Raw genomic sequence first — 140,037 nt, 5'->3', positions numbered from 1 at the left:
TTAGAAAAGTTGTCAGTTTCATAGAAAGATTGCATTCATCTGGGGGATATAAAGTAACAAAGTATGAGATTAATACCCAAGAATAGCTGAGATCAGCACCAGGAGGATTACTCCATAACTTAGAGGCCAGCCGGGTATCCTAGAGGAAAGGGCAGTTCAGATAGAGAAGGGAGCACCAAATAAAGGATGTTTGGAGGATCCTCCCAGGAGGGGAGATGCATGTCGAAAGTAGACTATGGACTGAACATGTTTGCCACTCAATGCCTCTTTTGCAGACCACAACACCCAAAAGGAGAGAGAGAACACAGGGGATTGCCCTGCCACAGAGACAGGGGGGATGGGGGGATGGGGGTGGGAGGGATATTATCCATGGTGGTGGAAAATGGGCACTGGTGGAGTGATGGGTATCTGATCATTGTATAATTGAAACCAAAGCACAAAAAATTGTAAATCTACAACTTTAAAAAAAATAAAATAAAATAAAGGAGAAAAAAAAAAGTTGTCAGTTTAACATCAGAGACTGACATTAAAAGTGACTTACGGCCGCCCACCGATCCCCGCGGAAGGACAGCCCGTGCAGGAGTGGCAGTCCATCCAGGATCCTGGGAGGGAGTGGCCTGGGACTAGCTAGTGGCGTGGCCTCTAAGAAGGGGGCGTGGCCTCCCAAAGTGGGCATGGCCTTCCTCCTGGCGGTATATCACTGGCCCCAAGCAATTTGGACTTTCAACCAAAAATTTCTCACCTCTTCTACTACAACTCAACAAAATCCCACTCACCTACTCCATTTCCAACAAAAGTCCTGTTTGAAAATAGCTGTACAAGCTCAGTAGTAAATAGCACCTCCTCCAAAAGTTTCACTCAATGTCAGTTATAAAACAAAGAATAACACATGACTGAGAAGAAGGTAAGACTCAGAAAGGTAGAAGAGGCCCATCTAGCAGCAACAAAGCTGAACGGCTCCTGGCAGTCTCTCCTCACTCAACCAGAATAGTAAGAGTGAACTTGAAGTACCAAACCACACTGGTCACAATGGTAAAGCAATGCAAAAGCCCGCCAAGCTTTCTTATTGAAGAGGCTAGCCCAGAAGACACCAGCAGTTCTGTAGCGTTAGACAACCTCTCTGACAAGGAATTCAGAAAGGAGCTACTTAGGATGCTTAGGGAACTAAAAGAAACAATGGAAAGCAATGCCAATAAAAGACAAGAGGATTTGAAGGCAGAAATGAGGAAAATACAATCAGAAATGTCGGACCTGAAAAACCTGGTTGCCGAATTGAAAACCTCAGTGGAAGGCCTCAGCAGCAGAGTAACAGTGGCTGAGAACAGAATCAGTGAGCTCGAAGATGACGTTCAGAGACTCTCCAGGAAAGAGCAGAAAATGGAAAAGACACTCACAATTCGGGAACAGATGGCAAGAGAAGACCGTGATGAAGCCAAGAGGGGTAACATAAGAATCATTGGAGTCCCAGAGGGACAGAAAGAAAACCTTGATGAAGAAGAAACTGTCAAAGACATCATTGCTACAACGTTCCCAGAGCTGAAGAAAACTTGTGACCACATCCAGGAGGCCCGAAGGGTACCAGCTAGAAGAAATCCGAATAAAAATACCCCAAGACATATCCTGATCAAAATGACCAAAACTTTAGACAGAGACAAAATTCTGAAAGCAGCAAGATCGAAGAAAGAAATCTCTTACAAAGGAGCATCCTTAAAATTCACAGCTGATTTTTCTGATGAAACCCTCAGGGCCCGAAAACAGTGGTGGGACATAGTAAAAAAACTCAACGAAATAAATGCCTCTCCAAAAATACTTTACCCAGCGAGACTCTCATTCATAATCGAAGGAATAACACACAGTTTCACAGACAAAGAACAGCTCAGGAACTTCATAGACTCAAAACCATGGTTAAAAGAACAACTAAATAGGCTAGTTTAAGGCAAGACAGGCCCCTCAATTACACCAAATTTCAACAGAACAATGGGACAAAATCCCATAACAATAATCTCTCTCAATGTCAATGGGCTAAACGCACCAATTAAAAGACATAGAGTGGCAGGATGGATTAGAAAATTGAACCCAACATTCTGCTGCCTGCAAGAAACACATCTCAATAGTCAAAGCAAACACAGACTCAAAAGTCAAAGGCTGGAAAACAATCCTACAGGCAAACAACTCCCAGAAAAAAGCTGGGGTAGCCATCCTAATATCAGACCACATCGATTTCAGAGTGAAGAAGGTCATAAGAGACAGTGAAGGCCATTTCCTATTGATCAAAGGATCTGTACAACAGGAAGAACTTACAATAATAAATGTATATGCACCTAATGAGAGACCAGCAAAATACTTAAAACAACTACTCATAGATTTGGAAAAAGACATCAATAGCAACACAATACTAGTTGGAGATTTCAACACTGCTTTGTCACCTCTTGATAGATCAACCAGACCCAAGCTTAGCAAGGATATACTTCGTCTGAGGGAAACAATGGAAGAAAGGGACTTAGTAGATATACAGGACACTTCATCCACAAAAAGCTGAATACACATTCTTCTCAAGCGTACATGGAACATTCTCCAAGATAGACCACATGCTGAGCCACAAAACATGCCTCCATAAAATTAAGAAGATAGAGATTATATCAACAATCTTCTCAGACCATAATGCGCTGAAATTAGAAGTAAATCACACACAAAAACAGAAAACTAAATCAAACACCTGGAAATTAAACAGTGCGCTACTGAACAACGAGTGGCTTAGACAGGAAATTAAAGAGGAAATCAAAAGATTCCTAGAAACAAATGAAAATGAGGACACGAGTTACCAAAACTTATGGGACACAGCAAAAGCTGTCTTAAGAGGAAAGTTTATAGCTCTACAAGCATTCCTCAGAAAGGAGGAGCGAGCCCACATAAATAAACTAACCTCACAGCTTAAGAACTTGGAGAAGGACCAACAAAAGGAGCACAACCCTACAGGAAGAAGGAAATAATAAAACTCAGAGCAGAGATTAACGAGATGGAAACCCAAAAAACAATCCGAAAGATCAATGAAACCAAGAGCTGGTTCTTTGAGAAAATTAACAAGATCGATAAGCCCCTAGCAAAACTAACAAAGAAAGGGAGAGAGAAAACCCTAATAAACCGAATCAGAAATGAAAAGGGGGTCATTACAACAGAAACTACAGAAATTCAAAGGATACTCAGGGAATACTTTGAGAAGCTTTATGCCACGGAACATCAAAACCTCGAGGAAATGGATAAATTCCTAGACTCCTACAGACACCCAAGACTGAACCAAGAAGACCTGGAATACCTGAACAGACCTATCACCATCAAGGAAACTGAAATGGTAATAAAAAGTCTCCCCAAGCACAAAAGCCCTGGCCCGGATGGATTCACTAGTGAATTCTTCCAAATCTTTAAAGAAGACTTTCTCCCAATCCTCTTTAAGCTTTTCCACGAAATTGAAATATCAAATACACTTCCGAACAGTTTCTACGAAGCAAATATCACACTGATACCAAAAGCAAACAGAGATAACACAAAGAAAGAGAACTACAGACCAATATCCCTGATGAACACAGATGCAAAGATCCTCAACAAACTACTAGCAAATAGAATCCAACTACTCATCAAAAAGATCATACACCATGACCAAGTAGGATTCATCCCAGGGATGCAAGGATGGTTTAACATTCGGAAATCAAACAACATAATCTATCATATCAACAAAAGAAAAGATAAAAAGCATATGATCATATCAACAGATGCAGAGAAAGCATTTGACAAGATCCAGCACCCCTTTATGATGAAAACCCTAGCCAAAATGGGTATAGAGGGGACTTTCTTCAACATAGTTAAAGCCATCTACCACAAGCCTACAGCAAGCATCATCCTCAATGGGGAAAAAACTGAGAGCCTTCCCTCTAAGATCAGGGACAAGACTAGGATTCCCACTCTCTCCACTGCTGTTCAATATAGTACTGGAAGTACTTGCAATAGCGATTAGGCAAGAAAAAGATATTAAGGGCATTCAGATAGGAAAGGAAGAAATCAAGCTCTCACTATTCGCAGATGATATGATACTATACTTAGAGAACCCAATAACCTCCACCAAAAAACTCCTAGAAACAATAGACTTGTATAGTAAAGATGCAGGCTATAAAATCAATACCCAAAAGTCCATGGCTTTCCTATACGCAAACAGTGAGAGGAAAGTTACATGAAAAAATCAATCCCGTTCACAATTGTGCCCCAGAAAATCAAGTACCTAGGAATCAGCTTAACTAAGGAAGTAAAGGACCTGTACAAAGAAAACTACAAAACGCTACTTCAGGAAATAAAAGAGGACATGAGGAAATGGAAAGATATCCCCTGCTCATGGGTCGGGAGACTTAACATTGTCAAAATGGCAATAATACCAAAAGCTTTGTATAAATTCAATGCAATCCCTATAAGGATACCCATGACATTCTTCAAAGAAATGGAGCAAACACTCCTGAAATTTATATGGAATAATAAGCCCCCACGAATAGCTAAAGCAATTCTTGGGAAAAAGAAAATGGGAGGAATCAACCTCCCTAACCTCAAACTTTACTACAAAGTGGTAATAATCAAAACAGCATGGTACTGGAACAAAGGCAGAACTGCAGACCAATGGAACAGAGTTGAATACACGAACATCTCCCCTCAATCATATGATCATCTAATCTTTGACAAAGGTGCAAGAAATGTGAAGTGGAGTAAGGAAAGCCTCTTTAACAAATTGTGCTGGCATCACTGGATGGCTACATGCAAAAAAATGGGCTCAGAACTCTGCCTAACACCATGTACAATAGTAAGATCAAAATGGATTAAAGACCTCAACATCAGACCAGAAACCATAAGGTACATTGAAGACAAAGTTGGCAAAACCCTCCATGACATTGAGGCTAATGGTATTTTCAAAGATGCCACGCCACTGGCCGAGCAAGTGAAAACAGAGATAGATAAATGGGACTATCTTAAACTAAGAAGCTTCTGGACCTCCAAAGAAACAGTGACCAAAATACAAAGACAGTCTACAGAATGGGAAAGAATATTCGCCGAATACACATCTGACAAGGGGTTGATATCAAGGATATACAAAATACTGGTTGTACTCCACAAGAAGAAAACATCCAACCCCATCAAAAAATGGGGCAAGGAAATGAACAGAGACTTTCTCAAAGAAGAAATCCAAATGGCAAAAAAGCACATGAGAAAATGCTCTACATCATTAATCATCAGGGAGATGCAGATCAAAACCACAATGAGATACCATCTCACACCTCAGAGACTGGCCCACATTCAAAAGAACAAAAGCAACCTTTGCTGGCGCGGATGTGGCGAGAAAGGGACACTCCTTCACTGTTGGTGGGAATGCCGACTGGTTCAGCCCTTTTGGAAAACAGTATGGACGTTCCTCAAAAAATTAGAAATTGAGCTCCCATTTGACCCAGCGATACCACTCCTGGGAATATATCCCAGAGAGGCAAAAATGTGTAGTCGAAGTGACATCTGCACTTGTTTGTTCATTGCAGCACTCTTTACAGTAGCCAGAAACTGGAAGAAACCTGAGTGCCCAAGAACAGATGACTGGTTAAAGAAACTTTGGTATATCTACACAATGGAGTACTATGTAGCTCTTAGAAAAGATGAAGTCATGAACTTTACATACAAGTGGTACAATATGGAAAGTATCATGCTAAGCGAAATGAGTCAGAAAGAGAGGGATAGACATAGAAAGATTGCATTCATCTGGGGGATATAAAATAACAAAATATGAGATTAATACCCAAGAATAGCTGAGATCAACACCAGGAGGATTACTCCATAGCTAAGAGGCCAGCCGGGTATTCTAGGGGAAAGGACAGTTCAGATAGAGAAGGGAGCACCAAATGGAGGGTGTTTGGAGGATCCTCCCAGGAGGGGAGATGCAGGTTGAAAGTAGACTGGACTGAACATGTTTGCCACTCAATGTCTCTTTTGCTGATCACAACACCCAAAAGGAGAGAGAAAACAAAGGGAAATGCCCTGCCACAGTGGCAAGGGAGGATGGGGGGAATGGGGGGAGGGAGGGATGTTATCCTTGGTGGTGGAAGGTGGGCACTGGTGGAGGGATGGGTATTTGATCATGGTATGACCGAGGTCCAAGCACAAAAATTTGTAAGTCGACAACTGTGCCTCATGGTGTTTCACTAATAAAAATTTTTAAAAAAATTAAAAAAAAAGTGACTTACAAGTAAGAATGAGATAATGAATTTGACAGCTTTAAATTGAATTATCTTTCATAATGGTGATCCTTGTCCACCAATCCTTATTTTTTCCTTATAGACACAACTTGTGTACATTAACACAATAAACAATGCATTCAATTATATAATATTTGGATCTCCCCTTCAAATTATACTTCAGTTCCAAAGGAATCGTGTTTTTATATTAATTGCACATAAAGAGGAAATTTTATCTCAGTGTTTTCCCTAAAGGAATGCTTTATCATTTGATGCCAATATATTTTTGTAGAATACTGGTTTTAAACATATTGCGGATAGCATTAACTAATTACCAATATTAAACATTTAGAACTGAGGATTATGAATTTTATAAAAGCATGAGACTACTACTCCAATATCAGCAGTCAAAGTTTATTTTTTGCTGTGTAGATTTTATGAACATTTTACATAATTTTAAATAAAGTTAATAAATAATAATTTCACATGTGGAAGTTATCATTTTTTGCTTGAGAAAACCGGTCAATGTTACCATAAAATAAACTAGATTATCCTGTCTCGGGCTGGAGCAATAGCATAGCGGGTAGGGTGTTTGCCTTGGATGTGGCTGACCTGGGTTCAATTCTCCATCCCTCTCAGAGAGCCCAGCAAACTACTGAGAGTATTCTATCCCCATGGCAAAGCCTGGCAAGCTACCCATGATGTATTAGATATGCCAAAAATAGTAGCAAGAAGTCTTACAATGTGGTGTCTGCTCCAGAAAATCGATGAACAATGGGAGGACAGGACAGGACAGGACAGGATAGACCCTTGTCTGACAAATCAAATACTGTAATATATTAACATTAAACATAGCTTCCTTATAAAAATAAGAACAAGGAAATTGACATATTTGATAAGAATTCTTATAGTTTAACTGTTTTTACTATATAGAACTAAATTATTAGATATATCATATTGAACTCACAAAGTTATCTACACTTCAATCTCAAAACAACTGAAATTCGGGTTCTAGGGATATGTTGAGAAACTAGCAAGAAAAAATATTTTTAAAGGTCAGCTATGTGTTCTCACAACAGGTAGCTATTTTTCTTTGAACATTATTGATAAATGTTTTGAATAATTAAAAACTTTAACAAGAAAATTTCTCCTTGTTTCACAGATTTTTTAATAAAATACGCATATAGTTTTCTTCACTTTCCTAAAATCTTGCTTAAAAAATATGAAGCCAATAAAATTTAGCTAAATGTGTCTTATATAATACAATTAAATCCAGTAACAGGAGTTAATTAAGAAAGTCTATCTACCCCATATTAAGTGACAGATATTTATTCAGGCCCTTGATATATAATTTTAGAGAGATGAATTACTCATTTTTAGTTCATATCTTGTCTGTATCTTAGAAATAAAAAATTTACATTGTAGCTACTTTGGGCTGGAGCGATAGCACAGCGGGTAGGGCGTTTGCCTTGCATGCGGCCAACCGGAGTTCGATTCCTCCACCCCTCCCGGAGAGCCCAGCAAGCTACCTAGAGTATCTCGCCCACACCGCAAAGCCTGGCAAGCTCCCTGTGGTGTATTCGATATGCCAAACATAGTAACAATTGTCACAATGGAGACGTTACTGGACCTGCTCAAGCAAATCGATGAACAATGGGAGAACAGTGCTACAGTGCTACTTATTTATTAACATGAGAAATATTCTTTTCATCTATTCACACCATAATTATTTCAGAAATGCTCCCAGAAACATTTGAGATTTTATTTGAAATAAATTTTAAAAAATACATAATTCTTCCTTCATCCGTTTTCATTCTTCTTATTTATATTTATTGGTTTGGGGGCTGCACCCAGCAGCGCTCAAGGCTTATTCCTGGCTCTGTGTTTGAGATAACTCCTGACGGTGTTCAGGGAACCATATGGGATGCCAGAAATGGAACTTGGGTCCGCTACATGCAAGAAAAATGCCCTATCTGCTGTACTATCACTCTGGCCTTCATCAGTTTTTCTTAACACATAAGAAGAACCACTTTGAAATACTTTTAGAGGATTTCATCAAGAAAAGAAGAATTAGACAAATGGAACACTTTCCCCCCCCACCCCTTTCTGTATTGCATGATGCTCAGTTTTAACCTTTTAACTAAACTGTGAAGTGTTTTTTCAGAAGGAAAGCAGATGAAAAAAACAATGAGGGTCTAAAGAATAAAGAGATAAAAATTTTTCTTTTGTTTTATGGGGTTTTTTTGGGGGGTCATATCTGATGGGTGCAAGACATACTCCTAGTTATGAGCTCAGGGATTACTTCTAGTAAGTTTTGGATGGGGTACTGAGAATCAAACCTGAATTGACCACATGCAGAGCAAGCAACCTACCCACTGTACTATTGCTCCAACCTCTAATCCTTTCTGAACCTATGTTTGCTTCTCTGAAGAGAGGGGTATGGTGAGCTGGCATGACATAGTTAAAATGGTAAGAGGAATACCTTTTTCCCGTATGAAAAAAAGTTTGGGGTGGGGGAGAAGAGAGGAAGTGTCACATAAACTTCGACTTTAAAACTACCAGATATTTGATGGGAAATATACACTGATGAACGGACAAGTGTTGAACCATGACCAAAACTCAATCATGAACAACTTTGTAACTCTGTATCCCATGATGATTTAATTTTTAAAACAATGCAAGATGTCAAAAAATAAAATCTTGAAAGATATTTTATGCTTTCAGGTACTAAAGGTAACACTGAATCTCTGTTGAGTGACATGGGAAGAGAAAAGGAACTTGTATTGCTTCTTAAAAAAGAGAATCCATTGTTTTTTAGTTTTGGTAGAAGCTCTCATATTCTTTTAATGGTAAAAATTTAATGTAATAAAATTATATTTATAAGGAAAGTAACACAGCCAAAATGATACTGGTCAGGCATCTTTTCTTCAAGTGTTTTTGTTTGTCTTGCAATGAAGGGATGTATTCAAGGACTGTTGCTCTTAAGGAAATTAAAATCTCGAGAGATTTTTTTTAATTTGCTTAGTGAATAAAATCATTATTTTAAGCTATGTTTTGTCATGATCTTAAATTGTTCTTTGAACAAATGATGTCTTTTTAAAAAATGAGTGCCCTAGGTTAACTTATTTTATTTAGACAGCTTAAAATGTATTTTTCCACTCAGAGGAGCTCATGTTCTTTCTTTAAAACACGTTTGTCTTTTTCTCTCTTCTCACACTTTTATAAGTAAATTTCTTTACACTATTTTGCTTCACTAAAAACTAAGATAAAATGAATTGTTTCACAGGTTTTATTAGAGATCACGATCACGACCATCCTGTTGTTCGTTGATTGCTTCGAGCAGGCCCCAGTAACGTCTGCTTCGTCCTAGCCCGGAGATTTTTTAAAAAGTGCCATATTCAAGGCTCTTTCAGGTTTAAGAGAATGACACCCATCATTGTTACTGGTATTTGGCATATTGGGTACGCCACAGGGAGTTTGCCAGACTCTGCCATGTGGGCAGGATACATTCGGTAGCCTGCCAGTTTGTCCAAAGTAGGAATGAGATATAGATATGACATTTAGAAATAAAAATTCCCTGAAGTAAAATACTGGAGAGTCAAAAAAATGAAAAATGTAAATACAAGAGGTCTAGGTGATGAGTAAGAAGAACTGGGACTGATGAACAGATACAGATACAGATACAGATACCATCCTCAAAAATTCAAATATACCTTCTCTAATGCACGTTCTCTAGCTTAGTTAACATACTATGTCATCACTGTCACTGCCCTACCGTTGTTCATTGATTTGCTCAAGCAGGCCCAATAATGTCTCCATTGTGACACTTGTTACTGTGCTTGGCATATTGAATACATCACGGGTAGTTTGCCAGGTTTTACTGTGCGGGTGAGATACTCTTGGTAGCTTGCCGGGCTCTCTGAGAGGGGCAGAGGAATCGAACCTAGGTCAGCCAGACCAGCCATGTGCAAGGCAAATGCCCTACCTGCTATGCAATAGCCCCAACCCTATGTCATAATGCAAATAAATTTTCAGATATAAAAATCATGCCAAATATCCTCTTAAACCACAATGCCATGAATGTAGGAATTAACTCTAAGAAGAAGATATGGATTTACACAATGAAATATGTTGCAGACATTAGAAAAAAAATGAAGTAATGAAATTTGCTGATACATGAATGGACATAGAGAATATCATGCTGAGAGAAATGAGTCAGGGAAGGACAAACAAAATGATTACACTCATTTATAGAATATAAAGAAACATTGTAGGAGAATAATACCTTAAAAATATTAGAAATAATACTGCTCAGTAGTGGAAAGTTTGTTACAACAGGAGGGGGGTCGTTAGGTCCAAGAAAAGACCACTATGACAATGTAAGTAGGAAGTGATCACTCTGGACAAGAACTAGGTGCTGAAAGTAGATAAGATGTTAAGTATGATATCCTTTCAGTTATAGTAGTCAGTTCATTGTGTGTAAAAGAAAAGGGGAAAAAATGAAAAGGATCTGCCATAGAGGTAGACTGGGATCAAGAGAAAAATTGGGGATATTAGTGGAGGGAAGTGGACGGATGGGTTCTCAAACACTGATTGAAAAATCATGAACAATTTTGTAATTTTGTATTATGGTGCTTCAATTTTTGTAATGTAAAAAAATTCAACATCTGGACAAAACACTGTTAAATAATAAATAGATCAAAGAGAAATCAAAGAAGAAATAAAGAATCCTTGATATTAATGAGAATGCCAACACAAACTATCAGGATCTATTTGACACAGAGAAAGCTATAGTAAAATAAAATTTCATAGCAATATAGGCTTCCATTAGGAAAGTAGAAAAAGCTTATATCAACAGTCATTAACCCACATCTTTACTGGAGAAGGAACAAATGGATCCTAAAACTAGTAGGAGAAAGGAGATAATAAAAACTGGAGCAAAAACAATGATATAGAAGTCAAGAGAGCAAAACAAAGAGTAGATGAAACCAGAAACTGGATCTTCAAAAGAATAAACTTTTGGCTAGATTTAAAAAAATAAAAAAAGAGAAAATGTCCAAAAAATATATTAGAGAAAGGCTAGGAGAAATTACTACAGTTGCTTCAATAAGATATCATGAGACGTTACTGGGCTGGAGCGATAGCACAGCGGTAGGGTGTTTGCCTTACAAGCGACCAACATGGCCGACCTGAGTTCGATTCCTCCTCCCCTCTCGGAGAGCCCGCCAAGCTACCGAGAGTATCTCGCCCATGTGGCAGAGCCTGGCAAGCTACCCGTGATGTATTCGATATGCCGAACACAGTAACAACAAGTCTCATGACGGAGACATTACTGGGCCCGCTCGAGCAAATCAATGAAGAACGGGAGGACCATGACCGAGATGTTACTATGCACAACTTTATGCTAATCTGGAGAATTCTAAAAGAAATGTACAGATTCTTGGAATCATAATTTCCCAAAGCTGAGTAATAAGGAAATAGAAAATCTCAACAGGCAAATCACAAGTCAGGAAACTAAGAATTTCCCCCAAGAAGTATGGAGAGAGAGTACACAGAACAGAGTTCTAGCCTTGCGCACACCAACTTGGGTTCAACCTCTAGCACCCTGGAAACTCACCCTGGAAAGGCAATGAAGACAGAAGGATCCAAATTGGAAGAGAAGTCAAATTCTCACCAATTTCAGATGGTGCGATAATATACATAAAAAACCCTAAAAAGGGCCGGAACAACAGAACAGAGGGTAAAGCATTTGCCTGGCACTTATGTGACCCAGGCTCAATTCCTCGCACTCTATGTGGTCCCCTGAGTCCCATCAGAAACGACACCTAAATACAGAGCCAGGATTAAGCCTTGAGTATCACTGCATCACTGTGTGTGAAAGAAGTAGAAGGAGGAAAAGAAAAAGGAAGAGGAGGCAGAGAAGGAGGAGATTCTATAGAGTCTACTAAAAAGCTCCTAGACTATAAACAATAAACTAGCTATAGGTAAACAGCTATAGGTAAACACACAAAAAGTCTATCACATTCCTATATACAAATAACTGAAAAAGAAAGCTATCAAAGACTTGACTCCATTCAAAATAGTGTCCAGAAAAATTAATGAAATATGTGAGAGACTAAATCACTTAAGCAATAGAAGAACTTAGGAAATAGAAAAATATCCCACAATCATGGATTGGAAGAATCAATATTGTCAAATTGACCATTCCACCTAAATGATTATACAAATTCAACACAGTACACATATAAATTCAAATGACATTATTCAAGTACATAGAACAGTCAATAATAAAGTTTGTATGGAATCATGAAACAATGAAATAGCCAAAGCTATATTGAGAAGTAAAATATTGTGAGGTATCTCATTCCCTTGCAATGCACCAAATTTACCACTGGTCTCTAAATTTCTGTAATAATGATAATACTGATTTGTTTCAGCACTCTAAGTCAGTGTTTTCTTCCACAAAGTTTAGAAGATTTATTCATATGAACTTGATATTGTTTTCCAGATAATTTTGCAGGCGCTTGGGAGATACCCAAATTGTGAATGTGGCATCTATTTTCAAAGACTAAATGGTTGAAAGTTAAAAATGAAAAGTGTTATTTAAGATGTTTATAGAAACAAAAGTATAACCATTATAAATTTTTTGCCATCTACTAAGTACTTAAGAGCTGGACACTGTGAGAGAAAGCTTGCATATATTATTTAATTTAATCTCTAAAATAGAGGTACAACATACTTTTTATCAACTGGATGAAGAAACTGGGGCATTTTGAAGTTTAATGACCTTCCCCATGGCTGTTCTTTTTTTTGTCTATGACAGGGCTGGTTTTCTATTTCCACTGAACCAAAAAGGAAAGAACTTTATTAATGCATTTGATATGAGCTTTAGATAATAAGTCATGGTGGATGCTAGCACATAAAGGACCGAGTAAAGGGCACAGTGGTGAATAGCAAATGTGAGTATAAAAGCAGATTTATGAGGAAAAAGAAGTTTTTGAGCAAGTGTTTTCTGATTTCTTTTTTAAGTATATGGACCATGAAAATAGGAACAAGTGAAAAATATCGGTTTTGGAATAATTTCTCCAGATCATTTGTTAACTACTGTGGAAATATCCAAAGTAACTGAGAAATTGCCCTCTCAAGAGATTTAAATTCTTTACTTTTTCATAAAAATCAGTGGAATTATGAGAAAATTTCTTCAGGGAAATTAATCCCATTGGGGTAGGAAAACTGGACTGGAAACCGAGAGAATGGTGACATTGCTCCACTTAGGAGCCAAACTCACTTAAAAGAGGGAGGAAAGATGCATTTCACATTCTTTGGTACTTAAAAGTCTAAGACTGAAAATCCAGTTGCTTATTCAATAATAATTATCGAGCATTGTGATACTCAAACAGGGGTTAACATGGCCATGTTCACACACCATAGATTAAAGGGAGACATTTAAGATACTGAATTTCTTTTCTTTTTATTTTTTTTGAGTCACACCCAGCAATGCTCAGGGGTTATTATCCTGGCAGTGATTGGGGAACCATATGGGATTCTGGGTATCGAACCCGGGTCAGCTGCATGCAAGGCAAATGTTCTAACCACTTACTATCGCTCCAGCCCCCAATATTTGAAATTTTTGATAAAGGAATTTGTGCCTCAAATTTCTTTGGGTAACACGTGTTGTGCTCAGGCCTAAATCTTAGCAGTGCTCAGATGAACATGTGGTGCTGGGAATTGTACTTATGTCTGTTGCGTGCAAGTCAGTCATCTACTTACTGTGCAATTTCTCCAGTCTTTGTATTTTATTGAACCAAGGACCAAGTAGTGCTGGGGATCTAACCAGAATTCTCCTAAATGCCAAGTATGTATTCGAGTCTTTGGAACTGAGAGGCCCATGGTTTATTTTTTTAAATCTCTGAACACAATTTTATTTCCTGCATTCACCATAGTTTACTTCTTTGCCAACTGGAGGGCACCTTTATTGCTTTCAAATATTGACCATTATAAATAACACTTGTAAAAATCCATGTCATTTATTGAATGGACAATGGTCAAATGGAAAGTAGCCTAGATAGTGGGTAAAAATGAAATTTAAATGTTTTTTGATGAGAAGCCAACAAGAAGCAATTTTTCTCATGGTCAAAAATGGGTAAACTTTTTTTTTGAAGCAAAGCAGATTTTATTTGGAGGTTTTTAGAAGGGGAGGAGGAAGGGAAAGTAGAGATAGAACAACAAGCTGAAAAGAAAACAAGGGGCTTCTCTAAGGGTAAGGGCAGAGAGAGACCCACATACACACACCCCAGCAGCAGATAAGAAAGTACACATCTCAAGAAGGAAGATGAGGGGATACACAAGGGTTCAGGCAGCATTATACCAAAATGGATAACTTTTGAGCTGAGATAACCAGATAAATTCAAAACCATGATAACAAACCATAATTCAAAAGAAATGCTTTTTCTGAAATTCTATGTAAAAAGCGTTTAGATCTACCTCCTCAAATCCAGAGAAGCAAATGACCTCACCTATCCTGTAGATTCTGCGACCTGAATCTTGAGACTCCAAGATTAAGAACAGAAGACAGTTAAATTGTTTGTTTGTTTGTTTGTTTGTTGTTTGTTTGTTTGAGGGCCACATCCAGTGGTGCTCAGGGCTTATTCTTGGCTTCATGCTCAGAGATCATCTTGGCAATGCTTAGGGGACCATATGGACCCCTGGAAATCAAACCCAGGTCATTTGTATGCAAAGCAAGTGCCCTACCCACTCTACTATCACTCCAATCCTACAGTTAAATTCTGGGTTGAGATGTACTGAAATAGTAGGAATAAAAGTTTTCATACCCAATAGTGAGACATTGGTCCAAGTTCCTTTCATCTGTCCTATAATTCTGATTGCTAGATTTATAATATTTTCCAGGGAATATACTGAAAGAATCATATAGGTATATCAATATCAGTAGTAGGGCTGGAGCGATAGCACAGCAGTAGGGCGTTTACCTTAAAAGCGGCCAACATGGCCAACCCGTGTTTGATTCCTCCGCCCCTCTCGGAGAGCCCGGCAAGCTACCGAGAGTATCTCGCCCGCACGGCAGAGCTTGGCAAGCTCCCCCTGACGTATTTGATATGCCAAACACAGTAACAACAAGACTCACGATGGAGACGTTACTGGGCCCACTCAACAAATCGATGAACAACAGGAGGACTGTGACCTGACTGTAATATCAGTAGAGTTCTACTGTCATACATATGAACTGTCAGGTGCCACCAGAGGTTTGATAAAATACAATAGTAAGAATATAATACCATCATACTAAAGAATAAGTATGTAAGAGAAACAAAGACTAAAACTATTTTTAAGTAGTAACAAATAAATTTAGTATTTTTAGACTGAAGATAATGTGTCCCTAAAAGAAGAATAAATTACTATAGGACAAAAAAAGATTATTCATAAATTAAAGAAGTCTTGGAAGATAGGAAGCATAATAGTAAAACCTTTAAAAATTAAGCAATAGACTGAAATAAAAAGTAATTATATAAAATATTTTCCTAATATACCCATATAAATAATTGGTGAGAAAAAGATTCTAAAATTCTGATAATCACCTCACAATGGCTAAGATAAAACTATTGGATTTCAGGAATGAATAGAGAAATTAGGTGAGATAAAAATCATCAAGTAGATTAAGGATCTAGAGACAGTACAGTAGGTAAGGCTCTTAATTAACTTGCTTGTGGCTGACCCAAGTTCAATCTTTGGCACCACATATGGACCCCTGAGCACTGCCAGAAGTTACTCCTGAGTAATAAACCAAGAGAAGCTGCTGAGCACATTTGTGTGTCGCAGAAGAAAAATTAAGGAGGAAAAAAAGAAACAAGATGATTAAACAGGAATATTTCCAGATTTGGAGAACACTAACAGATCTGCCTCTGAATGAAAGCACAGAGACCTCATTAAAATTTGTTATAAAATTTTATAACACTAGACATATAGCATCATCAAATTTCTAGAAAATAATTTTTAGAAAGCATTTTTATGCTGCACAAATCCAAATGGTATTAGTCTACTCACTAATAGCACTGGAAGAATGAAAGCAATGAGTAGTTCTCATAAAATCCGGGGAAAAAAATGTCTGCTTCTAACTTAAAGAAGCAAATATTATCAACCAAATATGCAGTAGGAAAAATCAAGAGATTTCTTGAATGTAGTGTAAAATTCAGTGCAATGACCTAAAATATTTATTAAACTGGGACTCATTGTGTCAAAAATCTGAAAAATTAATCTGCAAAAAGAGTGCACTTTTGTTATGATTGGATCAGAATTTTTATTGTTTTCCCACAAGAACTAGTAAAAGAATTTACAGCCAATATCCAGAATCTTAGCAAAATAACAAAATCTCTTCAGTATAGCAGTAAGACCTATCTGCCATGGTTTTTACTAAAGCATAAGGGTGTATTAATAGGAAAATATGAAAAATGGTGGAAATTGGCACAATTTTACAATCTTGACTCATACATTTTGTGGGGTTTGTTTTGTATTTCAGGTTTTTATACATGTATTTCACACATATATCATTTGAATATTAGTTGAAGCAAGTTTGCCTGTCAACTTTCTAGTAATTTAGTCAACTTTCTAGTAATTTATATCAATCCATTCAAGGTTGGCTTTTATAACCTACTAAAAAAAAAAAAAATTATTCCACCACTAGAGGGCAGCAGATAGAAACTTAGTCTATTTTATTATACTTTTGTTACTTCCCTAACTTCAGGGTTATACCAATAAGATATTATGTATTTCAACATTCGGCCATGTCACCAAATTATATTTTCAGATATTTACTTTGTAAAATTTCACTCTAAAATATTCTTGATACGTTTAATAACGTAGAACATAGTGTGAACAAGTTAAAGAAAATTACCAAATAGATTATTTCAATAATGTTAGATAAGAACATACTTCACTGTCTGTAATGATACATATACAGCACCCAAAAGAAGAGAATAATTAACTCAAGGTTATAAAAAGTTGGGACTCCTATCTTCCAAAAAACCCAGAGATATTTATTTTAAAAGTAAAGTAAAGTAAAGTAAAGGCCCTCCGGTTGATCATCGATTTGCTCTTGCGGGCCCAGTAACGTCTCCATTGGAGACTTTGTTGTTACTGTGTCTGGCATATCGAATACTCTCGGTAGCTTGCTGGGATCTCCGAGAGGGGCAGAGGAATCGAACTCGGGTCGGCCATGTTGGCTGAGTGCAAGGCAGACGCCCTACCCGCTGTGCTATTGCTCCAGCCAAAACCTGCAAAATATTATGTACCACTTTCCCTTTACTCATCTGTAAAATTCCTGTAAAGTCATTAAGATTTATAGAGGCTAATACTTTACTACATTATTCTATGTACATACCCTGGGATTCAAAATTAGAAAACTTTTGTCCAGCTAGAGAGTTCAATGACTGGAGATCATAGAGTCCCCTGATTGATTAGTGAGCGCACCAGGAAATGGTCCCCCGACCCCTGAACATTGCTCAGGCACCACTCGCAATAAGACACAACTACAATTACCTTTACAGTATTAGAACAGAATTTGGTTTTCAGTCACTTTAAAACTTTGACTTTTCCAACATACAACGGTATATAAAGTATAAAACATTTTTTTCTTCAGTAAAGAAGAACAGACTGAAATATAACATGTGAATTAAATAGAAAATAATGCAGATTATGATATTCACAGGACACTTTCCATACATGATTATACACATACATGTACACATGTTTGTAGTTAAGATATTTAAAGGTATAATATGCCATTGGGCTACACTAGCAGGCCACAGGGACAAATGAAGACATTACTGGCGCCCGCTTCAGCAAATCCACAATCAACGAGATGACAAGCAATACAAGATATAAGTGAAGGTATAATATATGGTTATCAAAAAATTCCCACTTGTAGTTTTTTTTTTTTTTACAGTTGCAGACTTACACATTTTTGTTCTTGGGTTTCAATTATACAATGATCAAATACCCATCCTTCCACCAGTGCCCATTTCCCACCACCACGGATCCCAGTATCCCTCCCACCCCCCATTCCTCCCCATCCCACCCTGCCTCTGTGGCAGGGCATTCCCTTTTGTTCTCTCTCTCTTATTGGGTGTTGTGGTTTGCAAAGGAGGCAATGAGTGACAATTATGTTTGGTCTATAGTCTACTTTCCGCATGCTTCTCCCATCCTGGGAGGATCCTCCCAACACCTTTATTTGGTGTTCCCTTCTTTATCTGAACTCCCTTTTCCCCTAGTATGTGTGGTTGGCCTCCAAGCCATGGAGTAAAATTCCTGGTACTAATCTCAGCCATTCTTGTGTATTAGTCTCCTATTTTGTTACTTTATGTTCCCCAGATGAATGCAATCTTTCTATGTCTATCCCTTTCTTTCTGAGTCATTTCGCTTAACATGATACTTTCCATGTAGTACCATTTGTATGTAAATTTCGTGACTTCATCTTTTCTAAGAGCTACATATTACTCCATTGTGTAAATGTACCAAAGTTTCTTTAACCAGTCATCTGTTCTCGGTCACTCAGGTTTTTTCCAGATTCTGGCTATTGTAAAGAGTGCTGCAATGAACAGACAATTGCAGATGTCACTTCGGCTCTACTTTTTTGCCTCTCTGGGATATATTCACAGGAGTGGTATTGCTGCCCACTTGTAGTTTTTTAATCCCACAGATCACAGAGAAATCAACAGCTATTTTATCCTATGCCACTAAATATAGCAGTGCAGAGTATTGGATTGTGTGTACAGATGTGGGGAAGACAAATTATGTTATTTCCTCTTTTCTGGTTATCAAGAAATTGTATATTCACAATTTCTAAGAAATGTCTCTGAGGCTAACACTGCAAAGTAAAGTCAAAGAAAGCTAAATTACAAGCTATCTACTTAAAACACTTGAAAGAAGTCACAGATGAATCCTCAAGTTTAGTTGTATAGACTCAACCTGAATAAAGTATGTAAAAGTTAGAGTGAACATTAATTTAGGAATTTAAAGTCAAATTAAGTGATACTATAGTAAAAGCTTTACAATGCAGTTTGCCTTTTAAGAATATGAACTTTGTAAATCTATTATAAGAAGCTTTATAATGGTATAGTATGGCTTGGTAATCACATAAAGAAAATGGATCCAAGTTTTTAATCAGAATAGAAGAAATGATAATGATTTTATCAACATTTAAAAATATTAATATAAAATTGACAAATTCCTCCCTGCTACCAAAATATTAAAACTTGCATGTAATAGTTAATACTATACATAAATTATTCCTTGTGTTTTAATGACAGACTCATTAAAAATACTTACATTTTCTAATTTTGAGGCTATATTTTTTTTTGCTTTTTCGGTAACACTCAGCCGATGCTCAGAGGTTACTCCTGGCTCTGCACTCAGAAATAACTCCTGGTGATGCTTGGGGGACCATATGGGATGCTGGGAATCAAACCCGGGTCGGCCGCGTGCAAGGCAAACGCCCTACCCTCTGTGCTATTGCTCCAGCCCCTAATTTTGAGGCTATTTTAATGTGGCATTTTCTATTTGTGGATTCAACAAATATTCACCCAACAAATAAGTGACACCTCTTGTGGGATAAATCATTTTCTGAATCTTAATTGGATAAAACTTCCCTATTTTAACTCTGATTAAGTGAGATTGTCATGTAATATACTTATTCCTAAAATCATTAGTACTTGGTTAGAAAATTTTAAATGTACTATCAAGAAAAGAGACTTTATTTCAATGTTATATATTTATATTTTAAAATTATGGTAGGAAGGAGGGAAGAAAGGAAGGGAAGATGGGAGGAGGAAGGAAGGAAGGAAGGAAGGAAGGAAGGAAGGAAGGAAGGAAGGAAGGAAGGAAGGAAGGAAGGGAGGGAGGGAGGGCGGGCGGGCAGCAGTTTGAATTACATAATTGAGAACTTTAGTTTCTTCTAAAATAATAATATATTCTTCCACTAGGGGGCATCAGTTGTAAGACAGTCATTGATATTTCAAAAAGTTTCTTCAACCAAGGATATATACAAACACAAATCTAACACATTGCTGCTACTGGGTAATATCTTTGGTAAATTTCAAAGAATGCTATGAATAAAAGTATTTTATAGCGTATAATACTCAATATCCATTCAAAGTTACGCATGCAATGAATTTACTCCTCTTTAAATATATAAGAAGACAACTTTCAGAAAATAGCTCTATTCTCTGTAATAATGGTAGTCACTTCACATACAATGGGAAATTCAATTGTAGTATCATAAAGTAGAATAATCAAGAAAATATTTTGTATCAGTGAAAAAAATTAATGGAAAATTCATAGGTCGGCATATTAATACAAATAAATTACTATTGACATTTCTAACAAATAAAGAAAATAAGTTTATCAAAGGTAAATGATTGACCCAAAATTGTGGAGTGACAGCAGAATCAGGATTTTTACTTGGGTAAAGTAGTTTCACTTTTTATACCCTTACACTGTTGACATTTAAAGTATCATCTACATTAATACTGTCTTCGAAATTTTTTAAAATTACTGAATCTTGGGTTCCACTATAGACATTGTACCAGAATCTGTATTTTGCAAGATCTAATTTGTGGTAAAGTACTCTTAATGCATGCTGCTTTTTCATCACAGGTTTTATGTCTTCAGGTTATTTCTTGAGCACAACTTTTGCTCAATAATCTGGGAATAAAACTAGCTAGTCTGAGGAATATTTATAATGACCAAATAAGATCATGTAAGACAAAAGTCATTCAAAAATATCCGTGCTAAAGTGATAAGTGACAAGAGAGATGGTACAGCAGGTGAGACATTTACCTTGCACACAGCTGATCTGGGTTCGATCCCCAGCATCCCATATGGTCCCTGGAGCATGAGCAGGAGTAATTCCTGAGTGCAGAGTCAGAAGCAAGCCCTGAGCACAGCTGGATGTAGACAAATAAAATCTATGCTACATGCAATAGCTACTATACTCAATAAAAAATTTTGGACAGTGGTGGAGAAGGCAATTTTCCAAGAAAGGAGTTGCCTAATAAAGCAGTAGGAGAAGAGCAGTTGATAGACTAGAAGAATATCAGAGAAGAAAATAAATCTCTCATACTAGTAAGTCAGTTAATATCTAATATTGAGTTTCTATTAATTTTATTTATTATTATTATTATTATTAGGTTTGGGGCCACATCCTGCTATAGTCCGGGCTCCCTCCTTACTCTTCATTCAGAGATCACTTCTGATGGTGCCAGAGGGTTCATATGTGGTGCTGGGGGGATCAAATATGAATAGATCATATACAAGACAAGTGCCTTACCCACCGTCCTATCTCTCTAACCCTCTATTAATTTTACTTATTTACTTAATTATTGCTTTGGGGCTCAATCCAGCGAGATCAGGGGTTACTCCTGGCTCTGTACTCAGGAATTACTCCTGGTGGTGCTCAGAGGACTATGTGGGATCCCGGGTTCAAATCCCTGTCGGCTGCATGCAAGACAACCCCCCTACATACTGTACTGTTTTTCTGACCCCACTTCTATTAATTTTAAAAGATCCTAAGTGGCATTCACAAATCTAACTTTTTCCATGCAGTATTTCCTTTTGTTTATAATTTTGCTCAACATATCTTCTTCCCTGGAATGCCCTACAGGTATCAACCACTTTGCCTCCATCCAATTCACTGGCTGCCACAATCTTCCTAGAGCTAGTTTTAACATAACTTCAACTTTAAGGGAAACAAAGTAATATCACCTCTTGAAAAAATTCTGCACATTTTTAACTCCAGGCATAGTTATTATCTTATCCAATTATATTAATAAATATTTGTAATTGTACTTGGTTGTAATTTGGGAGGGAGAGGTTGGTTCACACTTGTTTCTTTTAAATTGCCCCTTTTTTTGAAGGGGAGGTTATTGGGTCAGGGATACTCTCAGTAGCCCAGTAAGCTACCGAGAGTATCCACCCTCACGGCAAAGCCTGCCAAGCTACCCGTGATGTATTCAATATGCCAAAAACAGTGACAACAAGTCTCACAATGGAGACGTTACTGGTGCCTGCTGGAGCAAATCTATGAACAAGAGGACAGTGCTACAGTACTTGTGTTTCTATTTCCCATGTAACTTGTGAGGTCTTTCATGGGACATTACTAGAACCTAGTGCAATTCTTGGCTCTAAACGAATATTTTTAGAATGAATAAATCAATATAAGCAGTGGTTCTGATTTAAGCACTCACCTTGCTATTAAAAAAAATAAAAAAGGCCCTCCCGTTGATCATCGATTTGCTCGAGCAGGCCCAGTAACGTCTCCATTGGAGACTTTGTTATTAAGAACCTTGCTATTAAGAATGAAATAGTGAACTGACAGCATTTAGTTCAATATAGATGAATGTAACTATTTTACTCTAGAATAATACTTTTGTGTTTGATTTTTACCATTTGGCATGGTATATATACTATACATGTATATGTACATGTAGGTAGGTATGCAATCAGGTTTACTGATTCTATTTTTACAGAAGCAATTAAGAGAATCATTTTTGTGTTACCATGAAAGCTTCACAAATATTTATTTAATTTCTACACTTGCATCTTGCAGAATTGTGAAGTCATGGATACACCTAATTAAATTTAATATATTTTGTGACTAAAATTTTGAAATATTGATGTTTTAGAGACACTCAAATGACTTAACTATAGACAGGCTTGAATCTTTTGTTTAGAAAAAATGTTCCTTAATGAGCTCTTTTTTTTTTAAGGCTTGTTCACCTTTGAATATAAGATATCATTTTAAGGTATTCTGTAGCTTCAAAATACTTCATATTTCATACAAGACAAAGATTTTAGTCCATAGTCATCAAAATTAGTGGAAGATGTGGAAGATGCGGCCAGTATTCTTTTCTTTATTACAATTCATAATTACATATAACTATTAAATTCAATAATAGCAGACATTGAGTATTTTTATAATTGTTCATTTAATCATTCTTTGCACATATATTTATCATTTGATCTATTAATAGAGCATTCTTGCATGATTTATATTTCTATTATTTCAATTTGGTCTCAGAGTACCCAAGAAAATGATACTCCCCCTACTGGCTTAAGTAAAATCTAAGGAACTTGACCTTGAGAATGTGGTGCAAGAGCATCTGCCTGAATTACACCTGAGAGGTCTATGACTCATGAAAAATGATTAATAATTAACATTAATCTACCACAGGTTTTTCTGTACTTAATGAAATAGATTCATTCATGCTCTACCTTTAAATGTGAAAGTATAAGTCTTATATGAGTATGAATTTCTATGCTTTAGGAGACTATGGTGCAAAGAAGGATCACATTATAAAGAAATATGAGTGACATAAACTAAAATTGTAAGATATCGTCAATGATTATTCATTAGAAAATACATGTTATGGCCACAAATCTCACCGTTATAGGGATGTTTCAGTAGAGTGCTGCAAATTGCTTTAGTGAAGATGCATACACGACTTATATTAAGCTTCAAGCTGCCAGTCTTTTATTTAATCACATATATTGAGGTTACTGCTATGTTTTTTCTTTTCATTATCTTCTTTTGCTTTATCTCTCCTTCCTTCCTTCCTTCCTTCCTTCCGTCCTTCCTTCCTTCCTTCCTTCCTTCCTGTCAGAGGTTAAAACAAAACACACGAGATAATTAACCATTACGTGTGTACATGTATTTTATATGCAAAGGGTCCCATATTTACTGGAATACTATAGACACACGTAAAATATATTGTAATCTTTCTTCCCCGTAACACTGTCAGAGCTGGTGTTAGCATACTGGGGAAACATAGGAAACTGTAAGTAACTTGTCAATTTTTAATAAAGTCATCTTCCCTTGCAAAACCAAATGCACCATTCTCACCGCAAACACTGGAAATGATGAATTCTCCCCCCTTAGTTTACATAGAATCGTTTCCTGGAGATCTACAGAATGGTGCTGGGTCGGGCGACTTGCCCAGCTCCCCTAGAAAGTTGGCAACCTTACCAAGCAAAAGAAGCCTCCTCCTTTCCTGAAACTTACTCTGTCCGTGGTGCTGAACCATTCTAATGAGTCGCGCTCAGTTGGGCGCTGTCAGCGTGCTGAAAAAAAAAAATCTTTCCTGCCGCTGCCCAAATCAGAACTGTGAGTGTGTTATTTACTCACGTACTCAAAGAGCAGCAAGCTTTCTCCATCTTAATTCGACTCTACCGCAGAGCAGAGTCGCGCCGGCGTGATGGGAGGAGGAGGTGATGGGCAAGGAGCAAGGAGGAAAAACTAATAGCAACGTTGTTCACCTGAGACCTAAGATGCTCCCACGAGTTTTGGAAGTGCTCCGCTCCCTACAGCAAAGGCATCATTTTTAAAAGTACTGTTCTTTCGACTTTGCTCTTACAGCAGCGTCTTGTGCTATGTCCGACCCTCCGTTTAAAGGGAAGAAGATTTGACAACATTAAGACCCCTGAAATCCGGATTTTTCATTGTTTTTTCCAGAGCATCGACTTCCAGGACAAGGACTAATTTGCACCCGCCCAAATACCATGGCTCTGCGTGCGCCCTTTGCCACCGGATCCTCCCCTTCCAATGAGACTTTCTGATTGTGTCTACCAACTCTCCTATTAGGAAATCCGTGGGCTGCATGCAGCTATTCTGTTGTATTCTCTTTCTCAGCCTCCCTCCCCTCGCTCACTTGCACTCTTGCTGGAAGAACACCAATACCATTCTACAGAGAAGAAAAAAACCCATAAGTACCTGCAAAGATTAAGACAATATGCGCAATCCTCTTCTTTCATAGCAACCACTATTTAAGTCTGGCAAGAGACCTCACCAGTCTTTGCAAGAATGGAGTCAGTAAAACAAAGGATTTTGACCCCAGGAAAAGAGGGGCTAAAGAATTTTGCTGGAAAATCCCTCGGTCAGATCTACAGGTAAGAAAAAGCAACCCTTGTTTGCTTGGGACTCAGCATAAAAAAATTCTACAGGGTTATTCCTGTAAACCTTGGTTGCTTAGAGAAATTGTAATATGATCATAAAGTCTTTTTTTGTTGTTCATTGCTAGGGCAGGGCTGCTCTGGAAACCTGCTTATTAATTCAGGAATGTTGCATTAAATAAACCTGGTGTGTGTGTGTGTGTGTGTGTGTGTGTGTGTGCGTGTGTGTGTTGTTTTGGAACATAAAAGAATTTTTTCTTGCATACTCAGGATATATTTTCTTTACAGTTCAAAAATGACCTGCTTCTGTTCAGAGTCATTTTTTGTTTGTGCTTATAGTAGCATCAAGGTTTAATTTCTTTGATGCAAAAAATGAATAAAAAATATGCTTAACAAACAATTAACCAAGAAAATTCAGAAAGAAATGGCAAAAAAAAGGGATTTGTATCTCTATTTCAAAGCAATTCAAGTAGAACCCCCCCCAATATATTTTGTAGTGAAGGGAGAAGAAAAAATAATCATGATAACTGAAGCGGTTCCTCTTTCTATACCTATATGCATGCAAATACCAAGACAATAAGTGCACATTTTAAATATTTCTACTTCTCTGAATTCTTGCATAGGATATTCCTTGGTGTTCTTAAGAAAAACCAAAAAACAAAAATAAGAGGCAAATATATTTTAGAAGTCCTAGAAAAGATCAAAAACAATCCTCTCTCTACTCACCGTGATGACTGTGTTGCAAATTTCACAACTTTAAGCCCATTCAAGAATAATACCTGTGTGCACTTATTCTTAATAATATGGGTAAAATTAGAAGAGGGGAGGAGGATAGAAACAAAAGGACAAAGGATTCTAAGCAGGTGCTAATTTTTGTTTGGGACATTGATATCTTGGAAACTGTATAAGAAATGTAAAGAAAACGGGCAACGTGTCTCCCAATTTTTTAAAAAATCTGTTTGGTCTTGTGGGCTTCGATGTAGGCACAGCCCTGCACCTATGCGGCAGTAGATACCGCAAGGGCCCTGCAGTTCCGCAGCTGCCCTAAAAAGACCTGTTCTTTCTCAGCCAAACTGCCATCAGGTGGGGGATTCAGGTGCATAACTCAACTTTGCATATTCCCTATAAATCAATGCAAAAAAAAAATCACATTTAGTTGAATTTTCTCTCCCAGAGTAAAGAAATTGCCATTTTTTCCAAAATTGAAATTAGGCTCTAAGGAATAAACATTAGTGCACTCAATAAGACCCTATGATTATTCTCCAGGTGGCAGTTTGTATTATCTGCAAGTCTGACTTATTTTTCTTTGTAGTTTCAAATTGCTTGATGTTCATCTCTCAAGCTGTGCGTTCTTAATATCAATCTAAATTTTTTATTTGCTCCTACCGATATTTATACAAACATTTGAGCGTGGATATATTATTTGAAAAGACGCACATAAAATCAAATTATAGGGCAGATTGGAAAACATCTACAAATTGTATTCGGAGAGGTTCTTTGTTTGAATATCTAAAGGATCCTTCTCAAGGGTCTATGGTGATGTTCAGTTCATATTCTTTTCATTTTATGGTAATTTCATGAGTATATTGTGGACTAGAATAACATTATCAGTTTTGAGTAAAATCATTCCATCACTCCGATTCCCCCCCTCCCCCTTCTCCTACCCGGTTCCCCTTTCCCTAAGGAGACGCAAGACAAGGAAAGGGAATCGAATCCGGCGGGTAAATCTCGTGAAACACTCTGTCAATTAAAAAGAAAAAGAAAAGAAAACAACTACAAGATAATGCTACACCAATGTGAGATCATCTAGTTGGTGTGGAATATCTTAGCAAGGATGATTGGGGGACGCGTTTGGAAAACTGCGAGTCTCGTTTTTTTTGGTGTTTGTAACCAAGATAGTAATGACGCAAGGTTGTGAATAATTAATTATTCATGTTCTGGCAGTAGGAAGCTTAGGTGTCGGCCATATGTTGCGGAGGCCTTTGTTTCAAACTCTAGTAACAAGGGAAAATAGTAAGAGGTGTAAAAACTGGCACAGGGGGCTGGAGAAAGCTGAAGGAGAGCGCGTTGGCACCCTTTAGAGTTCACAGACGCCCTTCTGGGGACTCCGGACCCGAGCGGCCTGAGTCCCCAGGGACCACTGTGCAGCTGCATCTCGGGGCACACTGGAACCCCAGAAAGCCTCAGCTTGGCTGAAAAGGAAGGGGGAGCTTGGGTGCAGGGCTGTGGCGGGGACCGTCCGCAGAGAACTGAGCGACCCTGGCAGCTGGGGAGCCGGGTCCAATGCACGGTCCCAGGGGCAAAGCACTAATAGGGGGGAGAAGTGGGGTGGAGGAGAGGCTGGCTGCACATTTGTTGGGGAGTCACAGCTCAGGCCAATCCTCCTCTCACACGCCACCGAAACCGCAATAGAGTGGCCTGTGTGTAGATGTGAATGAAGGCGCTGCGGGGTGGATCCCCGTGAACCAGCGTTCGATGCCAGAGGCTCCAGAGTATTTGGCCTTGCAAAAAGTGGCGGCTGGGAGTTTCTGGAGGCGGGCGAGGCCCTAGAATCCTAAACCCCGAGGGGATTGAGGTGTGGAGCGGGGGTGCTATAGATCAGCGCCCCTCCCCCAGCGCCAAGGGGTCTGGGAACCCGGAAAGCGCAGCAGTGGGGCATGAGGGGAGGGAGCAGTGGGGTACCTAACCCGCGGCATTCTTGCCTCCAACCCGCGTTCCCCCGCTTTGCGGTGCAGGGTGCTGGAAAAGAAGCAAGACACTGGGGAGACCATCGAGTTGACGGAGGATGGGAAGCCCCTGGAGGTGGCGGAGAAGAAGGCGCCCCTGTGCGACTGCACGTGCTTTGGCCTGCCGCGCCGCTATATCATCGCCATCATGAGCGGCTTGGGCTTCTGCATCTCCTTCGGCATCCGCTGCAACCTGGGCGTGGCCATCGTGGACATGGTCAACAACAGTACCATCCATCGAGGGGGCAAAGTCATCAAGGAGGTGGGCAACCGCGGGCCCGTGGGTGGGTCTCGCTAAGACACTGCAGCTGTGTGCCGGTGCGGGCATTCCCTTGCACCCGTCCATGAATGATGTGGGCCCGGGGACTCCTCAAGTCCCCCTCGAGCACTGTCTGTCTAGAGGGTGCATCACAATAGCCCTGCCACCTCATTGTTCACCCTGGCCTGCCTGCGCTTCGGCACTCGGGGCCCCAGCTTTCAGGACAGTGCAAGGGCGAAGAGCATCTCGCTCCCTCGGTTTTTGTGCAGAATGACTCAGATAAGAAGTTGGTGATCCCCACGTGTCTAAAAGATCCGGGTTTAACCTCAAAACCCTCCAAAGCCAGCAATAGCATCGTTGGTTAAAATTCCCTCCCCCCCACCCCCCCCACACACTTCCTCCAATTCCCAACACCCAAAATCAGTAATCAAAATGTGCAACAAACCCGGAAGAACACTAGAATCAAATGTGCAGGAAAGGTCAGTCTCTGCCCGAGGGGCTTTACAAGCCGGGTGGTCCTGACGACCCTCTGCAGAGGGGTCGCAGCACTGGTCAGTGTAGGAATCCCCCAAGCCAAGGATTCTTAGGAAGCGCTGAGTGTCACATCAAGGTCACAGACACCCGTGGGTGGGGACTGCCTGCTCAGGGACGTGAGTGACCCGACGCTGGGCCTGGTAAAGGTACGGCTGCTCCTGGGATTCCCGCAGAACCTACAAAATAGGTCTAATTTCTGCGTTTTCACTTAAGGGAGGAAAAAAAAGAACCTCAAGTTCCCGCTAGGGTGTACGGAGATAAACAATCTTTCCCCCAATGGGATGCAGGGTTTCGCCCCAGTTTTCTTTAAGGTCTGTCCAGTGTGGCCCCCAGGTTGTCCAGAGGGCGGTATTACACCTCATTCTGCAAGCAAAACCCACCTCTAGGATCACCTCTGAGTAGCATCTTGCTCTCCCTGGACACCACAGATTTCACCCTAAGAGAGTCCCAAGAATTTTTAGCTCTCTTGAAGCCCCATGTTGCAGGCTCCATCCTTGCTCCCTAGTTCCCTGGACCTCCGCACGGTCCAACCCAAGCGTCAACCTTCAGCGCCCTAGATTCCTCCCAGTTAGATTTTGTTCCTCAGCGACTCCAGTAAGGCTATTGCTCGGGTCAGCTTCCCTAAACGAACCCTATCCCGATGTCTCTCCCCCGCAGGCAAATGAAATCTTTCCATCCAGAGTCCTAGTTTGGCAAAGTGGGGGCCTATCAATTCCTCAATGGTCCAGGCGATTCCATCTCTTTCGGCTTTGGCGAAAGGCAAAACCGGGGCGCCCGATCTCTCTATGAACCACGATACATTTCAAATGAGAGCTTTAAAAAATAAATAAATGAAGAAAAGAGGCATTTCTTCTCTTTACAAAGGTAGAGATTCAATTTTGTCTGGAAACGAAAACTAAGTGACACCCCCCCCCCAATCTCCTCTTAATTCCCGGAAGGCAGGAGTAACCAGGGCTTGAAATTTTGAGGTTCTCTTTGAGGAATCAAGTACCTCTATCCCAAACACTAATTCTCTCTCTCCACTCCGTTTTGTTCTGTTTCCTTTGTGTCCTCACAGAAAGCCAAATTCAACTGGGACCCAGAAACGGTGGGGATGATTCACGGTTCCTTCTTTTGGGGTTACATCATCACCCAGATTCCAGGCGGCTACATCGCTTCCCGCCTGGCAGCCAACAGGTAACCTGCAACAGCGGCCTGGGGCTGGGGAGCTGGCACACCCCGAAGAAAAGAGCAGCTGGGGGGGGGGGGCTGGAAGGATCAGCCCTCAGGTGTCAGGTGCTCCGGGGTAACGGGATGTCTCCTAGATCCCTGGCCCCGCCCCGTCTCTCGCGGAGAATCCCGGCTCGGACCCCGGGTGCTCCGTTTCCTAGAGAAGCGCGCAGAGGGATTTGGGTTACTCCACAAGCGTGCCCGTTCAGGGTGCCCTCTCCGCGCTGGGGGAAACCAGCTCCCGGTGGCACTGTCGACGCGCACGACATCCCAATAGGAGCTCAGGCCCGACGGGCCACCCTTTCCATCTCCTCCCCAACAGCCCGGGAGTCACGCGCCAAGGCTCCCCGAGGGGCTGACCTCCTGGCCAAGCGCGGCGAATGCCCGGCCCCGGCCGGCCCAGCTGGTGCTCGGAGCCGACCCGCTTTGTTTCCAGGGAGGCAGGCGGGATTTCAGCCCCGGGGTGCGACTCCACCTGTTAATGAGCTCCGCGGAGTCCGTGCGGGTGGGGGAGCGCTCAGCTGCGCCCGGCGGCCTTGGCTCCACTGCGGTGCTGGCTGCAGCCCAGGTCCTAGCGCCAGCCGATCCGAGGCTCCCAGCACCACCCACCCAAGCACCCTGCCGCCCGGAGCCTCCGGACTCATAGGGTGCGGGACCTCGGGGTACCGCCTGGCTTTTAGAGGGTGAGCAGCAGCGTCATTTGCATCTGAGGGTGGATTTTGGTTAACAAACTAAATGCTGCTTCAATCTCCGTTGTTCCACTGAGAATAAACAAGTACATTTGCCTTTCTTGATCTTCTAGACCCCAGTTAAAGACTAACGTTTCCCTCTGTCCTTGAACCCTAAGGCTTCCGCCTGGACCTTCCCCCAAAGTCCAGTTTTGTCGTCGAAAAGAGTTAGGCACTCTCCTTTAGTTCTCTGCCCCGCCTGGGTAACCTGGTCCCACCCCAGACACAGGGAAATCCGGTTCCCTTCAAGTGGCTTTTTGTCACCCGGAGTTATCTTTTCTGCCCCAGATTCCTCAGTTGTTCCTAGGGTGCGGTAAGGAATTTTTTTTTGTATTAATTATAACAATTATTGAGTAAAAAAATTTTGTACCATCTTTCAAAATATCAAGGAGAAAGTCTAATAGTTAGGGATAGTGTATTTAGTATATGATCTTCACCCTAGCACCAGGAAGGTTAGCCCTAACCAACAGGGGGAAAAAAATTACATGTGTATGTGTGTATATTAAAAAGAATCAATTTAAAATGAAAAATTATAATTGTATTGATTCAGTTTCATCAATGGGATAAATAAAAAAATGATAGTAGAAATTTTAAGAAATAAGATTCCCTTAAGTGAAATGAACCACAAACATGTTACATCTGGCTTTTATATCCTTAATCCAGTGTCTTGAATCTACTAGAAATTTTTTTTCAAAAATTAAAAAAAAATTCACAGACAAATACTAAAAATATGCACCTATGAAATATTTATACTTCTGGGGAAAGATATCTGATAATTCACCACGAAGATAATACAGGCAACACATTATGATGTGAAATGAAAATATATCTGTGCCTTTATATTTTTCAGAATCAAAATCTTCAGTTTTTGCTGAATGTTAAAACGCTAATATTTTCCTGCTAGGCAAAAACAATAGGAGTGCCCAGTTTTTTTCTTTTTTTGTAAGACTGGAAAATCAGTAAACAGTGTTTACTGGTTTTAAAAAAATGCAAGCTCATTGCTTTCATCTGGGTCATGCTTAATAAGGTAAAAACTGATGCTAACTTTTGTTCTGATTTCTATGTTCGATTTTCTTAAAAGAAAATTCCTGGAGTTTAATTTTTTATTTGGCTCTAGGTTCACATTACTTTCAAATAGATATTCAGGAAAAATAAAAAATATTTTCATTTCATATGTCTTATGTGCTCCCAAACAGAAAATTAAGGTTAGGTTATTGAAATTTGTCATGATCATATAGAAAATTATAGATTCATCACAGTTTAGAATTTTTTTCATTAAAAGATAATGAAACATTACCAATACAGTTAAAACTTCCCATGAAAACAGCACTTGTAGCACCGTCCTCCTGTTTTTTCATCGATTTGCTCTAGCGGGCACCAGTAACGTCTCCATTGTGAGACTTGTTACTGTTTTTGGCATATTGAATACGCCATGAAAACAGACGTTGAAAAATATTGTATTTTATTTTTTGATAAGGCTTATATCCTAAATAAGAAAAGCATTAAGAAGTACAACAATAATATATTTTAATCATCTCGAGGCACCTATTATTAACATGACATAAATGCCTAAAGACATAGGCCAATACATGCTATGTATACTTTTATCTTAGTTTTTATGTAACATGTAATATGAGATTTCCTTCAAAAAATGTCTACTACTACACATCATAATTTCATAATCTCTTCAAAAGAAATAAAAACAACAGAAAGAGGCCAGTTTGCCCCATATAATCATTGTATATTCATTCAAACAAGCTTTTACCCATAGATTATTTAATAGTAGAGCAAGTTTTCCCTTTGGTGGGATACTGGGGACAGGTTCCTTTCCCTCTAGGTATAAAAGAAGCTCACTTTGGAGAGTGTTTTCCCTCACTGTTGCTGGCTGTATTAGAGGAGAGGAACTGAGATGTGTGGAGATGCCTCAAGAGACCAGGGCTCCTGGTTACAGTTTTCTCAATGAAATGTATGAAGCAGTAATTTTATGAAGTTAGCAACGAACAAACAAAAAACAACCAACAGGAAAAACAACTCCAACCTTGGTCATGATGTATTGGGGGGGGAGGGGCAGGAGTCAAATTCCATGTGTTTTCCTTTTCCTGCTCCTTTGGGGTTTGGGGAAGTCTTGGAGAGAGGAAACTAGGTCCCAAAGGAATTTACGTCATATTTTCCTTTGTCTTTTCTTAAAGGGCTAGTGCACAGAGAACTTTAGTCATCTCCACAGGGAACCTTAGGATTGGGAATCAAAGGAAAACAACTTGAAAATATGCAGCATCTTTAGATGAGATAGTGATATATATATATAGTTCAGTATAGTGATAAAAAGGTGTTGGTGGTTATGGTTTTATTTTTAAATAATAGAGAACATGGGGCTTCTGGTCATATAGATATTTACAAATGGAATATTACAAAGGACTATTTTTACTTTGCATTTTGAATAGAAAAGAACGTATCAAAGTGTTTTATGGGAGAAATAACAAAATTTCTGTAAAATACATAAAGAAGTTCAGATTTACCCAAGGAAGTTTGTTCAACATTGTTTTAAATATATACCATCACAAAGAGAATAGTTGCCTTTGTCCCTGTGGCAATATCATTTGAATCCTATTTTTAGAAGTTCCCTACTCTGCTCTTATGTTCCTGATTATCCAACACTGCTTTAAGCAGTGTTATAATCTTGAGTCTTATAATTACTATCAATAAATAAGGAATAAAAGGGAAACACTAACCAATAAACATAACTTGTATTTAAAATCATTTTTAAGGGCATAGAGATAGTATAGGGAGTAAGGTGGTCGCTTTGCATTGAGCTGATGCATAGTACCCAATAGGGTCTCCAGTAATGCCCGAGCAGAGAGCCAGAAGTAAGTCCTGAGCATGGTGGGTGTAGCCCAAAATACAAGAAATGCTTTAGAAACTAAAATGAATAAAATAAAATCACCTTTATTGTTAGAAGTGAAAATTATTGTTTTTATTGTGATAAAATATCTTTTATCATGTTAGCTTAGATTTCCAACCTCAGAATGTTTTTTCCATAAACACTACAATGAAAATTATTGTTCACTGAAAATGCCACAGATTTTATAAGTCTTTAAAAGGGGTTTCCTATAATTCTTTTAGTAAAGAGTAGAGAGAGTTTTAGTGAAATATTTGAATTCTAAACAGATATTATAAGTATATTTATTATATTTTATTTAATTATATTTATTATATAGTATATGTTTTATACTTTTATTATATATAACATTTAGTGAAATCCACTTAAATTTGAAGTTAGACATCTCTGTTGAAAGTCACAATTAATTTTTCTCTATTCACATTCTTCATTTTGAAAGAGGATTAAATCTTAGTACAACATGTCTTTTCAGGACTTTCTTGGGGTTTTCACTTGACTTGTGCTAATGAAAAAAAAAGGTGTTTTAGTTGGATATGAATATATCATATTGTGTACTCCCCTAATGGCAAGAACCTGTATTAGCTGCACAGGTTCTCCATGTAATACAGTTCTCCTATTCTACAAACCAGGAGAGCAAATAAAGGATCAGAGAGATGATACCTGGCCCCAGATCACAGAGAGATAGTGACTAAAACTCGGGTATCCAGAAAAACATGACCACAGGCTGTTTCTACAGGCTCTTTCTACATTAAAATTAAACATCCTTGTCTAATATTATGGGCTTCATGGCAAGGATCACTTTCTGCAGCAAGCCAAGCCATCTGCGTTCTGAATGAATGACTACGATCTATCACGTCCCAAATCCAGTAGAAACCCAGAATTAGCAAATAAGCCTTTAACAGACCCAAGGGATCCTTAGATTTTTGTGGCAGGAAAAACATACTGCATTTCTATGTGATCTGGCTCCCAAACTTTGTGGCACAATTTCAAGTATTCTGTCTCTTCCTCTGCAAAGGGCAAAATCTAATTAATGTCAAGAAAATAATACAGAATTTTGTAGGAGATTATATGATATTCAAAACTTTCCTACTTGGTCCCTGTGGAAATTTGGGGTCTTAGAAGATTGAAGACCCTTATACTTGACTGGGGATATTTTAGATCTTTGGTCCATAGCCAAGAAGGTGTTCTCCTTGGGAATCTGGTTGACATAGATTTATGTATATGCTACTGATATATACATGTGAGGAACACTATATTTAAACATGAATAAATACAAATAGGTGAAGTAAAATATACTAATGTGCATTTATACTTATAAAAATAAAATTTGGTATACATAGATGTGTATAACTTGACTATGAAAAAACCCTCTTGTGAGACTTTCTAAAAGAAAGGAACGAAAAATGATTAAAACACATCTTTACATTTTAATGCTGGCATTAATTGTTCCTTCACAAAAATGAAACAAGGAAGATGTATTTTATTTATCTAAATCAATATTGGAAATAAATCCTTAAATCTCACCACCGAACATATACACAATATGTTCTATTTATCACCTTTATTTCCTCCCTGCTTTTGGATTTGTTAACAAGATCCATTGCCAGCCTAGGTACCCTAACCCTTTCAGTGAAAAACACTTGCAAACTCCTTTTATGAGAGAAAATAATGCAGACCATAAACATAAACCTACTGCAAGGGACCACCTTCCTGCTGTTGTAGAAATAATGTATGGTCATTTATTTTGTGGGACTAGAGGTGACTACAGCTTTGCAATTAGCTGCCTAGCAAACATCTAGCCACCTTCCCTTTGTCTTTATGGGTTAGGTATCTGGGGCAATGCAAAAGAGGCCCTTCTTTCCCCGACAAAAGAAACTCCCCTTTCCATGAGATGAACCGCAGGGCTGAGAGGGGGAGGGGAGGGTACCTAAAGGCTTACACGTGATTTGCTGACGTGAGCATCTGCCCTGCTCTTCCTTTCTCAGCTCCTCTCAGGCTTACTAGCTGTGCAATCCCTGCGGCTGACACCTCCTATTACCTCGGGGTGGAGGCAGCCTCTGGAGTGAAGGAATAGGATTTTGAAGAAAGAGAGTCAGGTGGGCAGCTGGTAGAATGATTCTCCCGCTGCCATATGCCACTGTTGGGGCTGTCTAATTTCTCTGTCATGAGTGATGAAGTCATTTTTACAACTTAATGATGTACCAAGGGACCCTGAGGGCTTGCTTGTGCTTGTATATTCCTTTTTTAATATGGGAGAGGGGGCATCAGATATAACAAAGGGAGGCGCCTGAGCCCTGATTTCATTAGATTAAATAGATTAAACAGCCTGCATCAGTCTATTCCTACAGTCCCTCTAGGAAAGGATTAGTGCCGCACCTGGGGTGAGGAACACTACTTCTGTGCTAAGTGACAAGTCACTGCCCAAATGGAAATTGATTGATTGAGGGAAAATGGACATCATCTGCACAAGTGACAGGTTACCAGAATTCCTGTCACTTTTTGCAGGAAAATCTTTTTGGGGTGTACTTGTTGTATGTGGGTGTTTGTGCCCATGGGTCATATAAAAAGAATCTAAGTCGAATTCTACTCTTAACACACTCTGACCAACATTAATTGTTAATCATCTGAGTGTGATGTGATATAGATTTTAAGCCAGTATATCAGTATATTTCTTTTCTCCTATATAAATACATTATGTTTCTACATCAGAGACCCTGCAATGCCTCTCAATTCTGGCAGTTTGGTAATAAAATGCCCTCCTACCACCTTCCCACCACCACACACACATCAGTGTTTTAAAAATATTATATGTAAGAGATCATAATTTCACTCTGTAAGACAGAAATAAGCATGTGTTTGTGACAACTAAAGAAAAACCAATTGTGTTTCAATTTTATCTTGAAAATGGGAAATTGACATTATTTTAATATGCCATTTGTTGCAAAGGAAACCATGAGGAAAACAGTGATTTTAAGTAGCTTGAGTGTTTTGTCGTTTTGAAAAGCAATCATAATAAGCAAATGCCCCTTAGTTAATTTCACAGTAATTATAACTATATTCGAGAAAATGGGAGCAGTTTTCAGTTTCTAATCCATTTTTATCACAAAATTTTTTTGATCTCTCATATTTGTATTTGTACATGTTTTTATTTTTTAAAAATAGCTCTGTCCAATTTCTGATGGTCTATCTTTGACTAAAATTAATTTCAGGTGAGGATTTTCATGGTAACATTATTAACATTTAACTTTCTTTTGGAACTTCAGGCACTTCAAACTAATAACTATATTATTTGATAAGCTAAGCTATATTTTAATATAGTTCATTGGTGGAAGAATATGTATCATTTGTTAAAATTGACTCATTGACAGTATATCTTTAGATGTAGCTCTGATAAAAGTAAATATGCAAATAGGTAGAAAGCCTGAGAGTACATATACTAATATAAAAATTTTCTATTACTATAAAGAACCTAGGTTCACAATTCAGGAACAATATCTGTTGGGGAGAATCTATTTAGGTTTTCATGTAATATGTGTATCTTTATTTTTTATAGACTTCATTTTCTTTGAAAAAATAGTAATCAATACTTAAATTCATTTCTGAATTGAAATTACACATAAAGTAAACTAGAACTTAAAGCAAAAATCAGACTAATTTAACTTATGTGAATTAGTTAACTATGTTGAATAATCCTATATTTCTATTTTATACCTACCAGTTCATTAATGCATTCTTAGATAAGTTATTACTTTATACGTTAAAAAATTTTAACATTTAGCCTATGATAATACTAATAATTCACCTGAAAAAAAAATACATGGAATTTGAAGGCAGAAGGATTATGAAATAAACCTGAGAAATATCATATTAATGGTTTCTTCAGACGTACACACTTACAAGATAGATTAATTTATATGATGGAGTTGAAGACAGTTTTCTCCTTCTCTTTTGTGAAAAAAAAAAAGCCCAGTAATCTAGCTTTTAGATTAAAATTGAAAAAATAGAAAGGCAGCCCAGCTGAGTAGAAACACAGAAAAAATAGTACAGTTAGGGAAAGTAGAGAGTGGAGAGTGGATATCAAGAGTGTTTCCATTAATATGAAGTAGACTATTCAAGCATCTCTATATTTACCTGAATAATTTGTGTACACTGCAGGTGAGCTAGAAGAAAGAGGAAATAGTTTGCAAATTGTCCTTATGAAAATCTCAGATCTACATTTCAGGAAGCAGATGGAATTAGAAATAAAGGGAATTATACACACTCACAATTACTAAGCTTTGTATATGCATCATCATTTCTCCTTATAATGACTTTAGAAGGCAAACATTTTTATATGTACTTAAATGATAAATGAGTTGAGATCAGAATAGCAGTTATTTTCTCAAAGCTAGGTTTCTGGGAGGAGGAAGAGTAGGTATACGTGCCCCAAAATGTCAGATTTCAAATAATGTGCTTCTGTGTTAACTACATTTTTATATTTAATAGCTTTAATTTTTTAAATCAGTTTTGTGACCTCTTTTTTAAAAAATCACTGTATTACTTAGTGTTAGAATTGCGCCATAGGAAAGAACATTACTGTGGGGGAAAAGTATTTGATAAAATAGTTTTATTTAGAAAAAAAATTGTAAGGAAAGTGAGTGTGTGTGTGTGTTTGTGTGTGTGTGTGTGAGAGAGAGAGAGAGAGAGAGAGAGAGAGAGAGAGAAAGAGAGGTGAAAAAAGAGTATGCATTGTAGGTTGTGATGAAAGTAGCAGAGGATGCACTGGCCATGGGAAAATTCTAAAGGTTTCTTATTTTGCATGATTTTTTTGTTTTTTAGCTGTGTCTTCAAATTATATAGTGGAACTCCCTATTAGGTGTATATTGTTTTCAGACAGTAGTGATGTAAGAGTGCAATTATGGTCAAAGTTTTGAGATCAACTATATAAATATGTATAGATATAATAAATCCACTAAATAATGGTAAATGTTTCATGGTATTTAACTTTTTTCCTTGGGTCTGTTGAGATATTAAAAACACAGTTAATATTTGTGGCTTGTTAATTTATTTGACTTTGTTCCATCAGATCAAAGCAAAATAATGACTTTTGACATACATAATAAAATATACATGGCTACATTAAACCTTGATTAATGTTTAGCATCTTTAAGAGGATAAAATATCTCCTCAAAAGCAGGATCACCTAATATAATTTCTAAAATCAGGCTTTAAAGACTGTGTTTTTAGGATGCTGTGAAGTAAAAAGAGATTAGTCAAAGGCAGTTGTTTTAAGGGAATTCTATAGTGTTGTTGTGTTGTTAAGGTAAAAGGTAAAGGCCCTCCCGTTGATCGTCGATTTGCTCGAGCGGCCCAGTAACGTCTCCACTGGAGACTTTGTTGTTACTGTGTTTGGCATATCGAATACTCTCGGTAGCTCGCCAGGCTCTCCGAGAGGGGCGGAGGAATTGAACTCGGGTCGGCCATGTTGGCCGCTTGTAAGGCGAACGCCCTACCGCTGTGCGTTGTGTTGTTGGAAGACTTAATTATGAAACCAGGTTGGGCCATGCACTTGAGCTCAGCGGCTATGGCAAGTGAAGATTAAACAGGAATACTCTAAATTCTGATCCATAGCTGCCATTTTGCCATTAGTTTTGGAGAATAACTCAGCTTCCTAGGATTATTTTCAGTTACCCAGTAAAGGCTCAGGAACAGCTAATGAATCAAAGTGAAAAGGATAATGAGGTTTTTTAAAATATAAAGATAAAAGATCTGTTATCACCTTTGTAACTCAGGAAAGGAATAAGTATTGCCTTGTGTTTTAAGTCTTTATGGAAAAATAACTAGGCATTTCCTTCATGTAAGAATGCAACATACAAAACATTTTGTTAGTATACTTGGATTAAAAAAATTAAATGACAACCTGAATGACATTATTTAGCTAGCAGATATAATGCATGGGGTTGGAGCACATAATTTCTTGGGTTAAGTGCTCTATATACTACTTTAAGAATATTTGAAAATTAAAATTAGCTGAAAAAGAGGTTTATGTGAGTTTGTGTATATGAGAAAGAGAAAGAGGCAGAGAGAGAGAGAAAGAGAGAGAGAGAGAGAGAGAGAAAGTGTATGTGTGTGGTAAATACTGGGGTCAAGGTGAAGGGATACCATGATAGGAATAATCATAGATTTTTCCTGTCAGATATTTCAGATGCAATCTAAAGGCACAAAATTAATGCAATTAGATCACTTCTGTATTTATTCAGAAGGGGATATCGAATTCTCACTCTATGTCTTAAAGTTAAGCTGCTGGAAATTCAGAATGATATGGAACAAGTCTGAATTCATGCTTACTTAAATGGAATTAATCAGATTAAAAAACTATGAAAGAACAAAGAATAATTGTTCTCTCAAAACTACCAAAGGTGGGCTGGAGTAATAGCACAATGAGTAGGGCATTTGCCTTGCATGAAGCTATCCCGGGTTCAATTCCCAGCATTCCATATTGTCCCCCGAGCACTGCTAGGAGTAACCCCTGTGCATTACCAGTGTGACCCAAAAAGAAAAAAAAACCTACTAAAGTTTAGGGATAATCTAATATAATTTATCAAATATTATTTTACATTTTTATCTAGTATCTAAAATAAAGTAGTATAAACCAGATACTGTTTAAACAGTATAAATCTTTTTTATAATATAAATAGTATAAACCTTTATATAATCAACTCATTTAACATTTATGACAATACTTTGAAGTATAAAAATGCTTTTTCTCCATGTTTCAGATGCAGAAATTAAACTTTAGAGAACTTATAGCAGTTTACCCAAATTTGTACTACTAGAAATTAGAGTCAGAACTTGAATTTATATGGATTATAATACTTACATTCTTAACTAATAATAAGTCAAGCTGTTTATGTAGCTCTGGAAAAAATATGCATTTATTCAGTTTGGGCAGTGATTATCCAGGAAGGCTACCCAGGGTTCAGGGGCAAAGACTTTATTTGCACAGGTTTGACCCCCCCCCCAGAATAACATGCCCTGCCATACCCAGCCCTGCAGGCTTGAACTCCAGACAGTCAGCTGGCCTGGCTAACCAGACTAGTATTGTTAGGAGTAGCCCTGACACTCCCTGAGCACCACTTAGAAGATCCAGGAAAAATAACCTGAAAAATAAATTCCAATTTGGGCAGTGAAGACAGCTGAAACCAGGACAGAGCACATCACTTTGGATTTTGATTAAATGTGAGTAATATGAGTAATGGACACCATTCCCTTTAGCAGGTGTATTCATTCCACCCTTGCCTTTTTCTATACAATAAAATGCAAGCCACCTGCTACAGCTATGTCTACATTTGTTCAATCTTGTTCTTTTGGGTCTAGGAATATGGATTCAGTGGTGAAACACAGGCCTTGCATGTGTCTGATTCTAAATTTAATCCCATGGTACTTGATAGCATTCTAGGTCTGCTACCCTAGTACTGTCCCTTATGTTTTGAGGCAGTGTATGGCAATTTGAAGTTATTACTGAAGTATTACTATTAAATCATGAAAAGCAACATCAACATTGCCTTAAAATACACATCCCTCAACCACCCACCTAAACCTGAATCAGAAACCTGGCACTGGGAATTCTGTATTATAATGAGCCCTCTAAAGTGATTGGCACACTTAATAAAGCCTGGGAACCAAGGAGTAACTTAGTTTTTTAATTCTGGAGTTGCTTTTATCTGCATACAATAGACAAAACCAACCCTGAATGAACCTCCCTAACTACTTCAAAACATAGAAGGAATGAGGTGGATCCCTGGTCTTACTCCCAATCCCCACGACTGTTACCTTTCACCTTACAGGAATGTTTTATCTTTCAAAAACGGTATTACTTTACCTGCCAGTGGTCTTGTTAGTACTAGAACTAGTTCTGCTGCTATTAAAATACAATAGAATAATAGATCGCAAGTGGCTTAGTATTTATAATCTACAATCAACAGAACAAATATGAACCAAAGTTTCCTACTTTGTAACTATGGAGCAGTAGCAAGTTTCTTAAATTCATGTGCTTAATTTAGTTCATTTATGGTACTAGAACAGTAGCAGTACCTTTCTGATATCAATACTAGTTACAGATAAGACTCTGGAATAGTAACTGGTGTGCACTAACAATGACTGTTTATTGTTATTTCTAGTAAAAACTATATTTTACATGCGTGCGAGAGGAATGCGGAAGATGATGTGTTGTTGGCGGGCTCTTGGGGCAGCTCTCTCTTGCCGCCCGCGTTCAGTGCTCTCGAGCCACTGTATATGGGCCAGACGGGGATGGCTCCTCCTTTGTGCTTTGCTTCTGTACATGCCACTGTGCTCTCTTCTGTCTGTCTATTTCTGACTCTGTCTCGGTAGTCTCTCCTCTGGTCTCTTTTGATCTCTCTCTCTCTGGAGTTCTTCCGCTTCTCTCCCTGGAGCTCGTCTCTCTGGATTCTGACTCTCTCCCCAAGGATTCTGACTCTGCCCCTGGATTCTGACTCTTACAATCTTAGTTTATATAGCAATATATAAACTTAGTTTATATAGCCCCTTACAATCTTAGTTTATATAGCAATCACATAGGGTGGTGACACAAAGGTGGGTTGAATATTAACAAATCAACAAAGAGAGGTAAGACCACTCCTCCAGGAGATTAACTCAAGGATAAAATCTCATCTAAAGAGATTACTCTATATTACTAGGAGATCCACGTAAGGGTGGGATCCCATTCAGGGTGTATCGTTTTCTTCTTTACTCAGCTAGTAATCCACTTAAATAGTTGTAGTAAATCTACTTCTAATGTTTCTAGCAATGTCATTCTGTATGAACACAGTAAGAGATATATCTACTTAAAATTTGGTTCTTCCTGAGAACATCTTAGCGCAGTCCTCAGCCAGGTAAGTCTTCCTAACCCCAGCAGGGTCCTAGTCTCTCGTTACTTTTGGACCATGACAGCATTTGTCTATGATCATGCTCTCAACCTATAGTTGAGTATTGTGGTGCTTTGGCCTGGCCCATTTTGATATCAGGGTAGCTCACAGCTTGCCCTGGGTCCATTCAGTTCCTCGTTGGGACGTTGCTTTGGGGTGCTAGGAACTAAGGGCAACTGAGTAGAGAGAATAGATGCCCAGGAGTAAACATTATTGGAGTCAATCAACTCCCAAGTTACAAAGCATAATATTAACTGTCTTCCTGTGTCCATACAGAAAGGACATTACTTTAAGGTAAACTTAGTTCCTTGTGGCAAGTTGAAAGGACAAACAATTTAACAAACATTGTTATCCTATAATTTCTATTTGATTGAATAAACACTTATGGATTTATTTTTGTCTGCCCATCACCAAATTCACTGTATCACTGTCATCCTGTTGTTCATCAATTTGCTTGAGCGGGTAACAGAAACATCTTCATTCGTCCCTGTCATTGTTACTGTTTTTGGCATATTGAGTATGCCACGGATAGCTTTCCAGGGTCTGCAGTGTGACAAGTATACTCTCAGTAGCTTGCTGGGCTCTCTAAGAGGGATGGAGACTTTTGGGGCAGCCTCTAATCTTCTTTACAGGTGTTCCCAGTCAGTCATATATGCGGGCAGGATACTCTTGGTAGCCTGCCATGTTCTCTGAGAACGAGAACTAGACAATAAGAGATCGTAAAATAAGACAATAAGACAATAATTAATCACCAAATTAAGCCTTTTAAAAAAGGATACTACTCATTTGGTGTGAGTTTCTATAAAAAAAAAATCCAGTGGGCACTAATAAGGGACTTAAGCATTCGGTAGCCGAGAGCCATTTCCCAAGACCAGACAATGAGCTATGGACAGATGAGGACCTGAGAACAGAGAAACAGGAACTGGGCCCCAGGCTGGTCAGTAGTCAGTTTATTTCTCTCTCTTCCTCTGCATAGTGTGATCTCTTCCCTAACAGTGTAATCATAGTAGTTGTTTTGGTCGTACTCCTAGTCATCATAGTTCCATCATCCTAGTCTCCTCATAGACCCATAGTCCTCTCCCTCATTAAATCTTCTTCCTTGTCTTGCTGGAGTCTCATGGTCCTCTACTTCCAGGCATTGTCATCATCAAGTCCTCCTTCTAGTCCTCAAAGTTCCAAAGTCTCCAAAGTCTCCTTTCTCATCCTCCAGTCTTCAATGTCTACATCCTTTCTAGGTGTCAACTTTCTATTCCCTCTTACCCCTTACAGCATAGTTATATTGAAATCATGAAGGGTGATTGAACATTATCATAACAACAAATAGATGTAAAGCCTGTTTACATCTTCTTCAGGAGATAAACTCAAGGACAAAATCTCATTTGAGGAGATTACTCCACATAAGTAGGAGATCTGCTCAAGGGCAGGATTCTATCTAGGGTATATTGCTTTCTCCTTTCCTCAGCTGGTAATCCATTTAAGCAATCATAGTAAATTTACTTCTTATAATATTTTTAGTCATTTTTGTATGAACACAGTAAGAGATACAGGTTGGCTTTTCCTGGGGACATCTTACTTATATTCCAGACCTCGGTCCTCAGGCCAGGTTAGTCTTTCCTAACCCCAGCAGGGTCCTTATTTAGTTACTTCTTCTTCTTGGGTTATGACAGAGTTTGTCCATGACAGTGCTCATAATTTATAGTTAAGTATTATGGTGCTTTGCCTGGTCCATTTTGATGCCAAGGTAGCTCACAGCTTTTCCTTGGTCCATCCAGTCCCTTGTAGGGACCCTGGTTTGGGGGTGCTAGGAACTAAGGGCAACTGAGGCTTACGTCAAGTAAGTATGGATGCCCAGGAATAAATATTATTTTGGAGTCAATTAACTTCCATAAAACAAAAGCATATCAAGTGTCTTCCTGTCTCTATACAAAAAACGGATATTGCTGAATAATCCATACAAATGACATAAAGGAAAGAGAAAAACAATATAAGATTATTCATGCTTGATGGAATTGGGTGTGCCTCAGGGACAGTGTTGTGGGAGTGGCTAAATAAACCATAAGCTCTCTGCCGGAGGAGCAAGGACAACCCTATGTTATCCAACAATTTGGTGTATACATAATGGATGTATAAGACTCACAACCATAGTGTGAGAATATGATAATCCTAGTTTATGAATACATATTTAATACAGTAGAATACTAGGTTATTTTCTGCATATTTTACATAAAAGAACTTAGGTTCTCTTAGCATCACTGATTTATACATGAGATATGAGACTAAATCAGTCACTTAGGTGATAAATTACATACAAACAATGAACCAAAACACTTGGCCCTAAATTTCATGGTCTGAAACATTATGTAGCAGGTTCATTTATGTAGACAAGGAGTCAGAAACCTACAGAACGACTACTGAGCTATAATGCTTTGATGCTCACTATAATTCAATAACTGATGGAAGAAGGCTTAAGGATTTTATTTGAAAGAAAAGTATACAACATAAAGAATGAAATGAAGCATACACATGATTCCTTCATTGTAATGGAAGAATTGAGGGTGAAAACCTAAATTTTCTTTTTGAAATAAAAGTATGGGATAGAGTATAAATAAAGTATGAGAATTGTACAAATAATAGAACTAAAGAGTTTAGAAGTTAAGCGAAAACTGAAGTAGTGGCATTCAGCAGTGAATGGAAGAAATTGATGATCAAAACTGTGAGCTCAAGGATCAGGTGAAAGAACCATCAAAAAGGAAGAATATAAGGGTCTGAGGATTGCTTTGTAGTAAAGGGCACACATTGATCATTTGTATGCATTGGGACCTGTGTTCAAACTCTCGTACCACATAGTTTCTAGAGTCCCACTGATGTTGCCATGATAATCTCCAGTATTGACAGGCTTGGGCAGAGTATTGCAGAGCCTGAACACAGAAACCTCCAACTCGAATGACCAAGTATTTCTGGGAGTGGCCCAGAAGTTAGTTCCTTGAGTACTAATTTGGAGTCAATGCAACGATGAAAAAGAAATTTAGAGAAAATAAATAAATAAAATATGAGATTTATGAGTTAGCATCAAGAGATACAGCATTCATGTCCCAGATTTTCCAGAAGGAGAGGAAGAAAGGAGAAAAATTGGGTTGAGAAAGTAATAGCCAAGAATTTCCCCAATTTGTAAAGGGAGATATAAACTCAAACCTAGGAAATTCACTGAGTTTTCTAACAAATTTAACTCAAGCTGACTCTCCAAGATGCATCCTATTTAAAAGGAGATGTCAAAGAAAAAAATTCTAAAAAAGACACAGATATAAGGGACCCACCATAAGACTATCAGATTTATCAATGAAAAAAAAATGTACAGGCCAGAAAGGAATGGTAACATATGGCCAAACTGTTGAATGAAAAAGATACCCATTAGAAACCCTCATTTTATTTGCCATAGGAGTGATAAGCATTTCAGAAAAACAACAGCCTAAAAAGCTTATTACCACTAAACCAAACCTGGTAGAACTACTAAAAGTAAATAATACCCCACTTGAAATGGACAATGATGGACAGTAAACATTACCTACTTGGAATGGACAATGATGGAAAGGATATTAACATTATTGTTATGGGTGTTATGATATAACATCATTTACATCTAACTATAAACAAATGCACTCTTTGTTTATAAGACATAACATAAAATATGAAAGCTAAGCATCCTTCCATTAATTGTCGAATAAAAACTATGGCACATCTCTACAATGAAATACCATTCAGCTGTGAAAATTGAAAATTGGTCATTTCCAATAAAGCAGGATATCTTGAGCAAATTATGCAATAAGATATGTCAAAAGGAAAGAAGAGAAATGTGTTGGATGATTTAAGTTACGTGCATGTCTTATTATTGTAATAAACAATGTGGGATGAGTCTACGGAAGTCAGTAAAAGATTGCTAGTTCCTCAAATAACCCACCATATAACCAAATCTTTTGTTCAGTTTGTCCATACTTTAAACAGACCAGAAAATGGAGAAATAAATTTGCCTCCCTGATCTTTGGGAACAGATGTGCCATTTGTCACTCGGTCCAGGGAACAGGTGTCGGATAGTTCCTCATATTTTCATTCATCTCCAAAGGGAATCTTGGTAATATTGTGGGATTGTCACCAAAGGACATTTGGATTACAGTCTTAACCCAATGGAAATTATTTCAACTTTAATTGATAATCAGACTGAAGTCAATCATTCAGAAAGGAAGAGATAGATATAGAATATCTCTCTCATATGCAGGGCTTAAAGATACACAGCAAGGTGTCAACAAAGGTCCAAAGGCAACATAAGAAGTAAACTGATTCACAAAATTAAGTTGGTGTGTATGTGTGGGAAAAGCAGAAGGGAAGGGGAATTAGGAACCTTAGGGCTTTGAGGAAGGGAGGTTAGTACATTAGTGATGAGTATGATGTTGGAATTATGTGCATGAAAAGCAAATATTAATGGTATTGTTAAACACAGGATCTCAAACAAAAAATTTTAAACAACATAAAAATTAAAAGAATAAAAGTAACATGGAACAGAAAAATTAAAAAATCAAAACATACCAATTTTACAGTACAATTTTAATTTTTATATAACTGGCAGGTTTGGGGGTTCTGGCATTTGTTAAAAACATATTTTATCAAAAGTTAAATATCACTGGTATATGGCATTCTAATGAAAGTGATCATTTTTCTTAATAAAGGTTCTATTTTGTGTGGTACTTTTAGGAGATAAGCTAAACTTTGGTTCAACCTCTTAAATACTTACTTATCACACAGGATAGATGAAGACAGAATGGAACAGTCAGATTCCCCCTAAATGAGTTTTTGCCTTATTTGTGAGATACCACTGAAAACAGGAAAATACTAGAGTGCACCAAGTAAATAGAAATATTGAACTGATAATATGAATCATAAAAAAGGCTTATCTGTTCAGTCATTCGCAAAGTCATTTTGCAAGTTTTAGTAACAAAGAATGATAAGCTACTTTTGTAGAAAATATATCAAATATATCTTTATTAGTTACACTTAAATGTATCACATGGAATAATTAGAGTTTCTTGGAGGGAACTAATATTGATTGAATTCAAGGGCCAGTGTTCAACTTGAGAAAATATGCACAGAGCACACAGCTCCACTACTTTAAGTTTGTTTCAAACTTCTTTGCAAGAGAACACTTTGAAAGTGACTTAGTGAAAGGATTGTTTTTGTTTTGTATAAATATTGTAGAAGACTTTTTGATAACATCGTGAGATTTTTACTTGTAGATGGATAAATTTGTTAGCACTATATTTCCAGCAAAAACAAAACAAAACAAAACCCTGAATTGTTCGATTTGTATATGCAACTAGTGAGTGGTATGCCTCAAATATAGCTCAACTTCTAACCCATAAAAAACCCCTCCTCCCCCCAAATAATTGAGAAATATACATATGTGTGTATATATATAATATGTGTATATATTATATATATATATAGAGAGAGAGAGAGAGAGAGAGAGAAAGAGAGAGAGAGAGTCCGGCAAGCTACCGAGAGTATCTTACCTGGATGGCAAAGCCTGGCAAGCTCCCCGTGATGTATTCAATATGCCAAAAACAGTAACAAGTCTCACAATTTGTTGTGAGACGTTACTTGTGCCCACTCAAGCAAAGCAATGAACAACGGGAGGACAGTGCTACAGTGCTATGTATGTATATATATATATATATATATATATATATATATATAGTAGTTATTTCTGGGCCGAAGGAATAGCACAGTGGGTAGGGCATTTGCCTTGCATGCAGCCAACCCGGGTTCGATTTCCAGCATCCCATATGGTCCCCCAATCACCGCCAGGAGTAACTTCTGAGTGCAGAGCCAGGAGTAACCCCTAAGCATTGCTGGAGAGTCCAGCAAGCTACCGAGAGTATCCTGCCCGCATGGCAAAGCCTGGCAAGCTCCCCGTGGCATATTTGATATGCCAAAAACAGTAACAAGTCTCACAATGTAGACGTTACTGGTGCCTGCTCGAGCAAATCGATGAACAACGGGAGGACAGTGGACAGCGGACAATAGTTCTTTCTATTATAGACACATGCTCTGAGATAAAATCATGAAATTTCATGGGGACATTTAAGATATAACCCTATTTTTTAAAAACTATACTTATGCAGATTCTAGGAAAGTGTGGTTGTTTCTATAAAATGAGCTACAACTCTATTCAGGCACCTGCTATCTTTCCAATAACTCTTCAGTATCTTCCATGTAGTATGGACTGTGTTACACTTTGGGATATCACTGTATTTCATGAACAGATCTTGTCTTTAAGCAACTCAAATTTTGCACTAAGAAACAGACTAAAGCCTTTTAAAGTCATTCATGAAACATTGCAGTTTGTAAATAGATAAACGAAGCAAACTAATATAAGTAGGTATAACCAGATTATTGGATCCTTCTTTTATTTCTTGTGCATCAAATAATGTAGTATTGCTAAGGTGAGTTATTAAGTTTAGAGCATATATTATTCTTTAAAAGAAACAGCATATATTAAAAATGTCATTAACTTGAGCAGAAGCATTTAGCTGTATTTCTCATTTTTTTTTTCAGAGTATTTGGAGCAGCCATACTTCTCACTTCTACACTGAATATGCTTATTCCATCAGCAGCCAGAGTGCATTATGGGTGTGTCATCTTTGTTAGGATATTGCAGGGACTCGTTGAGGTATGATCTGCTGGATAACTTTCTTTTACAATTGGCATGCTCATAAAACCTACAGATTATCTGTCTCTTGTTTTACAAGTAAACATGTTATTAGGTTGTATCAACATGGTCAGAATTTAAAAACATATTGGAAATGTTACAGAATTGAACGAATTTTTTTTTAAGAAAATGACTCTATACTATCAGTTTGAGTACCTTTAGCTTTTCAGTAATTTAATGATATTAAATATGTTTAGTGAGTTTTTGCCCCCCCTACCCCAAAAATATCCTTAAGCCAAATAGGCATTTCTGTTAATGTGTTGTGAAAAAAGTGTTTGTGTTTGTCCTTTGCTATGTAACGTCCAATTAATAACTTCTGGGAGAATTTTTTGGTGCGTGGGAGGGAACTCCAAAACAAAACTCAGGAATCGTGAGGGCAGCTCTTGTCACCTTGGTCAATATGATGACATTCAGAGGTATACATGGCTCGGGGTTCATTGAGTGCTAGCATCAAATTTTTGGCCTTGTGTGTGCAGCACATATCCATTGGCCCTTGAACTAAATCTCAATCACCCTGAGATTTCATGGGTGATTGAGCCACACAGCACCAGTGTTTAGGGACTATTCCTAGATCTGTACTGGTCAGTACTTAGGGGACCACAGGCTGTAAAGGATTGAATGAGGATGAGCCTAAGAACACACATGGTATTCTCTCTCCATTCCTCTTCCTCCAGAGTTTTATACCAAGTCCTTGTAGACTTTGAATCCTGAAGTAAATGTTCCCTGAAACAATTTATTGAATATAATTTTTGCACATCCAATTCTAATGGCTAGTTTTGATTCCATCATCCTATAGCTTTGAAAACTTTCATTTAAAAATGACATTAGGAGCCATAGAGATAGATAGTACTGGGGTGAAAGCATTTGCTTTATTACAGGTTTAACCTGGTACTGCATATGGTCTCTCAAGTATTGTCATGAGTGATCCCTGAGCACAGAGCTAGGAGTTAGCCCTGAGCAGTGGCTTTCCAATGTGCCCCACCCATAGAAACAACAACAACAAAAGCTTTACAACAGAACCCAGAGAGATAGTGCTCGAGGTAGAGCACAAACATGCATGTGGCTGGCCCAAGCTTCTTGTTTTAGGAGTATGATAGAGGTAAGTAAATCATGTAGCATATAAAGGCACTTAAAACAATTTCCTTTTTTTCCCCAAAATAAAGAAAAATAATGGCCTCAAAATAAGGAAAAAATAGTAATTTTAACACTATTCAGTTCTCAGTACCATGTTCAGGAAATGTGATCATAGATTTTATTGCCTCACACAAAGAGCTCCCAAATTTTTCAAACTCTTCAGAATAACAGGTGAACTACAAGTCTTTTGATAGCCTTGTTCATAAGAAAATTGAGGCAGAAGAAAGATTTGAAGGTTGGGGGAAAATTGAATAGGTCACTTAAAAGAGGCATATCTCACCTTATCTGAGCTAGAATCTTTTAAAATGGCATTTCAAGGAATCAACAAAGGCCCAAGAGTAGCAATGGTTTCTCTCTAATACTTTGTGCCAATCCCATAAGAAACAGCAGGAGAGAAGGAAGTGTGCTTATTTTCCAATGCCCCAGGGTGCTGAATAGTAGCATTTATCTTCTCTGATTACAGGGTGTAACCTACCCAGCCTGTCATGGGATCTGGAGCAAATGGGCCCCTCCTCTAGAGAGGAGTAGATTGGCAACTACTTCCTTTTGTGGTGAGTAAGGCATGCAGATGGCCTGGGAGAGTTTAAAAATAACTAGGATACAGGTGAAAGTTGGTGAAACTCACCTCTAGAACAGTTGGAGGCCTGTGGTTGTGTGCATTAATAATTTTCTAAGGCTTTTGAAAAGGCTTTGAAAATTATTTTCAGCCCTTTGTTCTTATTGGTGACTTAAATCCTCTATTCTTCTCTTGCATCTTTAGGAGCTTATCCATTTCATCTAAGATTTCAAAAGCATTCCTAAATAATTTTATTTGTCCCAGCGGGTAGGGCGTCTGCCTTGCATGCGGCCAACATGGCCGACCCGAGTTCGATTCCTCCGCCCCTCTCGGAGAGCCCGGCAAGATACCGAGAGTATTCGATATGCCAGACACAGTAACAACAAAGTCTCCAATGGAGACGTTACTGGGCCCGCTCGAGCAAATCGACGATCAACGGGAGGGCCTTTACTTTACTTTACTTTACTTTTGTTATTTTAAACTATTTGTTGTATATTGGGTAAATAGGCCATGCTCTTTTGTATAGCCCTGTGTTCCTGGGTGAGTAGGGTGTGTGTGTGTGTGTGCGTGTGTGTGTGTGTGTGTGTGTGTGTGTGTGTGTGTGTGTACGGGTTGCCATGTGTGTAATTGTGCATGGCCCAAGTATATAAGAATTTCTGTTGATGTCATTTGCTTTCCTCCCCTATTGATGTCATTCTCCTTTCTTTAGGTTCCTATGCTGGAGCTGTGATCGCAATGCCTTTAGCTGGCATTCTTGTGCAGTACACTGGCTGGTCTTCAGTATTCTATGTCTATGGTATGTTTCATTTTAATACAATTGAGTTCAATGAAATGCACATAAATGGCAACAGTGAAGTAGATCACTGAATTTACTCTGTGTTTACTCACTTAAATTTTTATCTTTCCCATTCTTATATTGAGATCAAGGAAAGGTTACTACTGGTTCTGCACTCAGGAATTACTCCTGGCGGTGCCTGGGGGACCATACGGGATGACAGGAATTGAACTCGAGTTGGAAGCGTGCAAGGCAAACATCCTACCCGCTGTACTATAACTCCAACCCTGTTCTACTTAGCTGCTCCCCTCCCCAAGAAATCTTATTGCTTAGATAACTTTGTGACATATAACATATATCCTTTGATTATGAAGGATAAAATTAAATTAGTTTATGAGACAAAATTGATTAGGAGGAAGTAGCTAGGCTGCACCCATTTCTCCTTTTTGCTACCACTTATTTGGTCATTTCCTGATCTTGCCTCTTTAAGATTGAATAGTGATAGAAATTTGGAAGGTATTCACGGTGATAATACAACTTAGTTTCATGATGACTGATGAATCACTTAGTTGCAGCATATTTTTGTCATCATTTTCTTAAAACTAAAGGAAATTAGTCCCCCAAATTGAAATAAAAAATGATAAGAAACAGTCATTTCTGTTTATCTTCTACTCAGTTTTCTAACAGAAGCCAGAAGTTCATCATTTAAAAATACTCCTAAAGTTTTATGAAAAACATTTTTTTAGTTTTTTTATATTTGAAAACTTTTATAAATCAGTATAATTTGAAAAAATTTCCAATTTTTTGTAGTAACTTTCTTTTTATTAGTGTATCACCAGAGGTACGGTTACATACTTACAAACTTTTGTGCTTGCGTTTCAGTCATACTATGATGAGTACCCATTCCTCCACCAGTGCCCATTCTACACCACCCATGATCGCAGTATCCTTGTCACCACCCCCACTCCACCTCACCCCTACCCCGACTCTGTAACAGGTCATTCCCTTTTGTTCTCTCTTTCCTTTTGGGTGTTAGTTTGCAATAGAGGCATTGAGTGGTTTGTAGTCCAAAACCTAAAGCAAGCACCCTAATCCTTGGCCTCTCAATAACCCCAAGACAAAAACAGGAATTGGGGCTTGGGATGGAAACATCCCAAATTTGATGGTGGGAAGGTATAATGGTGATGAGATTGGTGTTTGAATATTAAATGTAATCAAATATTGTGAACCACGTTATAAGATAAAAAAAATTTTAAAAAGTGGATCAAAGATCTCAAGATTAGATATGAATACATAAAATATGCTGAAGAAAATGTTAGCAGAACTCTCCAGGAAATTGGCCACAAAGAAATCTTCAATGAGGTGACCATAGTGGAAAAGACTACAAACGAAAAAAACAAACACCGTTCTCCAGTTGTTCATCGATTTGCTTGAGTGGACCCAGTAATGTCTCCATTTTGAGACCTGTTGTTACTGTGTTTGGCATATTGAATATATGCGGGCGAGATACTGTCTCGTTAGCTTGCCGGGCTCTCTGAGAGGGGTGGAGGAATCCAACCCAGCTCCACCGGGCCGGCTGTGCACAAGGCAAATGCCCTATCACTGTGCTATTGCATCAAATGAGATTACATCAAATTGAAAAGCTTCTACACAGCAACAGAAACTCAAGCTCTAATAAAAAAAGACACCCTACTTCTGGAGCAGTAGTAGAGCGGGTAGGGTGTTTGCCTTGCATGCATCTGACCTGGGTTCGTTCCCAGCATCCAATACTGTCCCTGAGCTTTACCAATAGTAATTTCTGAATGTAGAGCCAGGAGTTATACCAGATCATCACCAAAAGTGTCCCTCCCCACATAATAAAAAAAGGACACTACTGAATGGGAGAAAATATCTGTACACAATACTTATGATAAAGGGCTGTTATACAAGATACAAAATTTATGAACTCGCTAAATTTATGAACCAAAAAATCCAATGACCCTATCCATAACTAGAGTAAGGAGGTGAATAGACATTTGCCAAAAGAAGCCATATGGATGACTAACAGACATATGAAAAACTGTTTATTTTCACTCATAATAAAAAAAATATGCGAATCAGGGCTGGAGCGATAGTACAGTGGGTAGGGCATTTGCTTTGCATGCGGCCCACCAGGGTTCAATTCTCTGCATCCCATATGGTCCCCCCACACATGAACAGGAGTAATTGCTGAGTGCAGAGCCAGGAGTAATCCCTGAACATCATAGGGTGTGACCCAAAAAGTGAAAAAAAATGCAAATCAGAATGAGATACCATCTCACATCTGTAAGAATGGCATACATCAAAAAATCTGTAAATCAGTAGTGCTAACGGGGCTGCAGTGAGAAAGGAACTTTCCTTCTCTATTGGTGGGAATGTTACCTGATTTAACCTCTATAGAAAGAAACATGGAGATTTCTCAAGAAATAGGAATAGAACTTCTGTATGATTTGGCAATACCACTTCTTGGCATCTATTTTCCAAAAGAAAAACATAAATTACAAAGAATATAGGCACATCTATGTTCATTGCTGCATCAAGTACAACAGCCAAGCTATAGAAACAAACCAAAAGCCCAACTATAGATGAATGTATCACAAAGTTTTGCTATATATATATATATATATATATATATATATATATATATATACACTGTAGCACTGTCCTCCCATTGTTCATTGATTTACTTGAGCAGGTCCAGTAACGTCTCCAGTAAAGTGAAAATTATTGTGAGACTTGTTACTGTGTTTGGCATATTGAATATGTCATGGGTAGCTTGCCAGGCTTTGCTGTGCTGGCAAGCTACTCTCAGTAGCTTGCCAGGCCCTCTGAGAGGGGTGGAGGAATCAAACTCAGGTCAGCTGCGTGCAAGGCAAATACCCTACCTGCTGTGCTATTGCTCTAGCCCATAACATAACTATATATATATATACATATATATACAGTTTTGTGTGTAAATATATAATATATAGTGGAATACTATGCAGCTCTAAAAACAAAACCATGCATTTTGCAGCAACATGGATGAAATAAGAGAATATCAAGCTGAATGAAGTCTTTCAAAATAAAAGTAACTTGTATAGAATTCTCTCTCTCATATGTGGGACTTAAAGATACACATGGATCTAGCAACAAAGATCCAAAGGAAATGAAGAAACTGATCCACACAATTGAGTTGGGTAGGGGGGAACAAGAAGAAGGTATTGAGGTTCTTGAAGGAGGGAGGTATATACACTGGTGATGGATGTGGTGTTGGAATTATTTCCATGAAAAACCATTATTAATAGTATTGTAAGCAAGGTAAGGTAAGGTAAGGTAAAGGCCCTCCCGTTGATCGTCGATTTGCTCGAGCAGGTCCAGTAACGTCTCCATTGGAGACTTTGTTGTTACTGTGTTTGGCATATCGAATACTCTCGGTAGCTTGCCGGGCTCTCCGAGAGGGGCAGAGGAATCATTTAAAAAGTTTGAAATATTTTGAAATGAGAAACGAAATGAGAAAAAATAATGAACAAATGAGAAGTATAAAAAATTCAACTGATGTGGTCACTAGTGAATACTTTTTAATATAGGTGGAAGAATCTGAGAAATGAATGAGGTCATGTGGTCATAAAAAATAAGCGTATGACTGAATCTAAGTTTGTCCTGAACTAGTTCCATCATGAAATATTCTCATTAGCTTTCAGAATTTCAGAATGCTATCTAATATTACTTTAGAGTAAGGGTTCTAACCTTGGTTCTTTGGATCCATAAAAGTGACATATTATGATGAGCCATATATTTATTTGTACAGTTTTTTTGGAAGAACTTTTATTTTAATCATATTTTCATTATATTTTTATGGAAAGTTTAAAGCATTTGTTTAAGAGAAATATACTAGCTTGGAAGAACATTCATTCAATCATATTATTTATGTATTAATTCATTTACTTTTTAAATTTTACATTTGTTTTTACATTTATTACTTTTAATGTTTATTCTGTTAAAGCACCATGATTTACAAAGTTAAAAAATTTATAGTTGAGTTTTTGATATACAGTACCAATCCCATCACCAGTGTCAACTTCCTTCCTCCAGGGATCCCAGGTTCCTTCCAATCTCCTCCCACCCCAAACCTGCCATCTCTTTTTGGGAAGGGAAGGTGGGTGGTGTTTGGTATAGAGTTTTTTACATGTCAATCTTTGTCCTTAGAGTTTTACTGTTAGTAACACATTAAATGTTCACATGTATACCTTCTATACAATGACATGCTGGGTATTATTCTTCTCATGTGACTTTTGAGTAGAAATACTTCAGATAACTTAAAAAATCAGATTATAACTTATTTCCTATTTATTGAATGGTACAGTATTAAGGTTTAAACATTAGATGATTATAAAATGGTACTCGCCATATGTGTCAAAAACTAGGTTTTAAGACATAATAAATATTTGTATTTAGTTATTTAAGTATAAAACTAAATGATACACATCTAGCAACATGTAGATATACTCAGGATATTTTATTTTTTCCATCCTTTCGAAAGTTACATTATCTCTACTAACATTTTTTTGCCACATCTAAAGGGATTATTAAATCATTTTGTCATAGCAGTTTATTTTTTTATTATCATTTTTTTATTAGTGAAACACCATGAGGTACAGTTATAGACTTATAAATTTTTGTGCTTGGGTTTCAGTTATACATTGATCAAGTACCCATCCCTCCACCAGTGCCATCCTCCCCCACCACGGGTCCTGGCATCCCTCTCACCCCCCACACCCCCCCCCTCCCACCCTGCCGCTGTGGCAGGGCATTCCCCCTTGTTCTCTCTATCTTCTTTTGGGTACTGTGTTTTGCAAGAGAGGTATTGAATGGCAATCATGTTTGGTCTATAGACTACTTTTAGCACGTCTCTCCCACCCCGGGAGGGCCTTCACAACACCCTTTATTTGGTGCTCTCTTCTCTATCTGAGCTTCCTTTTCACCTAGCACATATGGCTGGCCTTCAAGTCATGGAGCAAAATTCCTGGTACTAATCTCAGCCATTCCTGGGTGTTAGTCTCCCGTTTTGTTGCTTAATGTTCCCCAGATGAATGCAATCTTTCTGTGTCTATCCCGCTCTTTCTGACTCATTTCGCTTAACATGATACTTTCCATGTAGTACCACTTGTATGTAAATTTCATAACTTCATCTTTTCTAACAGCTACATAGTACTCCATTGTGTAAATGTACCAAAGTTTCTTTAACCAGTCATCTGTTCTCGGGCAGTCAGGTTTTTTCCAGATTCTGGCTATTGTAAAGAGTGTTGCAATGAACAGACAGTTGCAGATGTCACTTCGACTATACCTTTTTACCTCTCTGGGATATATTCCCAGGGGTGCTATAGCTGGGTCAAATGGGAGATCAAATTCTAATTTTTTGAGAGTCGTCCATATTGTTTTCCAAAAGGGTTGGACCAGCCTGCATTCCCACCAGCAGTGAAGGAGGGTCCCTTTCTCGCCACATCCGCACCAGCACCTGTTGCTTTTGTTTTTGTGGATGTGGGCCAGTCTCTGTGGTGTGAAATGATATCTCATTGTTGTTTTGATCTGCATCTCTCTGATGATTAGTGATGTAGAGCATTTTCTCATGTGCCTTTTTGCCATTCGGATTTCTTTGCGAAAGTTTCTGTTCATTTCCTCGCCCCATTTTTTGATATCAGTTTAGAGATCTTCAGTTATTGAGTTCTGTTTAATGATTGACACAGGATTTGAACCTGGGACAGTCATATTCTATAATCACCATATATATGGAATTTTCACACATCATCTGACCCAAAATTGTGTTTTCTGCTCTGGACAATTATTAAAAGAAGCATGCCACAACACAAGCTATGGTATTCAGGAATATTTCTTGTAGACTAAAATGGAAGAAATAATGTATTACAGAAATCACTGACATTTAGATAGTTACTCAAGAAAAAGAGACTTGTTTGAGGCAAAAATAAAATGGCTACTTATGGAAAACCAGAATATTCACTTGAAAATCTTCCTATTATTAACTAATGTCTCATATGTATTATGTAAAGTTAGGATCTGTTTTAGTGGTAAAAGTTTGAAATAAAGAAAGGGATGAAAAGGGACTTGCACTGAAATTTGCAGCTTTCCTCTGACTAAGAGTCGTCAATAGATATGCACAAAAAATTTTACTATATTTATAGAGAACATTTTAACAGTTATATAATAATACTATATTATTTTAATAAGTCTGTAGTTAATGTATGATAGCCAAGTAAGGTAGAATTTGGTAGAATTCATACTAAATCTAGAAGTGTTAAAATAAGAGGAAGATTAGTATTTATTTTCTCTTGGAAAGATAGGCCACCCCCACCAATCAGTGGAAAGGAGGTAATTAACATTTCACTCTAGCAAAAATCTTTCAGAGTCAATATTTTGTCTTTTCATTATATTCCTCTATCTCGAGTGCTTACTAGTGTAACTGCTTAGTAATTTGTGTATTGACTAGATGGGTGAATTCCGAACACATAATTCAAAAATTATTTATTGTGAGTTTTCATGGCATCAGCACTATACAATAGAGACATAAAGATAGAGCTATAGAACAAGTCTTCAGGAAACTTAAAGACTGGTGACAAAAGACAAGAGACAGATCATGTTAGTTGGAAAATTCATTTTTTACAGAATGGTTTTGCCAGGACTTTATGGCTGCCAGCAATAATTTGTTAAATGAAAATATTTGTGATGGTTTCCTTTGACTTTCTCCTTTTGAACTCTTGCTTGCAGGAAGCTTTGGAATGGTCTGGTATATGTTTTGGCTTTTGGTGTCGTACGAGAGTCCTGCAAAGCATCCTACTATTACAGATGAAGAACGTAGGTACATAGAAGAAAGCATTGGAGAGAGTGCAAATCTTTTAGGTGCAATGGAAGTAAGAACTTTATTATGGTGTATATCCTTATTCTTATTCTCCATCTCACCTTCTTCAACCAATCATACTACTTTACCTGTAGTGATATATTACTCAACAAAAGAAATTTAGAATTAATCATAAACACTTTAGCCATATTTCCAAACTTATTAAGCACTGTAATTTCTACTTCCCCCATCTATATCTTCTTCTTTTCCCATCATCATTTCTTGACCATATTTGAATTTTCCATGAATTTTAGCTATGACTATATGACTTAACAAATTTTTTAATGGTCATATATGTTCTACAATTCAAACTAACTAAACCAATACTTGTTAAGTTTAGATTGTAAGAAATGGCAAAATACATACTATTACCATTACAGGGTTGGGTTTTGTTTGTTTATTGTATAGTCTAAAAGTAAGTTTTATATATGTCTTTTTGTTTTATGTTATTAAGGACAAACTGAAGTATTGCAATGCCAATCATAAATATCTGGCATGAAGATTTTTTAGTATAGACCTCATATTATAATTTGAAAAATAATCAAATTTGTCTAAAATGTTACCAATTGCTATTTTATGAATAAAATGTGATATACAAAAGAAGCACTGGTATGTCAGGAATATAAATTTATTAGTTTATGTGACCTTAACATATTATTAAAAGTAATGAACAGTTATATGATATTATAAAAGAAAAATTGATAAGAATAGTACTTAAACAGATTTAGGAACTTAGTATATAATGAGTAATCCAATTCTTATGTTAAGAGTTGAAAACACAATTCTATGATTGAGCATCAAAGTCCCTTTTACATTATGTGTCTCTTTGTTTATAAAATTCTCCCACCATTCTAATGGTATTTTATTACATTTTTGGTTGTTTACTTCATTTGTTAGAGAAGATCTGTCTTTGACATCTGATCCTAGTTTAAATGGTCATCATCCACTGATGCTGAGAGCATTTTGGCCTTTAATAAATAAGGGAAGTCTCAATTGGATTTCATTTAGAAATTAAGCTTTGGTACTTAAAAAGTCATTACAGTATAGTTATTTCACCAGTTGGACGGACTTGTGTTACAACATACCCAACCCTTGGGGTCCAGAGAGTTAGTCAGTGGGTAGTGTGCTTACCTTGCATGTGACTAACACGATTTTGATCCCTAGAACCTTATATGGTCCCCTTAGCCCTCCAGTAATGATCCCTGAGCACAGAGTCAGGTTAAGTCCTGAGAACTTCTGGGTGTGCCCCTCTCTAAAGAGAAAAGAAAAAAAGAAAAAGAAGAAAAAGAAAAGAACTCAACCCATCCATGCAGTTCTTTTCTGTAAATGTAGTGATAATTTATTTTCAATATCACTCAAGAAACAGTGGTGGATATAGGCAGGGTGAATGCAAACTAGTTTGCTCTGGTGCCCAACAATTACAGTTTTCTGTGGGCAGGTGCTAAATATAAGCTGTTCCATATTGAGTTTTGAACTTAACTTTAATGTCTAACTAAATTAAGTGGATCAGTCTACATGTTCTTTTGCTAACTGTATTTTATCCATTATTAACTCTGAAGAGATATGTATATCTATGTATATCTATATATGCATTTTAAAGCAGTAATTTAGTATAAGTGAAACTTCATTCCTAGGAATGAGTACAAAGAAAATAACTGTAAAATATCACAGATAATATTAAATTCCCCATATCTTTATGCTTTTTTATTTTAATACAGTGTTTACATTGATGTTTTGTATTTTCCTATAGCCTTAAGGTAAATTTGAAAATAATATTAGGTGAATAAAACTTGTATTTTAGGAATTTATAATTTATTGTTGGAAACAAATTTGAAATGTTGCAAAAGTAGAAAGAATAACAGGCATATGTCACTGCACATATACAATAGTTGTTAACATCTTGCCTTAATTATTTTACTTTCTTTCTTTGCTGAATGATTTTAGAGTAAATAATATTACTGACAAGTACATTGCAAGTATCTTCAAATTTCTACTACCATGTCTAAATGGGTTTTGATTCTTTATACTCAAATAACTTTTGTAGCTCTGTGTAGAAGTAGCTCTTTTAGTTAATTTGTTAGATTTTGTTTGTTTTTGTCACACTCAGTGGTGCTCAGGGCTTACTCCTGGATCTTCATGCAGGCATCGTTCCTGAAGCACTCTGGTTAGAATATGCCAGAAATTAAACCTGTGTCAGTTGCATGCAAGGCAAGTGCCCTGCCCACTGTACTATCACTCCAGTTCCTTCTGACTCTGATTAAGAATCTCACTTTGCTTCTGGCAAATATTTCTTATATACAACTTTTTCCTTTGCAATTAATTAAGTATAATTCATGATAATTAATTCATTAATAATTCACTGTAATTCATTATAATACAGAAAAATCATGACTCACAAGCAAAAAGTTTGATTATTTTTACAAACTAACCGCATCTCTGGAATGATTACTTGAACCAATAAGCATACTACTATTAAAACATCGTAAGCCAATTTGTTGCCCCTAATGATTTTTTAAATGTATAAAATTGAAATTTTTTTCCTTGCATTTGATAAAGTATTTTGCAGACTGAAGAATGAAGTTCTTTGTGGACATGGCCCTAGGAATATATAAACACTTACCAACAAGAAAATGTACTTTACATCTAAAATTACCCTCTATTTGTATACTTAATACAAATATAATATTATAATGCAGACTGCTGAATTTAGCCATTTCTGCTATTTGTAAAATAGTCACATTGCACAAGAATATGCAAGTAGTTCAAAATATTTCCTAGAATATGTTGAATTTTTTAAGAAAATACTGCATTCTCTAAATCTTGTTGAGACTAGAAATTTTTATTGAAATCTATTGTACATTACATATTACTAATAATATAGGTTTTAATTTTATTTCTTTTTGTCACACCTATATGACACATATATAATTACTATATTGTAACTTCCTACTACACTTCCACTTAAAGTGATCTTTAAATGGCTTAGTTACATTCGCAATCAATATCCAACAAAAATTAGTAAATTAGTGTTAAAATGTTGATTTCTCTTTTACTAATTTAGAAAAGTCAGTGATTCAAGATGACATTAAATAAAGCTATTTTAGGGTTTTTTTCCCCAATCAAACAATGTTTTGATGTTCCAAATAATCAAGAAAGTAGGAATGAGAGACAATTTAAGGTCTAAAATGATGAGTCTTGTGGAAAATTCTTGCTCTGTATTTGGAAATGTACATTATATTGTATATCACACAATGATGCAATTCTAGAAGTATCAGCAGCAAAGCCAATCATATTTAGATTGTTAATTTTGAATATCTTAAATATAATGTCATTATATGTCTACAGGATGCTGGATGATCAAATGCTTTTATGTCAATGATGCCACATGAATTTTATAAAACTGTGTACTTGAGTGTAATAGAATATAAACTAATATCCACTATCAAGAGACATCATTAACATTAGATAAAATATATAATATTGCACTATTATTTTTTCTTATTTTCCTCTTCTAACTACATTGAATTTTCAGCTTTTTTTGTATAAAATATATTGAATACCAACAAGATCTTTGATTTGACAGTGAATTTTAACTGGGAAATGGTATATCATTGTCCCAAACATATTTTTAAATCTAGGTTTTATACTGTGGAAATTTGTTTTACTTAAGTATAGAATCTTGCCTGAGAGATAGTACAACAGGTAAGACTTTTGCCTTGAATGCGATTGAACCGGATTTGATCCTTGGCATCCCATATGTTTCCCCAAGCACCACTTGGAGTGATACCTGAGCACAGAGGAAGGAATTAGCCTTAAGTACAGCTGGGTATGGCCAAAAAAAAAAAAAAGCATCTACTCGTGTATATTTCAAAAACTGTACTTATTTAATATGAATTAGAAAATAACTGTTTCTAACCCAATAAATATTCATTAAGATAGGGGAAGCTGGAGAACTCTAGTTATCACTTACTCATGCCCTATCATACACATTCTGAAAATGTAAAGTTTTCATTATTCCTATTAAGCTAGAGATATTTAAAAATAGTCAGAATGGTGTTCTTTTTGGTATTTCAGAAATTCAAGACTCCATGGAGGAAATTTTTTACATCTATGCCAGTCTATGCAATAATTGTTGCAAATTTCTGCCGAAGCTGGACTTTTTATTTATTGCTTATTAGTCAGCCAGCATATTTTGAGGAAGTCTTTGGGTTTGAAATTAGCAAGGTATGTACAAATTTTCTTATTTAACTAATGCTTTTATGTATATATTTTGCATTTGAGTGACACTAAATTCTTTTGTCGAGGTTTTATATTTGAAATTTCATGAGTTATGCATTTAATGATTGACTCCTTGGAAACAGAAAGAACATAAGGTATTTGAAGTGGGCTTCCATTGTTAGCTAGAAATTACTTTGATCCCCAAAACAAACGCATAGTTTGGTTATATAGTAAAAGCACTACAAATTATAGTGTGACGTACTTATATTGAAAATAGTTATTAGTAGCTATAAAAATATTAGCATTTTCAGATTTTTTCTATAAGGACAAAATGGTCATAAAAACTATTTAAGGATTTGAAGTTTAAAATATCTTTTTATCTTCATGGACAACCTTGTTTGATTGATCAGCTAGATAGTTATCATTTCTATTGATCTGATTGGGAAATAAAAACTAAATAGTCAATATAAATTGCCTTCAGCTGAGCTGATAATAAAGGATAGAACTAACTCCTTTGATTTATGTTTCAGTCCCCTTTATCATGTTATTCAAATTCATGTAAACCACATGTTCATTTAATCATTTAGCAAGTCTATATTGACTGCCATCTCTGTGCCAAGCTCTTTGCTGAGTCCTGAATAGATTTGTCTGTGCAGGCAATGAACTTGGCATTTCTCTTTTTGTCATTATATAAGTCCAGCTGGGCTCTCTATTCATACTATGTCTCTACTTGAAAGACTATCTGGAACTGAAGAAAACCTGAGTATAGGAGTAGCTATTCTAAGAGCTCTTTTGTAATTCCTGTTTCTAAGGCGACTGTTCCCTCCATTTCTGAGAAGAATGGCTTCTTCAGACAGGACTGTTCTCTCTGGAGCTGATCAAACATTGAAGGGTAGCCTTTCAAAACTCTGAGAGGTGTTATACTTTTCAATAAAGGCTGCTGGAGGTGTGAGTCCATTTTCTTAATCTAGGACAAATAGGACACAGAGAAGCTATTAATAAAGTCACATCTCATGGGGGAAAGTGAAGGAACCAACTGATGTTAATGAAACTGGTGATTGTGATCCTGTAGCTCAGATTAATTAAGTACTTCAGTAAAAGCAATGATATTTAGCATAACTAAATTTAATAAGTGGATGATTTGATTTATTCACTTATTATATTATTTACCTAATATTACAGATAAAATTATCACAAATGTTAACTGGAAGATTTTGGTTATACTAGTAAATATAATTTTTATCTGATTTAGCTTTAAAAGCAAAGAAAAAAACAACACTTAAAACATCGAGAATTATTCCCCATTGGAATAACCAACCTTTAAATAAATTATGGGATTCTAGTCTTATGCAATTCTTGAGATCCTGGGAAGTCTATAGCAATTGAGCTGTAGTAGTTACTTTTCTGGAGCCCTTTTTTTTTTTTTTTTTTTTACTTTGGCGTATTCTCTGTTCTGTCAGAAAGCTATTGCAATAGAAGAATTTTGGGAAATTTTGAAAAGCTCTTTTAAACAATTGAAAGAAATGTTGTACTTTGATATAAACTGCAATATTTAAATATCTTCTCTAAACAACAAAATAAGTCAGAAAAAAATTTAAAATTCAGAAACAAAATGAGTGAAGAAGGCAATACCTGGGTCTTGGATAGAGGCTGATATGACTTCAAAGACAAGATCCACATCATTGGTCATACATAACATTTGACCTACTTTTGAGTAATTATTAAGTTAAGTATCTGTCATGCTATATTATTTTATCTACAAAATTGGTTTTGATGCCATATATCAGATAAGCAGGAATAAAGATTTAAGTGTACTAAAGTATTTACATGGAGAATAGTTTCCTCCAACTTCTGACATATTTCATTTCCTACAAGAACCACACAGTCAGTGATTTTGTCTTCACTTCTACTGGGCCAAGTTATTTAAGGCAGAAACCAGTATGCATACATGCATATATATATGTACTTCTTTACAGACCCTCGGGAAAAGTATATCAAGATAAACCAGAGCTCTGCTCAGATTAACTAGTATTTTGAAAGATTAGATTACAGAAACTAGCCAAATAAAAGAAGAGTAAATCCATTTGAAATCCACATGTAGGACAGAAGAGAGTTTTGCTGAGTGCCTGGTATACTCTTTTGTAAGTAGAACATGAATCAGATGGAGAAGAGAGATAATATGAATTGTAACTAAAAGAAAGAAATGAGAAGCAAGAATCTAATGACTCAGGGTTTCTAAAGAATCAGTCAGTTATAAATCAAAATGTTTAGCTTTCTCTTGCAAAGTCTTCAGCCAATGAGTTCAATACTATGAATTTATCATAAATAATGGCATTCTAAGAATTTTTTATCACTCTGATGACGTAGAAAATTATTAGTTAATAGTGATAACTGATTAAGTGATTTTGATAAATCACCAACAATTGAAATGATGATTAAATAACTCCCATTAAATCCTGAAATGTTAATCTCCCTGTTGTGATCATACACAGAATACTTCTATATATTGGGCTCGAGCAATAGTACAGCGGGTAGGGAGTTTGACTTTCATGTGGCTGACCCAGGCTCAATTCCCAGCATCCCATATGGTCCCTCAAGCACTGCCAGGAGTAACTTCTGAGTATAGAGCCAGAAGTAACCCCTGTGCATCGCCAGGTGTGACCCAAAAAGCAAAATAATAATAATAATAATAATAATAATAATAATAATCTTATTCTTCTTTATCCAACATAATTTTAATGTTTATTTGAATGAATAGTAGATAGTAGAGACAAACAAAACAAACACTGTCCTCCCGTTGTTCATCAATTTGCTCGAGCGGGCCCAGTAACATCTCCATTTTGAGACTTGTTGTTACTGTGTTTGGCATATCGAAAATGATATGCAAAATGGCATATCTCCATTTTGAGACTTGTTGTTTCTGTGTTTGGCATATCGAATATGTCACAGGTAGCTTGCCAGGCTTTGCTGTGTGGGCAAGATACTCTCAGTAGCTTGCCGGGTTCTCCAAGAGGGACAGAGGAATCAAACCCAGCTCGGCTGGGCTGACTGCACGCAAGGCAAAAGCCCTACCACTATGCTATCACTCCAGTCCAGATAGCAGAGAATGTCCATTTAATGACTTGCTAGATTGTCTCAGTTACTGGGTTTAAATGAAGGACAATTATGCAGAGGTAGGAAACTCAAGTCAATCTGAGACTTTTAGCCTGACTGTTAAAAAGCAAAACATGTAATCTATGAATGTATGTTTCAGAATATTTTCTTGTTGGATGCTTTCTTTCCACATACTAATTGCTTTAAATATATTAAATCTAGTTAAGAATGAGGAACCACTCTACTTTTTGGAAAGTAATAATCTCAAAAGCAGTACTATTTGCCTTTATAAGTTTTCCTTATAACTTTATTTAGTCCCTAGTTATTGAGCCTCTGCAAAATGCCAGGTTTTGAACTAAAAATATCTACACATGCTTGTGTGACTTTATTTGATCGTTTGATGTATTCTTTTTTCATATGGTGGTGGTACTAAACATAACACGTAAGAGCTCAGTTTTAGCCTCAGAACTGACTCAAAACTCAAAACTTGGCTCACTAAAACTTCTAAGTTATCTTTTTTTATGAATTCAATGGTAATAATAATGTAGAAAACTTCCATGGAGATGATAGAAAAGTAAAACGTTTGGACTTCAGACTTCAAAGCTGGATATTGAAGTTATTTTAGAGTGATTCACTGACTCATTGAACCCTTACAACCACCCTTGTTCATGATGGTAACTGCACTCTACAGCACTATAAAATAAACCAGAATATTTGTCTCTAGCTTCTGATAATTTTATTGAAAAGATATCACTTAATCACTTAATCCCCGTTATTCATCGAAAAGATATACCCATCCAAAAATAATAAGCATCTTATTACAATCGTGATTTGCACTAAGACCACATATGTGATAATATACATAATATACAATTATAATGCATTTTATCCACACTTCCTACTAGCTATAATGCCTTGAGAACAGTGCTGTTACTGTCACTGTCCTCCCATCGTTCATTGATTTGCTCGAGCAGGCCCAGTAACATTGTGAGACTTGGTAGTGTGTTTGGCATATCCAATACGTTATGGGTAGTTTGCCAGGCTTTGCCATGTGGGCGAGATACTCTCAGAAGCTTGCCAGGCTCTCTGAGAGGGGTGGAGGAGTCGAACTCAGGTTGGTCGCGTGCAAGGGAAACGCCCTACATTGAACATAATTATTGTTCAAAAATTGTGTGGGGAATTGAAACTGACAGGCTAAACTTTATAATGGGCATATTTTATACTGATTTATCATTTATTATAATTTTAACTCAAAGTTAAAAATATATTTAATACAAATTTTAGTGATTTTATACTAAAATTCATATTAAATTTTGTGCTAAAATTCATAAAAAACACTACAGAAGTTTTATACTAAATACATATAAATATATAAAAATTTTCTAGTAAAATTTGTATAAAATCACTACAGAAGCCATCTATATAACAGTGTGAAAGAATATTGATATTTGACACAGGAAATTCTTAAAATTTAAGAATTGATCTGAATTTTATAGGGTCTATTCTGTATAAACTTAAAGCTAAATATACATTTAAAATATTATAAAGGTTTTAGTCTTATGAACTAAAAATATTTCACACTATAGCCTTTAAAGAGTTATTGAAAGTGTAACTCTTCTCTAACTTTTTTTTTCTCCCTGGTCTTCTCTTGTCTCTTTGATGCTGATTATTTTTTATCTATTTCTTTAAGAATTTAAAATGGGCACAAAAATGTGAATAATTTTATGGTAAGGTCCAGGATAATTTATAAGTAAACTCATTCTACTGACATGTGATGCACAAAAAAAGTATCATCTTCTGAAAAAAAATAAAATGAGATTTAAGTAAGTTTGCTCAGTTGTTCCCTTTGATTCTGTGGAAGTTATTGCTTACCCAAGGAATGGGTATGTGATCATTTGGAGATAGTGCTATTTCCTGTATTTGGCCACTAAGAGTTTATGATTGATTCTGAAAACCAAGACCACTAAATTGGCTATGTTATTTGTGGTCACGTGTTTCTTTACATTTTTTGTTTCTCACTAGGTTGGCATGCTCTCTGCTGTGCCACACTTGGTAATGACAATCATTGTGCCCATTGGGGGCCAGATTGCAGATTTTCTAAGAAGCAAGCAAATTCTTTCAACTACTACAGTAAGAAAGATCATGAATTGTGGTGGTAAGTTCCTATTTTTCTTAAGTAATTTTTTGCTTCACAAATTCTAATCTATGAAAGTAACTTTTTCTATGCATATATAATATGCAGTTAAAATTGTGCCTTCCATGTTCATTTATAATCATTTTCTTATCTGCATATCAATTACTTCTTACTTTAAATACCTGCATAACCTGACCACTTTTATTTCTATTTCAAACGCAAGGAAGAATTCAGCAATATTATTGCATTATTATTGTATTACTATTTTTGTAATGGCCACCATTCCCATTCAAGGTGCTGGAGTAGGGCTGGGGAATATCACAGAGATATTTGGCACATCAGGGGAAGCCTGAGGCTCAGTTTTTAGGGCTACTCAGTGATGCTGAATAGAGGTAACGGATGCTGCTGGTGCTCAAACTTGGGTATTCCACAGGCTAGCCTGAGATCTCCCATCTGAGCTCATTCCAACCCCAGCTTTATTATTTTCAAGATAAAGTCACTGGAGTCGTTTTCTAGGTCCATAACTATGAGATTTTAAAAAACTATTTCTGGCTGACTGAAAATGTTTACTCAAATTTCTGAATTATTTCCACATGTTCTTTTCAAAGGTTTTGGCATGGAAGCAACACTGCTGCTCGTTGTTGGCTATTCTCATACTAGAGGGGTGGCAATCTCATTCTTGGTACTTGCAGTGGGATTCAGTGGATTTGCTATATCTGGTAAGACGTGTATATATATACATAGAGAGAGAGTGAGAGAAAGAAAGACAGATAGATATAGATATAAATATAGACATAGATATAGATACGTGTGTTATTTTGACTTTCAGCTGGTGATATATATATAATTTTCTTTAATATTTTGACAAGAAAATTTGATCATATTAATACTGGAGAATGACAGTATTAGACAATTAGGAAATAATTTTTGAATTTGTTATTCAATTTTTCTGCTTACCCTTTCTTTTCCTCCCTCCCTCCCTCCCTCCCTCCCTCCTTCCTTCCTTCCTTCCTTCCTTCCTTCCTTCCTTCCTTCCTTCCTTCCTTCCTCCTGGTTCTTGACTCTGGGAACCATATGAGGTATGGGAAACCATATGGAGTGGCGGGGCTTGGGGATAAATATGAGGTGCCAGGGATTGACCTGGGTCAGGGATTACAAAGCAAGCACCCTACCTGCTGTACTATATCTCAGATATAGTATAGACCTTTTCCTTCTATCTTTCTTAATCTTTCTTTTGGTCTTCTTTTTTTCCTTTCATGTTAAGAGAACATGTTCATATGCCCTACTCTTTATGGAATAAGAATAGTATAGTAAATATTTTATATGAAATTCTGTTTTATTCTATATCCATTATATCCTTGATTTAAATTATCCAAAAGTAGTTATGAGTCATGTTATATATCTGCTATCTTTTTAGGAGGATGGCTTGATAAGGTATTTATTTTTAAGACATTTGTGACTTTTAAAACCAAAACTTATATATACATTTCAGGTTTCAATGTTAACCATCTGGATATTGCCCCAAGATATGCTAGTATATTAATGGGCATTTCGAATGGTGTTGGTACATTGTCAGGAATGGTTTGTCCTATAATTGTTGGTGCAATGACAAAGAATAAGGTAAGATGGAACAAAATATTTGTAACAAAATATTCTTTCTTCTGACTGGGAAATTATTTTTTTACTTTCTATGGCATTCTTTTTTCTGGTTTATTTACCATAGCTCTGAGTAACGGAGAAATGTAGTCTTGTTAGAATTTATCAGTATGCCAAGTTAACTCTGTTTCTTAACTAATAAACCAAATGCTTCTCAAAATCCTTGAACGATTTTGATATCCCAGATTTAGTTTAAAAAGAAACATCTTGTACCTAGTTTATCAGAATAGGCAGGCAGTGGTTCCTTTGGTCTTTATCTGTAAACCTAAATTCAGGCTCTAGGTTTTAGTGGAAAAATATTATGATGAGCTATTTGTTCTTATTTATAAAACTAAAAAATGTTTAAATGATGGAAATGATAATTAAAAATGGATGAAAGAAAGAAAAGTAATTTAAGTGAAAATTAAGAATACTTAGTTAATATTTTAAAATGTAGCCTATAATAAATATTTTGAGCTTTATTGCATATGTTAGATTTTTTAAATGTTTAAGGCTGAAGAGATAGAGGGGATAGGGTGCTTGCGTTGCATGTTGCCAACCCAAGTTTGACTTCTGGTACCTGCTGTAGTCCCCTGGGCCTGGATTAAGCCCTGTCAGTAAGCACTGTCAGGGGTAAGCCAAAAACTGTATATATATATATATATATATATATATATATATATATATATAAAATTTTAAATAACTGCAGTATTTTATGCATTACATATAAGATTATTTGCTTTATAGAATCAAATTACAGGTTTCTTTTGAAGATAGCTTTTTTTTCTTTTGGGTCACACCCGGCGATGCACAGGGTTTACTTCTGGCTTTGCACTCAGGAATTACTCCTGGCGGTGCTCAGGGAATCATATGAGATGCTGGGAATCAAACCCGGGTTGACTGTGTGCAAGGCAAACTCCCTGCCCTCTGTACTATTGCTCCAGCCCCTGAATATAGTGTTTTATGAAAAAGCTTGATGATGGAGGATTCAGAAATGTTAGGCTTTTCAGTCATGGGGAGTTGTACTCACCGTGCCACTTCTTGTCACTGCAGTCACGTGAAGAGTGGCAATATGTCTTCCTAATTGCTGCCCTGGTCCATTATGGTGGAGTTATATTTTATGGAATATTTGCCTCAGGAGAAAAGCAACCTTGGGCAGACCCTGAGGAAACAAGTGAAGAAAAATGTGGATTTATACATGAAGATGAACTTGATGAAGAAACGGGGGACATTACTCAAAATTACATAAATTATGGTACCGCAAAATCTTATGGTGCCACAACGCAGGCCAATGGAGCATGGCCTAATGGTTGGGAAAAGAGAGAGGAATTTGTACAAGAAGAAGGACAAGACTCATATCCCTACAAGGACCGAGATGATTATTCATAACAAAGCTAAATTGCTGGATTTATTTTTGGTGTTTGTGATTAAATTAATTGTGATTGCACACACAAAAAAGTGATGTAAATGTGAACATATCAACCTGGCAAGTCTTGCTGTAAAAATGAAATTCAAACAATCCCATGAAGTTACCATCAAGTGCAATCTGTAGAAATTGTGTAATTCATCATTTCCATTCAGGCCACCTATTCTTGCATTTGTGATTTAAACACTGACTGATCAAAATTGTAGAAGCAAGTAGTTATTCATCAAACTCATATGTGCTAAGATTCATTATCATTTAATAAAGCACAACTACAAGAGTTGGCTCTTCCAATCCTACAAAGGTTAGGAAGCCAAAGCTACTTGATCATACAAAATGCACTTATATATTTGTTATACTGTATCGCAAGATATCGTGCTGGAATTCTGCTTTCAAAAGCTGCCATGTTAGCTGCATCATATGGTGGATACATTTATTGAGTGCAAATCAATCATAGGGATGGGAATATCATTCTCAATAAAGAAGAATGTTGTGAGCTTGCAGCTAGCAAGGTATCTAAATAATTATTATCACATAGTGTGGAATATTTTGTTGGTGTTTCCAAAGGATATCTTGCAGTGTTTTATATGAAATGCTTGGACACAAACACATCAGTGAAAGAGAATTTGTAAAGTGGGGGGTATGCTTCATGTTCTTCCATTCATTACCTAACAGTATGAAACATTTCACATTTCAATAAAATTTGACTTTTCATGTAGCATATCATATAACTTTTTTTGCAAAAATTATAAAAATCTAATAGACTTCAATGTATTTTTTATTACAACTTTGTACTGGTTGTAATTTGCATCAGAAAAAAGATACATACACTATAAAGAATCTAATAAGAAATTTACTATGAAAATATAGCCCTTAAATGCAATATTAACAAAAATAAATAGGAAATGATTTAGATATACTTCTTCCTTAATAATTAAATGCTATATGGAACTTGTGCCACAGAGCTATATATATATAATATGAAAATATAAACTTAATAAAGTTATTATAAGTAGAAAAATTTATTATTTAAAATCCCATTGACAAGATATTTGTCTTAAATATATAGTAAAGTAAATTATATTAAAACTATATATGTATATCTTACACATATTCATACAGAGAACATAATAAACACTCCACACACCTACACAGACACACACACACACACACACACACAAACCAACCAAATAAAGCATACACCTAATGTTGGGTTAGGGGACTGCAATTTCTACTTTCATAGAGTCATAGAATTTTAGATGGGGCAGAGGCATTTTTGCTTGTCATTTCTTAATATAACTCAACAGGAATCGCAACATTTGTGTACCAAGCAATAAGTGCAATGCATACAACTTCCTGTCTGTATATTATCTTCATTTTGCTTGTGGTAGCTTGTTTGGGTGGTTGGAATGATTTTTTTTCTTTGAAAAAAGTTAACATCAGACCTCTTTATAATGTACTAAATGATAATGCACTCCCCAAATTCAACTCAGAATATTATTGGTGTATTTAATAGTCTATTTGATCTGTTTGTTGTACTGTGTTAGTGACTGGAGGTCCTGCTACTGCCAATATAAAACATAAACTTTGTTTAAAAAATGCAATCCATTCTTGACCTTACAAAAATAAAAATATCTTTTGCTTTGTGTCTCAAAGTGATGCAATGTGACGATAGCTTTTGTTGTTTCTAGTGAAAAATGTAGAATGTTATTTTGTTGTCACAAAAACAAAGTGTTAATAAAATGCTCTATTTATCCTTTGATATAAAAACATAATACATTAATTTGGTTTATTTTACACAGTTTGCAGCTTTAAGATGTGATCCAGGAAAACAAAATGTGTTCTCAAGAATAACAGCTGTTTTTTGGGCCTCTTAAGAACTAATGAAAGATGATGGCATTGTGTGGGATCATTTTTTCTTTAGAGAGTTTTACTTTAGGAAATAATACTCAGCGGCCTGAGTAATAGTACAGAGGGTCGGCCTGGGTGACTATCTTGCACACAGCTGACCTGGCTTGATCTCTGGCATCCCCTATCATCCTCTGAGTCCTGCCAGAAGTGATCCTTGAAAGCAGAGTCAGAAGGAAATCTTGAGATCTGCTGGGTGTGCTCCTAAATCAAGCAAACAACAATTTTTTTTTTAAAAAGTGAAAAGAAATTGGAATCAGATTCTTAAACTCTCAAAACTTGTCAGTTTTCAAAGATGGCCCCCAATTTTGTCTGTACACACATCTTTTACTGGGCACTGCCTGAAAACTAGGCAATTTGTGTGATTCTACATTGCTTTCCAAAGTAGATATTCATTATTTGTTAAAGGCAGACAGATAAATAGGGACTGAAAAGGTTTAGTAATTTTTCCAAGGTAAAAATAGAGCAAAGGCATTATGTTCTATAATGTATCAGTCAGACCTGTGAGAAGTGAGCAATATGTATCAGAGCAGCTAATGGAATGTCCTTGTTATTTAGCTCTTAACCTCAATTTTACAGATATGTGAGAAGGGAAGACATAACTATATAGCATTAGAATCCCAGACTCATAGAACTTTCACTGATCAAAGAAATTTATGGGATGATTTAATTGACGCTCCTTATTTTAATGACTGAGGAGACTGAACGTCAGGGGAAAAGCTTAATAAAGAAGAGGATATTACTTGGGAAGATGCTAAGGATTGTATTGTTTTCTCTTTTGCTGTTTGTTTGTTTGTTTGCTTGTGCCACACCTGGTGGTTCTTAGAGCTTTACCCTGGCTGTGTTTAGAGATCACTCCTGGCTACTGGAGCTTAGGGGACCACATGGGATGTCTGGAATCGCACACAAGGCAAGCGCATTACCCGCTGTACTATCACTGTGGTCCCTGTGTTCAGCTTCTTTAAAACCACATTGTATTTAGCAAATTAAAAATGTTTAGAGCACAGGGGATAAGTGCTTTTTAAACAGCTAAGCTGAATTTGATCTCCACCACCCCACATTATCCCAGAGCCTGGCCAGGAATGAATGATCCCTGAGAGCAGAGCCAAGAGTAAGCCCTTAGCACCACTGGGTGAATTCTAAAGAAACGAAAATTTGATCACACCCCAGACACACCACTTTTACTGACATGGTGGGGGTTGGGGGTAGGAAATATATTTTCTTTTTTTATAATCACCTACATAAACATTTAGAGAAACAGTCTGTTTCCTCTTATTTATTGCAGTAACAATAGTGTAAGATTGTATGATTAATGTGTACAGCTTTTCTTCTCTTCACATCACCACCAAAGTATCAACATCTCATCACCACATTCTACCTCTCTATCCTGTTACTTCCTCCACACTGTAACCAAAGTTCTGTCCAAAGAACTCATCTGGTTGTCTTAGTTTGTTCTCTCCCTTTGTTTCCTTATATTCTAAAAATTAGTATCATCATCCACTTTCACTTTCTGACTTCATTTAATCTCCTTCAGGTCAATATATTTTGTTGCAAATGAGAAATTTTATCTTTTCTTATAACAGAGGCCATTGTGATATGTATATGTATAAGCATATATATACACACATATATGTAATATGTTTTCCACATTTTGGGTTTTTTCTTGGTATATTGAATATTGTAATCACTGTAGAGTAAGTTTAGAGATACACATATCTCCTATTTTTTGATACTATCTTTTGAAATAAGTGCTCTTCATTTTTGGATAGATAAATAGGAGAGTATCAATGGAATCATGTGGTAGATTTTTTTAACAATTTGAGAAATTATTTTCTGACTGTTTACTACATACCAATCCCTAACAAGATTCACTTGTCACCTTTCCCACACTTGATAGTAGAAATTAAAATATTTGAATATCATACTCTATCATTTTTTAAAAATTTTTATTAGTGAAACACCATGAGGTACAGTTGTAGATTTACAAATTTTTGTGCTTGGGTTTCAATTATACAATGATCAAACACCCATCACTCCACCAGTGCCCATTTTCACTACCACGGGTCCCAGGATCCCTCCCAGCCCCCATCCCCCCATTCCACCTTCCCTCTGTGGCAGGGTATTCTCTTTTGTTCTCTCTCTACTTTTGGGTGTTGTGGTTTGCAAAAGACACACTCTATCATTTATCCAGTTCTATAGTACACACAATTATAGTTACTGTAAGAAAGTTTTTTGTGTATTGTCTCAAAATGTTACCTCTGAATTCCCTTACTTTCTCTTATAACAATCAAGCTAAAGTTTCTTCCCTTTAATCTCATTCTCCCTTCATCCTTCTTCCCCTTCTTATTTCAATGCCTACCCCATCTGGAATTTTATCTACATATCCATCTATCATATATTAACCTATCTTTATGTATCTATATATCTATACAATTTTGCAATTTGAAAAGTGTGTTCTGAAATTTTGTCTACACATCAGTCTTACAAAGTTTAAAGACAACATACTCATATTAGTCTATTTTCCAAGTAAGGGAACAGGTTTTGGAAGAATATAATGAATTTCTTTAAGACTTCTCAAGGCAGAATTAGAATAAGGATGCAGACTATCTGGTTGCAGCAGAAGAGTAAATTAATTTTACTTTTAAGTCACTTTATTTCACTTTATATTATAAACATAGTACCAGAAAGGAGAAGGGAGAAGGGAGTGCTATTAGGTAAAAAAGCTGCTTTAGAAATAGGAAATAATCTTCTTACTGTCCAGATATAAACAGGGTTAATATTTCTAGAATCTGTACAATAGAAAATATACAGAAAACTCACATGTACTTTGTGAACTGCAAATTGTAAAATCTTCTTACTATGTTGGGTTTTAAAAAATTTTAATACTTAGCATTCATGTTTCCCTATTTGAGAACTAGAGTTCTGTAGGCTAATATTATACAGCATAACATAAACATAGCTTAATATATTTATCCAATATATTGTTGGTAAGCATTTAATTTTTGTACCATTTTTCTTGGGCTGGAGCGATAGCACAGCGGTAGGGCGTTTGCCTTGCACACAGCCAACATGGCCAACCCAAGTTCGATTCCTCCGCCCCTCTCGGAGAGCCCGGCAAGCTACCGAGAGTATTCGATATGCCAGACACAGTAACAACAAAGTCTCCAATGGAGACGTTACTGGGCCCGCTCGAGCAAATCGATGATCAACGGGAGGGCCTTTACTTACTTACTTACTTACCATTTTTCTTTATTTTTCTGTTATTGTGATATTTTTGGGAAATTCAGAATCGAACATACAGCCACCTTTAACTTTTATCACCATGGGTGATATCTAAGTTACCATCTGCAGTTTATAATTTTTGCGTTATCTTCCAGTCCAATATGTGCTGCTGGCAATTGCCTTTTTTTTTTCGGAATTAAAACAAGATATTCACTAGGCAGTTATAAAGCTTTGTTAGATATCTACATTATGTAAGTCAGTAGAAATACAGAAGTGAGAAAAACATAAACCCTCCAATCCAGTCTTTCCTAAAGCTGTTTGTAGAACAGCTGCAGCTCAGTAAGATAATACAGATGTGATGAAGAGACAAGAACATTGGACACCAGCCCTTCATAATCTTCTTTGAAGTAAAGAATTTTTCTTAATTTCCCTAACTCTCCAATATGGCCAGCCTTCAAAGTGTTCTCATATCCTTTGTTTAGTTTCATGTGAGGTAGTTTTTCACAGCCACAAATAGTTCCATGATCATGGAGCTCAGACTATAGAGATACACCAGCATAAATTATGTCCAGTGCTTGAATCTTTGCAGGAGAAGAAATGGATGATCTAAACTTTTTTATTTTTGTGGTCTCAGGAGTGAATCCAGGACCTCATATATGACAGATGTGTACTTTACCACTGACTCACAACACTATAAATTTTATATTCCATTTTAAAAAGTGGAATATATTTGACATGAAACATTGTAAGGTACATTGTATATTACTTTAGTCCATTTTGTTATATAATATTATTCTCATTATAGCTATATATGTCATATTCCATATTTATAACACAATATTGTCCAAATTTATTAGGTGTGATTAGATCATTGTTGCTTCTGTACCACTCGTTGCAAATTTATACCCTTAAACATTCATTTTACTTTTCTACTTCACATTCCTCACATTACCACTATTTTATTCTCATGTGTTTTATGTGTTGGATTTTTTGTTAGATCCACATATAGTAGAATCTTGTATAGTGTTATCACATACTACTTGTCTTAATTTGTTTATCTCAATTAGCAAACACTGCTTAAGCCCATCTATACTTATCACAAATGGCAGGATTGTGACAATCTTGCATTATATTACATAGTGTAGAGATGCCTTATGTATTTTAATCCATTTGCACATCATGGAGCAAATAGATTGTATGCACAACCTACACATAACATTTGGTCCTTTTTTTGTTTTTGTTTTGGGGCCACACTGGGATGTGATCATAGATTACTTCTGGTTCTGCACTCAGGATCTTTGAAGTGATTTTTGAACCAAATTTCTATGTGTTTCTATTAGTCCTTTGGATTTCTAATGAGCTATACATTTCCTGTACTGCTTCCCACAGTTCTAAACAGAAGTGGTTATTGAGATTTAATTTTTACTGTGTAATATAACAGTTCTTTTTTCCTCTCAGCATCCTTATGTAATGTCTCAAAAATGAATTTTTATTCATCTCGTGTCAAAATATTTCATCTGTGAATATTGGTCTATGCTACAGTGTTTCTTAAATTTTTCAAGCTCCTCTAAGTTTTCTCCTGAATGCAATTAGGTACCTCAAAGATGTGCAGTCTGGATATATTACCTGGTCTTTGTCCAAATTCAGCAGTTCCTCTTGAATGAAACACTCTTTCACTAAGAGCAAATAAAATCAAAAATCCTCTGCAGTTTGGTTAAATCACATTTAAGGATATTGCTAAATATCCTGCATGTCTGGGAGTGTGAGAAGTACTTCCCTGACCCATCAACAATCCAATATGAAAGAACATGGAGTTCACCATGTCTCCTTTGTCTAGTAAAAGATTTTAGAGACAAAGTGCTGTTTTCATGACATTTCTCATTTCCATTTGTTTTCTCTCCTTTAATGTTTGTTTGATTGTTTAGGTACTATTAAGCTTTGATTTCCTTTTAGAGTAGAATACAAACGAGGTATCCATGAATAATTGTGGCAGTCATTTATGTAGGACCAATGAAATATGAGACACTGTTCTCAGGGTTTCATGCATATTCAATTCATGTAGTCTTTGAAACAATCCTTTGAGGTACATGCTACATCCAATTCCATTATGTACCTCTGAAAAAACCTAGAACAACATAAAAGTAAAGTTTCCAAGATAATATGGCTAATGAAATAGCTAGAATGTGTACACAATCAATTTAATTCCAGATCCTACACCCTTTACTACTACTGGCCACTGCCTCTACATAGTTTGTGGGCTTTGGGAAATATAATTTCTCCAAGACTCAGTTTCCTTTCAACTATATTAAATACCCTCTCCCTCTAATATCTAATTTGAATCAAATTTAATATTAAATTATTAGTATATAGAGTGCTTAGCATGGTACATTACACACTAGAAAGTCTTTAATAACTATCATTTTCTGTTCCCTTTTCTCAGTTACAGTAAATAATCGTAAGATATTTACTTTTTAGATATGATTTCATGTCAGATCTTCACAATGAGGCATTTTATAAATTATATCAAGACATTTTTATCATTGCCATAAGCAAATACTCAGATGAATTACCTAAATTTTTCGTATTTTATAAATTTATATAATTTATGTAAATTTTATGCACATAGACTTCAATAATTAACACTGTTAAAATAGCCATATAACTGAAAGCAATATACAGACTAAAACAATGCCTATAGAAATCCCAATAGCATTCCTTAAAGCATAGAACAAAAATATTATGATAGTTATTTAGAATTGCAAGAAGAGGCAAACAGAAAAAGCAACATGGCTTAAAACTGTACAAAAGTCATAGTAGTCAAGCAACATGGTTCTGGAATACATAGATATACACTAACTAATAGAACAGAACTAAAATACTAGTAAAAATATCTATTTAGGAGTCTAGGTAGGATAAACCTAAATCCCAAATCCTTCATTTTCTAGAAAAATAAGGTGACTAGTTAGAGTCTAAACAACTAGTTAGTGGCAAAGTGTTATCTTAGAAGAAAATAAGTCTTAGAATTCATTGAGGTGATTTAAAGAAGATAAAGAACCACTTTTTTACTCAGTAAGTTGAATAATTTATTAGGCAATAAATATTTACTGAGAATGTATTATGCAGTAGATACTGAAATATAGCAGAGGAAACAGAGTAAATGGATCCTACCTTTATAGAATTCTTAATACAGTAATGGGTGACAGTAAGCAAGAGAAAGAAAACTCAAAAGCAAAAGAAAACTCAATTGCAAGTTGTGATAGGAAGAAAAATAAAGGTGCATTCGCATGTTTACAAAAGGAATTGGACCTATGCTGGGGATTAGAAAATTTCTTCCGGGTATGACGTATAATTTGAAACTCAAAGGAGTGTATGGGCAGATTGGAAGAACATCGGGAAAAGAGAGTTACATAAAGAAGAGATGGAATATAGAAAAACCTCTGAATGGAAAGAGTATGGTGTTATAGTAACTTTGGGTTAACATTACCCAACTGTTCATAATTATATGTGTAAAAATAGTGGGGTTTCAAGAAGAAAACATCCAACTCCATCAAAAAGTGGGGCAGCAAAATGAACAGGACTTTCTCAAAGAAGAAATCCGAATGGCTAAAAGGCACATGAGAAAATGCTCTACATCATTAATCATCAGGGAGATGCAGATCAAAACAACAATGAGATATTATTTCACACCACAGAGACTGGCCCACATTCAAAAGAACAAAAACAACCTGTGTTGGCGCGGATGTAGCGAGAAAGGGACCCTCCTTCACTGCTGGTGGGAATGCCAACTGGTTCAATCCTTTTGGAAAACTGTATGGATGACTCAAAAAATTAGAAATTGAGCTCCCATTTGACCCAGCAATACCATTCCTGGGAATATACCCCGGAAAGGCAAACAAGTATAGTCAAAGTGACATCTGCACTTGTTTGTTCATTGCAGCGCTGTTTACAATAGCTAGAATATGGAAAAAACCTGAGTGCCCGAGAACAGATGACTGGTTAAAGAAACTTTGGTACATCTACACAATGGAGTACTATGTAGCAGTTAGAAAAAATGAAGTCATGAAATTTGCATACAAGTGGTACTACATGGAAAATATTATGCTAAGTGAAATGAGTCAGAAAGAGAGGGACAGACATAGAAAGATGGCATTCATCTGGGTAACATAAAGTAACAAAATAAGAGACTAACACCCGAGAACAGCTGTGATAAACACCAGGTTGTTCACTCCATGGCTTAGAGGCCAGCCGTATACTCCAGGGGTAAAGTCAGCTCAGATAGAAAAGGGAGCACCAAATAAAGGCTGCTGGGAAGATCTGCCCAGGATGGGAGATGCCTGCTGAAAGTAATCTATGGATAGAACATGATTGCCATCCAATGCCTCTTCTGCAGACCACAGCACCCAAAAGGAGAGAAAGAACAAAAGGGAGTGCCCTGACACAGAGGCAGGGTGGGGTGGGGGATGGGGGGTGGGAGGGATACTGGGATTGGTGGGGGTGGAGAATGGGCACTGGTGGTGGAATGGGTACTCGATCATTGCATAACTGAAACCCAAGCACAACAACTTGTAGGTCTACAACTGTTCCTTATGGTGTTTCACTAATAAAAAAAAAATTTAAACAAAAAAAAATTGTGGGGTTTATTTATTATGTATAAATATTTATAAGCTTAGCATGAACCTAGCATAGCAAAACATTTTTTAAGTCACATTATTTGCCCATTTATTAAGCTATTCAAAATCTTTTAAGTAACATGTAAGTTTGTTACTGCACTAGGGAGATACAAAAATTAATTAGACAAGTTATCAGTTCTTGAAAAATTTGTTGATTTAGAGAAGGGAGATATTCATAAAATGGGTATAAAATAACAGCAGAAAAAATAAAGATAACTTCATGTATATAAATTTTCTAATTTTGATGTCAAATTTTGTATATCACCAGATATAACTATCATTCTTTATGCAAATATTCCACTTCGTAATTTTGGAACACTTTCATATGATTAAGCACAATTTGCAATTAGACATTTGCTTATTTTGAGTCTTGATTTGCAGTTCTCTAACTAATCCAAAAATATCATAAATTACATGCTTTGGTCTCTACATTTTATCCAAGGCCTAATACAGATAAGGAACAACAAATTCTTACTAATTAGAAGCACATGTTATTACATGTGATATTCACAGTACATTATGAAGGAAAAAATAAATTTTATCAAATAATTATTTTAAGGAGAGAGTCCACAGAGGGATCTTGATTTTAAAATTAAAATAGGAATTTTCTTTTACACTTTGAAAGTTGAGAAAAGTTAGAGACCTAGATCATATCATAAAAACATCCTGGAATAATATCCACCAGAGTGCATTTGAATGATTTTAGTGTATTTTGATATTAGGTATATCTAGGAGTCTGGGTAAGACAAATGAGATATTCAGTACCTTAGATGTCAGACTACAGTTACAGCTAAAGGCAATTTAAGTGGCACACACAATGATCATATCTATCCCATAGAGTATGATACAGGGCTGGGGAAGAGATTGGAAGCAGTTTCTGTACCAGAATGCCAAGGAAACCAGTGGAGAATCAATGTGGGTTGGTATTTTTCCAGGTGTCAAGACCATATCTTTGCATATTCATTCCTTCTCTATCCACCTACTCACTACTCAGACTGAGGATGTGAATAAGCAAAATATATCGACAAATACATGAGTCAGGCTCTCTGCACCCAGCATAATGATTCTATGGCAGAGAGACCCACTTGTCCCTGGCTTTCATGATCAGACAGAAAAACTGCACTCAGTACTTATGAAACATCTTTTTTCTCTTTGTTCTCATTGAAAATTCTGTAAATATTATACACAAAGTGAAGGAAAGTATCTTAATTTTAACCTTCTTCTCTCTCATGTCTAGGGGTATATCTATTCCAAAAGTTAAACTCAGGTTAGTCTCTTTCTTCCAGAAAATCAATGACCTCATGCCAGGGAACAAAAGAAAAACCTTAGTGGTACTCATGTTAAGCTTTTACCATATATACATTATTTTGCAGTGTTTCTTGGCCACTGTCTTTCTTTTTTTCCGATAGCCTGGCTCTTGAGGAACTTAACAAAACCCTGATGCATCCAGAGACCATAAAACCCAGCTCCTGGAAATGCATGGCCGTGGCTGCGCAACCTCTTATTATCTAGTTCTTACTCTTGGAGAACCCAGCAGGCTACCGAGAGTATCCTGTCTGCATGGCAGAGTCTGGCAAACTCCCTGGGGCATATTCGATATGCAAAACCCAGTAACAATGTTAGGTCTCATTCCCCTAACCCTTGAAAGAGCCTCAAATGTGGCACTTTCTAAAATCTCAGGGCTAGGATGAAGGAGACATTATTGGTGCTTGCTCGAGGAAATCGATGAATAACGGGATGACAGTGATGCATCATTGGAGGACATTCAAGGTCAAAGTCACAGTAGTGATAGACATTATAGTTGCCTCTGGTAACAATTTATTTCAAAACTTATAACAAAGGTTGAGTATTCCAAAATATCTCTTACTAGGGCAAGGATATAGGAACTAGACATGGTTCCATTGCACAAAATACTATTTATGAACAAACTGCATTTATTCATAAACTTTGAGAAATTTCTCTAAGATCAGATTCCTCTTCTACTAAGTGTGTGTAACGTTGAATAGTTGCCTAAATTTTTGTAAAATTTAAGTAAGACAGTTTAATTTGGAAGCTATAAAATAATTATAAGGCACCAAATAGATGAAACATTTCACCTATCCCATCTCAGTGAAGATGATGGCTATACAAGAGACTCCCAGGAAAAAGCAAGCATTAAAATAGCTACTAACATATTTGTTTATTAATAACTCTGTTTCAAGAAAGTCTAAATGTTTTCTAAGTGCTATCAAACATTGTATCTTATCTTATTCTTACTTCAATGGTATGGAATGAAATAGAGAAGTGTTATTTTTCATATTTATTTGAAATTAAAAATTTGAGATTGAGAGTTTGATTTGCTTGGGCCCAGTGTTTATTCAGATACATATTTTTGGGCAGGATAAAATCAAGTAAAATGAACCATTAGAAGATTGGTAATTGAAAAAACCTATTTCCAGGAAAGTTAGTTCAGTAGGGACACACTTGGATGGAATCAGGCAGGAACAATCTGGTCATGTGTGTTAACTGTGCGAGGTAAGGAGAAAGAAGGAAATGAGAAGGTGATGGGAGTCGAAGGCTGGTATGTCCCGGTTTCCTCTGTTCACATATAGCAGGTTTCTTTTATTTCCTTGTATCTCTTATTAATTGTTGCCTATTTTGTTCCTTATAGTTAACTCAATGAAGACATGTATCACGGTTTAGCTTTCAGTGTTTCTGGAGTTATGCCTTCCACCTAATGAAAATTAAAGTGAGTGGAGGAAAACTCAGAGCACTTCTCATTGATTTCCTAGAGCTGCCGAAGGAAAGATACAAACTGGGGAGACTTAGAATAGCAGAAGTTCATAGTTTCATATTTTTGAGGTCAGGAGTCTCATTTTAAGGGGTCAAAAGGAGCTAGGAAATGATCTATTCCAGGTCTTATTCCTTAGAACAGCTTCTGTTCTCAGCACTTCGTAGTTTATGACAGCGTAATTCCAACCTCCCTCTGGATTTCTTTTATGATACGTCTGTTTCCACAAATGACATCGTCTTATTAAAGATATCAGTCATATTGGATTAAGGATATAATCGTAACTCTCTGCAATAATTTCAAATAAGACTTCAACATTAAAAATTGGGGGAGAGGCAATGTAATTCAACCAATAAGAAACTTCCTTATATCTTAAGAGTTCCTTATCACACTCTCAATTTTTTACAGCAAGTTCAGTAAGTGACCACAAATCAGCCGCTCTTGATAATCTCACAATTTCTCCCTTTACTACTGTCAATAAGATACTTGAAAAAAATTGTAACACTTGGCTTCTTGTGGGCATTAGCTTCCCAAAATTTTCTCCAAGATATGCAGGAGGATGGTCCTCTGATTCTACCACACACAGTTAGAAACGGGCGAGTGAACATGCATTCTGGATAGCAAGGGAAGCATCACAGACATGCTGCGTGGCTGTTCTGCTGACAAGAAGTCAGTCTGACAAGACACGTTGTTGATCCCCACAAGGATCAAACAGCAGAAGTCCTCGATCAAAGGGCAAGAAATAAAATGAGCACTGAAGACAAGGGCATAACACAACTGTATTTGGCTGTGTGACTGGTGTCCCAAATCACAAAAGAGTTTGATTTCTTCCTCTTGTCATTTTGTGTCTTAGTCTATGTTTAACATCACTTGAAAAATTCAGCAAAGCTATTTAACATAAATGGGAATATCAGTAAATGCAGGAAGTAGAACTGCTATTTAAAGGAAGTATTTAAGAATCAACAGCTAGGTGTACTTTAATGTGAGCTTTACTGAGTACATAGAACTACAATATTGCCCAAAATATAAAATAAAATCAGAATCCTTCTAGGGGAATCTGCTTCTGCATTTTAATGAGGTTATATGGAAGTTACATCTGAAGTCTACTGGTATCTGTCTTTTTGACTTTTCTTTTGGGGTGCTTCTCTTTGGAGGCCTGCTCTGCTATATTTGGTATACCAGACTGATGAACAACCCAGACCAATACCAGTGTTACAACAGGAAGGAAAGAAAAGGAAGGAAGGAAGGAAGGAAGGAAGGAAGGAAGGAAGGAAGGAAGGAAGGAAGGAAGGAAGGTAAAAGGTGGAAAGAGAGTTATAAATGTGATTTCAGTCTGTTCCTTTTCAGCCGGCCCATCTTTTGTTTTGAATAAAACTTTACTTAAACACTGTGATTTACAAAGTCATTCGCAACATAATTGTTTCAAGTATTCAATATTCCAACACCAGTCTCATCACCAATGTGCACTTTCCTCCACCAATATCCCCCCTTTCCCACCCATCCCCAAGCTTGCAGGCACAAAATAATTATACTTCATACTGCTTGTTACAACACTTATCTCTTAATGGTGTTCCTACAGTCATGACTTGAGGATTTACTGAGCTATAAGGTACCAGTTGAGCCTTTACTCTAGAGGACTGACCCTTAGTAGCTCCCTGCCTCTGAATTTTTGGCTTTAGTGTGAGTCTGGTGGAGGGAGATTAACTTCCTAGGTAAGGGGACTGAAAGCAATTCTTCAAAAAAGTGGCAGTTGTGAGCAGATAATAATCAGGGTACTCAACAGCTGGGGGTTAGTGCACAGCATAGCAATGGTGATATGAAAGCACCAACTGTATTCACTTTAGTGATAGGGACAAAAGGGGAACAAACATTGCAAGATTAGGGATATGGCCTTACTCAAGACAATTGCCAACATTTACAATGCCACAAGGATGGCCTACATGGTTGTGTCGGATAACCTGGATGATGTAGGCCTTGCTGGATCCAGGTAGCAGAAGAGAATCATTTCAGCATCCTCTTCCCTGTTTTAATAGCGAGCATTCTTGGGACATAATAATTTAAAAAATGCTCACCCAACCACCTTTGTTAAAAGGATATGAAAGTGTTGGAGATTTCTCTGGAATTCTCTTTTAGGAGATCTTTTAGGAGATCTGTCACATAATCTGGAAGTTTCCCTGCATTCCTTCCCTTCTCTGAAATAAAGCCCTTTCTATATTCAGTCTTTTGCTCTCTGACCATTGCTTTCCATCTTGATTGCTTGAGGACAAGAACCTGGGCCCACTTTAACACTAGATATTATTTGGTCCTGGAAGCAAGAATCAGCCAGTCCCACAAATATAAGTGGAAGAACAATTCAGGCAAAAGGAAGTGTAAGTGTCCTCACCATCAAGGAAATTATGGTGATATATATATATATATATATATATATATATATATATATATATATATTGTATTGGGCAACAGGAGACAGTATCCAGTATCCAGGCCCACTCCTAGCTCTATATTAAGGGATCACTCCTGGTCACCATATGTGGAGCCAGGGGTCAAACCCAGGTTGGCTGCATGCAAGGTACTATTCCCAATGCATCATATCTCCTGAACTTGATCAGTTCTTCTGAAGATCAGTACAAACATGGAATGTGGGATTAAACAAAACAGGAGACTAACACCCAGGAATGGCTGAGATTAGTACCAGGAATTTTGCTCCATGACTTGAAGGCCAGCCACACGTTCTAGGTGAAAAGGAAGCTCAGATAGAGAAGAGAGCACCAAATAAAGGGAGTTGTGAGGACCCTCCCAGGATGGGAGAAACATGCTAAAAGTAGTCTATAGACCAAACATGATTGCCACTCAATGCCTCTCTTGCAAAACACAGTACCCAAAAGAAGAGAGAGAGAACAAGGGGGAATGCCCTGCCACAGAGGTAGGGTGGGACGGGGGGGGGGGCATGGGGGGTGGGAGGGATGCTGGGACCTGTGGTGGTGGAGGATGGGCACTGGTGGAGGGATGGGTACTTGATCATTGTATAACTGAAACCCAAGCACAAAAATTTATAAGTCTATAACTGTATCTCATGGTGCTTCACTAATAAAAAAAAAAGTAGTGTAGATGTAGATAGAGAACCAAGGTGTGCATATTTTCTTATAAGTGTTATAGGAAACTCATTTGCAATTTTTTTTAATGGGCCTGACCAAAAAGAATTCAGTAAAATATCTGAGGTTTCTTTCTGGTATATAAATTGTTGGGGAAGCAAAAAGAAAAGCAAGAGTTCAACTAGGCTACCATAGTCTCCAAGTGAAAAAACAACAGAACAATAAAACAATAGCTATTGAAAAGAGGAGTAGCTATTGGCATTTGCAGCATATTCTGAAGGAGAAGCTGACAAATTTGCTAATGGATTAATAGAAGATGAAGGGAAAGGAGGAAGCAGACATGATCTCTGGGATATTTGGCATTTTGGTAGGTAATTAAGCTACTAACTTGACTTAACAGATACACAAGAGGAAAAGGTTTCATTTGGGTAAATTAACAATTCTATTTGGATATGTTAAATATGGGATACTTATTCAAATGTAGATATTATCTAAAATTGGAAAAATAACTATAAATATCAAAGTAAGGTCAGACTTGCTGATATAAATTTGAGAGCAATGGGGCTGGAGCAATAGCACAACAGGTAGGGCATTTGCCTTACACGCAGCTGATCCAAGTTCAATTCCTCCGTCCCTCTTGGAGAGCCCGGCAAGCTACCAAGAGTATCTAGCCTGCACAGTAAAGCCTGGCAAGCTACCCGTGACATATTCGATATGCCAAAAACAGTAATAAGAAGTCTCATAATTTGTTGTGAGATGTTACTGGTTCATGCTCAAGCAAATCAATGAACAACGGGAGGACAGTGTTATTTTTTAAAAATGAATCCCCATGAGGTACAGTTATAGACTTACAAACTTTCGTGGTTAGGTTTCCGTCGTACAATGATTGAGTGCCCATCCCTCCATCACTAGTGCCCATTCTCCACCACCAATGAGCCCAGTGTGCTTCCCCCGACCCTCAACCCATCCCTGCCACCCCACCCGGCTTCTGTGGCAGAGCATTCCCTTTTGCTTTCTCTTTCCTTTTGGGTGTTGTGGTTTGCAATTGTGGTATTAAGTGGCCATCATGTTCGGTCTACAGTCTATAGAAAATAAGCCTTATTTACTTGGGTTTGGAACCACATTCAATGATGTGTAGTACTTGTTCCTGCTTCTGTGCTCAAAGATCATTGCTGGCAGTGTTAAAGGCATCGTATGTGGTTCCAGGGTTTGAAACTGAGTTAACTCCTGGCAAGGCAAGAGAATTAACTCCTGGGATATCTCTCCAGCCCACTTTATTTTTTGTTTGGTTTGTTTTGGGGCCACACTTGGTAAAGCTCGGAGGATTCTTCTGGCTCTACACTCAATAATTATTCCTCGCAGTGCTCGGGGTAGCATATGGAATGCTGGGGATCAAACCTGGGTCAGCGGGTCAGCTGCATGCAAGGTAAGTGCTCAACCTGCTATACTATGGCTCTAGCCCTTCCTTCTTCTTCTTCTTTTTTTTTTTACGGTCAAAAATAGGTTTACTGGAATGTTTTCCATAAGAGTTGAAGGTAGCCACATTGACAACACTTGGTTTTGGTTACAACCATAAACATGTGGAAATTGCAAAGCAATTATAATGTGAGGAGAATCTTGCAAAGACTGTCAGGGGTTTCTGCAATCTCCTTTTGCTGGAGAGTATGAACACTTCTCCCATCGGCTGCCCCACCAGTGATGCAATAATGCAAGTCCTGACGCCGTTGAAATCACAGTATGAAATCTCATTATCAGTGTTTAACTATATACACGAATAACGCGCTGGCAAGCATGTCGCTTCCAATGAGCTCCTTGGAGTATGGCAAAAGAGAGGTTGGAGTTATCTGCTTCAAAAAATTATTAAAAGCACGTTTTGTTGGGCGGGAGGGGAAGTAGGCATTTCCGTTGCTCCCATTTGAAGTGACGCTCGCCTCCACCCTTTGGTGGGGGAAAGTCTCAAAGGTTCTGTACACGGTGTCATCTTTCATTGCTGCCCTGGGCTCAATAGACATCAAGGTGCGGTACTTCACAAATATAAGAATGATGGTCACTAGCAAAAGGGTCACGGCGACCAAAGTCATGATAGCTTTTATCTTGCATCCTCGCCACCACATATTTGGATCTGTTGCTGAAAGCAGCTGCGTTATCCCATAAGCTCTCTGACTTGTCCTGGAGTTCACCCAGTTTCTCCCCCCTTTCGATGACCTTCGTGATATTTTTTTTGCATGACATCGATGACTTCGTCCACCTGATTCTGAACATGCTTGATCTTATCATTCCTGGGTCCGAATCTTGGTCCAAGGCCCCCTCAGGAAAAAAGTCCTCTTCTTCGTCTGAGTCATCTTCGAGAAGATCCCTCCTTTCGCTCTTCACGGATCCAGTGACGTCATCATCGTTCAGGTGGCGCTTGAACTTGGGAGGCATGTTCCTTAACTCCGGGAGAACCTGTCTGCTTCCCCAGGAGAGTCAGTTAACTGCCCCTGCGTGTGCTCCCGGGGGCGCTCCAGGCAGCTCTTGGGGCTCGGCGGAGTGACCCCCTTCTTTCATTTTTTAAAGGTAGATTTTATAGCATAGTAGTAACTTGTAAATAAAAACCTTTAGTTGATGCAGAATTCAGAATGTACTAATATTTAGAAGAGGTGACTCTAATATCTAATAAGACTATTAGTTATTAAAGGAGAATAGAAATCACTGCTGGGATTTTGTAACCTGAAGATTGTTGATAACATTGACAAGTGCCCTCAAGTCATAAAGTAGCCCCAATGAACCAAATATAACTTCTTAAGTTACTTGATATTTGTCAGCACCTCATTTAATCTACAGCATTTGAAAATTAGGACTTCTCTGAAAGAAGTATTCTCAGGTGCCACTATGACCAACATCACAAATATTCACAGCAGTATGTGAACTTTAGCACAATTCCATAGCTTTGGAGACACCTCTTTTTATGATTATATCTGTGAAACATTTACATAGTAAATGACTCACTTATGTAGTTTCTCAAAGGACCAAGAAATTGCTTGGAAAAAGTATATATTTCAAAAAGAGCTTCTGTAATGTGGATAGCTTTTTCTCATATTTGTGTAATAAAAGTTAACCATCTTGATAATTTCTTTCTTAAGGTTCAGATGACCTAAGAAGTAGTATCTGCCAGATACTAAGTGAAGCTATTATGTGTTACTCTTCATCTAGAGATCAATACAAGAAGGGAACTTCTGCAAGCCCATAACCAAGGAATGTTTCTAAACACCGAGATGATGCCAATGGGAAATTATTTTTTCTTTTCATCTTCTTTTTTAGTGCAGAATGTTTTTTTCTAATTTTTATTAGTGAGACACAACGAGGTACAGTTGTAGAATTACAAATTTTGTGCTTGGGTTTCAATTATACAATGATCAAATGCCCATCCCTCCACCAGTGCCCATTTCCCACCACCACTGATCCCAGTATCCCTCCCACCCCCCATCCCCCCATCCCACCCTGCCTCTGTGGCTGGGCATTCCCCTCTGTCCTCTCTCTCCTTTTGGGTGTTGTGGTTTGCAAAAGAAACATTGAGTGGCAATCATGTTTGGTCTATAGTCTACTTTTAGCATGCTTCTCCCGTCCTGGGAGGATCCTCCCAACACCCTTTATTTGGTGGAGAATGTTTTTTATACTTTCCCCTGACCATTTGGAAACTGAGCTCCTTGCTAAGACCACCCTCATTTTCTGAGGATGTTGAGCATACATCCCCATTGAACAAGCTTTTTTGTTTTGGTGAATCAAAACATAAAGCTAAATCTTACAAAACAGAATGACTTTCACTAGACATTTTAGTAATAGAGATTTCCTTTAAACTGCTGATAGCACAGCGGTAGGGCGTTTGCCTTGCACGCAGCCAACATGGCCGTCCCGAGTTCGATTCCTCCGCCCCTCTTGGAGAGCCCGGCAAGCTACCGAGAGGATCTCACCCGCACGGCAGAGCCTGGCAAGCTCCCCGCGAGGTATTCGATATGCCAAACACAGTAACAACAAAGTCTCCAATGGAGACGTTACTGGGCCCGCTCGAGCAAATCGATGATCAAGAGAGGGCCTTTACTTTTTTTAAACTGCTGAAGTTTACCTAACAATGGTCAAAAGGATACCATGGCGGTTGCTCAATAATCTTGGAATTTATTACTAAACCAACTTTGAAACATTTTTGTACTATACTTGGTCTAATTCTATTTTCACTTTTATGCTTATTTTGCTTTATTGTAAGATTGCTAAGTTGCTCAATCAGTACTTTTATTCATTTAAAAATGTCTTGGGTGGCCAGAGAGATAGTACAGTGCATAAAGCACTTGCTTTGCTGCAGCTGACTCAGGTTCAATTCACAGCACCACATATGGTCCCCTGAACCTGCCAGGAGTCATCCCTAAGCACAGATCCAAGAGTAAGCTCTGAGCACCACTTGGTGTGACTACCCCCAAACAAATAAAAATGTCTTAATTGTTCTTCTGTTTTCTAGATGTCACTTTGTCTATTTTTTCCTGCAGTTATATTTTATTATACTGATAAATATGAATAATTGCTTATCTCTGTATTGATGGAATTACTCTTTGTGAAGACACAACCACTTATTGAACTGTGGGTTGAGCTAGCAATAAGAGCATTCTTACACTTTTCTCTCTTTGAAATGAATGTTCTACCCTTGTTACTATACTAGGAGTCACTTCTGTGGATGTAGCATTTAGAACATAAAGTGCAATTGAGACTTCATGTATAGGCGACCAAATCTGATTCAGGTCTTCTCTTTATAATCCTGTTAGATTCTGGTAAGCAGGTGTGAATAGCTAACAAAAGCTTCCCGTGAATGTTCCTTTGCTTGTTAAAGCTGCTATCTGGCATGGTTTGGATCTTTGGCTATTTCTTGTCCTCTGCGTACATAAACTGGTTTAAAATTTTACTGGGAAAATTCCCATGATTGTGATCCAACACTATTTTTGTTTGTTTATAATGAATGAGGACTCTTTGAAAGAGACTCAAGAAGCATAAACCAACCTAAAAAGTAGTAATTTATATAAATTGAAAAGTCATTAGTATTTTTGGTTTCAGAAATAGATGTATCCAATAATTTGAGTGTCGTGTCAGAATTAGTAAACTGTTTACTTTGCAGATTCAACTCCTCTCACACAGACTCTCCTATTCTTAAATAACAACACTGGAGAAAATAATGCATTGTGAGCAATTGGACATGGATTTTTCCCCTGTCTTAGAGTTATGGGAGATAATTACTTAGAACCTGCTTTGGGGGCAGGACTTGACTGTTGGGGTGGAAACATTCGAAATATGATGGTGGGTAGGTGTAATGGTGGTGGGATTGGTGTTGAAATATTAAATGTAGCAAATTATTATAAACAACTTTTTAGTTTTTTTTATTTTGAAAAGAATTATAGGCAGAATAAGTTCCATGTGATGTTAATAACCTGAGGGCAGTGGGGTAGATGATTTTCCAAAAGAAATTAGAGAAATATGAACAGACAAAAAATGTTGAATGGCTGACCAGGTTTAGATATTCTTTCTGCCAGCAATTCTTCCTAATATTTATCACCTTTTAGAGTTAATTAAGTTTCTGCAGTTCAGGTTTAGAGCAGAAAATTCTTGACTAATACTGATGAGATGTGAAGCAAGAAGAGAGAAAAGAACCAAGAAATGAATAATGAGACAAAGTGGAAATTTAATGAGTCACTTCCAAAAAAAAACTGGAATGGAGGAATATTTAAGATCAATATTAGAGAAGGCAGGAACCATCTATGTAATCCTCTAATTCCTCCTTTTCATAGATTATTTACGTGTATGGGAATGGACTAGAGCCGTTACCAACTGGATTCCATGGGACGTTAAAAGACCATGTGGCCGCCCACCTACGAGATGGTCAGACTTCTTCTTCAAGACCCTGAACAATCGGTTTGAGGCTCTTCATGTTTCTAGAATGAGCAGACACCATTGGGCTACACTAGCACGCGACAGGGATGAATGGAGACATTACTGGTGCCTGCTCTAGCAAATTGATGAGTAATGGGATGTTAAGTGATCAAGTGATGGGAATGGAGTAACTCTCTGTTGCAGAGGTGAAGCAATTTTGACTATTAAAAAAATGCTACCTTGTTTGGTCTATCGAGGTGGAGGGATGGGTACTTGATCATTGTATAACTGAAACCCAAGCACAAAAATTTGTAAGTCTATAACTGTACCTCATTGTGTTTCACTAATAAAAAAATTTTTTAAAAATGCTACCTTTCCTCTGTAGGCACACCGCTAAATTGCAAAACCCAGGTTTTTTTTTTTTATCCTAAATGTCTGTGTTTCAATCAGTAGGTTATTAGAATGTAGGTAGAAATCATGGGTCCCACTTTCAAACCTGAATTCTGAAATCTCTTATGGTATCGTCCATGGGCTGGAGCGATAGCACAGTGGTAGGGCATTTGCCTTGCACGCAGCCAACATGACCCACCTGAGTTCGATTCCTCCGCCCCCTCTCAGAGAGCCCGGCAAGCTACCGAGAGTATCTCGCCCGCACGGCAGGGCCTGGCAAGCTCTCGGTGACGTATTCGATATGCCAAACACAGTAACAACAAAGTCTCCAATGGAGACATTACTGGGCCCGCTCGAGCAAATTGATGATCAACAGGAGGGCCTTTACTTTACTTTTACTTATGGTATCTTCCATACTCCCAAGCTAACACCTCCCTTTGCCAAATCCAGGGACTCAAGAAACAGCAAAAGATCGCATAGCTGCTTATGAAAGAAAGGAAGCTGGGTTTCTAAATGACTAAATGGACTAAATATCCAAATAGAACTACTTTCAACTATTAATTTAGTGAGAAATACACCTTGGTTATATTAAGCATTGCATTTGGAGTTATTTTTTTATAGCAATGAGCAAAAATGAACTAAAACGTATTATATAAAGTTGAATTAGTTTTTATTTTATTTATTCTTTTATCTGGTTACTGTGGGCTCTGCGCTCAGGAATTACTCCTGCTGGTGCTCAGGGAATCATATGGGATGCCAGGGATCAAACCCGGGTCAGATGAGTGCAAATGCACTACCCACTGTACTATCACTCCGACCCTGAATTAGTTTTTAAAAATATGAAAATCATATTATATTTTTATAAAAACAAATAAAACAGGAAAAAGGATGCGAAAATTCTGTATTAATTAATTTAAAATATTATGAATGCTTCTCTTTGTGTACTATTTTAATACTTTTTCTGGATTTAATTTTATGTTAAAAACAAAATTTACATTTTTAAAACATAAATTAAGACAGAGGGTTGTTGAAAATCTGTTTTAATTTTATATTTTGTTTCAGTGGTTTGATATTTTATCTGTTCTTTAGTTACATAGAGCTTGAGTAGGGTGATTAAATCAAAAGACCAGAATCATTAGACAAGTATTCTTCAAAGTCTCTATTTGTACATTCAGACTTACAAACTATTGTTTAGGTAGAGCTATGACAACAAACATTATTTCCTGCGTATGAAACACTATAATGGGTGCATTATAATGAGGAAGCTCTTGTTTAAATTTCACTAGCAGAAACTGTAAAACCCAAACTTTGGTTTCTGTAGCAAAATCCAAGGGTTCTGGTATGTAACATACAAAATCCAGTTAAAAATGTTGTGGAATTGGAAGATCATAATCCAGTATTTAGGAGGTAGTTTTGCTTATAGTAAGTCTAAGAACTCAGAGGCCAAGAAGATGGTTTATAGGGCTAGAGTATACACATTACAAATAGATTCAACTCCCGGCACCACATAATCCCAGGAATTATTAATCCCATACTCTCCAGAAAGACCCAGAAGTATCACTTAATAACTACAGGAGATACCCTCCCCAAACAAACTAATAAGTTTACCAAACACTATGCCTCAAATGGATTGAAAAAGATCAAATTTATTTCTCATTTTCAAGAAAATAGTGCACGCCTAGCAGGATGGCTTAAACATATTATGGACTGAAACCTTTTCATTTTGTTTTGTTTTCATGTATAAGATACTGACTTTGTGATGTATATTTACAGATCCCTCTTTATTTTCGCATGTTTATAGAAAGTGGCATGATGCACAAAGCATTGCTTTGATCAAATTCTACTTACTTAAACCTGTTCAATGGGTGGCAGTGGTGAAAGAAAATGTCGTGTATCCCTGGGTAACAACACTTGCACTAAAATTGTTTTAAAAATAATAAAATAGAAGAATAGTTGATTCTGGAAGTTAACTAGAATTTTCAATTTTACAGAAAAACATTCTGGGCAACTAAAGATGATAAAGAATCAGAAAGAAACATATAGGATATAACAGTAGTAGAAAATGAGTAAAATATAAAATTAAATCTATGGTCTATATTATTTATAGTTTATCATATACAATTTCATAGAAATTACCTTTCTTGACTTTTTCCCAGACAAATTCTCAGTTAAGTGATTTATATGGCTAATGACAAGAATTCAGATATTTTCCAGACAGGATATTTTTCTAGACTGTAAGAAAAGTTTCTTGAAGAGTCTGTACTCAAACCCTTTTCAGTTCTGCAAACGTGGATTTACATAGGAACTAGATTGCTTTCCTTCTTATAGTCATCAAAGCTGACTATCAATCATTGATCCAAATGTCTTTCTGATGGGTCTGCTATTTTCCTCTGTTACAAATCCCTGCTCCTTTAAATTGCCATTTCTCCCCTCTCGCACTTATAATTTATCTTGGTGTGACCTTTTGATAAGCTTAAGAACCACAGCTCTATGTGCTCTATAAATACTAGAGAAGATCATATTTTTAAAAGAAAGGTTTGATTAAGACAGTTTAAAGTTAAGTCATTTTAAACATACTCAATGTGAACAGTGCTGTGTGCAACAGCATGATCACGAGAAATTTCATTATTAGTCCATTTTCTTACAAGGTAGCATTTATTGGTCCATTTTTCAAAAACAACCATAGTACAAGAAAGAAATTCAGATATGACTAGAAGGGAATATTTTATAGCTAAGAATTTCCATTGATTTCTCATCATAGTGAACTTCTAAGTGTCTTTAGGAAGTGAATTAAAGAGATATTCTCTGAGAAGATTTTCTAAGAACCAGCATACATGTCAGTACTTAAGTGTATCATCTCTAATGTCAATCTGACTAGGGCAAGGGCTTCTTTACAAGTTCAGCCATTTATAAAAAAAAGGCACTAGCTTAGCTGGGCCTATGACTGACTTTGAGGCTGGGAACTTGTAATGGTACCCCCACCTTACCTGGGTGGCCTGATAGGCTAGGGGAGAAACCATGAAAGATCCAGGCCATCAGGTCCAGAATGGAGATGAACAGAAGAGACCTCTGCTCTGAGCGCTGCCCTGCCTGACTTCCTGGTCAGGAATCGAAACTGACTCTAGCAGCCCGACCCAGAAAGCCAACTAGAGGGCAGGTTCCTGAGGGCAGAACATGCTGGACCGTGCATCTATAGTCGTCTAGCTGCGGCTCCTTTGTGGCTCATCTCTTAATGCTGTGGCCCTGTGAGGGAGTAGAAGGTGGGGGGAGGGAGGGAGGGAAAAGGGTGGAAGATGGGGAGGAAGATGGGGAGGGAGGGGAAGGAGGGAGGAGAAGAGGAAGGAAGGAAGGAAGGAAGGAAGGAAGGAAGGAAGGAAGGAAGGAAGGAAGGAAGGAAGGAAGGAGCCAGACCTTACATGTGAAGCCCTAAATTTGAACCCTGGTACTTCCCCTTGGTCATACACCAGCACTGCTAGACTCCAGGTCTCTAAGAATCCCGCTGAGTCCCAAATAGCTCTGAGTACTATTGGAGAGGACTGTATGAAAAATAGGCTTCTCAGTTCTCTCCTTATTAAACTCTTTCCTGTGATCACACAGGCAAGCAAGATGGTTCTCTGGAACATGAGTCCACCATCTTCTACCCTGACGGTTTATTTCTAATGACATTCTTTTCACCATTCAGAGAAACAACAACAACAACAACAACAACAACAACAAAATCACTCTCTAGCTTGAGTAAAAAATCTCTTCAAACCCTCAGTCATGAGACAGGAATAATCAGGTATCCATATGATAGTAGCTGTGAAGATAAAGTGTGAGAAAGCGCACAAATAGTTTAGGGAAGCATTTGACAGACAATGAAAACTTAAGGTATTAGCGTATTGAAGATTCAGTGATAAATCCTAAATTTTGGCTGGGGAGGGTAATAGGGTGGATTGTAAAAGGAAGATCCAAGGATGGCCCAGTCATAGAAAATTTTCTTAAGATAGAATTTCAAATATTTTAGTTAGTAAAATCTGAATGATAAAGGTTATAGAATAGGTTTTGAGAAGTTTTAGACAAAGAGGATATTAGGCACATGATCTAAACATGAGTAAGTCTGAATTGAGAAAACATTGTTAAATTCACAGTGGTCCTAAGGATCTTATTTGAGCCTATATATGTCAACAATTTACTCTGATGTCTTGTCTTTTTCTGTTTTTCTGTCAGATTCTATATCTATAGAAGGTACCAATGATCATGAATTCAAACAATACATTCTATGAATTCACAAGAATATGTTTAAGATATTCAGCACATGGAATGCATAGAAATAAATAAGAATATGCAAATTTTTAATATTCACAACAATGCTTCTGATTAATATAAGATGGGGTATCTATAATATATATGTATATATATTTATCAAGATGTCAGAAAAATAACAGGGTTTCTTACTGTTGGGTGGAGGGATCCCAACAGTACTCTGGGGATCTGGAAACCCAGAGGGAACCAATCATGCTGGACAGTTCAATGCTCAAGATCTGGCAAGGTGAACTGCTCAGGTCCACTGTACCTACATTTAGTGTTTGGAGGCCTCTACGGCTACACGTAGTAATGTTTGGGGGTGGACCATATGGTGCAAAGAATCAAACTTTTGCACTCTTGGCTCCTGAGGCTTACTCTTTGAAATAAGTTTTAAATTTTGAGTTATCCCATCCAATTTAGAAAATCAAATTAAAATTCACTTTAATTAATAATTTAAAAATATTTTGATTTACTGTTTATATATGGGATGGAGAGATAGTGCAACGGGTAGGGAGTTTGCCTTGCATGCAGCCAACCTGAGTTAGATTCCTCCGCCCCTGAGTGCCCAGCAAGCTACTGAGAGTATCTTGCCCGCACAGCAAAGCCTGGCAAGCTCCCCATGACATACTAAATATGCCAAACACAGTAACAACAAGTCTCACAATGGAGATGTTACTGGTGCCCGCTTGAGTTAATCGATGAACAAGGGGAGGACAGTGACAGTGACAGTGACTGTATGTATATGTACATATATATATACATATATGTTTGTTTGCTTACAGAGTTTTTTTTGCATCAGAAAATTATGCAAACATGGTAACTAAAAGGAGTTTAACACAGGGCTTGTTTTCAAAAGTAAGTTTTGGTTCAGTTGAACAAAACCAACAAAAGATAATAAAGCTATCTTGAATTAGCACACCATCAGCATTTATTTTATTAAAATTTATCCCCATAATACGATCATTTGAAAGTGGGTATATGAATGGTTGTATTTGAAGCACATGACCTTATCTCTCTGAATAGAACCAAAAAGACAGAAATGGCTACCTAGGTCACAGAAAATCCACAAGTGAGATCCCTGTCTCTTTATACTCTTATCTCTTTAATTTTTCTCTCTCCTGGATTTTGGTAGAGATTTAGTTATTCTTATGGGGATACTCATTGCACTAAAAGCATTGAAAGATCCCTGGGAGTTATGGCTACTTTAGCCACTGCAAACAAGAGTTTCGAAAGGAACAAGAGGGGCTGGAGCAATACCACAGCAGGTAAGGCATTTGCCTTGCACGTGGCCAACCCGGGTTCGATTCCCAGCATCCCATATGGTCCCCCAAGCACGGCCAGGAATGATTTCTGAGTGCAGAGCAAGGAGTAACCCCTGAGCATCGCTGGGTGTGACCCAAAAAACTAAAAAAAAAAAAGGTTTCAAAGACAATGGAACAGATGTGTAGGTGTGTACAAGGAATCTGAAATAACAGTTCTGGGTCCAGACTGGGAAGGTGACAATAATAAAGAGCCTGGCCACACTTTAATGCTTGATTACAGACAGTGTTCAAGCTTTCCCCCACGGTGCATTTTCTCTTCATCTCCGTTTCCTTCACTTCTCCTTCTGCCTTATTCCTAGGAAAGTTGATAATCCCCGAGCTTTCTCCTTTGGCACTGGGGGAAAGTCAAACTGTGAAAGCCCTGCCTGAGAATCCCTCTCCCTTTCTTCAGACACACCTGTTTGCTACCAACCCCCAAACAACTGCCTTTCCCTGTTTTCTGCAGGTATTTGAAAGTGTTTGATATTCCACTTTAGTCAACCCAGAAAATCTCATTAATGAATACTAAATCTTTTCGTACTCCCTTACCATATGTTTGATACTATCATTCTCAAATTATGTGTCCAGCCCATTTGATTTTCAATGAACACGTAATGCTATTTGGAGATGACTGCTGGACTAGAGCTGTTACCAACTGAATTCCATGAGACATCAAAAGAATGCCTGGCCCACCCATCTACGAGATGGTAAGATTTCTTTGTCAAGATCCTGAAGGAAAGGTTTGAGGCTCTTTGTGTTCCTGGAGCGAGCAGACACCATTGAGATGTTACTGGTGCCTGCTTGAGCAAATCGATGAGCAATGGGATGACAAGTGATACTATTATTCTCATCATATAACCTAAAATTTTGAAGCAGTTGATCCATTTGGCTTCTTTGAAATGACCTTAAAAATAATAATTATAAAAAGCATGTGTGAGAGGGGGGCATTGTGGCATTTCCATAACTCTAGGATGCACACATGCTCTATTCTTGTCCCTATATAGATGTGAGATTGTTTCTTATATTGTAAGTTTAAACTCTATTTTGTCTTGATTAACTTTAAATCTTTTTTCTGTCGACTGACAACAGTTGATGTCTGATTATGATACCTTATAACCCCTCCTCCACCTCCTCCCCACAAGCCTGGTGAAATATTGATGTGTCTTTCCATGGCTCATAACTGGGTTTGGCTGATTTTCCTTTATTGAATTTTGGTTCTGGTAGACCCAGTTTTCTTTCCAATAGAAAAAACTTATTATTAGGGGGTATATAGAAATAATCATTAGTGAGCTATGGGTGAATCTAAGACACAGGAAATATCTGAGTCATAAGTTTCCAGAGTGGAGAGTGAGAAATGAAGAGGCTGTGTCACTGGGACTGAAATGGTGTTGCTCTCCTTGGGGAAACAAGGTCCAGTCATTACTTTTGGCTGTCAGGGTTGTTGTTAATTTTGTCTGCAATTGATAGCAAAGTGCAGGAAGATGTATGAAGATGAATTATTGATTTCCACTTGCATTCTGATTGGTCCAGGTCTGCAGCTTATTTCCAAGTAACTGTTTTCATCTTCATAGCAATAAATACAAACATCAATTTAATTTATCTCTTGGAGTTAGCACCTTTCACGGTAAAATGCATTTGTAAAACACCAACCATTTCTTTATTATATCAGAAAATGAAGATTTGTAGCAGAACAGATTCTTCCTTCACCCCAATATTTAAAATTAGCAACTTTTCAGTAAAAAAAAGAGACTTCTGGGAGGTGAACACAGCATTGAGACTGTTTTGAATGCAGTAAATTCTATGGGGGTTGAGAACCAAAGAGAGCTTCCTGTTTAATACTGTTTTGACAGTGATTGAGGAATATGTCCCTTTATTCACACGCAATCTCCTAATATTATGAATATTTTGGTTTTACTGTGTTAATTCTATGAGCTAACATGATTTCTTCCATTCTCCCTTGTCCCCACCCTATAAGAAGAAAGACAACATCTCACGTTTTGCAGATAAGGAACAGTGCTCTTCAGTGGTCATATGACGTACCTTTTTTCCTCAGTCAATTTTGTCCTCTGTGATGTTGAAGAGCTCTTGGCCCTTTCCTTCCATTTGCCTCTCAGACAATGCATTCAAAGGACAAGTAAGACAGCTATTGGACAAAAGGCTGGCCTCTCACTGCTTAGCAGCTGTTTGAAACTGTCTATTCCAAATTCACATAAGGATTTGATCTTTCAGAGTTTTGTTTAATGAGAGTGAAAGACTCACAGCTTCAAAAATTTCACCTGTCCAGAATAGGCATATATATATATATATATATATATATATATATATATATATATCCAGATATCCTAATAAAGCAAAGCCATTTCAGTCTGGTCCTCACAAAAAGATATGCCGTCTTCTCTATCAAGCTGAGCAGTGAGGCTCACTGAAGCAAATAAAAAAAAATCATAGCTGGAGCTTATTTTAGCATCTATTCCAGTGGCTCTTACTGTGCTAGAGAACATTTCTTGGGGAAAACGTTTAATTAGGTACAGTGCATGTTCATTAAAATTTTATCCTCTTAAATATCATTCTTTTAACTTACTTATGAGTTAAAGAATCTTTGATGCTATTATAATATTTAGATTTTATTGACTTTTTTCAAAATAAACACTTTCTGTTGTGTGTTATGCATGTAATTGTCTTAGAAGTAAAAAAAAAAATTTAAAAAACTGTCAGTAGTCTGAAGTTAAACCAAAAAGATACAAAAGCTTTTGTTTTTCAAGATTACAAGGGCATCAAGGCTAAATTTAAAACTAGAACTTTATGAACATTTCTTAGAGTGTGATAAATTGTTGGATTTTTTTTTCATGCTGTAGAACTGCCATAAGATGTCTCGGAGTATTTAAACTGTCTTTATTTTGCATGTTATTTTTATTTCTTCTCCCAATTAGAGCAGAATTATAAAGCCACATGGGTGGCAAGGGCCAGAAGAGAAGCTGCTAAGCAAAAGGATGATTTGTGCTATTTTATAAGGTAAGAACATTAAAGCTAGAAAATTAAGTTACTGCCCAATGGATTTATGTGATGAAAAAATAAGAGGGTTTTATTATTTGGGGAGCAGATAGAACTTCTTTTCTCATCTAAGTCTACTCATTATTTATTCTATTCAAAATACACATATATTGGGGCCAGAGAAATAGTACAGGGGGTAAAGCAGTTGCTTTATATGTGGACTACTGTGATTTGATCCTGGGTATCAAATATAGTGTCTAAAGCACTTCCTGGGGTCAACTCTCAGTACAGAGCCAGAATGCCTCCAGTTATAGAGCCCAAACAAAAATATACATACTATTTATAGGGTATAAGATTTTGGGGGGCAGTACTTGTTCTGAAAGACAATGATGGGAAAGAGACGCTTTTCTACCTTTAGAAAAATTATAACATTTTGGAAAATATGGAAAATGGGAGACATTTAGTAAAGAATCACAATCATTTATTTGGCTTTTTGGAGTCAAAAGAAATGTCATGAAAGAATGATGATAGATAGACTTGCACCATAAGACCAAGAGAAGTGAGATGAAAGAAGAGAAGATTAGAGAAACTAAAGAATATGGAAACTAAAGAGAAACTAAACCTAGTTGGATGAACAGAGATAAAAACTTGGAGACAGGATGAGAGATGTATCATGGGTTAAGGTGCTTGTCAAGCATGCAACCAAAATTTGATCCTCCACCACCAGGGATCACTCCTGAACACGGAGACAGGAGTTGTCCCTTAATATCCATGGGTGTCACTGCAAATATCCCCCATCAACAAGAGCAACAACAAAAAGACTTGAAGTCAAGCAATCAAAAAGATCTTTAGACATTCTGGTTCTTAGAAATTTGATCATCAGTTTATTTTCTTCTTGAACTTCACTTCTTTTAATCAGAAAAATGTAGATAGTAGCACTTATCTTTCAGCATTGCTGGTTGTAAATGAAATACAAGTAAAATGTCTCTGTTGTTAGCAACAGATAGAACCAGTTTAAATTATAAGGGCAATAAATTCGAAGATTTGGGAAATATGCCATAGAGCGCCAAGACTTACAGAATACAGGATGTGGTTTATTGCAAGACCATCAACACTCAGAAATTCAAGTGTCATTATGTCATGGTTACTTCTCATATCAATTTGCATTTGCATATAGAAAATATCCTTCATTTTCCTGAATACCAACTTTTCACTCATAGCAGAGAATCATGTTTCCTCCAAGTGAGCTTATGAATTTCATATTTTTGGACAAAAATACTGGAAAAGAACATTTCTGAGTTTCAGTTCTCACATTCTTCTACTAGTCAGATGCTCACTTCTGTACCATCAGCTGTGGCAAGCAGTCAGGTGATTACATGATGACTCTGGAAATGATGTTCATCACAGAAGTAGACCTTCCTTCAGAAGAGGAAGAATATTGGAGAGACAGTACAGTTCCTAGCTCTTAAGAAAACTAATTAAAGCTATGTGTCTTTGGTGCATTTAACTCTGTTTCATGAACAATGCAAAGAACTCTAGATGTGATATCTAAATAAATGTCAAAATACTGGGGAATTTTACTCCTATTTACTCCTAATTACTCTTATTCTTTCCATATTGCAGATGAAGCCACCAAATTACAGACAAGGAGACCCTCGCTCAGGCTTCAAACAGTAAGTTGAAAAGTTAGGATAACATATCAGATGTGCTTGACTCCAGGTTTGGGCTGTTGATTAGGAACGTTCAATTTAATAAATACCTATTTTTTTCAGTGACAGTTCAGATTTCTTCCCCTTACCAAGCAAAAGAACTCTGACTGTCCCTTCTCCCACTCCCACTGTCTTTACCTATTCAGAGTTCAGAGCTTGTGAAAGGTTCCTGGGAATATGTCCATGAACATGAAAGCTAGATCATAACACAAAGGCAGGAAATCTTTAGATGTTGTAGGTCACTCCACTTTGAAGAAATTCTGTTACCTATGTCTATATCATCTTCCTATTTCCAGCAGAGCATAAAATAACACCCTTTTCATGCTAAAAATGACTTTTATATGTCGTTTTCTTAAAGTCTTGAAATATAAATCCCCCCTCTACTATAAAACCCACTAAAAATTAACAAGATGCAATACTGTAACTCTAACAATGAATGTGGGGGGAGATTCTGTTAACAATTTGATCATATATAATACCAGCAAGCTTGTCATTGACTACGGACTGGATTAAGTAAGTTTACGAAAGTTTTCAGTCAGTGTTTTATAATTACAAATATTTTATCTAAAATTATTATTTCACATGCTGAATGTATCAGAACACTCACCTTAGTTTCTTCATGAAATGTGTAAGTTGCTTTTGCAATTTGTATTTTGGTAGAAGATGGAAGCATTTAGGCTTTTACTGGAGTGAAACACTGTTGTAAGTATACTTGTTCATTAGTTTATGTATACAGCAAAATTAAGGAAGAATGAGATTGAGGAGATGAAATAATTGTAGTTTATGTGTTCATATAATGTCTATTTAAAAAAATTGAAGCAAGTATGACAAAACGTTAGTATTTGTTGAAAGCTTTTGTAGTTACAGTGGTTTGATTTAAAGTCAAGTCTCTTGAATTATACAACATTTGGATGGGAACAAAGAGCAAGAACATAAAAAGGTATTTTTTATGTCTAAAACCACTTCACTGTGCTTCAGTTTTCCTAAAAGCATTGTTTTCAGTTTGAGCATAAACTGTACTCTGTCAGTATCATGTGTGTTTCAGTGCTTTGGTTACTGATATGTTGTTTCTCTTTGTTATGTTTGGTCAGGTATAGTTGTACATTTGAAAGTATCCTGTGTAGGAAGAGAAATTGAACACTACCTAGAATTTTAAAGGTTTTCAAAACAATTTTAGTAACAATATGTTAAGAAATGCATGAAAGAATGAATTAACTAATTTATATAATTGTATATAGTCACTGGGCTGGAGCAATAGCCGGTAGGGCGTTTACCTTGCACTCGGCTGACCTGGCTAACCCAGCTTTGATTCCTCTGCCCCTCTTGGAGAGCCTGGCAAGCTACCGAGAGTATTTCACCAGAAGGTGAAGCCTGGCAAGTTACCCATGATGTATTCGATATGCCAAACACAGTAACAAGTCTCACAATGGAGATGTTACTGGGCCCACTCAAGCAAATTGATGAACAATGGGAGGACAGTGCAGGACAGTATATAGTCACCAGTATATAGTCACTGGGCTGGAGCAATATCACAGCGGGTAGGGTGCTTGCCTTGCACATGGTCAACCTGGGTTTGATTCCTCCATCCCTCTTGGAGATCCAGGCAAGCTACCAAGAGTATCCCATCCGCATGGCAGAGCCTGGCAAGCTCCCTGTGGTGTATTCGATATGCCATAAACAGTAACAACAAGTCTCACAATGGAGAAGTTACTGATCCCCGCTTGAGCAAATCAATGAACAACAGGAGGACAGTGCTACAGTGTTATAGTATATAGTCACTATTAAAGTTATGTGAACACATAAAAATGGCTAGCAAAGTTAAATTCAATCCATCAAATAATGATGTGTTCATGAACTTAGGTCTTATGGAGAAAGATATAAACTAAAGCTGAAAGTCTGAGTTTTTAATCTCCATATAACTATTTATCTTGTTATAGAGCACAGTTAGCCTTCGCCAGATCAATATTTATGCTTTCTTAATTAACATACCATGAATATTGTTTTTTAAAAAAGGCATTAGAAGTCTTTCTAATTTGTACTGTTCACAGTGTAACTCATCATTCAATCATATTTTTTATAACTTTTCCCCCCATATTCAAAGGCATTAATCCAATTTTCACATTTCTCTTGCTCTTGGCTATTTTTTAATTCAAAGGGTGTTTATTCTTCACAAGAGAGTTACAGAGTGGGAAGTGGCAAGAGGAGAATTATGTCTTAAATTCAATAAATACTTCTCTCTTTTTTTATGAGAAACCTGCAGAGGGGGAAAATGGATTAAAACAAATCAGCTTTACTTCCATAGATTGTCTATGTTAACATTGGGAATCAAATCATTCTTGTTTTCCTGGTGTTTAATAAATCAAGCTTCTCTGGAGGTCAAAGATGAAGGTTGCATTTATTTGCATCACCGTTTCAATCTTTACTGAGCAGCTGGCTTCAAAATGGACCTTTCTGGGAACATGAATACGCTTATCAGTATGCCAGTTACATTTGTTCCTCCGGCATGATCAGAGGAGACTTCTTGCCCCCTCTTGTGAGTGACTTGTGTTTCTGACTTGTAATGTACACAGATTAGACACTGGCTCATCCTAAGGCCTTTGGAGTGTGATGTCTGTCTAGTGACTGAGAATAAGGCAAACTGGATCTGGGAAGGTAACATGAAAGGCTTGAGAATATACTTAGCATGCTCAGCTTGATTTCTGGTCTCACATAGGTCCTCAAGCACTGAACCAGGAATGACCTCTGAGTACTGAGCTGGGTGTAGCCCAAGATGACTGTTAGGTGTGGCCTTCTTTTTTTTTTTTTAAAACTTTACTGCAATGTAACAATGAAGTAAACAGTAATTAGACACCTGCAATTTTCACCCCAAAAACAAACTAAAAAAATGTAAACAGGAAAATAAGTCTGCCTATGCTTGTACAGCTTCTCAAATCATGTTAGAAAGGCCTCACATTCAGTGATCAAGAAATTTTAAAATAGCAGTTATTTTCATTTTAAGAGAAGGGTCTGTTCCCCACCCCCACCCAGCATTTAACATAAAAGATTGGAATTCCTTACACATTTACTTTATATTTATTTGAAGCAGCAACAATAACTATTAATAATTTGGCATATCTGTTTATAGTTGCTTCAAAAGAATTTTCTTTTGAAATTTATAAAACCAATATCCAGGTGTGGCCTTCTAAACAAACAAATGATAAATATAAACTCTTCAAAGATAAGATAAACTCTTCAAACACTTCTGGACCAATTCTCCCCTCTCAATGTACTTAACAGAGTTCAGTGAGGGCATGGCAAAAGATAATCCACTTAGACCAGAAGACCAAAGCAGCCACTGGAGTTTTCCCACAGCTCTGCAAATTTAATTCATGAGAGAGATAAAAGATTCATTGAGAGACAAATGGTAATTTGAGGGTATTTTTTAAATTTATTTTTCATTTTCTGAGTATTCTACCTACATTTCCTACCTCTGCGCAAATACACAGAGGCAAAACCGCCTGAAGGTATATGGTAATATGTGACCACCGTTCCTGGACTCCCACAGTTGAATAGAGGTAAAGCCAATCTGGGTCAATCAGATTTTCTCCACAGGAATTTGAGATTTTAATTTTCTGTATTAGACTCTCGAGATCATGTGAAGTTGTAAAAGGCCAGAGTTGAGATGGTCATTGTCTGAAAAGTGAGAGAGATTATCTGCAAAGAAAAAAACAATGCAGATATTTTTTTTCCTACCTTGGGAATATTAATGCATGTTATGATTTTATATTTCCCACTTCTAAGTTCCTGGAAGGTCATGACTATATTTTCAGTGCATCAATAAAATAATCTCTTTTTATTCCATTAAGCTATTATTCCTATGTGTATGAGCTAGAATAAGTAGATTTATGTTACTTTGTTTTTTGATTGAAATATGCTATTAAATCTATACTAACCAAAATTACTGAAATTTATGGTGCTGTCACTGATTTGATACCAACAAATTATCATGTGCATACCACTTCTAGAAGTTATTAGGTAACAAAAATACACGATAGAAAGAATAATTATGATTATAATGAAAAGATAAAAATACCATTTATTCAGTAGCTGTGGTATACCAGAGTGTTGCAAATTGATTTACAATTTTTCCCACTGAAACCATTAAATGTAAAATAATTAACTATTCTCTTTATAGGCAAGTGCATATTTTCTACCTTCTATTATTCGTGATTTAAAAATTATTATACATACACCTTATACACTTAGTGATTTTATATTGTTAATAGATACAGATAAATATAAAATTTTAATTTTTTTTCTTTTTGGGTCACACCCGGTGATGCTCAGGGATTACTCCTGGCTCATGCACTCAGAAATTACTCCTGGAGGTGCTCAGGGGACCATATGGGATGCTGGGAATTGAACCTGGGTTGGCCATGTTGGCTGCGTGCAAGGCAAATGCCCTACCCACTGTGCTATTGCTCCAGCCCCTAAAATTTTAATTTTTAATACAAATGTTATAAGTGAAAGTCAGAGTAATGCATAAGGAGTGAGTGAAGGCATATATAGATTATGTATAGAAAGTAGAGGAAGCAGGTTAGATAAAATAACCAGATGACAACTGAGGTAAGGCATGAATTACAGTCAATGCTCAAAGCACTAATAGCATAAAACGTAAAGAAAACATAAGCTGTAAAAGCTTTAATATAGAAACAAGAATGTGGCGTTCAAGCAGTAGGGGTAGATGACCAAGGTGATGAGGTACAAAGAAGAAAGTGGCATTGGGGAGGGATAAGCAGGTTCTGGAGTCTTGGAGTCAACTATAAAGCATTCAGAATTAATTATACATGTAGTCGCAAATGAGCTGAGGGTTTTAAGAAGGGGTAACAGATCAATATGATGATTTATGTTCTTGAAAGATTCTGACTGCTGAAGAGAAAGTAGACTGAAAAGTTAAGCTGTATAATCAATAAAAACAGGAAAATGATGTAGATGATAGTAGACAATCATGGCAAGAGGGATGAAAGTAGAGCTATAAGAAAGCTTGTGAATGACAAGCCTCACCTGAAGGGCCCACAGTTTCCAGAGAGTGGTCCATGGAGTCCTTGCTTTGAGCTGATTCATCTTTTTGTAGGATTTGAGACCAGTTGCACATAATCTGCATCCTGGGATAAACTACTAGATGCTATACAAGATGCTGTCACAAGATTCGAAGCCGCAAGATTGACATTTTGCATGAAATCTCTCCAAGTGACAGCCCAATTCTATGGATACAGGAAATTTGGATATGAACTTGGGTTCATAATACTTGAGATGGAGAATATGTTGTTAGATAACTAGTTGCTTTTGGACATAAAATTATAGGTAAGAGGGGATCCATACCATGAACTCTGTTCTTCAGGAATTAGCTCAGTTGATTAGTTTCAGCCCCTATTGCAGAGTTGGAAGAGAGCTATTTCTTCAGTTGTAGTTATCGGTGTCTGTTATCTGAGAGCTACCTGGTTCATTCCTTCTTCCTGAAGCAAAATTGTGAAGTCATCTCCCAGTGGAACATAAGTAAAATATGTTGGTATTTTGCAACCTCTAGTTCAGACAAATTTATTTTTCCTTTTTAGGGGAAAAAATCAGTTAGAGCCTGTGGAAATCTTTAAGTGAGCAAACACCTACTCCCCATTATACCAGGCACTACTACCCTCACCCCACTGACTCACTGTCCCCAGAGATGATATCACCCACATTGAGAAACACAGCTGGAATTTTGAAATTTAGTGAAAGATTCATTGACTTTATGCTGGGCTTTAAACTTACCTTCCACATCTTGCTCTCTTCCAGAAATTTCACTTCTTGCCATTTACCTCCAAGAGTCCCAAAACTCTCTTCACAAAAGATTTTTGCACTCCTACTTTCATTGCAGCACTGTTCACATTATCTAAAATCAGGAAACAACCCAAGTGTTCAAGAGCAGATGACTGGGTAAGTAAACTGTGGTACATAAACACAGAGGAACACTAAGCTATAAGACAAAATCATGCAATTTGCTGCTATGTGGATGGATCTGGAGAATATCACGCTGAGTGGTTAGTAAGGAGAGGGAAAGAAGCACAATGATCTGCCTCATATGTGCCATATAAAGCAACATAGTAAAGAAACGAGTCCTCAAAGGCAACAGAAACTGAGAGCTGTCTTTGACTGGAAGCTATAAAGGGGTGATGGATATGATGAGGTGCAAGATATCAGGACATGGTAGAAGTAAGCTGGCACTCTGGAGTGTGATGTCATAATGGTTTTTGCATGAAACCCTGTTATTATCAAAATTGTAAATCACAGTGCTTGAAAAAAATTTTAAAAGAAAATGTAAATAAATAAATAAATCTGGCAAAATCTGGCTATCTACCCTGTTTCTGAGAGAGAAGGAAGAATTGGTAAACTGTGAGTATTAAAATAAACATCTTGGAAATATAAAAAAAAACTTTTGCAGATAACTATGGTGAAATCACAAATGTGGATTTGCTAATGACACTATAAATTGTACACTATAAATTGTATAAATTTTGATTTGTATGATTATAAATTTTTAAAAAGCCAAGTCTGCATTATATCTCCTTAACTATGGTTGAAAATTTTTAAAATTTAAAAAATAGATGAGTCAAAAGCAAAAAAAAATCTTTTTCTATTGAAGATCTCAAACTTCAGTATAGAGAAGAAATTTGTGCAAAGTTATACAGGTATAGAGAAACTAAGTAGCACCAAGACATAGCTCATTTGAGATTTGTGACAGAATGAAAAGAACAAGTAACTTAACCAAGCACTCAGAGTTATTTTTAGTGGGTATAAGTTTTAAAGATATCTAAGGTTTTTTTTTTCTTTTTCTTTTTGGGTCATACCCAGCGATGCGTGGGCTGGAGCAATAGCACAGCGGGTAGGGTGTTTGTCTTGCACGTGGCTGACCCAGCCAACCTGGGTTCCATTTCTTTGTCCCTCTTGGAGAGCCCAGCAAGCTACCAAAAATATTTCGCTCTCATGGCAAAATCTGGCAAGCTACCCGTGATGTATTCCATATGCCAAATACAGTGCAACAAGTCTCACAATGGAGACGTTACTGGGCCCGCTTGAGTCAATCGGTGAACAATGGGAAGACAGTGCTACTCAGTGCTACCCAGTGATGCATAGGGGTTACTCCTCACTCTCCACTCAGGAATTACCCCTGGCAGTGCTGAGGGGACCATATGGGATGCTGGGAATCGAACCCGGGTCGGCCGCATGCAAGGCAAACACACTACCTGCTATGCTATCACTCCAGTTCCAAGATATCTAAGGTTTTATCTTAAAAATAAAATAATGCATGTATTTGTATCTTTACACATTATTTAAATATTGTTTATTAAATATTTAGTAAATAAAAAACTATATTTCTAGTACTTGCTAGTCAGTGAATACGTAGCTCATCATCATGGTGTCAACAATCATGGAAGGCTTCTCCTAGAGTTACTCTCAGACCCAGATGAGAAGGATTAGTAGGGGTTATTAAGAAGTAATCTCCCTGTGCCTCAATTTCCTCATCTCTAATATGAGGGAGTCATAAATTCTTTCCCTGCTCTGAAATGAATTATTCACTAAATTTAGAGATAGGGGATTTAAGTTTGACTGGAAAACAGATGTGGCCATTATTCACATGGCTGGTTTTTACATCATAAGAATTGTTTATTATACAGTTCAGTGGAAAATGTATTTAAAACTGATATTTGAGCACCCAATCTTTTTTCAGTATGCTCAAATCAATTTGCCTAACTTGAGCTGAGCTTTCATAGAATTTTCATGCTATCTCTTAAATTTCATTAAAATAAGCAAAATCTTTATGATCACTCACAACTTTTGATGTACAATTAGAGAATAAGGGAGTTATTTCTTTACCATATACAACCATCCCTCCAATAAAAAATGCTTTAAATTAGATTTTAGTCCATAAATAAGTGCACAATGATGCTCTATGTCAACATTTCGAAGTACTAAAAATGAACAAATATACATTCTGTATGTCTGTGTAAAACTGGATTCACTCTCTTTGCAAATATTAGTATTTCAATTCGTATTGAATAAATTTTTATTTTACATCTGTTCATTTTTAACCGGAATAGTAGATTTAGAAGTTCGTTTTCATCGTGAACAAGACAATGGTTATAAGACTATGCTGGTAAGGAAACGAATTGGTCCTTGAGCCAAGCTGGAAGTAATTGAGCAATATTTTCTGAGAAGTATTGACTCAAATTAAATTTTTTTCAATATACATTTATTGATATTTGATGCTCTCAGTTTTTTATGTAAAATGGAATTATTAAGAAAAGAGTATGTAGAAAATTGAGAAAAAAAATTCCTTTGACTCTCCCAAACGTGAAACAACTATGAGTTTGACTTTAAAGTAAACATATAGTGATATTTTTCTCTAAAATTGTTTTGAAAAGGGAATACCCTGCCACAGAGGCAGGGTGGGATGGGAGAATGGGGAGTGGGAGGGATACTGGGACCCGTGGTGGTAGAAAATGGGCACTGGTGGAGGGATGGGTGTTGGGATCATTGTACAATTGAAACCCAAGCACAAAAATTTGTAAATCTACAACTGTACCTCATGGTGTTTCACTAATAAAATTTTTTAAAAAAAATAAATAAATAAAATTATGTTTTGTTCACATAACATAATCTATGAATATTTCATAATATAACACTCAGAGCAAACAGCACAATAAAAATTCCATGAAGACTCCTAGTGTTCCTCCAAATAAAACAGGGATCAACCATCATTTTAGTATATAAATATTATTTAAATTCTAATAAAAGTTAATCTAGGTATTTAATTTTCTAGGACTTAGCTATTATACAGACGGGATAATAAGACACGAAGCTAAGTATGTTGTTTGGGTGCATACAAAAATATTCAAAGTAAAGGTTAGAATTTTGGAAATATGAAGATCACAAATTATTGAAAGTCTGCCAATCAAGTCTTATCAAATTCAGTGGGGTTCCTAAGGTAAAAGACTGATCAAGTATTTGTAATTGCAGAGGAAGCAAAGAATGGAGTAAAACTTTATCTAATTCCTTTACCCTTCCATTGTCCCTGAAGGAAGCTGAAGAAGATTGGACAGGGCAAAGGGAAGAGTTTCTGGGAGATGCAATAGAGGTCCCACCATAGGCAACAGGGAAAAGCTAAAAGTTAAAGAGGAATTGCCTTTCCTAATCACTCAATTCCTAGATATCTTATTAGGAAGAGTCTAAAAGGCTAAAAATGTGAGGGGACCTTATCATGTCAGTATATTAAACTAAAAGTTGAGTCTTTGATGATAAAAAGTAGAAGTAGGGCCATCGCAGTAACACAGTGGTTAAAATATTTGTTTTACATCCCAAATACCCTGGTTTGACTCCCTGAGTATTACCAGGTGTCACTCTTATATTGTCAGGTGTAGTCAGAAACAGTTATAGGCTCAAGTGGGTGTGGCCCACCCTCATTACACCAAGGAAAAAGAAAACAGAAGTAAATCTGAAATATCTAAACAGATTTAAGCAGAATGTCCTTGATTTAACCTCCAATCATGGGCTTTTTCCTTGGACAAACTTAGTATAGCTGACTTACTTATCAAGGTCAGGAGTTTGGGGGTTGGCAGTTGGGGACACTAAGCTATTTAAAAAATGTTTCAATGTGAGTCATAGAACTTTTTCCAAAATAAGACTTCCCTATATATATTTCAAAAGACATTTGGTTCAACATTTTAAACAACAGTGATACTTCTGTGTAAGTTCTCTGGCATCTGACACCCTGCTAACTAGATTTCTTTATTTAATGATGTGGATACAGTCTTACTAATAACAAATATTGAAGGTGTTAGGACCATAATCATCACAGTATACACAAATAATTCATCAATAAATGATTTCTAGTTCTTTATATTTTAATGAATATAAAGGTTTTGAACTAACCTTTGTATTGTAAATAACATTAAACACATTATTTGTTTAACCAGAATATTGAATCTTACACTAAACTGAATTTATTAGACTTTGAAAAAAAAAGGCTTTAGTTTTTTTTTTTTAAATTAATTAATTTATTTACTGAATCGCTGTGGGAAAAATTACAGAGCTTTCAAGTTTAGGTCTCAGTCATGCAAATATCAATCACAATTCCCTTTACCAATACTTATTTTTCACCACGAAGAACCCCAATAAACTCCCCCCCCAACCACCCCCAATGTCTGTGGGGTAGATGAATTCTAGTTAACACTCTGTCTACTTTGACTAGCTTCATTGTTTTGATAAAAGTTGCACCATTATTATTTAGACTTTACCCCCCGCCCCAAACTCAGCCATGCTGAAAAAGCATTGTGAGATGATCTGCTTTCTACAGCTGGGTTCAAGAATTAAATGATTTTAAATGGTTTTGGATTTCTACTATTTTATTTATTAACCCTGCAAGTATTTCTACTGAGAGTCAGATAATTAAGAGATTGGTCTCTGTGCTTCTGGGGCCGTGGCCGTGCCGGAGAGCCGCTCGTGGGGGGCAACTGGTGACCTCGGTCGGGTGTGAAGGACAGGCCGGAGCGCCCCCCACCCCCCCACCCCCCCACCCCCGTCCCATGAGATATCCATCGCGCCCCCACCCCCGGCTCAGACCTGCTCTCCACCAGGCTCCCATGCGGCCACCATCTTTCTTTCCAGAGAGGAGAGGGCGAATGGGGCAACACCCTTTCCCCTCCGGGCAGGCAAGATGGCGCGGATTAATGCATAGTCCGTTCGCTTTTCTGCTCCAAGCTGCTGGATTTCTGTATTAAGTCCTTGTGCTTCTAGGGCCGTGGCCGTGCTGGAGAGCCGCTTGTGGGGGGCAACTAGTGACCTCGGTCGGGTGTGAAGGACGGGCTTTAGTTTTTTTAACTTTTCAATTATTAATGGTTGAATTTATCAAAAAAAATTTCTTGGGTGTTAAATAAACTCCGGGTACTGGATATGGACTCCAATTTAAATAACCTGCATTTTCTATTGGTTGGTATATAATATGATTTAGTTTTTATGGAATAGAGTATGGAGAATTCTAAAAATCTGAAAACTGAGCTATCTTCTGATGCAGTATTTCCACTACTTCCTATCTGTCCTAAGAACACAAAAGTCAATTTGGAAAGATATATGCATATCTTCATTGCAGCACTATTTACAGTGGTCAAGGTCTGGAAACAGGCCAAAAGTTAGGGAACAGAAGTATGGATAATGAAGTTATGCACAATATTTACAGGCAGTAGGATACTATGCATCTATAGGAAAAGATGATCTTGCCTCTAGCTATAGCTTAGAAGAATATTATGGGTATTACGTTAAAGGGAAACATCAGAAAAAAAAGTACTGGATGATCTCATTAATGTGGATATCAAGAAACAAGTCAAGAGAATAGAAAATATCCAATGAGACTAAACCCTAGGATTGAAAACAGAACCAAGTTTACCAAGTGAGGGTGGAGAAATGGGGCATTGGGGAAGGATGTGTAGAAAAGAATAGATCGAGATACATTGGTAGAGGAATATTGACACTTTTGAGGCAGCTGTGATGTAGTAATGCTTCATTCCCTTGAGAACAAGTACTAATACTATTGTAAAAAAGTAAATTTTAATCATATGAAAAATGACTTTAGTCTTACAAAATGCATTAGCCTTTTAGTGGCAGATATAGGCAATCCACTAATATAATATCAGTTGAATTGTGTGAAGCCAGAAGTGAACACAGGTCACTTAGAAAATCTGTAGAAAGGTAGATGCATCAGCATGTTCACTGTGAAAGTCTATTTGAGGAAAGGTTGAACAGTTACATTTTAAAATTATTAAGCAAATGTGGGACAAATGAGGAAGGAAATATTGACTATGAAAAGAGTAGAAATTCTATAAACATGACTTATGTAATTATTTGCCAATAGAATATGTGGTAACATAGGGAAGAAAATATGGGGCTAAATGGTTTGGAAGGACAGATTAATGAATTATATATTCCCCGAGGATTAGAGTATATAAAAGTGCAAACATTTATATTGACTCAAGGATTAAATTGTACCAGTCAGATTATATCTATGTGTGTGTGTATGTAGCCTTTATCATACCTTTCATTTATGACTCAAGTATTCCAAAGAACATTAAGAGGAAGCACAGCCTTTGGTATCTGATAGCTTGAGTTTAAATTTCATCTCCTTTACTGATATCTATAAATTGAGAAACCAATGAAGTGTCCTATGAGGAAGCATAGGATTATTATGAATTGGAAAAAAAATAAATATTATCACTTGGGTTTTTAATTGTGTCTTGATTATTAATTTTTATTTTTCACATGTGCTATTCTCTATTTACAAATACTGTATTTGGTATTAGAAATAATGGAAGACAAATAATTTCATTTCCTCTTACGGACCACCACATTTCACACTTGTATTTCATATATTACCACTCTTCAATATACTTGTGATGGCTAAGCATTTAAAATTTCTCCAGTCTGGTACCTTGTTATTGTCTGTTCTCATGGAATAACACTCTATTTTCAGACTTCAATAACCATAGAAAAGTGTTAGATTACATTTTCCTGATAAATTCAATGTCAAAGAAATCTGAAAGTGAGTAGTCTGTAGTCTTAGACATGAGTTTAGAAAGCTGCATTTTTGACAAGAGGATTACATCAGTAAGATCTTATTATATTTCAAGCAATGGAAAACAATACTATCCAACATTCATTGTTTTGTGAGTTTTTGGTTTTTTTGAGTTTTTTTTTTTTTTTGGTGATCAACTTTACTGGGAAATCACTTCACTTAATCACTTAACTTCCCGTTAGTCATCGATTTGCTCAAGTGGGTGCCAGTAACGTCTCCATTTGTCCCTGTCGCGTGCTAGTGTAGCCCAATGGCATCTGTTCGCTCTGGGATCATGAAGAGCCTCAAACCGATCGTTCATGATCTTCACGAAGAAGTCTGACCATCTGGTAGGTGGGCGGCCACGTGGTCTTTTGACATCCCCTGGAATCCAGTCAGTAACAGCTGTAGTCCAGCGGTCATCTTTAAATCTCATTACGTGACCAGCCCATCTGATTTTTGACACCTTGGCAAATGAGACAGCATCCCTGATTCTTGATCGTTGACGGATTTCGGAACTCCGGATTTTTTCTCTCATTTGAGTGAAACGTGATATTCCAAGCATAGCTCTTTCTATTCTTCTTTGGGAGACCTGAATAGCATTCTCATCCTGTTTGTGTAGAGCCCAGGTCTCTGAGGCATATGTTAATGCAGGAAGAACAGTGGAATCAAATAGATGTGCTTGGAGCCGGAGGTTCTTCGTCCTCTTATCTATTTCTTCGACATTCTTGAAGGTGTTCCAAGCCGCTCTCTTCCTCCTGCGCAGCTCGGGTGCCAGGTTATTTGTAATGTTGACCTCTCGACCTACGTACACATAGATGTTGCATTCGGAGATGGTCTTTCCGTTGAGAGCGAATGGGGCATCAGGAACGAGGCTGTTTCTCATAAACATTGTCTTCGTAAGATTCAGCTGTAGTCCTACCTTTCCACACTCACGGTCAAAGTCGGCCAGCATTTGTGCCGCTTGGCTGATGTTTGGTGTTATTAAAACAATGTCATCAGCAAAGCGGAGGTGGTGTAATTGCCGACCATCTATCTTCACTCCCATTCCTTCCCATTCCAGTCGTCGCATGATGTTCTCGAGGGTGACACTGAAGAGTTTCGGTGAAATGGTATCACCCTGCCAAACCCCTCTCCTTGACATCAGCGATCACTTCTTTGTAGAATGGTGAGATCCTGGTAGTGAATCCGCAATACAGCTCACGGAGGATCTTGAAGTATTGGGCTTGAATGCCCTGATTGGCTAGGGCTTCAATGACCGCTTCTGTCTCAACAGAATCAAAGGCCTTCTTTAAATCAATGAACGTTAAACAGAGCGGCATCTTGAACTCCTGAGAAAACTCAATGAGCTTGGTTATCGTGTGGATATGGTCAATGGTGCTGAATCCTTTGTGGAACCCGGCTTGCTCGCATGGTTGTCCTTCATCTAGTGTTCTGCCAATCCTATTTAGGATGACTCGAGTGAACAACTTGTAGATGACAGACAATAGGCAGATCGGGCGATAGTTGCCAATGTCATGGATGTCTCCCTTCTTGAACAGTAGTACAGTCGTGCTGGTTTTCCATTGGGATGGAACCTTGCATTCAGACAGGTAGCAAGTGAAGAGCCGAGCCAGTGTATTGATGAGTACTGATGGCAGGTTCTTCAGGTGTTCAGGTCTGACCTTGTCTGGGCCGGGTGCTGTTTGCTTCTTTACCGACGAAATGGAGTGTTGGATTTCGGAAGGGAGAACGTTGGGAACAACATATCCATCCTGTGGAATTTGGTATGTCGGCAAGTGGACATGGCTATCGAAGAGATTTGAATAGAAGTCATGGATAATCTTCTCCATTGCCGTTCTGGAGGATGTGATAGATCCATCAGGACGTCGGAGGGCAGTCATCTTGGTCTTGTAGTTGGCGAAGGACAGGCAGGCATAACGAATACTTTTTCCAGCTTCTGCCGCATCTACCAGTGCTTCTGCTCTTCTCTCTTTGAGGTTTTCCTTGATCGCATCTCTGCACTGCTTTGCGAGCTCGGACATTAGCTTGCGGTTGCCTAGGCATGCGCCAAACCACGCTGGTGAATTAGCTCAAGAGTTTTCGAAGATAGGCGTTTTTTTGTGGCTATCTCTCTCTTGGCGTTCCTCGCACATTCATGGAGGTGCTGAACCAGTTGATTGTATTTCTCGTCAATGTTGTCAACAATGGCATCTTCCCATGTTGCCGCAATAGTGCCAAAGAGTTCCCAGTTGGTGGTCGTACTGGGAGTTCTCTTTTTGAACTTTGCAGCCCTTTCTCCTTGCTCTGTGAAGTAGAATTTTGCACGAAGGAGACGGTGGTCCAATCTCATTCGAAATTTTGGGACAACAGCGACATCGGTCAGGCAAAACCGTCGATTGAATATAATGTGGTCTATTTCGTTGTGGAATCGTCCACCGGGAGACTCCCATGTCCAACGTTTAGATTCTGCCTTCTGGAACTGTGAGTTACCATGGATGGTCTTGGTCGATGTGATGAACTCAGATAGTCTCTCACCCTGTTCGTTCCATTCTAGGCCATGGGTTCCGATGTGAAGTTCTTCAGCTGATCTTCTCGGTCCTATCTTGGCATTAAAATCACCCACAATGATCTTGTAGAAGGTGTGGTCTTCTTTATAGAACTTCTCCAGCTCCATGTAGAACTTCTCGATTTCTCTTTCATCATCATGAGATGTTGGTGCGTAAACAACGAAGACAGAAACTGCAGGCAGTGAGCCACATCTATTCAAATGTAAACGTCCAATTAGGGTTGTTAGGCATTCGAATGAATGAATGCTCTTGGCCAAGTTTGTGTTGACAAGGACACTGACGCCTCCGACACCTCTTTTATCGCATGTTCCGAGGAACAATTCTTCTTCAGTGTTGAAAAAGGCATGGTGAGATTTGTGCCTTCTTGTCTCGGTCAGACCAATGATGTCGTACTCAATCATTCGCGCTTGTAGCATCAGGCCCTCGATGGATGCATCTGATGCTAGCGTACGTGCATTGAAAGTACAGACGATCATTTTTGTCTTCCTTCGTTGTGGCAGCCTAGTTCGGCCTTGAGAATTTGTCGGCCTCTCCTTTCTCATCCTTCTCAGTGCTGCCATGTCGATGAAGCCTTCAGGGGCAGGTGAATGAGACCAGTTGTATTTACTGGTTTTGGCATATCGAATACGCAACGGATAGCTTGCCAGGCTCTTCTGTGCGGGCGGAATACTCTCGGTAGCTTGCCAGCCTTTCCTAGAGGGATAGAGGCTTTTGGGGTGACCTCTAATCACCCTTGTAGGTGTTACCATATTTGAACTCTATCAAATATGGTACGACAATTCCTGAAGATGGGTATTTAGTGTCTTATGATGTGTCGCGGGGCCGCTTTGCTGCCGCGTGGGTCCAGAAAGCGTCCTGAAGTGTGGCGACAGCTGGGTAGTGGAGGTAGTGTCAATAGTGGAAGTCTGCCAGTGGGGTATTTATCTGGGTAGGGTGGGTCTTTTGTGCGCAATCCGATCCCTGGGTGGTTGATGGAAGCAGACAGGGCAGGGTAGGGTGGGGCTCCTGATTAGAATCCCTTTGTCACCTGTGGTTGTTGGGAGCAAGCAGAGAAACTCTGTCCCTGAGTCCACTGAGCTGGATTCCAAGGTCTCAGAGAGTTCCGCTTATCTTGTTCTGTGGGTCTTTAGTCCTGCGTGAGTCTCGGCCGGAGCTGCCACGCGGGTCCAGAAAGCGTCCTGTGGTTGGTGGGAGCAAGCAGAGAAACTCTGTCCCTGGGTCCGCCGAGCTGGCGGACTTACCTAAAATTATTTGTCCTGGAAGAAACTACATAGTTGACTTTAATAAATACCTGCATATTCCAAGGCTTCAAGAATAAGAAGTGTTAGCATCTCACATAGTCTACACACAACATGGGAGAAAGTTATTCCTCAAAAGACAAGTGGAATAATGTGCTGACAAAAGACTAGGTATAGAGCCTTAAATGCTGAATGCCTACTCCTGAAACAGTTGCATTTTAATTTAAAAAGAAAAGTTATATTGAAATTTTAGAGTAAGAAGTCTGCATTGATGTTTTCTTTTGAAGGTAGGGTTGTTTTCTACTGGAGACTGTTTATTGTAATTGGAATATTGACTACTTAGATTTCAAGTGAGACTCACTCTCTTCAGATCCACTATACAACCACGATTGCTATACAGAACTTAGCCCTCCCCTTCCTTTTATTTGTTTATTTTATTTAGTTTTTTACTCTAAACCCTGCTAGTTACATCTGTGGCAATATCCCAGGAAACTACCACATGATTTTTAGATTTACTTCACTTTTAGAAGAGGAGAGAGAGAATAGCAATAATCTAAAACATGCCTTATTAGCACCAAAGCTTTGCAATCTCTCTCATGTTTATTTTTAAAATAAATTGCTAGTTATATGGAAGTTATTATTAAATACACCGTGATCCCTTCAATTCCAGGGTTCTGTGCTTTCCAAACTTTTTGGTGAATTCTTACATGTAGAGAGAAAACTCCACAAGGAGTCACTAGACATCTATGGGAACTTCACAAAACTTCCAAGAATACTTAGTTAAAAATTCAGTAACACTAGAAAACAAAGCAAAGGCTTTCTTGGTTGTCAAAAGAAACTTTTAAAAGCCTAATCTCAATTGTTGAATTAGAATGCAGAAAATATCTTTAGTGAAATTAGTTATATTTCCCTACAAATGATAATAGGAAAAGAAGTGCCTGGGTGTTTGACTATTTTTTAAAAAATTATTAAAGCACCATGATTTACAAAGTTATTCATTGTTGAGTTTTATACAATTGTGCAGCACTGATCCCGGGACCAGTGACAACTTCTCTCCACCAATGTTCCCAATTCCCTCCCATATTCCTCCCAACTTGACCCTTTCTCTCTATGTGTTTGATTTTCTATCTGTGAGGATAAACTATATTGCTTGAAAAATGTGGCACAAATAAATCTAGAAGTCCAAAGCAAAGTTCAAATCATATCCTCAAAGTGAATCAATAATATGTTTGCTTTCATCTTATAGACTTATTTAGCCCCAGGTTTGTTCCATATGATATTCGAGATATCTTAATAAAAATGCAAGCACAATAGCAAGGTAAAGCAAATAGATTCAAATTTTTAAAAAGTGTTTGTGTCAAATGTTCAATGTACATAGATTTTAATCCATAAATATTAGTTATACTGCTTTAGTCAATCTCATGAGTTGTTTGATTTTAACCAGCAAGGATAAACTCTTACTATTTAAGGCCACTAAGGATAACCTGGTAAGGTAGAGAAATTTAAGCTAGTAAGGTAGATTTCAGGCCTTTTTTGTTAAACTAATAAGGTAGAGAAATGAGAAATGGAAACTACTGAAAGTGGGTCAGATCTGGTAAATATTTTTAGGTTATTTTATCAAGGTATGCTGAGCCCTTTGTTCTTTAAAAGAAAACTGGCCTCTAATTACCCATGGTGTCTATTCTCAGTCCAAAGTGACCCTCTTCCCTAATAGAATGGCTAACAAGTTGTACATTTTTTACTTGACAATATTTCTATTTGTTTGTTTGGGGCCACACCAGGGATAACTCCTGACACTGAACTCAAGAATTATTTTTGGAAAGTTTGGGGGACCATATGAGATGCCAGAGATTGAATTCAGGCTAGCCTTATGCAAGACAAGTGCCAACTTGCTGTACTATCTCCCCAGCCACTCATAGCTGATAGTATCTTAACATGCCCTCTTAACACTTTTCTCTTCTCTCAGGGAGGATGGATGCATATTTAATCAAATTCCATTAAGACAAGGACGTTATTTTGGAAGCAAAGTGAGCATTATCCTGGTTTCCTGGCTTCTGGTACAGGGTTCATCTACACAGCAGCTATATTCATGGAAGGACAGTAACTGTGATGGTAGGACAATCTTCACATTACTGAGAAAGCAGAATTCTATGGTCTTCTTTTAATCATTCATAACTTCATTAATTACTATAAGCCATTTTCATGCCAGATACTTTGCAGCTTGGGAAGTAGAATTAATAAGAGAAATTCGAACCCTGATTTTGAAGACTCACAGACTATTGGTATAAACAGTTTAAAAATATGCTTCACAGCAATGTGATGAATATCATGAATGAGGAAAATATGGTAGCATAGAGGAAAATTATTAAGCCTGACTACAGTGATTGAGGAAAACTTTTCAAAGAAGATATCTTTATCTGTATCTTTAGTTCTACTTCTCTAGCTAGATAAATTGCATCTGTGCTTTAAAAGAAGAATCAGAGTTTGGCTAAGAAACTTGTATACAGAGGATAAACTGAGATTAAGGTAGAGAATCACTGAAGTTAATTACTAATATGGCAAGCTGTGTATCTGGGTGGTGGTTAACAGTTAAGAACTAAATCTAGGTTTCCTGGGTTCATACCCTAATGTTACTGTTGATGATGCGGATGTGGCTGATGAAGTTAAAATCTTTTTGTCTCAGTTTTTTCCTCAGGAATGTGAGAAGAAATCAGTAGGGCAATGTATATCCAATAGGTTTTCTGGGAGTGTTAGAACAATGCCCAGTGTTTGGTAAGTCTCCATTTTGTGTAGGAACACTAAATTTCAGCACAGGATGAGGTAAGGCAACTTCAGGACTTGAGATTTCTCTCATTGACAAAGAGTGGGTGATAAAAGCTTTTTATATCTGAGAAGCTTGGTCATACACACTGAGTGAGTAACCCTTGTGGATTACCAAAGAGGGTTATGTGATCAAACATTCATCAACTTAAAGAACAGAAGTTTACAAAAACTCAGACCAGACTACAGAGCATGTGCTTATTTAAGATCTGGAAAAACTATTAGCTTGATTTAATCATTTGCTGCCTTATTTTTTGCTTTTTTTTCATTCTTTTGTGGGGTATGGGGGCAATTTGATAGCCAGTACTTAAGTGGCCATGAGTACTATGAGTGACTCTTGGTCTAACTCGTTGATGATTCAATGCAAAGACAAGAGGTTGAGGTACTACTTCATCTGTGGTACCAGTAATTACCTGGAACACTCTGGTAGTACTTGATGGCCTCCAGAGATGCGTCCAGCCTTGCTCAAAGGGCCTTATGATGCTGGGAATAGATTGCATGAAAGGATATGCCTTAATATTTGTGCTGGAGATCCAGTCCTTGATTTAATCATTTTAGTGTTGTAAATTTACTCAAGTGAATGGTGTCTTGTCTGCTTTAACAATTATATAGGACAGAAAGACTAAATAATTTTAGTCCAAATTAATGGGTATGTGAAGTGTGTAATATGGCCCAAATGGTATATCATCATTTAATTGTTCCGTTAATATTTTGAAAATGTTTCTAGGTGCATACAAAATGAGTAATTCAAAATTTATTAGATCTAAATTCAAAAGATCATAAGAGACTATTTTGAAAGTCTGTATGCCATGAAACACGAGAAGCTAGAAGAAATGGATAAATTCCTTGATTCTTATAATCTCCCAAGGCAAATCAAGAAGATCTAGAGTACCTGAATAGTCGTATTAATATCAAGGAAATTGAAACTTTAATCAAAAGTCTTTCCAAAAACAAAAGCCCAGGTCTAGATGGATTCACTAGCAAATTTTTCCAAACATTTAAAGAGGACCTATTGCCAGTTCTTCTCAGGAAATTGAAGAAACAGAAACTCTCCCAGTTTCTATGGTGCTCATATCTCTCTAATACCAAAAGGAAACAAAGACACCACAAGAAAAGAAAACCACAGGCTGATATACCTGATGAATACAGATGAGAAGATTCTCAACAAAATACTACCAAATAGAATTCAACAACCGATCAAAAAGATCATACACCATGACCAAGTGGGATTCATCCCGGGGATGCAAGGATGGTTTAGCATTCGGAAATCAATCAATATAATCCATCATATCAACAAAAGAAAAGATAAAAACCATATGATCATATTAATAGATGCAGAGAAATCATTTGACAATAACCAGCATCCATTTATGATGAAACCCTCACCAAAATGGGTATAGAAGGGACTTTCCTCAATATAGCTCATCTACCACAAGCCTATGGCAAGCATCATCCTCAATGGGGAAAAACTAAGAGCCTTCCCTCTATGATCAGGGATGAGACAAGGATGCCCGCTCTCTCCTCTGCTGTTCAATATAATACTGGATGTACTTGCAATAGCAGTTAGGCAAGAAAAAGATATTAAGGGCATTCAGGTAGGAAAAGACAAAATCAAGCTCTCACTATTCAGAGATGATATGATACTATACTTAGAGAACCCTAAAATCTCTACCAAAAAAACTCCTAGAAACAATAGACTTGTATGGTAAAGTTGCAGGCTATAAAATCAATACCCAAAAGTCCATGGCTTTCCTATATGCAAATAAAGAAAGAGAAGAAAGTGACATGAAAAAAAAACAATCCCATTCACAATCATGCCCCAGAAAATCAAGTATCTAGGAATCAGCTTAACTAAGGATGTAACAGACCTGTACAAAGAAAACCAAATTTATTAAATCTGTTGTTCCTTTCCATGAATGCTAATAAAAAATCTCTTCTCATTAATATTTAATTAATAATTACTCAGCCACTAATACCTTATGTCTTAATGAATTTAACCAAGATATTAAAATAGAAATAACTGAAAACTCATACATAGTTTTGCAGCTTAAATTTTCAGTTATGTAGACAATGTAACTATTTATGTAATATGTAGAGTATTTTATTAAAAAAGGCATCACATAATACATCTATATTTAATATACCTCTCTTTCCACTTAAGACTGTGTAGGGAGTACTTTTAGCCTCATTGAATATTCACCTCTATTTTCCCTCCTTAGTAGATGTTTATAATTATTAACAAAGTAGCTGCAACGTAATTTTTATGAAAGAAAACATTCCTGTATCTAGATCTTTGTGCATGAATGATATACTTCCTTAAGGAAAATTCAGAGAACAGTTCTTAAGTCCTGAAATGACACAAATTCCTAGCTTTTCTCAGGTCTGGGTTCTAGAACCAACCTCAGAAATGTGGTATCTTGAGTGCAGTGCTATAGAGTTTCTCACAATCTACTTGACGATAACCAGGTTTACTCCCCAGGGTAGGAAGAGAGCAGTTCCCTTGAAAGATCAAGTAGTGATGAGTGAATGAGACGAAAGGCCATTTCCTGCTGCTCCAGGGCCTGCCTTGGTAAGCAGACCAGAGAGGGGAAGGTTTCAAAAGATTTCACTTGAAGCACAACGGGGGAAGGGGCAACATGCCTCTCAGCATCATTCCCATATTTCCACTTTCAACAACAACAGCTTTTCGGTTTATAATTCTGTAGTTAGAGAACAAGAACAAGAACAAAACTTCTGAAGGAAGTTTTGTGACACTAAAATGTTTTTGAGTGTTCCTTAATATGATTATGTTTTCAATGGAAACTCATTATGATTTACTTTAGTAGCCTGTAAAGAATTAAAGAAATGCTTTCTTCCAAACCAAATGCAAGTAATTGGGTATCTGAGGGGGGAAATAAGATAGCAGTGTCCCAGGCTCTTTCCAGTGATGAAATCAGAACAATATTCTTTGAGAATAAGATTTTAATCTATGTACAAGTAGGGCTTTTGCCTTGCACGCGGTTGACCCAGGTTTGATTCCTCCGTCCCTCTCGGAGAGCCTGGCAAGCTATCAAGAGTACCCCTCCCGCACAGCAAAGCCTGGCAAGCTACTTGTGATGTATTTGATATGCCAAAAACAGTAACAACAAGCCTCACAATGGAGACGTTACTGGTGCCAGCTCGAGTAAATCGATCAACAGCAGGAGGACAGTGCTATACAGTGCTATACTAATAAATACATATACTCTCTTATAGAACAGATTGGGTATGTTAATAGGATGAAAATACATGGCTTGGCAATTCCATTGTCCTGTAAAATAATGATTTCCAATAAGAAGAAAAAAAATAATAAAAAAATGGAAAAATATGTGTGTAATTCCACCGGGGACAACCATGAACATATCTCTGTTGAAATACATTGAAATTAAGTAGGATTAAGTTATTCACTACTTAATGTGTGGTTTTAGCAAGAATCATTAAACATTTCTTTCCAGGAATTACAAATTCTTTCATTTCACTTTTAAAGGATACTCAGTATCTCCTTGTATTGATTCTTTTTTTTCTGATCCTGGTTTTGTACATCTAACTAGAAAATAAAAGTTATGAGCATTGCTGCTGTGAGCATCTTGTAGCTATATTTTGTTCAAATCTACAATTATTTCTCAAAGAAAATTACCTGCAGGAAGATTGTAGCAATTTATTAACTTGCCAGCCATATGTGAAGGGTTTGCCACACCCTTGTCAACACTGGCTATTATTAAAAACAAGCAAAATTCTTCCTAAGTAGCACACCCGGGCTATCTAACTTCACATTCATCTTTGATTGCTAATGACCGTTTACAATTTTTGTCTTTTGAGGTAATTAATTACTTTTGTTACTAAAAGTAAAAAGGAATAACTATTATCGATTATCTTCCCCCAAGTGCTTTATCTCTGGGCAATCTAATAGGTCCTAGATAGAGAGATCACCTTCCAACATTACTGGTAGGCTGGAGGGGGAAAGAAGGTCATATTTTATAATTAAAATTATTAGTGATTTCTATCTGTTGAAACGGAACCTTTAGTTCAAGTGTTCCCAACCGTAGTATTAGAAAAATGGGATTGAAGTTGAATCTCCATCCTTCCAGTTTACTCGCTGCACTCCCTTGGAGGAGAAAAATTCGATTCGCTGCCCTGGAGTGGAGGGGAACACATTTCAAACGCACCCCTCCCCCCCTCCCTTCACCCCCAGTAGGTTTTTGTAGCTTCAGGAAGCAGCCAGTTGAGCACAGAACAATAGTTAGGAAACTAAGCCCTCGGAGGACCGCATTAACTGGTGCAGTAACAAGTTCAGGGACGCTCTCGTCTCAGCTGTTCAATAATGAAAGAGGGGTAGAAAGGGCCGTTGCCATGGCGATGGCGGCTGCACGTGCCGCGCAGAGGAGGGCGGCGACGGGGTGACCTTCTGCAGAATTCAATGAGGGCGAGCACTCGCCTGGCTTCCCTTGACAAGAGTCCGCTGCGGTTTGCGGATGCACCTCGGCCCGGCCCCGCGGGCCCTAGGACTGGGGGCAACCTCCTCCCCTTCTGTCCTCCCACCCCGAGTGGCACGATGCTCTGTTAGCATCGGTGGTCCCTGGACCATGCCAGTGTGGCTCTGGGAGCAGGCCATGATCCGTGGTTGGGGCAGGGGGGTCGCAGGGGACGCTCAAGCCCAGCAGTGCCCATTCATCCACCAGCGCCCCGAGTACTTTCCTTCTCGCCTACTGCAAAGCCCCAGGCAGGGTTTTTTGTTTGTTTGTTTGTTTGGTTTGGGTTTTGATTTTTCTCTTGCCGCTTCCCGATTCGGGAGGGGAAGTGGAAATTTAATTCCTAGAGGACTGGGAAGCAATTGCACTAGCTGCTCGCATGCGGGTGCCCAGGAGGGGAAGGGGGCGCAGATGCGACATGCAAGTAAAAGCGATGGCACTTGGCAAGGGCTTTTTATTTCCTACATCATTTACATTTTGCTGCAGTGATTTCAGAGACAAAGGCGACTCGGGCTTGCCTGGAATTAATACTAATAATCCATGCATCCATCCTCAAGGAAGCCAAGCAGATACTAATTTGTGCTGTTTGCACAGAAAAGCGAGCACGGTCAGGGTGGCACATGTCTTTCCATCTCACAGTGCTACAGTGTGTGTGTGTGTGTGTGTGGAGGGGGGATGCCAAGAAGAGCCTGAGCAGTAGTTTATTATATTAAATTTTGCCCGCAGTGCCTGCGTTAGGCATTCCATTTCTTCCCCCAGATGGATAGACTTAAGACCAAATCCTGGCGTTTTAGCGCTCATACTGTGTTTTTTGCATCTGCTTTATGGCATGTTGATTAAGCCAAAATTGGCCAGAAATGTTCATAACGGAAGTAGCTATTCTGTAATTATAATTTAGTAATCTCATGTTATTTTTTGGAAGGAAACAAGAGCTTAGGTGGGTAAAATTAATAAAAACAGAGCTGATGTGGACTGGTGCGATGAAAAAGATGACAAAGCCAAAACACTTTTTGCTGTACTTAAACTGGAGACAATGTTCATTTATAATTTTCATAGATATATAATCTAAGCTAGGCTTCTTATCTAGCTTTACATTTTTGCAAAAGGAAAACAGATTTGAAGAGTCCTTATAATTAATTTGAGAAATTAATTTGTAATAGGAATATATACCTGCTTTTCTAATTGGATTGAACCAAGTCAAAATAGCTTTCTTCTACCTTCTCATACCTGCAGATTGTTCTCCTTACTGGCACACAGGCCAGCAGTTATAACCAAGATGGTAGACTGGAGGTTTTTCAGCCTTCTACACCCATACCTGTTGTCCAGCAACAGTTCATGAGCAATGGTGGAAGATAACAGCTGTATGCAACTACAGCACCACTGAAGCAATGATTCTCTGATTTTTGATGCCAGACTCCTTCTTCACTGTGTCACTGTATCACTGTCATCCCGTTGATCATCGAATTGCTTGAACGGGCACCAGTAACGTCTCTATTTCTCCCAGCTCTGAGATTTTAGCAGCTTCTTCTTACTCGTCTTTTTCCAACAATTGGAGGCTCTTGCAGGGTCAGGGGAATGAGACCTGTTGTCATTACTGTATTTGGCATATCGAATATGCCGTGGGGAGCTTGCCAGTCCCGGCCCATGCAGGCAGGATACTTTTAGTAGCTTGCTGGGCTCTCCAAGAGGCATATATTTATATATTTTTTCTCTATGATTTGTTTCCTACTGTCTGAACCTCATCAGATATGGTGTAGTATTTGTGGAAAATGGGTAGAAAGTGTCTTATAATGTGTCAGCTGTGCGGTCCAGAAAGCAGTCTGGAGCGTGCCGATGGTTGGGTAGTGGAAGTCGGCTGCCAGGACTGGGTCCCTTGGGGTGGGGAGGGCTATCACCCACCCCACAGCCTGGGTCAGAGTCCATTGGCATGGTTCTGGGAGCCTCAGCATCCAGAGTTCTGGAGGGTGGCCAATGAGGAGATTATCTGGCACTGGCAGGGTGTGGTTTGTGGGTGAAATCCCTGAGTCACTGCAGACTGAGGGAAGCAGGCAGAGGATCTCTATTGAGTCCAGAGTTCAAGGTCATGAAGTTCGGCATTATCTGGGTTCTGTGGGACTTCATTCATGTGTGAGGCTCCGCCTGAGTGTGTGGAAAGCAGCCTGGAGCATGGTGGTGGTTGGGTAGTGGAGGTCGGCTGCCGGGGCTGGGTCCCTTGGGGTGAGGAGGGCTCTCACTTGCCCCACAGCCTGGCACGGAGACTCCTTCTTACCTTTAAATATTTAAGACCTCAATGTATCTTGGCTTTTTATGATACTAGAAACAATAAAATATATCTAAATTTATTCAAAAACAGAAATAACAAGTTTGCATTTTAACAAATACCACCCTTTTGTGGAAAATAAAATTTAGTGAGAACCACAGAGTTTTACATTTGTTTGTTTTGGGGCCACACCCAGTGGTATTCAGGGCTTACTCTTGGCTCTACATTTAGGAATCACTTCTGGCAGTGCCTTGGGGACCATACGGAATGCCAGGGATCAAACTTGGGTTGGTCATGTACAAGGCATGCCACTTTACCCACTGTACTATTGCTCTGGTCCCAGAGTTTTAGAATTTTTGAAAATTATTTTAATATCTATTATTCAAAATTTCATATAACTTTTGCTTTCATCCTGTTTCAGTACAATGCTTTGGTTAATGTATTTGAAAACTATTATATTAAGTAGGAGGATGTGACAAATCACTTAAAACCATCTTGTAAATTTAGAAAATGGTATCCTCACAAACATTTTGGTAACTATTGTACCAGAAACAAAAGAAAGGCAAATTTTGTATTCCAAAGAAAGGCTAAGTGTATTCCAATCTCCTGATGTAAATGTCCTCGACAAATTTGACATTGTCAACTTGAGAAGAAATGCACAGTAGCACACCATTATGTAATATTTCTTCCTCAATAAATAGAAGAGATATAAGTAACCCCTAGAGCCTAGAAAAAAAAAAGCTGTAAAGTGTTTATAAAGTGATAGTCATCATTGTTAGTAACTTAATTTGAATAGAATTTAACTAATATTTTGCAGTTTAATTTTTAATAATGGTTATAATTTAAAACTATGAACTGTAGCACTGTAGCACTGTCCTCTCATTGTTCATCGATTTGCTCAAGCAGGCACCACCTAACATCTCCATTGTAAGACTTGTTACTGTTTTTGGCATATTGAATTTGCCATGGGGAGCTTGCCACACTCTGCTGTGTGGGCGGGATACTCTCGGTAGCTTGCCAGGCTCTCCGAGAGGGAGGGGGAAATCAAACCTGGGTGGGCCGCATGCAAGGCAAATGTCCTACCTGTTGTGCTATTGCTCCAGCCCATTGTGAGAACTATAGTTTTAATTAATATATTTACTGTGCAGGCTAGGGAGATGGTACAAGGTCAGGGGTACCTTCAAGAGACCATATTTGAACCCCTGTACCACAAGCCTGTCTTAGCACTTCTGGGTGCAACCTTTGTGGCCCCTGAGAATTTCTGGTGTAGCCCTGATGTCCCTGGTATTGCAGAGTTTGAGGAGAACCATGTCCTCATATCCTAGCATCAAATACTTGGGCAACAGTGTGGCTGGGAGTGGCTCCCTGTGCACTGCTTACAAATACCCCACTAGATTTTATCATGTATTTATTCTGTTAATTTGATATAATATAGCATTGCACTGTAGCACTGTTCTCCTGTTGTTCATCGATTTGTTTGGGTGAGCACCAGTAACATCTCCATTGTGAGACTTGTTGTTATGGTTTTTGGCATATAGAATATACCACGGGGAGCTTGCCAGGCTCTGCTGTGCAGGCAGAATACTCTCGGTAGCTTGCTCAATTTAATATAATATAGTTTAACAAAACAGAATTGGGGGTCAGAAAGAGTAGAGTAAGTCACTTGCCTTCCACATATCTGACCCAGGTTGCATCTCCTCCACTCCATATGGTCCCCTGACAACTGCCAGGAGTGTCCCTGAGCACAGAGCCAGGAGTAAGCCCTGAGCACCCGAGGATGTAGTCCCCAAATCATAATAAAATAAAATCTAGAAACAATAAGGAATATCAAGGGAAAAAACAGTGGCAAATATATCAGGGTAAATTTAAACCTTCTATTATTAACTTAATCAAAATGAGTTAAGTGTCTGACTTCTTTAAGATTTTCATTCCAAAATAATGATGGTTTTGAATTTTATCTAGATGAAGTAGATGCTTCTATTTTATATTTTATAGTAGGTCTGTAGGTTTAAATCAATATTTTCATCTGACAGCTGTGAGCTGAACACAAGATCTCTCTAAAGGTGAAAGTATTATCTTCTTAACCAAGAGACATCTTTAAACCCCCAAGATTTATAAATTTAACCTTCTTCTGCAAAAGAGAAGGCTTTTCCTTGTCTTTCATGCACCGTAGTATTTCCAAGATAGAAAATCCATATTTATGGGAAATATATGAAATATGTACTGATGTGGCAAATTAGTCATTCAATGATTATTTATTGATCAACTACTTTATTCTAGAAGATAGTGAGCTTACCACCCTAAGAAGCTGCTTAGTACTTAAGGCCAGAATTGATCAAAGGTATTTTTCTGGGCATTAGAACTTGTGTGAAGTTAGTATTAACCTTGTAGCCAAAGATAGGAGGCACAGGGAAGTCCTTTTCATTCGATTCTATGATTAGATAACCGAAAATTATTAAGACTTATTACGAGTTAATTTCATCTCTGAGTTTATTTTGTTTGGCAGTCTTCGGGTGTCAAAATTTTGCGTGACAAAAGAAACTTGAACTAAAAATTTAAAAGACACTATTGAATGTGAGGAAATATTTGCACATAATACATCAGGCAAAGGACTAATATACATGATAAATAAAAAGAAATCGTAAAATTCAATAACATCAAAACCAATTATTCCATTAAAAAATGGGAAGGGGTCTTATTCTTCAAGCTCGTGTTCTCCCTTGAACATTTCTCTATTTCTCCTCATATCTTTCTATGTAAGTTTCAGTAAAACTCTCTTGTTTACAAAAAAAGGGGAGGGGGAGAGATGAACACTTTCCCAAAGAAGACAAGTGGATGGACAATAATCATAACAAAGGTGTGGATTGTCACTTGTTATCAGGGAAATGAAAATCAAAACAACAATGAGAGTGAAATATAAAAACATCTCAGAAACAAGCAGTGTTGGTGGTGATGCAGTTAACCCATTGTTGGTGGGAATGTTGTCTGGTTCAGCCCCTATGGAAATAAGTATGGAGATCTTTCAAAAAAAAAAGACTAAAATTCTCATGTGTTTTGATATCTAGCCCTAAGATAGAAAAACATTAATTCAAAAAGGTATATGCGCACCTATATTCATTGTAGCACTTAGCCAGTATATTTCACTGTCACTGTTACTATCCTCCCGTTGTTCAATGATTTGCTGGAGTGGGCCCAGTAACATTGTGAGACTTGTTACTGTGCTTGGCATATTGAATACCTCACAGGTAGCTTGCCAGGCTTTGCCATGGGGGCAAGATACACTCGGTAGCTTGCCGGGCTCTCCAATTGGGGCGGAGGAATCGAACTTGGGTCAGCCATGTTGGCTGCGTGCAAGTCAAACACCCTACCCACTGTGCTATCGCTCCAGCCAGCCAGTATATGTAAACAATTCAAATGTTCAATGACAGATAAATGGATTGGGAAGTTATGTATATATTTACAACAGAATACTGCATAACTATAAGAAAAGATGAATTTATTAAATTCACTGAAACATCAACCAAAGTGGAGGGCATCGTTTTAAGTCAGAGAGAGATAGAGAGACAACTATCAAATCATTTTAGTCATATATAGAGAACCATGACCAGGTGATGGACAGTGATGAATAATGAAAAATGCTTGGCCTTGGATCACAAAATGTATTATCAAATTACGGAGAGATGAGTGGTAAAAAATAAGATCAGACTGGTCATGACATAGAGAAAGTGGTGGTGGATTTAAGGCACATTGGTGGTGGTGGGGTGGGGGGTGGAATAGCTTTTACATTGATACCATAAACTTCAACACTATTGTATCCATGTTATTCAAATTGTAGTAATAATAATAATAATAATAAAAGATAAGTTTCCTTAGATTTTAAATCGAAATTAATTCATGTAACACGATAGTCAATGAATACCCAAAGCATACCAAGCACTGTCTCAGGCACAGGTAATATGACTAAGACAACTATAGACCCTCTTCTCAAGACCAGTTATCTGATGGATGGAGATAGAAGACCAATAGCTTAAACTTAAAATATTGTGTAAGCTGCTGTTAGAACTTGACTGGTGATAACACTTCTTAAATATCAGTTGCAGCGTAGATCTCAAAGCATGTCAATAAACTTTCCATTTGTATTATAATGTCATCAATCTATCCTTCACTTGGAATGGATTTATTTGATTCATTCATAAATTTTTAATATCATGCATTGCTCATTTGGAAATATTGACTCACAGAATCATGCACACTTTCCAATTATTGACAATTCTATCATATAATGTTTTCAGAGACCACACATATTATTATTATTTCTGTTCTCATTAGAATGCCTTAGTATTGGAAAGACTTCAAACTCATGGTAGCACATACAAAATTTCAAAAATCCTATGTTTTCTGGGAAAACTGACATTTTATTACTGAAAGAAAATATTGTCAGTTGTTTTCACTGAAGTGCCAGACTCACTTTGTTTATATTTTAGAAAATGTCTGCCAAATACCTGTTTTTCATTTTTATAAATAACAATGTTTACTTCTTAAAATTAGTTTTTCTTTTTCTAGTTCAATCACACTAGAGCTTTTCTTGGAGATAATCATCATACTTTGGTTTGTGTTGAAAGTACTTTGTGTGCATTTCCCATTTTGTCACATAGCACATTGAAAAATTGTACACTTAATATTTATGGTTTAGCACAAATAATGCATCTTACTTCTAATGAAGTTTGGATGTAAGTGATTTTTGTTTGTTTGTTTTTATATCCTGTAGCTGCAAGGTGACCGCATGGTGGTGAATAATACAATGACCAATTTAGTGCTAATACACTGATTCACCAAGCATCTTTCCTTCTTTGCTTTTGTATCATCAGTGCATATGCCAAAACATTAAAAACTTAAATAATTTTGTGTTCTTATGTAAATACTGCTACCCACATAAGTTCTTAAAAGGGTGTTATAAATCTCCACAGGTCAGCATAGTATACTTAGTCATACTCTGTTATGAGAAATATGAATAAATAAAAAAAAAGACAATTTGGAAAGGATAGTCAGCTACTTTAGTTTGGTTTATCAAATACCCAAACCAAAAACAAAATAACAAAAGATTCCTCCAGAAAAAACAAAGTTGGGGACAACAATAGAACAGTGGGTAGGGCATTGGCTTTGCACAAGGCAGTGAACTGTGTTTCATACTCAGCGTCCCCCACTCAACTCCCACCTCCATCTCCCTGCCACTGAGCACCACCGCCAGGAGAAATTCCTCTGTGCAGAGCCAGGAGTAACCCCTGAGCAATAAGTAAACAAACAAACAAATAAAGGAAAGAAAAAGAAAAAAGAAAAAATAGAAAATCAAGCTGATATATCAAATACGATAAAGAAGCAGATAAACACATGCAGAAAAATGTTTAGATGAAGGAAAGCGAAAGAAGTATTGAGAAAACAATAGAAAGTAGGTCATTTGATTGGAACAAATGAGCAAAGGCTGAGCTTGGCAAAATGAGTGAAACTATGATTATACAATGTCCAAATCACAAACTTGTTATATAAATAATAGAATACTCTGTTAAGGGCTTAAGTTAATGAGTTTTCTCTAATTATCTCCCAGTAAAAAAGATAGTTTTGTTCTACATGTATGTAGAGAAACTGATGTGGTCCAAATTCAGTTTTCCCTGAAATGGACAAGCATTGAGTCATAAATACTGAGGTTGTTTTCCTTTTTTAGGATAACTTGGGACAGGCATGAACCTAATAATGCCCCATCATTCAGCTCACAAAACTTAAGAGTTTAAGCAATTGAGTCTAAGGAATAGTTATTCCTTTACCAAAAAAGAATTTAATTTATATATATATTTCTTCAAATGTTAATTTAATGGTGAAAAGACATTTGAGATCCCAAATGGCTAGAAATTAGTAGAAGATATAAAATAAAATGTCTTCTAGGAAAAAGAGGAGTTTTCTTTTTGCTCACTAAGCATTTGGGGGGCATATTACATTTGTTAGATACTGTATCTGCTCTTTATGAGTACTTCAGATACATTAGCCATTAAATAAGCAGTTAGTTATACTTTGTTTCGCATCATGTTATAGTAAGATTTGGACCTGAAATCTTAATTGTTCTTTCATTAGAACATTATTCATTGATGCCACCAGTCAATAGGCAGATGAATACATAGGACTGGACTAAGAGATCATATAGGGTTGGATTTTCAGGAGTCTTCAGCACTTAGATATGAACCCTAGGTGGTGATAGAGGAAGACTTATAGTACAAAGGTAAAAAAGTATTATCACTTCAGGACAGAGTTCCTACTTACATATTTTGGAATAAAGTAAATGATTCTGCGAAGGAGTTATGGAAGAAGAATTCAGAGAAGTAGCTGAAAAATCAAGGAACAGTAGTTTCTTAGACCAACAGGAAGCTTGAAGAGTTAAACTAAAACCCAGCATTTCCATTATTTAAAATGTATATTAGTCACCATCTTATGAAAATATAAATTTTCACTAAAAAATTCAGGAGTTGGAATCTATGATTCTGCGTTTTTAATATGCTCCAGTTAACACCAATGTCAGAGTCTCACGCCTTGAATTTCAAGGTTCCAGGACAGAAAACTACAAAGATTGATATTGGTAGTTGGCAGAAATGACTTGACTTTTCTTATAAGCAATGCCATTCTAAGTCTTTGAACAATAGTAATTTACATTTCAAGACAAAGTTATCGCATAAGGGATTTATCAGAAAAGCATACACATTTTAAAAACCACAAACACAGTCATTAATCTTTGTAAAACAAACAAAAAATTTTCTGGGCTTTTGGTGTCAATTTTCTTATACACAGTGGGAGAGGAACAAATACATAATAATCTCTCTCTGTGTGGAATAGAAAGAGACATAGCAGGAATATTAAAATTACAAAGGCAACAGAAACCAAGAACTGATTTTTGATAGGAAGTCTACCACAAGGGAGGGAAGGGGGATGGATTAGGGAAAGGGGGAAGAGTGGGACAATGGTGGAGTGAAGTGGGCCTTCTGGTGGAGAGTATTATGCCTGAAAACTTATCATTAACAGTATTACTGTTGACCTTGCTATCTTAAATAGGATTTTAAAAATTTACAAAATAACACCTATTGTTAATTAGGTATTCTAACAAGACATCCTTATGGTGAAATATAACAATTCCACTATAAGATAGGTGGATGTGGATCTTTTTTTCAGACCGAAAATTTATCTACCCTCTTCTTGCAAATTAATTAATTTTATCAAATCAAACTTCATAAAGTTATGCTCTAATACCATTTGATGCCTATCTTTTCTTTTTTGTAGGAGTACTGCTATTTATTCAGCCACTGATTAGCTGATTGAATTGGGCATGAACTCCACCTTAATTTTTTTAATTTTATTTTTTCTTTTTATATTTATTTATTGAATCACTGTGGGAAAAGTTACTAAGCTTTCAGGTTTAAGGCTCGGTCATACAATGATCACACACCTTTCCCTTCACCAGTACTCACTTTTCACCACCAAGAACCTCAGTAAACCCTCCCTCCAACCTCTCCAAATGCCTGTGAGGCAGATTATTTCTACTTCTACTTCTCTACATTGATTACATTCACTATTTCGACAAAAGATGCATCATTATTGTTTAGAATTTCCCCCCAAACAATCAGAATTGCTGAAAAGGCATTGTGAAATATTTTGTTTTCTATAGCTGGTTTTGAGAATCATATAATGTCCCGTGGCCACAATTTTGGATTTCTGCAAAGAGCCAGATAATTACGAGATTGGTTTCTGTGTGTCCGGTGTTATGGCCATGTTGGAGAGCCGTTCATGGGGGGTAACTCATGACCTCGGTGGGGCGTGAAGGACATGCCAGTACCGCTCCCCTTCCCATGAGACTGCAGTTGCCCCGTCACCGCTGGCTCATACCTGGCTTTCCTATAAGCTCTGAGGTGGCCGCCACCTTGCTGCCAGGGAGGAAAAAGGCAGAAGGGAGCAACACCCTTTCCATTCACTTTTCTGCCACAAGCTGCCGGGTTCGGGATTAAGTCCTTTTGCCTCTGGAGCCATGGCCATGCCAGAGAGCCGCTTGTGGGGGGCAACTCGTGACCTCGGTAGGGTGTGAAGGACGAACCAGTACTGCTCTCCTTCCCATGAGACCGCAGTTGCCCTGTCACAGCTGGCTTATACCTGGCTTTCCAATAAGCTCTGAGGTGGTGGCCACCTTGCTGCCAGGGGGGAAAACGGTGGAAGGGAGCAACACCCTTTCCCTCCCAAGTTTAATGCATGGTCCATTCATTTTTCTGCCCCAAACTTCCGGGCTCTGGATTAAGTCCTTTTGCCTCTGGAGCCATAGCTGTGCCAGAGAGCCGCTCTTTGGGGGCAACTCGTGACCTCAGTAGGGCATGAAGGACGAGCCAGTACCACCCCCCTTAATGCCTATCTTTTTTAAGACTCATGAATTTCTGAGTCTTGGGGTCTTCCCTTGGGCTCTGTTCAGCATGCTCCCTCATCCAGCAAGGGACCTCCGCTCAGAGTCCTGAGGACAGGGCCGAGCTTCCCTCCAGCTAAGGGGAAAGAGCAAACCTTGCCACCGTCTCCTCCACAGAGAAATGAGAGATAAGCACACGAGCAGGGTGGGAGTCCTGTAAAGTAGTTCCATTTTATTGAGAGACATCAAGCCTTTATATCGATTGAGGAGGGTGGTGGGAAAGCGCAACTGGTCAGTAAAAAGGGTGATCAGAACAAACATGTTTTCTATAGATAGAGTCACACCTTCACCACTCAGTTGCCAGAAACATCCTGTCCCCAGGTAACATAGAACTGTGATATACATTGCAACAGGCTTCCCTTCAAAGCAGACCAAAGCATATTTCTCTCCCAACACATCTGCCTGCTGAGCCCAAGGATTAGTGTTACACTTCAAAGCAGACCAAAAGGGGTTTTTCTCCCAACATCTAAGAACTTATTTATTCCCACAACCAGAGAACAGTTTTCTCCTTAGAAAAAAATAAATTTGGTTATTAAAACAAATACAAGTAATTAAAATTGAGGCCAAACTCATTTCCCAAAAATTTTTAACCAGGTTATCTATTTAGAACCCCCTATTATGGAATATAAATAATAACAGGGCTAGGAGAGTACCCGCTAGATTTAATACTACAAAGGTTGATGATCATAGTGAACGTAGCTTGATGTAGCATTGATGTTGAAGCTTGATTTTAGTTGCTTGATGAGAAAAAACTCATATTACATAATTTGAACATCTGGATTGTTTTTTCAACATTTTACTATGATAATTCTTATACAGCACAGCTAAAGCGTTTTGTGAAAGACTCACCTGCTTACCTTCACTCTGCCATTTACATTTACATAGCTGTCGGACCACATCTCTATCCATATACCATTCTGTTCATTCATCAGACAAGCCCACTTTTTTTTTTTTGCTTTTTGGGTCACACCTGGCGGTGCACAGGGGTTACTCCTAGCTCTGCACTCAGGAGTTACTCCTGGCAGTGCTCAGGATACCCTATGGGATGCTGGGAATCGAACCTGGGTCGGCCGAGTGCAAGGCAAACACCCTACCGGCTGTGCTATCCCTCCAGCCCCACGGTCTATTATTTTCCCACCTTTTTAAAGTATTTAATATTATCTCAGCATTTCTCTAAAAACTCCATCATAAATAACAATTAAATAGAATCAAATATTTGCTTATAGATTTTCCCTCTTATACAAATTTTTCATACACAAAATATGTGAATCTCAAGTACATATTTGCTAACTATTGAAAAATACAAAAATCTGCATATTTCATCCAATTACTAAATAGGGTGAATTTAGCTTCAATTTAGCTTCTTATGTCAGGTAAGATTGTGTATTTTCAGTATAGCCATATACTCATAATTTCTTGACTTATATTTTATATAAATAAAAATCATAAAACTTTAAGGCTTCTATAATATTTAATTTTGTGTGTCAAAAAATTGCCTACACCTACAACCTATTTATTTTATCAAGTTCTATGAATAACTTTTAACCACATCTATAATTAATAATCTTTTAGTAAGACAATATGTCAGTGAATCTCAGTTAAAAATCTAAAGTAGAAAAAAACCCGAGTTTTTACTGCAAATAGATAGATGCGTATTCGTTTAGTGAGAAATATCAGATTACTTTAAATATCAGATTACATATCGATTCATGTATCCGCAACAATTTATGAGCGGTTATACTGGTTTTATATTCTTATTAGCACTATTAGCATCTTTCCTTTAGATTTTTGCCATTTCATAGGTGTATAATGTTATATCTATCTTTGGTTAATTTGAAGTAAACAAGTTCTTGTGCTAACAGGTCATTCACACATTCTCTTTTATGAAATATTTGTTTAAAGTCCCTTCATTGTTTTCTCATTCTTGGTATTTGCTCATTGCCAGACATGTATAGAGAGACTACCAACTCCCAGGCAAGACTGGCTTTTTAATAATACATCACTTGGGTGCAGATAAAGTAACTACTTTACACACAGTAATTACTTATAAAATTATATAATCAGCTACAAGATAGAATGGCCGGGCAGGTTTTGAAAATCATTAGCATTTACCTTCTGGATTATTGCCCAAGAAATGTTGAATTATTCCATATGCCTTTTATATATAGTTTATTCAACCCACATTTGAAGAGCACAAAGCTTGTTATTTTTAACTAAGATTGATATATTTTTTCTCAATTAAG

The 140,037-nt window shown here is 37.3% G+C and overlaps 1 protein-coding gene and 1 pseudogene across 1 annotated transcript; one reads left to right on the top strand and one right to left on the bottom strand.

The window, feature by feature from the left end:
- Positions 1–24,332: 24,332 nt before the first annotated feature.
- On the top strand, positions 24,333–72,771 carry SLC17A6 (solute carrier family 17 member 6). The gene is made up of 12 exons (XM_056131215.1): positions 24,333–25,202; positions 27,941–28,193; positions 29,782–29,900; positions 49,085–49,199; positions 50,836–50,923; positions 51,638–51,724; positions 58,484–58,626; positions 62,688–62,837; positions 67,947–68,079; positions 68,667–68,777; positions 69,551–69,678; positions 70,747–72,771. The coding sequence occupies exons 1-12, from the start codon at positions 25,117–25,119 to the stop codon at positions 71,080–71,082; spliced, it is 1,749 nt and encodes a 582-aa protein (XP_055987190.1). The 5' UTR covers positions 24,333–25,116; the 3' UTR covers positions 71,083–72,771.
- Positions 72,772–88,529: 15,758 nt separating this feature from the next.
- LOC130015946 (vesicle-associated membrane protein 4-like) lies at positions 88,530–89,307 on the bottom strand (annotated as a pseudogene).
- Between the last annotated feature and the right edge of the window lie 50,730 nt (positions 89,308–140,037).

The sequence above is a fragment of the Sorex fumeus genome, unplaced genomic scaffold (assembly GCF_029834395.1).
Source record: "Sorex fumeus unplaced genomic scaffold, SorFum_2.1 ptg000007l, whole genome shotgun sequence".
NCBI lineage: Eukaryota > Metazoa > Chordata > Mammalia > Eulipotyphla > Soricidae > Sorex > Sorex fumeus.
Note: the sequence above shows the minus strand (reverse complement) of the source record. Positions and strands in the feature narration are given on the sequence as shown.

Bases quoted from the DNA above. Each gene is read 5' to 3' on its own strand.
- SLC17A6 (XM_056131215.1), top strand. From the start codon at position 25,117: ATGGAGTCAGTAAAACAAAGGATTTTGACCCCAGGAAAAGAGGGGCTA. The intron at 29,901-49,084 runs GTAACCTGCAAC...TTTTTTTTTCAG, and splicing joins TCCCGCCTGGCAGCCAACAG to AGTATTTGGAGCAGCCATAC. The intron at 58,627-62,687 runs GTAAGAACTTTA...TTGGTATTTCAG, and splicing joins ATCTTTTAGGTGCAATGGAA to AAATTCAAGACTCCATGGAG.